General features: G+C 41.3%; 5 protein-coding genes across 14 annotated transcripts; 2 read left to right on the plus strand and 3 right to left on the minus strand.

The window, feature by feature from the left end:
• Positions 1–3,921: 3,921 nt before the first annotated feature.
• On the plus strand, positions 3,922–15,681 carry LOC130600384 (granulocyte-macrophage colony-stimulating factor receptor subunit alpha-like). Its single transcript, XM_057411649.1, has 10 exons — positions 3,922–4,084; positions 4,831–4,924; positions 7,565–7,694; positions 7,780–7,955; positions 8,781–8,920; positions 12,042–12,080; positions 13,075–13,204; positions 13,675–13,771; positions 14,516–14,594; positions 15,426–15,681. Exons 2-10 carry the CDS (start codon positions 4,840–4,842, stop codon positions 15,498–15,500), a joined length of 951 nt encoding a protein of 316 aa, XP_057267632.1. The 5' UTR covers positions 3,922–4,084; positions 4,831–4,839; the 3' UTR covers positions 15,501–15,681.
• A 15,221-nt stretch (positions 15,682–30,902) lies between these two features.
• Positions 30,903–46,720, plus strand: LOC130600367 (granulocyte-macrophage colony-stimulating factor receptor subunit alpha-like). 3 transcript variants are annotated; one of them, XM_057411627.1, is made up of 11 exons: positions 30,903–30,927; positions 34,729–34,826; positions 34,998–35,134; positions 36,119–36,239; positions 37,991–38,120; positions 38,206–38,381; positions 39,476–39,615; positions 40,392–40,430; positions 41,332–41,461; positions 42,074–42,167; positions 44,193–44,360. In XM_057411627.1, the coding sequence occupies exons 2-11, from the start codon at positions 34,739–34,741 to the stop codon at positions 44,347–44,349; spliced, it is 1,212 nt and encodes a 403-aa protein (XP_057267610.1). In that variant the 5' UTR covers positions 30,903–30,927; positions 34,729–34,738; the 3' UTR covers positions 44,350–44,360. The 3 variants fall into 3 exon arrangements, with proteins under 3 accessions (XP_057267610.1, XP_057267618.1, XP_057267603.1); XM_057411635.1 differs by lacking the exon at positions 30,903–30,927 and adding an exon at positions 46,586–46,720 and having other exon boundaries at positions 34,703–34,826; positions 44,193–44,274; XM_057411620.1 differs by lacking the exon at positions 30,903–30,927 and having other exon boundaries at positions 34,703–34,826.
• A 2,576-nt stretch (positions 46,721–49,296) lies between these two features.
• SLC25A6 (solute carrier family 25 member 6) lies at positions 49,297–52,712 on the minus strand. Its single transcript, XM_057411675.1, has 4 exons — positions 52,537–52,712; positions 51,277–51,763; positions 50,420–50,560; positions 49,297–49,929 (listed from the first exon to the last, which is right to left on the minus strand). The coding sequence occupies exons 1-4, from the start codon at positions 52,645–52,647 to the stop codon at positions 49,772–49,774; spliced, it is 897 nt and encodes a 298-aa protein (XP_057267658.1). The 5' UTR covers positions 52,648–52,712; the 3' UTR covers positions 49,297–49,771.
• A 5,081-nt stretch (positions 52,713–57,793) lies between these two features.
• Positions 57,794–82,295, minus strand: ASMTL (acetylserotonin O-methyltransferase like). 2 transcript variants are annotated; one of them, XM_057411697.1, is made up of 13 exons: positions 82,187–82,287; positions 80,269–80,400; positions 77,917–77,964; positions 77,225–77,289; positions 76,150–76,211; positions 74,368–74,476; positions 69,215–69,641; positions 66,406–66,568; positions 64,460–64,644; positions 63,473–63,602; positions 62,743–62,886; positions 62,053–62,175; positions 57,794–58,004 (listed from the first exon to the last, which is right to left on the minus strand). In XM_057411697.1, the coding sequence occupies exons 1-13, from the start codon at positions 82,277–82,279 to the stop codon at positions 57,796–57,798; spliced, it is 1,890 nt and encodes a 629-aa protein (XP_057267680.1). In that variant the 5' UTR covers positions 82,280–82,287; the 3' UTR covers positions 57,794–57,795. The 2 variants fall into 2 exon arrangements, with proteins under 2 accessions (XP_057267680.1, XP_057267671.1); XM_057411688.1 differs by lacking the exon at positions 57,794–58,004 and adding an exon at positions 60,370–60,963 and having other exon boundaries at positions 82,187–82,295.
• A 10,971-nt stretch (positions 82,296–93,266) lies between these two features.
• On the minus strand, positions 93,267–124,034 carry P2RY8 (P2Y receptor family member 8). Of its 7 annotated transcripts, none has more exons than XM_057411754.1 (4): positions 123,746–124,034; positions 119,966–120,051; positions 98,595–98,685; positions 93,267–94,846 (listed from the first exon to the last, which is right to left on the minus strand). In XM_057411754.1, the coding sequence occupies exon 4, from the start codon at positions 94,776–94,778 to the stop codon at positions 93,705–93,707; it is 1,074 nt and encodes a 357-aa protein (XP_057267737.1). In that variant the 5' UTR covers positions 94,779–94,846; positions 98,595–98,685; positions 119,966–120,051; positions 123,746–124,034; the 3' UTR covers positions 93,267–93,704. The 7 variants fall into 7 exon arrangements, with proteins under 7 accessions (XP_057267737.1, XP_057267729.1, XP_057267692.1 ...); XM_057411746.1 differs by lacking the exon at positions 119,966–120,051 and adding an exon at positions 120,102–120,187; XM_057411709.1 differs by having other exon boundaries at positions 119,966–120,187.
• Between the last annotated feature and the right edge of the window lie 19,767 nt (positions 124,035–143,801).

Below are 143,801 nucleotides of genomic sequence, written 5' to 3' on the forward strand. Positions count from 1 at the left end.
CCAAGGCAAGTGCCATGTGCTTACCATGGTGGAAGCAACCACCGGGTGGCTGGAAACATACGCTGTGCCCCATGCCACTGCCCGGAACACTATCCTGGGCCTTGAGAAACAGATTTTGTGGCGACACGGCACCCCAGAGAGAATTGAGTCAGACAATGGGACTCATTTCCGGAATAACCTTATAGATATTTGGGCCAAAGAGCATGGCATTGAGTGGGTATATCACATCCCCTACCATGCACCAGCCTCTGGGAAAATCGAACGGTACAATGGGCTGTTAAAAACTACACTGAGAGCAATGGGTGGGGGAACTTTCAAACATTGGGATACATACTTACCAAAGGCCACTTGGTTGGTCAACACCACCAGAGGATCTGCCAACAGGGCTGGCCCACCACAGTCACAACTTTTACATACTGTAGAGAGAGATAAAGTTCCTGTGGTGCACATAAAGAATTTGCTGGGGAAAACACTCTGTGCGATTTCTTCTTCAGCAAAGACAAAATCACTCATAGGATTGCTTTTGCTCAGGGACCTGGATACACCTGGAGGGAGGATGTGGGAAGTCCAGTTTGTATCTCAAGGAGATTTGATTCTGGGTGAAAATGGCCAGCCAATTGAACTGTATGATGACGTATAACATTTGATATTATCACTTCCATGGCCGCTATACACCCATCACTGTGCTGAGCACCTCGTGGCACCCATCTCCATCGTTCCAGATTTGCGAATCTGAACCTGACACCCTTTTGATCACCACATTAACAAAGAATGAACTTTGACAAAACTGGGGAAGGGCAGCTGTAATGGAATGGGAGTGAGCTTCAGCATGAAACAACCCAACACCACACATCATTCATCTTGTCTGTCCAGAGAGACTGTTACAACAGATGGAGCCCCAAGTCATGGTCTGAATGAACTCAGCAAACATTTGTAGAGATGGTCCGTAGACTAGGGAAATGATATCTGTGTGTATATATATTTATATCTATCAAAAGACAGGAAAAGTGATGGTGGGAAGTGTCATACCTGTCATGATGTGAATGATATGGAATAAGGTATGGATACTGTCCAGGTTTCGTTAGTATAGAGTCAATTTTCTCCCTAGTAGCTGGTGCAGTGCTGTGTTTTGGCTTTAGTCTGAGAACAATGATGATAATGCACTGATGTTTTAGTTGTTGCTAAGTAATGCTTACCCTGATCAAGGACTTTTCAGTCTCTCATGCTCTGTCAAAAAGGAGGGGCTCAAGAAGCCAGGATGGAGCAGAGACAAGACACTTGACCCAAACTAGCCAAAGGGATATTCCATACCACAGCACATCATGCCCAGTATATAAACTGGGGGTAGTCACCCAGAAGGGCAGATCACTGTTAGTCTGGCTATTGATTGGCAGGTGATGAGCAATTGTATTGTGCATCACTTGTGTTCATTGGTTTTTTTTTCCTTTCCTCTCTTAGTTTTATATACTCTCCTCTTGTTATTTCCCTTAACATTCTTATTATTAGTAATAGTAGTAGTAGTAATATATTGTACTTTAGTTATTAAATTGGTCTTATCTCAACCCATGGGGTTTACATTCTTTCAATTATCTGATACCTGTCAGCAATCACATTTTAAGCTATTTTTTCATCTACCACAGATATGAAGTGATGAAAAGTAGGAGGAAATTTTTGGTTTTGTAAATGGCTGTGAGCAACATTTAGAGCATGTTGTGCTGAAGGATGTAGCAACATAATTTGAAGGCAACAAATAGATTTATGAGAAAATTGTCTCCAGAACACTTGTCTCCTGAACAATACTTGTATGAGAAAATGGTCATAGAATCATAGAATGGTTTGGGTTTGAAGAAACCTTAAAGATCATCTAGTTCCAGCCCCATGCCATAGGAAGGACACCTTCCACTAGACCGGGTTGCCCAAAGCCCCATCCAACCTGGCCTTGAGCACTGCCAGGGATGGGGTGGCCACAACTCCTCTGAGCAACCTGTGCCAGTGCCTCACCACCCTCACACTAAAAAATTTCTTCCTAATATCAAATCTAAATCTCCCTTCTCTCAGTTTAAAGCCATTCCCCCTTGCCCTGTCACTACGTGCTCTTGTAAAAAGTCTCTATCCAGATTTCTTGTAAGCCTCCTTTAAGTATTCGAAGACTTTTATAAGGTCTCCCCTGAAACTTCTGAAGGCTGAACAAGACCAACTCTCTCAGCTTGTCTTCACAGAAGAGGTGCTCCAGCAGCTGACCACAACACTTTGAGTGGGAACATCCAGCTAATTCCTTATCTACCAAGTGGTCCATTGTCTTTCCAGTATAGAAGCACGGATGCCATGTGGGACAGTGTTAAATGCCTTTCACGACTCCAGGTAGATGATGTCAATTGCTCTTCCCTTGTCTACCAGTGCTGTAACCCTGTTATAGAAAGCCAGCAAATTTGTCAGTCATGATTTGCCCTTAGTGAAGCCATTTGGCTGACACCAATCACCTCCTGGGAGTAGGAATGCGATTAAGGTATCCTTTTCCTATCTGAGGGCAAAGACCCAATATAACACTCAATGGGAAAGGATGGTAACAGACTTTGGTAGCACCATTAATAGCACCAGCTTTGCTTCAGAATTTATTTTTTTTTATTTGTTTCTATTTTTTGAAAGCCTCAGCAAAGAAATCCCCTGTGTAGGACAGTTCCCACGTCTGTGTGGTAACACCACTGTCTTTGTGGGCTGTTTGGATTGTTCTGTTGCAATATATTTCAGTTTAAAAACAAAAAGTACCCAAACCCTAAAACCACAAAACCCAGACTTCCTTATTGTGTTACTAAGGTACATAACCTGTGAGAGCACCAGATTGAGAGATGCTCTTCTGCTGCCTGCTCTACAGGCTCAGAAGATCTTCAGAGTGGGAACATGGGGCTTTGCCTTGGGTGCACAAGAAGCCACACAGTTGAGGTATCAGCTGGAGAAAGAGAACCCAGCACTGGACAGATGTGCTTGTCCCTGTCCACCCATTGCAAGACGCATAATTCAAAAGACTCATATACTGGAAGTTCATAGCACTTCCCAGGACCAGACTTAGGCACAGAAGAAACATACTGTTGCCCAGGGCAGGAAACGTCCCACAGCATCAGTGCTAAATGGTGTGATGAAAGGGTGTCCAAGATACAGACACTGCCAAGCAATCCAGCTACAGTCATCAGCCAACTGTGGCCCAACTGCTTCTGCCAAGAAATCTCCATAGGAGTGTAGAGTTACAGCTCTCTCAGAAACACCTACCCTTAAAACCATTCCTAAAGTGGTGCAGGATCAGTAAATACAACTTCAGTGTGATTGTTCCTAGCCTTTCTTCTTCCCAGCACAATGTCTGTGTCTGCATGGCTCACTGCAACTCCCTCCCCTCTCTGCTCCTGCAGTGTAAGTGAGCAGAGCTCCTTGTTTGGATGTGTCATGGATGGAATAGGTGGGAGACTGCTTATCACTCTGGGAACTGACCTATTGGAGAACGGAGACCCAGGGTGATGAAAGGAGAGAAGACGACTTAAACTCTGTTTCCTTTGTTTTCCAGAACCCCATTTGATTCTCTGTGACATTTCCCAGTGCTCCCAGCTGCCCTGATGCTGGCTGGGGAGATGGGACAGACCCTGGCTACCAGCTCTCACCCACCATGGGGAGCCCCCACTGCTCCCAGGCCCCAGAGATGGTTTGTACTGAGAGATGCTTTGTACTACTCAGTATTATTTACAGCTAGAGAGAAATACCTGCAAAAGAAAAGGTTTCTTTGTACTCATTGGATTCCTAAGAACAAAGTGGTTCTGTACAACAGAAAGGAAGATTTAACCAGCTAATCGCTTGTTCACATTATATGAAATCATGAGTTGTGCAATTACAGGAATTTGGTAAGAATCAGGAGGGAAGTGATGAATGTCATATCTTGCAACACTTCCGACAGTACGACAGTTCCCCAAAACGCAAGCAGTAAGGGAAACAGCCCTATTTATAGCCATGCAATCATTTAAAATACCAGTCTTTTTATCTTCTCTGATCTGGAAGAGTATGATACAAAGATAAACAAGATAAAGATGCTTTGAAATAGAAGGTAGGTCTATCTTCATCTTTCCATCTATTTTGTTTGCTGAGGTATTCAATGAGACTCTAAGAAGTCCGGTGCTGGAGGGGTGATGTCCCTTTGTCAGAGGAATACATGGAGCTAAGTTGAATGAAGGTTTTTTTGCAAATAAAGTACTGTCTGCTAAGAAATGTCCTAGCCACACTTTTCATTTAATTACTGTGATTGATACTGAATTGTAGGAACTAGATATCAATGCTAGATCCACTTTAATGTATATATGCAAAAATATCCTTGAAAGTACAGGAACTTTCATCAAACTTAGCATACTCACTGTTGGGTAACTTGAGCTGATTGATATCGCTGTGATCCATTTTGGTATTTTCTGTTTGCAGCTGTTTACCCATCTGCTTGATGTCTATTCATCCTAACTTTTCTATATGGCAGATAGATAAATTAGACCTTAAGAGAGCAGTCACCAAATGTAGGTATGTAACATTTATGCAGTGGTCCCCAGATCAGCAGCTTTGTAAATCATCAAAACAAAATGTTTTGTTACAGAAAAGTACAACTTCTTTAACTTTGTTGCTGTTTATTTGAACATTTCTCTGACTGTTTGAGAAGTCTGTTGAATTTTTCCTCCCACCAGAACTCAGAGATGGTCAGACAGTGTAGAAGCAGGCATATGAGCAGGTCAGACTACATAAATTTAGGAAAGAGTGGTTCACATCCACATCTTTCACCTTCATCACGTTTCACTGTTTTCTGTCTCCAAGGAGGAAGATATGGTTGCTCCTCTTGCACTCATCTTCATGACTCAGTGGATGTTGCTGATCACTCAGTTGTGTGTTGGCTGGCACTGCACAGACTGTGAGTAGAACACTTTCATGGAGCAGTCCGCTGAAGGGGAGTGTAATGTGCTTCTTATTATGAGTAGCTGTGCTTAAATTGCCTTCTGCCTTATATGTCATGGGTAATAACCTCTACACCCAAAAATCTGGGAATCTGCACCTTACTGGTCCTACTATGTGATACTTGCAGCAGAGATGCCAGACTCACCTATTATAAATTTGATGCTGAATCAGTGAAAAATGGAACTGAGTTGGATAAGCATGAATTTTACTGAGGACCAATGTTCAGTGACTGCAGGAGATATTACCAAGACTATAATGGTGACACCATGCCGATTATCTCTAATCACCTCCATCTTCTATATGATCCAACATAACTTCTAGGAGGATCTGTTGCATGACTTTACCAAGCATGGAGGTGAGACGTGCTGGTTAGTAGCTCCCATGTTCCTCTTTATGACCCCTTGAAATGGGTGCAGTATTCTCTTTTATCTGGTCACCAATATATTGCCTGACTGCCATGAATTTTTAAAGGTGGGAGAGAGTCTTGGGTGACATGCTTTAGTGTGTGGTGTTCCTGCCCATGGCAGGGGTGTTGGAACTAGGTGATCTTAAGGTCCTTTCCAACCGTAACTATTCTATGATTCTATGATGGAGCAACACCATCATAAAATATGGTGATTGGCAACAACCACCAATATGATTGGCAACATTAGCCAATTCCTTGGGGCCCTAAGATGCATGTTCATTGGGTCCCAGGGATTTATGTATACTCAGATACTTCAGGTGGCTTTAAACCTGATCCTCTTTTATGAGGGAAGAAACTTCATTTCCCCAGTCCCTGCCTTGAGTAATGTTCAGGTACTTGAGATGTGTGGGAAAAGTGATTTCCAGAGAACGAGTCACAAATTTGTTGAGTTCCTCAGCCTTCTCCATGTAAGTTTTCACTAGTTCTCCTGTCTTATTTACCAGGGGCAGAACACTTTCTTTAATCTTTCCTCTTTGACCAACATACCTGAAGAATCCTTTATTATTAATTTTTACATTCCTTGCCAAATTCAGTTTAAATTCAGATCCAAACTTTCAGTAGCAGACAGGAGATCTAGAACTCGGATCCATGGCTTACTTGAAAAGTGCCATGACTTTATGAAAAGGCAGCTTCTGATTCTGATTTAGTCTGTTTTCAGTGCTTATGCAGAGAAGACAGCAAACCAAGCAATTCCTGTTTTGCAGCTACTGTGTTTGTTAGGCAAATTCACCATCCTCTACAAGGTGTGCAGATACTTCAAAGCAAGTCATGAATTTTTCCTCTTAGGATTATAATTTTCCCTGTACATGTGTTACTCTGGCTTTAGCTAAATTTCCTTCCTCTGCAGCTCAAAGCTGTCTCCATCCATTTGGCAAATACTGTAAATCTGATTGGGTAGATAATCTCCAAAATTGTTTCAGGAACAGGAACTATAAAAGGAAGATATTGGTTTTGACAGTCTATTTTACATGAATACAAAAGGGGTGATTTACACTACACTACTGTGACAAGCAACATGACAATGTTTCTCTGAAAAAAAAAAAAGATTCCTACAAGTAGCTCAACAGTTTTGCAGTCCTCTGTTGCCATCTTTTCAATTGCCAATTCTCTTTTAATTCTTTGTGCTAATATTTTATTGACTGCATTTAATGTCTTCAAAATGTTACTAAAAATCCAAGTGAAACAGGTTAGTGCCTGTAGCTTTGAAATTCTTCACAGAGAAATCTGTCACATCTTGAATTTTGTCATGGTGTAGTGCCCAACAGTTTGCAGTGTCCTATTCACAATAATGAAAGGTCTGAGAAAGTTTACTCCTCTTTGTATGAGAGGGGTAACATATATGAGACTGTAAAGAGAATGAGGTACAATATCTGCTCATTCAAGCAACATGGAGCTGCATATACAAAATGGCACTACTTCCTATCTCATCAAGCTCAAATTGTTGGCTGATGCCTTCTAAAAGGATAGATAAATCGTCCTTCCTTTTAAAAGGTATGTTTAGTCTCCCTATTGGGTTTTCTTGGGGGTGGGGAAAGGAGTAAATTGTTTGTGACCAGGAGAAGATTCCTCATGTTCATCCCAGGTGGAGGAAGGTATTGCTGCAGAGCACAAACACCTCACAAGTTTGCATCTACACCTACCTTGAGTCTTGAAAAACTCCACAGCTCTGTCCTTGGGTTTCTCTCCTTCTCTGGAGTCCATAGGAAAGCTCCTCATGCTCTTCACTCATTTGACAGCGTGCTGAAGAAAAACTAGAAATGCTGTGGCAGGGTACTGAAGGATGAAAGACTAATTATTCACTTTGTGGCATTGCGGCACCAGTGTCTCCTTTTGAATAGGAACAATTCAAAGCACAGGGGTAGCCACTTTAGGTGTCAGCCTGTGGTACTGTCAGCTTCCCTGAGGTTTATTTTATCAGATGCAACTATATTCATATCCTTGGAGACTTTATCCATGACAAATTCTTTACTGAATCTGTTAGTGTAAATACCTTCTATGTCACTCCCTTAAAATGAAGCAAGTCATTCCTGACCCAATCAGAAACTAGCTGGAGCTGCAGGTGTGCCAAGATCCTCCAGCATGGAGCAGTCACATGATTTTTACTCATCATGGATATTCCTGTTTCTGCAGGCATGAATGGATCAGCCATTGAAAACTTCTCCTGTGTGATTTATAACATTTCCCTCATGAGCTGCACTTGGCAGGCAGGCAAGGATGCTCCAGGAGATACCCAGTATTTTCTCTACTGGCAGAACTCCAGGTAAGTAGGTCTGCTTGAGCCTAGGGAAGTCCAAATTCTCATTCAATTTTGCCCATGTTTATCTAAAATACCTTGCTGTATATAGATATGATGATGCGATGGAATGTGAGCTTTACATTAAGGATGAAAATGGCAGAAATACAGGATGTAGATTCCAAAATGTGAGGATAGAGACTGAAAAAGCTTACTTCCTGGTGAACGGCTCTAGCAAAGACTCCCTGATCCAGTTCTATGATGAGTACATTCAACTGTATAAAATAGGTAAGTAAATAGTTTATTTATGCTTTATTTTCATTAGTGCATGAGGGTGGTAGCGCATTTTTCCCTGAGAAAGAACCAGGTACCCTGTCTCACCTAGAGCTGAGAGAAATTGTGGCCTCTTCAAGAAAAAAATATTCCCCAGGCAACAGAACGATGAGGAAAATAAGCAAGAAAGCTCTACTGCTGCAGCCTGCCTCAGATTCTTTAGCTATTGCTTATTGGTTTTAGTTTTAGCAAGGTCCACAGGACTTAAGAGATTGTACTTCCCCTGCTGTACTTTCAATGGTGGCCAAAAACCTTCCAACAGAACAGACTGGTCAAGAGAAGTTTATCTGAACAGTGATTTCGGTTTCTCATTGCCAGCTGGGATGGCACACACCACCACTATACCCCTGGTTAAAGAAATTAATATACATACAAAATATCCTAGATTTTCATATGCTCTTTCACGTGGTGCTCTACTTGTAAGCGTCCTGTGTAATTATTTTTACTGTGGCAAATCTTTTCCGGCAAAGTCCCATTGGTTTTGGAATTTTCTCAAAAAAATGGGCAAACAAGGCTACATTCTGTAAGGAGAAGAATTGAGCTATGCCTTTGTAAGCTCCTGAGTCATATTCCCTGGCTTAGTCCCCATTTCTACTGATTCTGAGGACAGGATTTGAAGATCTATGGTCTTTCAGTTATTTCTAAGAGATTTCCTAAAAAAAAAATGGATACAAATCGATATCTTAACATAGGTGTTACTTGCAATTGCACTCTCTTTTATCAAAGCAAAAAGAGAACAAGTTATTTTAATTATTTGAATTCCTGGTTATATCATTTCAGAAAAGCTCATGCCTCCAGCAAATATCACTGTCAACTGTGCTGAAATTAAAAACAATTGCATTATTCAATGGCAACGACCCCAAATAAGTCATTCTAACAAAGACAAGTGTTTTAAATATGAAATTGACATAAAGTATAAGGTAAGAGAAATTTCTTCACCTACATTAAACATTAATCCATACATTTACCAATGCACATAGGTGAAAAGAAAATCAGTCTCTCTTGCGCAGTGTAGCCTTCCTGATATGTAACACCATATTCCTTTGAGGTTGTACCTTTCAGGCACCTTTTTATGCTATAGCACCCCAGTTTTGTATCCTTGCTCCCCTGAGTGAGATGTTGCTGGAGATACACTAGATGACTGTGACTGCGTGGAACTAAGAACAGAAGCATGGTTAATCAAGATTTGAACATACCATGACTTTGGCTCTTTCAAAACTCAGAAAATGCATTTATTTCACCAAGACCTGTCGTAGTGTCCTGGAGGCCTTTTGGTGGTGACTATCTCTGTGAAAAGGTAGAGCTGGGATGAAATTACTGAATAGAGGAATGTGCATCCACTTAACAAGTAAAATTTGATGGAGGTGAATGAATCTTTTCTATATATGAAATGTAAATAGCTTATCCAGATATCATATGTAAGCAACACACCCATTGGTCCAAAAGTTGAAGCTGTATAATGTTAATTAAAAGGAAAATAAATGTGAGAGAAAGCAGAAAGGTGGTGCGAATAAACATATGTTACTGAGGGAGTGATTTAAGCTACTGAAAGTCAATTTCAGACGTTGGCTTTCCAAGTCTTTTCACAGAGATAGGGAAGGAGTGAGATTGCCGCGTTAGGCGGCAAAAGGAGTGAACCTAAACTGTGGCAGAATTGCGGCAAATGACCACAGGGTGGCAGACGGTGACTACAAAGGAAAACCTGCCTGTACTGTAACCAGGTTTGGCCACTTAGTGGCTGGGTGAAGGCATTCCCTAGATTTCTGCTATTGGGAATTTAGTGTGGATCGGGCTTCCTATTTCATAGCAATATACATAACACCATGAATAACAGAAATTCAATCACATTTTACATGTGTGACGCTGATATACTGAATTTGCTGAGACTCTCGGTTTCTTCTTCAGCCATGTTTTAAGTTAAGGCTTTATAGATCAGGATATCTGGGAAACCTGAAGGCTAACCTTTCCAGTGAAAATGGAACTAAAAAGGTATCAAACACCTCAGTCTTCTCCACCTCCCTTGTCACTAGGTTTCCCCAGCTCAGTGGGCTGTATTCCCCTTAACCTCCCTTACGCTTCCACTGCACTCATAAAAACTTTTCTCATGTTCACTTCCCTCACTAGTCTCAACTCCAGCTGAGATTTGGCTTACCCAATTCCATTCCTGCATGTGCAGATGATGTCTTTGTGTTCCTCCCAAATCCTTTCTTCTACCTTCCGCATACTTCCTTTCTGTCTCTGAGCTCAAACCCAAGCGTCATGCCCTGCCATGCTCACCTGGCACTCTTGCTCTGTTTTCTGCATTCTGGAATGGATTCCTTTTGTGCTCTGGGGAGGCTGTCCTTGTAGATCAACCAGTAACTTTGCACTCGAGGCCAGGGCAGTTTCCCTTGATTACAGGAAAAGCCTGTGGCTAGGAGGCTTTCCCAGGCTGCCTGAAGACGGTCTCATCTGTTCTTTTTCTTGATTGGGAGATCTGGAACAAACAGTGCACCTGTTCTTGTCTGCCCTTTGACACCTGGTCATAAGCTGTCTTCCTGGTTCACCATTTGTCTCAAGACAGAACCCTGCATAGTAAAGGAACTCCTTTATATGAAGCACAAGAACCAGGTTAGCAAGGCTGTTTGCAAGGACACTCACAACCCACTTGGTAGGATGCATCACATATATGCTGAGCAGCCCCCGTTTCTCAAAAAGGGTCCCAAGGTCGCAGAAGCCAAAGCCCTGCCTGTGACACCAGGCACTCAGGTGTTGACCTGTTGGATGATTGCAATTCTACTCAAGCCTTTTCCTCTCATGGGAGGTACTGAGGAGATACCATCTGGTCTTCCTGCCCTTCATTGTCCCTCCAGTGGTTACCCCGGCCACATCTCTGATGCCCACACAGAAAAGCAGGAAGGGGTAATAGTTTAATTGCCAGACAAGTCTGGAAGTCCTTCTGCATCATCCTGGATCCTGGCACCCAACAAACAACAGGCCTTCATCAGGTCAGGAAGTTGGTGCCATCACCCCCTGCAGGAAGGAGTCTCTTTCATCTATCATACATATTTTCTCCTTCATTTTCTAAAATGCAGTACCCTTTAATACATCTTTTCTTCCAAAATTCTCAAAGAAACAGCTGTCCTTCTGGAGCTGCACTTCTGAAGCCTTCCATGACCTCACTGTTTTCATTTCTCATAGATTATTTTACTATAAACACAAGAAAAGGGAGACCGTAGTGTTGCACTTTCCCCTAGACTGATCCCTGTGCTTAAGTTAGGGGTTTTTACAGATTCTAGAAGCTGTCCTGTGCATCAGCATGCCTTGCAAAAAACTGTTCAGGTGCCACATGAGCATGCATGAAATTATTTGATAAAAGAGTTTAGATTAATTTTATTTTGGTTTAAAATGGAGTAATACAAAATGTAAAATATTAAATAAAATATGTAGCTCTAGCAGACTAATGTGATGGTATAGTCTACAGCTATTAGTTCTGTGTAATCACCACATTTCGTAGTAGTCATTATGGGTATTCGGAAGGGATGAGTGAATTTTTATTCTATAAAAAATGTAATTGGAGGGCAGCCTAAAATATCCCTGAATCCATGTCAGTCCTGAGTATTTTCATCTGAGGGAAAGTAATTTTATATAGCATTTGTAACTAAGTATAGTGACATTTGTTTTAAAATATAAGCATTAGATATAAACTAAAAAGTTTATTTACAGATTTCTACCTTTTTCTTTTCAAGAATAAAGTTGCAGTTTTATTCAGGTCTGGTTTGCTTGGTGTTTCAGTTTACTCATCAATCTGAAATAAAATTTATTTCTCACCTCTGGTGGTCAAGAAAACAAATAGTAATACTTTCTCACAGAAGAATTAGTTATAATATAAACTTGGATTTGTAGGCAAATTATAAATTAGATAATAAATGTTAGATAAATTACTAGTTCTTACTAACAACCTGTCAATTAGATGAGAAAGAGTAATGCAGAAAAAGGGGACTGTAGATAAAAATGACTTATTATCTAAACACAAAACTAATCTTTTTTCTCAACTTACAGGATAATCCTGAGGGAAAAACCATCTATACTTCTATACAAGTAGGTTTGCTTGTTCTATTAATCAGCAATATGGGTTAATTTCATAGTGTGAAAAATAAATGGCACTCAAATGCCTTTAAATCATCATGTGTCCGATGTCCTGTGCTTTATGGGATCTTTATAGATTTTATGAATGTGTCAAACTTTAAATCATCATGATATATGTCAGTTATTATACACTCAAGGGCAGAACTTTATTACTATTCTTCAAGTAATTTGAAAAACTTTCCATTTCACATTACATTGGCCACTCTCCCCCTCAAATATTTGGAACAGAATTTGAAGTTACACATCAGTGACAGCAGAGAAAAGACACACAGTGAAAACACCTCCTAGGCATTTAATTTTGTTTATAAAAAAAAACAAAGACCACAAAAGCCCTTTGGGATGGAGGCTGCCTTCCAGGTATTCTGCACCTCTGTCCAATCAGTGCAACTTGCACATCCCACCTCTATCTTGAAAGTCTTCAATAGTGGGCATGTTTCAGTAAATTCTAGTAACACCAACTATTGCAGTCTTGTATTTATTTTACAGGTTTGGCTGGAAAGTTACGCTTTTCCTGAAAAGTCATAGTGCACAGACTGAGGAAGGTGAGGTGCACACAGACAGTTTATTCATCAATTCTGTCTCCTCAGTTCTACCAATGTTGAAATGAGATAGCTCAAGATATTTTTCTGCCTCTGTCAATGTGCTGAGGAAAATTACCAGTACATCATATATACCATTAGAAATTACAAGACGCAGTATAAAATACGAAAAGCTTCTAAACTTAAATTTTTTTCTGAGTGACTGGTTATTTTTATGATACACAGATGTGTACATATTATGTATATAACAAATATTAACATGTGTAATTTTTTGCTCAGGAGCAGCAGTCTACTTTATAAAGCAATGTTCCCACAGCTTCATGGAAGTTTCATGGGTAAATGGCACTTGCATGTTATCAACACCTAGACATGCAACAAAATAAAACACAGCTTTGCTTTGTTTTTAGGAAGGGGGAAATAATCACACGTTTCAAAGATACAACACAAGAAAGAAGTGTCTCTTGCAAATGAGGGCAGCTGGCAGTGTCTGCTTTGTGAGCCCAGCCTGGGGGGAGTGGAGTGCACCTGTAGAGTTTGGTAAGACCAAATCCATGCCTTGGGCTACTCATCCCTCAGTGATGTCTTGTCTACCTCACACACTGATGCGCATCTACAGACACACAGATCTATAAAGGCTTGGCAAACATTTTGCTTCACTCCACACTGCAGAGAAAAGGAGGAATCGACTTAATAAATCTCTTAGCACTCTAACACTGGAAATAAATATAGAAAGTTACACATCTGCAGCTGAAGTGCTGTCATGGTTTAAGTACCACTACCAAGTACCATGCAGCTGCTTGCTGCTGCCCAGTCCTGCTTACTGCATGGGATGGACAAACAGGCTCAGTGTTAATCCTTCCCAGCAGACATTACTGCAAAGGTGCTAAATTAAAGACTTGATCTTTATATCAACATTTACCCATCAGTCACCAGAGTAGATGTCTGACACAGCTGTGCATCTACTCCTCTTTATCAATGATAATACTTTATGACTATTTGCCTTTCAGGAAATGAAGAAATTATTTCTTCTTCAGTATGGATCTTACTTGTGGTAGCAGTTGGGACAATTTTAGTGGCAATTGTCACAATTTTATTCTGCAAAAGGTAAACAATTTATGCATATATTTTGTGTAGGTGCATGAAACATCTGCAGTTCTTAAACAAATGAGGTAGAGGTGTCTCGGTACTATAGATACAACTTTTTCACTCACACTGTACTAGAAATCAATCAAATGAGTGATTCTGAGAAAAGTATGATAACGGTGATGCCCAAAGTCCCTCCCTGTCTGATCCATACAAGTTTTTCCTCGACCTCTTGTATCAACATGGCAAGGAGACCAATTATATGCAATTATATGTTTGGTTACCAGTAAAGATTTTGAAACATTCACTAGCATTGTCCTAGTAAACTGAATGTATCTGAAAGCACACAAGCTAAACAGCTTGCTTCTTAAAATAGACCAAGCAGAACAGAAAGAAAAAGGATGTTTTTCTGCCTCAAACACTTTGTATAGAAATACACAATAATTCAGAGAAGATACTGTTCTTCCAACTTGTGAAAACTTTAGCAGCCACTTTTGCTGGTTGTAGTGACTTAAAGAGCAGGACAAATTCATTTTCCTTTCAAAGAAAATAACTGTAGTGAATCTTTAACCAAAAATGAAACTATTACTACTCAAATTATTAGTATTTTCCTGATATGTGTTCATTCTGTGCTGAGATAATGTGAGGGTTTTTATTTCTCTTCTGTGCTGTAAGAGAAAAATAAGAGCTGGTTCAAGGGTACAATGCTTTTGGCACAACTGTTACTTATTTTTAACTTTCTATTCCATCCCTTTTGATATTCAGGACCGGCTCCTGGAAAGCAGCATTTCCACAAGTCCCAGAGCCAAAAAATGCATTTTGTGGACTGCCTGATAATACAGAGGTATGTTCTCTTTCTATTTAATATTAAATGTGTTAAGTATGTACAAGACTCTACTGCAGGTATTTTTAAAATTAGAAGGAACTTAACTCAGAGAATGACTCTTCCTTTGCCATATTTTGAGGAATTTCAAGAGGAAATCAGCAGGCAAATTTGTTAAGAGAAGTCAAATACAATGCTCTTACAGAACCAGAAATTTTCTCCTGTTCTAGTCCCATATGTGCTGGGGCTGATGCTCCCACTGGTAGGTCCAGGCAGCAGCAAGGGCTGTGTTTTACCAACATGAGGCACACATATGTACAATGACACACACATAGAGGACACTAATGCAGGCAGCCACAAAGACCAGCACAGGGGCCTTTACCAGCAGCGTGTCAAGACCGCCAGCAGTCACATAAACAGGGTCACAGACATCCCAGTCCTCCTGTTCCTCGCCAGCTGAGGAGGGCTGAAGTTTGCCAGTGAGAAGTGCATAAACCCTCACTCTCTTCAGGTACAACAACCATAAATTTGCAAGCTCCTCACATGTGATCTCTGTGTCTGGATCCTGGGTCGCCCCATCAGGTCACCACATCTCACCTTTGGTCCCTGCAGCTCTCTCCTACCCACCCACTAGTCCCAGCTTCAATGAGTTTTGTTGTTTGAAGTTACACACACAAGATAGAAAGCAAGGTGACACAGAAAACAGTTTAAAATAGGATTTTGTAAGGTAACTGGACAGACTGCAGTGGTCACACGTGGCATTTGACCAGCATGATGACAAGCAGCTCTATCCCAGCTGAAAACAAGACACCTTATATATAAAACTAATGGAAGTTCTTATTTTTCTTTCAGCTGATGGAGAGCAAAATTCAGGCAATAACATCTGATAAGGAAGAGATAACATTAGTTGTTGACATATTGAAATAACAAAAATCCCTGAGGAATTTGAAAATGTATTTCTTAGCTCAGGCAAGTGTATATTCCTGTGGAAAGTCTGGAATAATGTCCAGGTTTTCTTCAGTTTCTTCCTTTTCTTGTCAAAACCAGTAGTGAAGCCAAAAGAGAATGATACCTCACATGTAATTTTTTTAAATGTTGTTGTATTTACTGTTAGCTAAGTTTGACTGTTTGGGTGACTTGTCATTTTTGTGAATATGACTGAAATATTTCAGTCAAGAAATTTTAGTTACATTTTATTTTGTTTAAAGAAAAATAATGAGTTTGTTTTATATTAAAAAGATTAAGAATGAATTTATTGAGATAAATAAATTTTTTTTATAAAATTTCTGGTGCCTGAATGCCACTGTTCTACTGTCAAGAATGGGCCTATTCATATTTGAAGTTTTCTTGTATCTCTTATTAAAGCTACTAGAAAATTGAGAATGGGATTGAAAACAAGCTGCCAGAAAGTGGTGGCCTCTAATCAACAGGAATCTCAAAGGACAGGAATAGTCTAAAACCCTAACTGATGCTAGAGCTTACATGTGTTGCAGAGATCATCCACCATTTACTTGACATCAGCTCAGAATTTACTTCTACAGGTATCCAGCTCGTTATGTTCTTACTGCTCACTTGCTTTTTTACTACTTTAATTTAGTATTGTAAAATATTGAGTGCATGACTCAGTTAATCTATGTTCTTTTGTTCAAATAGAGGGGTTTACTATTGAGCTGAACAGTAAGTTTTCAGAGCCATAGAGTTAGGACAAGGTATTGAAAAAACAGCCCAGGCTGTTGTTGAATGCACTGACTGGTCATGAGCAATTCTCCTCAAGGATCAGTGCTGAGACTCACAGCTGTTAGTACTAACAGCTATTTGGACAATGGGAAGAAATGCAGCTTTGGCAAGACTGGGTGACAGCAAACTGAGAGCACCTCCTGATATAGTGGAGGGCAGGCCTGCCATTCAAAGGGTTCTTGACAGGCTGAAGAAATGGGTTGATAGGAACCTCTTAAGCAAATGCAAAGCCAAATAGCTGGGAAAAAAACAGCTGCATGTATCCTAGAGAATGGCTGAGTGACAGGTCTGGGGAAAAGGCTCTGAGGCTTTGGTAGGCAATCAACTGAACACAAACCAGAAGTGTTTCCTTATGGTAATGAAAACTATCCACATACTGGGAGGAGCAGATGCAGCAGTCAAAGATTATTCCCTCTATTCAGCACTCATGAGTCTGTATGTGCAGTTCCAGATTTCAGCCTCCTAGTACAAGCAAGACATCAATGCTGCTGGGAAAGTTCAGCATCAGGACACCAATATGATTATGGGGGTCTTAAGGAACTGGATTTTTTCATCCTGGAGAACAGAAGCTAAGGGGATCTACTAAAGTCTTCCACTGCATATAGAGAAGACGGAACAAACTTGTCTGAGAGTTGCACAATGTGAGAAGAAGGAACAGTCACAAGCTGCAGCAAGAGAAAGTCCAATTTGATATGAGGAAAAAGAACGATTTACAAGGGAAAGTGGTTGAATGGTCTCTGTAACGGGTGTCCAAGGCTCCACCCTTGGATATATTCAAAACGCAACTGAACAAGTAACTGGACCTGACACTGGCTCTGCTTTAAGTGAGAGATTGGACTCAATGACCTTCAGAGGTACATTCCAACCTAAGTATTTCTTTAAATATTTCTCTAAATGGTTCTAGTCAAAGCTGGCCAGTCTTTCTAAGTCCCTGTTGTGAAACAATGGTATTTGTACATGTAAACCAACTGGAAGAGCTGGAGTCTTACTGTGTAATGGTAGTTGCCTACCTAGAGAGCTACTGCATAAAACGTGCCTCTTCCACTTCACTCAGAAGCATCTTCTTCAACATAAGTCTTTGTAAGAGCTGAGTAGTCAGTAGAGACTGTGAGGGCAGCATACAAGACAAGAGGCAAATACCCTTACCTCCTGAGATATCTCTTGATAAACATCAGAGAGATCAGGAGCACAGCAACAAACTATTTTACTGGTATATTTTGATTTCTGGATTCCTTCCTTTGGGAAAGGAGCATATTCCAGCAAGAAAGTAAGACTTTGAGCAAGTAATAGCAGAGCACAGACAAAACTTCCATCTTCGGTTTAAAGTCTAATTCTTTACAAAGCTCAGCCTTGATCTGGAGTTATACCAAAAGAGTCTATCACCTGATTCCCCAGTTCAGATGGCTGGTTAGTGAACCATCTACTTGTCCTACCTGAGGATGCAGTGCTGGAAGCTCACCTTGACTTCTAAGGTGGTCTTAAGACGTAAAGAGAAAATGTTCAGCAGTTTCTCCTCTTATCAGAATTAGCCTTTGAGCACTTTCATTCACAAGAAAAAGAAGTTTAATTTCTGACTAGCCCCATTAATTTTGACAATTCATTTATCTTGCTGCTTCTTTTGGTCTTCAAGATTCAGATTTTGGGGGTTTCACAATATTTTTCATAATTTGGTGAGGAATCACTGACACATCAGGCTTTGCTGTTAAATTGCTTTTCACTTTGAGACTCAAAGGCTCAGATTTCTATACTAGACATTTAAACATAGCTATTTGATTATTAGGCCAATTTTAGAATTATACTAGACATTTGATTATTACGCTAAATACTCCCAAGACTACTTTCTTGCATTGAGGCCAATTGCCATGTAAGAGCCCAGATACATTTTATTAAACCCTTAAATAAGGTGGACACATGTAAACTGCCTTTAGAAATTACCCCTGACCTGAGCTAACTTCTGGACTATGTCCAGGAGATGTTTCAGGACATTGCCTGCAAATCCTGGCCAAACCAATGCTGGGAACAGTTGTTCTGGACATGTTCCAGTGCTGGGGAGTCTTTCAGTTACCAGAGTAGCCCAAGGCCATACCGCACAATGTCCAGTTTCTATGGTAGCTGGATGCAAGCAGCTATTGGCACACCCACTGCCCTAGCAGACAAAGTTAATGATTGCCTTCTGGTCAAAGAATCACCTGGGAAGCTTTCCACAGCAGATCAGAACAAGGACAATTTCTTAGCAAGTCTGAGTTCATGCTGGACATATGTGTAAACCACCTTTCTGTTTCTCTCAGTATGCAGCAGTGGCCAGAGTTCAAATGCTCACAATCGCTGAAAGAGTGATGGGGTTGTATTAGACTACACTAGTTTATACAACCTTTCATAATATTGTTCCTTGTGGGCAAAATTACCAGTGAAGCATAGTTTGGCTCTAATACATCAAAACCTAGCCATGAGCTATGAACTGTTCAGTGGCTTTCTGTCAGGAAGGGAATAGGAAAGTATAACAAAGAAGATATCAAGATACTCAGAAGCTGGTATTATGGTCTTGTTAAATAGAAGCTAAACAGTTTCCTGCTTTATCCTGGAGAAAGTTAACATACTTCCAACTTATTCAGGAAAGGTGTTACACCCATACTTAAAAAAAGGCCAAAAGTTCAACCCAAAGAACTCATAGGCCTATCAACCTGGAAAATTCATAGTGTGAATGCTATTGGAACACATTTCTGGGCACATTAAAGAGAGGGTCATTGGGAACAATCAGTATGATTTTACCAAGGATAATTGCCTGTGAAAAGTGGGGTATCACAGGGGTCTATCCTGGGACCTGTCTGGTTTAACATCTTTCTCAATGACCGGGAAGAGGTGATGGAATGCATTGTCACCATGTTTGCAGATGACACCAAACTGGGGTGCCAGCTGATTTGCTCAAGACAAGGACTCCCATCCAGAAGGACCCAGACAGGTTGGAGGAATAGCCCAAAGGGAACCTTGAAATAACCCAATGCTCATTTGAATTTACATTGTCTAGAAAAGGAAAAGGTAAAAAACATATCATTATTTAAAAATACGTTTTTCAAAAAGTGTTTGAAAAATCATGCTATGCATTTCCCAGAACTCTGTGCATAACAGCAGCACTTCTTCATCTGTTATAAGCCAGCTTCGTACAACATTTAGCAACTTCTTGAAGGATATGACACAATTGTTTCATCTACTGCTTTTTTGGTTGGTTACATTTCTGAAGCTTTAGTTAGCCTAGTGTTTTTCTCAGACCTCCTCCTAAGACTGCAAGTGCTAAACCAACCAGATCACCCTACACTTGTGGACCAAGACCTTTGGTGCTGGAAGGAGCTTTCTTGGAAGAACTGGAGACATCTCTGCCCACCCCTGACTGCTCCAGAGGGAGTCGCAGCTGCTCACATTTCCAGTACTGAACTAGAATAAAACACAGAATGATATATTAAATAAAACCTGCTGGCTTATCATGAACACTAGATAGTCGTAGATAGCTGTAGGCTGTGACAGTTCACAAGGTGTTGAGATGTCTGTTCCCTGTCATCTCAGGGGACATGCTGAAGGGGAACGCAAAAGATTTCATACATATTGAAGGAAGCTGGTCCCCAGTAGATTCACAGTCCTGGGATTGTCCATGGGGGCAGCAGAGCCCATCACACCACCCACTGAGGGAGCACAGTCAGTCAGACACTGAGAACAGGGGGAAGATTGAATTGCTGAGGTGAGTAGCTCGAGAGAGGACGCCTTCAACACCGGAGCAGGGGGGAGATCAGCGTCCAGGAGCCTCAACTCAGAGCGACGAGAGCCACCCAGGGAGCCTCAAGTCCGCGACAGGACCTGCCCAGGAGCCGGCAGCTCAGCTGACGAGAGCGAGCTGTTGACTCACACGGGGCGGAGCCTGAAGCAGCGGCACCAGCCCTGAGTGGGTAAAAACCTGCCTCGGGGAGCGCGGCGAACAGGAGGGGCAAACGGCGAGGCGGGGCAGTTCGCGCTGGCAGGTGAGCGGGATGGTGAGCGGGATGGTGAGCGGGATGGTGAGCACTTGAGTTGTATGAGCAGGGCCCGGTCCGGGAGCTCTGCTCTGGCTGCACCGGAGGTGGCCAGCGTAGGCACCCAGACAGAGCCGATGAGAGGGGAGGCTGCAGTGCAGAGCTCGGGGTGTAGAGAGTGCCTGCACCGGTCTGGTGAGGGGAGGGTGCACAATGGGCAGGGCTGCACTCGGTGCTCCCTGGTGGAGGTCCTCCTGCAGCAGGGGCTGAGCTGCGGGACGCTGTCAGTAGCTGAAAGGTGTCAGGGAAGCGGAGGGGGAGCTGGGCTGCTTGCTCAAGGCCCAAACTGAGCAGGGGTCTCCAGCGTCCACTGTAGCTTATGGAGGAAAGAAGGAGGCCACTAACCCAGGAAGCTGGGAAACAGTAACAACAACAAAAAAAAAAACAACAACAAAAAACCACAACAAAAAAGGAAGAGGACAGTTAAAAGCATGGGGTTTCCTCCTAAATCTGTTGTCCCCACCCAGAACGGCTTTGCTGTTCTGCAGGGGGCTGATGAGGAAACACACTCACACCATGAACAGCCGGCTGATGCACTGGTAAAGATCTCTACTGGTGCTGCCAGGAAAAAGCGACGGGTCGTAGTAGTAGGGGACTCTACACTGAAAGAGACAGAAGCACTCATCTGTCGGCCTGACCCTCCCTCAAGGGAGGTGTGTTGCCTACCAGGGGCACGGATCAGGGATGTGGCAGAGAGGCTGCCTGTCTAGTAAGTCCCACTGACTATTACCCACTTATAGTGATCCATGTGAGTGCTAGGGATATAGATAGCAGTAGCCCGGAAAGAAGGACTACAGAGCCCTGGGAGAGGTGGTTAAGGTCTCTGGAGCGCAGACTGTCTTTTTATCAATTCTCCAGGATAAAGGGGAGGACCTCAAAAAGGATAGGCAGATTGGCCAGGTTAATAAATGGTTAGAAGGGTGGTGCCATAGTCAGGGGTTTGGGTGTCTTGAACACGGGACCCAAGTTTGTAGGCCAGGTCTAGTGGGGGCTGGTGGAGCTGTTCTAAGGGAAAGAGCAGTTTTGGTAGGAGGCTTGCCAGACTGGTCAAGGAGGCTTTAAACTAGATGTGTTGGGGGAGGGGGGCATCATTCCATCCCAACACACCCAGTCAGTTGCCAGCACCTATAATAAATGCTCAGAGCAATGTAGAGATATCCCAGCCGCTCCAGCCAATGAGGCGGCTTCATTTGGAGCTCTGCTCAGATGCCTCTATACAAATGCCCATAGCATGGAGAACAAACAAGAGGAATTAGAGATGTGTGCACATCTACGGGAGTATGATATAATAGGCATCACAGAAACATGGTGGGATGGCTCCTATGACTGGAGTGTTGGAATGGAAGGTTACAGGCTCTTTAGAAAAGACAGGCCTGGCAGACGGGGAGACGGAGTTGCCCTTTATGTTAGGGATAGGCTGGAGAGTATGGAACTCTGGGGACAGGTGATCAGTCAACAGAGAGTTTGTGGGTCAGGGTTAAAGGGATAACAGCGATGGGAGACATTATTGTAGGGATTGGTTACAGACTGCCTGATCAAGAGGAATCTGTGGATGAAACACTCTACAGACAGATAGGAACAGTCTCACGCTCACAGGCCCTTGTTCTCATGGGGGACTTCAACCACCCTGATATCTGTTGGAGGGATAAGACAGCCCGGCACAAGCAATCCAGGAGGTTCCTTGATTGTGTGGAAGACAACTTCCTCCTGCAAGTAATAGAGGGAGGGGTGCCATGCTTGACCTTGTGTTCACCAACAGGGAAGGGCTCTTTGGAAATATGATACTCCAGGGCAGCCTTGGTTGTAGCAATCATGAGATGGTCGAATTCAAGATCCTCAGGACGGTGAGAAGAGTGTGCAGCAAGGTCACTGCCGTGGACATCAAGAGAGCAGATATTGGCCTCTTCAGGAACCTGCTTAGTAAGGTTCCATGGGATATAGCCCTAGAGGGCAGGGGGGCCCAAGACTGTTGGTTGATATTCAAGGATCACCTGCTACAAGCTCAGGAGTGTTGCATCCCAACTAGAAGCAAGTGCAGCGGGAGGGCCAGGAGATCTCCTTGGATGGATAAAGAGCTGCTGAGGAAAATTCAAATGAAAAAAGAGGCTTAAAATAAGTGGAAGCAAGGACAGGCAGCTTGGGAAGAGTACAGGGATGTTCTCCAGGAAGCTAGGGACCAGGTTAGGAAAGCTAAGGCCCAGTTAGAATTACACTTGGCTAGGGATGTGAAAGATAACAGGAAGGGATGCTATAGGTACATTGCAAATAAAAGAAAGACTAGGGACAAAGTGGGCCCTCTCTGGAAGCTCTCAGGAGAACTGGCTATCCTGGATTTGGAGAAGGCTGAGGTTCTTAATGACTTCTTTGCCTCAGTCTTCACTGGCAAATGCTCTGACCACACCACCCAAGTCTTGGAAGGCAGACAAAGGGACTGTGAGAATGAAGACTTTGGGCCCACTGTAGGAGAGGATCTGGTTCGAGACCATCTTAAGAACCTGAACATACACAAGTCCATGGGCCTGATGAAATCTACCTGCGGGTCCTGAAGGAGCTGGCAAATGAAGTTGCTAAGCCACTGTCCATCATATTTGAAAAATCATGGCAGTAGGTGAAGTTCCAAACAACTGGAAAAAGGGAAATATAACCCCCATTTTCAAGAAGGGGAAAATGGATGACCCGGGGAATTACAGACCAGTCAGTCTCACCTCTGTGCTTGGCAAAATCTTGGAGCAGATTCTCCTGGAAGGCATGCTAGGGCACATGAAAAACAACAAGGTGCTTGGTGACAGCCAGCATGGCTTCACTAAGGGGAAATCCTGCCTGACCGATTCGGTGGCCTTCTCTGATGGGGCTACAGAACTGATGGACAGGCAGAGCAGTTGACGTCATCTACCTGGATTTGTGCAAAGTGTTTGATGCTGTCCACACGACATCCTTGTCTCTAAATTGGAGAGACATCAATTTGATGGATGGACCACTGGGTGGATAAAGAACTGGCTGGATGCCTGCATGCAAAAGGCTGTGGTCAATGGCTCACTATCCGGCTGGAGACCAGTAATGAGTGGTGTCCCTCAGGGATCGGTGTTGGGACCAGTCTTGTTTAACATCTTCGTTGCTGACACGGACAATGGGATTGAGTGCGCCCTCAGCAAATTTGCCAATGACACCAAGCTGTGTGGTTCAGTTGATAACGCCTGAGGGAAGGAATGCCATCCAGAGGGACCTCAACACGCTTGTGAGTTGGGCTGATGCCAACCTTATGAAGTTTAGCCATGCCAAGTGCAAGGTCCTACACCTGGGTTGGAACAATCCCAGGCACAGCTACAGGTTGGGCAAAGAAGCGATTCAGAGCAGCCCTGTGGAGAAGGACTTGGGGGTGTTGGTTGATGAGAGAATGAACGTGAGCCAGCAGTGTGCAATTGCAGCCCAGAAAGCCAACCGTATCCTGGGCTGCATCAAGAGGAGCATGACCAGCAGGTCGAAGGAGGTGATCCTGCCCCTCTACTCTGCTCTCGTGAGACCTCACTTGGAGTATTGTGTACAGTTCTGGTGTCCTCAACATAAAAAGGACACGGAACTGTTGGAAGAAGTCCAGAGAAGGGCCACGAGGATAATCAGGGGACTGGAGCACCTCCGATATGAAGAGAGGCTGAGAAAGCTGGCGCTGTTCAGCCTGGAGAGGAGAAGGCTGCATGGAGACCTCACAGCAGCCTTCCAGTATCTGAAGGGGGCTTATAAGGATGCTAGGGAGGGACTCTTCATTAGGGACTGTAGTGATAGGACAAGGGGTAATGGGCTAAAACTTAAAAGGGGTAAGTTTAGATTGGATATAAGGAAGAAGTGCTTCCCTGAGCCTCACCAACCTTAGAGTAAAGTTGTGAATGCTCCATCCCTGGCGGTGTTCAAGGCCAGGCTGGATAGAGCCTTGGGGCAAATCCCTTTATTTAATTTAATATGCTGATTTATTAATCAGGCATACTGGCACATGCTTTGTGGTGTTTGTAATCCCACATTCTGCAACAGAAATTAGTGTGGTACAGGAGAATAGTGCTATAGAAAAGTTGTGCACGGTGGTCGTGGTCACTGAGGTGGTGGCTGGTGGGAGCCAGGGTAAAGGTAGGCAAGACGTTGAGCAATGTGAACTGAAAAGCAAAGACATTTAAAATTTGAAATGTCTGCAATGTCATTTGCTATTGCGCAAATGACACATGTAATAGCAAAACCAAAACAAACAGAAAAAAAAAACAACAAAAACAAACCAAGCCAAAAAACACCAAACCAAACAAGAAAGAAACAAAAATTCCCACCAAACAATTTTGGTTCAAAGAAAGCAGGGTTAAGAACAGTTCTTTCTCTAACAGCCTAATTAGTAAGTGAAGCCTGGAGAATTCTCCACCTTCCTGTTATTGTGCCCTTGTTGGGAGTGGAATGTAGGTGGCAATTAAAATCACCCGTGCTACAAGTGTTTGAGAACAGCAAGAAATAAAGAGAACATATTACATGAGGATTACATATCTGCATGCCAGATATCATGTGAAACAATCTGGGGAGTGGATAACGTTCAGCGCAACCCAGAGCCACATCTACAGCTGCTGGAAGTTAAAGCAAACATTGCGGCTTATACTCTCTATTTTTAGGACTGCAAAGTCTTTTGTGAACTTGACGTTACTGAATTCCATATATGCCTTGGATATTTTCTTTGAATTTGAATATATGGATGCTTTTGCACCTAACCCACAATATTGTAGCCTAAGATGAACCAAACAAAATTACCCAGTAATCAGGCAGTGAGAAAGTTCAGAAATTTGTATCTGATATTTTCCTTGCCATTTCTTTGCCTATAAATATGCAAGACATAATTTTCTCGGCTGTTTGCAAATACATGCTAAGTATTGATCTTTCTCAAAGAAGAATCTTCTAGACTGGTGCAGGAGTCATAAACAATGTATACAGCTAGTCAGGTGCTGACAGAAATAAATAGCCATGTTGTAAGCAACTCCAACATGACTTTGTCACACAATACTGCTGTTATTTCCCGAACATATTATTCATGAAAATGTGTTTATTTTTAGGAGAGGTGTTTCTATGAGCATATTCATGAACTATGACTACAGAGTATGTATTTTTGTATAATGGGTTTGCATATTGTGACTATTAATGCTCAGTTCATCCAACATAACAGGAAGGAAGAGATAGTTGCATGATCAGTTCACTTGAAATCGCTAACATCTGCAAATTAGGAAATGTAAGGAAGTTCAAAAGCAGTAAAGGAAATGATAAACTGAGTCACTTTCTAACTTGCAGCATTTGGTATTAACACTGGCATGCAGCAAAAAAAGCTAACTATCAGAGCAAAACATTGATACTTGCATGAGCACAACTACAAGTTCAAGTGTCCTTGCTGCTGTGATCCCAAATCAAATAAGACAGAGGAGGATAGCTTTTATAAGAAGAGGTATGTCTCTCTATGTTGTCTATTGATTTTCTTTTGCCACAGAAGATTTTGGGCAGAATACAGATGTTTGACAAGGATTAAGTTAGGTGCGGTTATACTAGCACATGTGCAAAATATGGATTAGCTTCCTGCTTAAAAAAGCCTAAGCAAAATTTTGGCGATATTTTAGCCTATTTGATTAAAACTGTAAATCTGTGTATATATAAAATTTCTGAAGATTTCTGCAAGATTCAGGGAAGAATGTGAAATGTCTCTGATGTCTGTTGTGCTATTTAACATTTGTTATCTGACATTTATTTTGTAGTAACTGAAAGAAATGCTATTTTCTGTCCCTTATCTATAAGTTAATCTCACTAATGTGGGTTTCCATTCCTTGAAAAGAGTAAATCACAGAATCTTGGGATGATTGAGACTGAAAGGCACTTGGGTACCTTGTCCTGTCCCACCCCTTGCTCAGTGCAGGGTCAGCTCCTGTAGGTTGCTCAGGGCTTTGTCCAGTCATTATCCTCAATGCTGGAGGCTCCACAGCCTCCCTGAGAAATTTGGTCCAGTGGCTGACTACCCCCACTGATTTTCCGCTGTTTCAGCTTTTTGCCTGTTGCTTCTTACCTGGTCACTGGGCACCACTGAGCAGTGTCTGGTTCCATCTTCACTACTCCCCACAGCTGGGTATTTATACACATTAATAAGATGTCCCTGAGCCTTCATCTCTCCAGGCTGCACAGTCCCAGCTTTCTAAGACACTTCTCGTATCAGATCCCTTAATAATCTTTGTGGTTCTTCACTAGACTCTCTCCAGCAGCTCTGTATCTCTCTTGTAGTAGGAGTCCCAGAACTGGACCCAGCAGTCTAGGATCACCTACCTCGACCTGCTGGCAACACTCAGCCTAATGCAGCCCAGGATGCCTCTGGCTGCCGCCTTTTTTTCCAGGGCACATTGGTGGCTCATGGTCAGCTTGGTGTCCACCAGGACTCCCAGGGCTACTTCTGCCAAGCTGCTTCCAGCAGGTTGTCCTCAGCCTGTGCTGGTGCCAGGGTAGTTTCTCCCCAGATGCAGGATTGAGCATTTCCTTTCGCTGAATTTCAGATATTGTCAGGCCATTCCTGCAGCTAGTCCAGGTCCCTCTGAAGTGGAACAATGGTATATCAACCACTTCCCTCAGTTCTGTATCATCTACAAAAATCAAAATCCTGATCTAAAGACTGAATCAATTCTGGGGAAGTTATTTAGGCAACGATTTGCAAGTAGTATTTCATTTCCTGGTATACATTGTAAGGGTTTTATTCCTATTTCTATGCCTCCTGGTACAGTAAGCAAGTGTATGATATTCTCCATGTGTCCACAACGTATAAGCACCAGTTTATCTCCTCATTACCCTATAAGTAAAATTCCATTTTTAATTTCTAGAAGCGTGTCATGGGCAGGAGTAACTTTCCCAGAGCCTTTCAAGAAAGTAAAGTCACTGACAAAGCTGGGAATTAGAACCAAGGTGACATTTTGTGGTAGCAAACTCCACTTGCAGCCCAAGAGTGAAGACAACAGAATGTACAAACTAAGAGGGTAAGAATTGAAAGGGCTTGTCAGTATCTAATGAATGCTTTCTATAAAAACTACTATAGACATACACAGCTTTTAAATGTGACCATATACAGAGATCATTCTAGAGCAAACTTAAGTTTGACCTTGTCTTGCTACAAAAGATCAAATGGACTGGATACCAAATTAAATAAGTATTTCACTGAATATAGAGACTTAGACAGTGCTACAAGGATTCTTAAACTAGAAATTTACTGTATATAGAGGCTATAGAGACTGTGTATAGAAGATATAGAGATAACGAAAACATGAAATGAGAGAACCAGATGTCTTCTCTCAAACCAATATAGGCCTTCCTCCCGCTGGTAAAGCCTGAGAAATAGGTAAATGGCTGCTGTCCTGGGTTTACCAGTAGCAGTCAATTTTTCTCCTTCTTGGTACCTGGTGCAGCGTTGTGTTTTGACTTTCAGCCTGGGAACAGTGCTGATAACACCAATTTTTTCAGTTGTTGCTAAGTAATGTTTACCCTGACCAAGGCCTTTGTGAGGCTCATGCTCTGCCAGGGAGGAGGGGAAGCCGGGAGGAAGCAGACAGGATACCTGACTCAAGCTAGCCAAAGAGGTATTCCATACCACAGCACGTCATGCCTATGGCCACACCACCCTGAAAACACCTGATCTTGTCTGATAGAATCATAGAATAATTAGGGTTGGAAAGGACCTGAAGATCATCTAGTTCCAACCCCCCTGCCATGGGCAGGGTCACCTCACACTAAACCGTATCACCCAAGGCCTCGTCTGACGTGGTCTTGAACACTGCCAGGGATGGAGCATTCACAACCTCCCTGGACAACCTATTCCAGTGCCTCACCAGCCTTACAGTAAAGAACTTCCTCCTTATATCCAATCTAAACTTCCCCTGTTTAAGTTTTAACCTGTTACCCCTTGTCCTGTCACTACAGTCTCTAATGAATAGTCCGTCCCCAGCATCCTTATACGCCGCCTTCAGATACTGGAAGGTTGCTATGAGGTCTCCACGCAGCCTTTTCTTCTCCAGGCTGAACAGCCCCAACTTTCTCAGCCTATCTTCATACGGGAGGTGCTCCAGTCCCCTGATCATCCTCGTGGCCCTCCTCTGGACTTGTTCCAACAGTTCCGTGTCCTTTTTATGCTGAGGACACCAGAACTGTACTCAATACTCCAAGTGTGGTCTCATGCGAGCTTTGACCTGCTGGTCACACTCCTTTTGATGCAGCCCAGGATACGGTTGGCTTTCTGGGCTGCGAACGCACACTGAAGCTGGCTCATGTTCATTTTCTCATCAGTCAACACCCCCAAGTCCTTCTCCACAGGGCTGCTTTGAATCTCTTCTCTGCCCAACCTGTAGCTGTGCCTGGGATTGCTCTGACCCAGCTGTAGGACCTTGCACTTGGCATGGTTAAACTTTGTAAGGCAGGCATCAGCCCACTTTACAAGGTCCCTCTGGATGGCATTCCTTCCCTCCAGCGTATCAACTGAACCACACAACTTGGTGTCATTGGCAAACTTGCTGAGGGCGCACTCAATCCCACTGTCCATGTCAGCGACAAAGATGTTGAACAAGATTGGTCCCAACACCGATGCCTGAGGGACACCACTCGTTACTGGTCTCCAGCTGGACATTGAGCCATTGACCACAGCCTTTTGTGTGTGGCCATCCAGCCAGTTCTTTATCCACCCAGTGGTCCATCCATCAAATTGATGTCTCTCCAATTTAGAGACAAGGATGTTGTGTGGGACAGTGTCAAATGCTTTGCACAAGTCCAGGTAGATGACGTCAACTGCTCTGCCTGTCCATCAGTTCTGTAGCCCCATCAGAGAAGGCCACCAAATTGGTCAGGCAGGATTTCCCCTTAGTGAAGCCATGCTGGCTGTCACCAAGCACCTTGTTGTTTTTCATGTGCCTTAGCATGCCTTCCAGGAGAATCTGCTCCAAGATTTTGCCAGGCACAGAGGTGAGACTGACTGGTCTGTAATTCTCTGGGTCATCCATTTTCCCCTTCTTGAAAATGGGGGTTATATTTCCCTTTTTCCAGTTGTTTGGAACTTCACCTGACTGCCATGATTTTTCAAATATGATGGACAGTGGCTTAGCAACTTCATTTGCCAGCTCCTTCAGGACCCGCAGGTAGATTTCATCAGGTCCCGTGGACTTGTGTATGTTCAGGTTCTTAAGATGGTCTCGAACCAGATCCTCTCCTACAGTGGGCCCAAGGTCTTCATTCTCACAGTCCCTTTGTCTGCCTTCCAAGACTTGGGTGGTGTGGTCAGAGCATTTGCCAGTGAAGACTGAGGCAAAGAAGTCATTAAGAACCTCAGCCTTCTCCAAATCCTGTGTAGCTATTTCTCCCGTGAGCTTCCAGAGGGGGCCTACGTTGTCCCTAGTCTGTCTCTTATTTACAATGTACCTATAGAATCCCTTCCTTTTATCTTTCACATCCCTAGCCAAGTGTAATTCTAACTGGGCCTTAGCTTTCCTAACCTGGTCCCCAGCTTCCTGGACAACGTCCTTGTATTCTTCTCAGGCTGCCTGTTCTTTCTTCCACCTTTTATATGCCTCTTTTTTCCCTCCCAGTTTCCTCATCAGCTCGTTATCCATCCAAGGAGGTCTCCTGGCCCTCCTGCTGCACTTCCTTCTAGAATTATAATGAATATGTACATAATGAAGATGTATAAGCTGTAAACTGTTTCTTCTCAGTGTGTGTGTTAGCTGGAGCAATCCCCCATGCACCCAGTACCATAAGAAATTGATATGTTTCTAACCTGTCATTCTGGTTAGAGAGTTTATTTCCCGGATTTCAGTGACAGACTTATGTTTGCTGTCATCAAGTTTATGAGTGATATGATCACTGCTGCTTAGTAGGACACATCAAACCTTTGGTAACATTAGATAATAATTTAGCAATGTTTTCCTTGGTAAGATCTTGCTAGTGAAAAAATGCTAGTGAAAAAAAATAAACATGCACTCTATGCAGATGCACACACCTCTAAATAAGAGAAAGCTCCAAGGCCAGGTATCACTGGCTGACTCACATTCACACAGCTTAGGTGGATAGATCAGGTTTATAGCAAACCTGCCTTGGAGAGAACTAGGGAGTGACTTCAGAATTGAAGAGTGTGCAAACCAGGTGCTGAAGTCCCTTCTGGGGTTGTCCCCAGTGTAGCAGGGGAGGTCAAGGTACTTGTGAGGCTGGCCAGGGGAGAAAAAAGGAAAGAAGCAAAGCAGAAACAAGCAGAGTTAAGGATAGGGGGTTTCATCCTAATGAATTCTATATTACCTCCTGTATTAATAAAATGTGAGGAAATACTGCTTACAAAGAATATATGTTTCTTCTGTCTGATCTTCCAAACAACACTCCCAACCAGTTTAGATGTGTGTTCCTTTTGAAACCTTCAATACCGAAGTCTGTTCAGAGCAGAGGGAGGTATACCACAATTGTCTCCAGTTTGGGAGATGGTGGAGGGAGAAAAGCTCCTAACATTCTACCGATGTGCTGCTGGAGCCATTTGCTTGGCCACTGGTCAGAAGGTATGGATCAGTCAGGTAAATGGCTTAGGGTTCACCACAACTCCTATATCTTTTATCCTGCCTTCAGGAAATAGAAAAAACAGGGAACCTGGCTATGTGTTGGTATATTCAGCTGGGGTGATGCAGAGAACATAGGCACAACCCAACACTGATCCTTTCTTGTGTAATTTGTTTTAAAAGTTAGTCAACTGTGAAACACAAACCCTGTGGGAAGCAAATCGCCCTAGCGCTGTGGTCAAAGGACATGGCCATTTCTTATGAGGAAAGTGAATACTTGCAGGCCTTGCTATTCCCACTGCAAGCCCAGTGACATGTCCAGAGCCTGGAGGCAATGGTGCCAGCAAATACTTCTCTAAGCAGGCAGATGACTCCTTTCTCAGCACTCCAAACAAGTATTTCCATGAGAAAGTGTCAAGAGTGCTTGCAGTATGGGGTTGCTGTCATGGGTAGGAAATGTGAGGGATATTTTGAAAGCAAAGGAGTCATCAGGGACAGTAGACAGAGGGAGATGACAAGAAGAATGAAGCAAATACTATAAAGGAAAGGTGGACAGTTACCAGAGAATAGGAAAACAATTGCCTAAAAAGGAACATAGGATAAGGAAAGGAAGGCAAAAAGGTTAAGAGTAACTAACAGATGGCACAAAATTGAGAAAGGTATGCTTATATGAAAAGGGGCAGACTAGAATAACAAGTCTTATGGTTATTATGTGCCTTACTGGGGAGATCACTGAGAGCATGGGAAAGTGGAAATAACTGTTGAGACCAGTATCTCACACAGCGTTTCATGACCAGTCCTCCATACTGTTTGCACTTAAGATTCTTCTGTATCACTTCCCAGCAGCTGTGGCCACATCCTTACAGTAGCATGATGATAGATGCTGCAAGAGATGAGCTGATAAGAATCAGGTGACAGTGAAGAGTTTGTGACTGTTGCAATCCCAGCATGGTGTCCTGTCTTGGCTTGATTCATGGAGACCATGGCAGACAGGTCACATCAAGCTAATTTCCATGAAATGTGAGGTGGATCCTAGAAATATTCAAGACTCCAGCTTGCTTGGAAGGTCTGGCTGGGTTTTTTCTTTCACTGTAAGTGAAGTCAGTCTGAAATCAACACTCTGAAATGACCGTGAAAATTAATATAGAAGGATAGGCAAGCAATGGAACCAGGGTACACTGTGCTCTGGTTTCTACCAAAGCTTCATACTTCCTTATCTGATATACCAGGCCTTCAAATCCACACAGCCCAGTACACCCAGCCACCCCTTTCCTCCTCCTGGCCAAAGGCAGAAACCCTCTGTTTCTGGTTGGAGTATTCACTGTCTGACCCTCGCAGCACCAGACGAGAAGTCCCTTCACCGTAATCAGGGGAAGTGATTCCAGTCCTTCTGCATCAGGGCGATCATTGATCACCTTCTTCCATCTCAACAGCAACTAAGCTGTTGGGAGGCTTCTTGGGAGAACCCTTCTTGGCATCTGCCTTCCCCTTCAGTTCACACACACTGGCTTCCAGTTTAAAAGTGTGCTCAACATTCCACTTCCTCATGTCCTCCCCCAGGGCGCACAGGAAGAACCAGAAAATGCCATATGGCATGCACCTGGGGCTCCCTTTCCTGCTGACCAGGGCTGGAGGAGACTATTTCCATTAACTTTTCCGTGGGAATGAGGAGGGAGAGATATTTTCCTCAAAATTTCAAAGCCAGGAAGATGCTCTCTCCATAGTTGATGCATTCAAATCTGGGCAACAAGTTTAATAATATTCACCGTAAGACTCAACAATTTCTGGACCCAAAACCAATAATAACAAAGAAAGTGTGGAAAAAAGATATTTTATTTGACAGTGAGATACAGTAAACTACACCTAACAATTGCATTCGTTAGCATATTCACGGTATGTCCACAGTCAGCTTTGATATTTACCTACAGGCAAAAAAGAAAAAAAGGGAAAGTGATTCAGGGCATTGCTGTAAACATTATTTTAAGGGTTATTAAGGTGTTATTACATAAAATCTTGAAATCAGCCTCAAAAGACTTTGAATCAAGACTGTAGATTGGCCATATTCAAAAAAGCTGAGCAGGTGAGCATTTAATTCCTGCCAAAACCTGGCAAACATTGAGACCTTTCTCTTCCTGCTTTTTTAGATAGTTCAGAACTCATAGATGTTTTCAATGCACTCCTAATAGATGCTGGCAGGAGCATCTGAACATGCCTCGTGGTGATGCTGGCTTTAAAGGACTACTCACAGAGAAGTTAAGTCATCCACACCCTGACACAAGCAAAGACAAACCATCCACTTCACAAAAGGTGCCTTCAACAAATGGTTGAAAGCCACTCTAAATGGTCATTTTGCAGCAGAAATGGGAACACTGACTAGGAAAATCTGCAGTGATGTTCTCAGGGTCAGAAAGCAAGAAAACCTGCCTTTCTGATGGTATAGTTAGGATATATATGTCGGAAAACAGTAATCCTAAATAGAATCATAGAATTACAGAATCATAGAACAGTTAGGGTTGAAAAGGACCTTAAGATCATATAGTTCCAACCACCCTGCCATGGGCAGGGACACCTCACACTAAACCATGTCACCCAAGGCTCTGTCCAACCTGGCCTCGAACACTGCCAGGGATGGGGCATTCACAACTTCCCCGGGCAACCCATTCCAGTGCCTCACCACCCTTACAGTAAAGAACTTCCTCCTTATATCCAATCTAAACTTCCCCTGTTTAAGTTTTAACCCATTACCCCTTGTCCTATCACTACAGTCCCTAATGAACAGTCCCTCCCCAGCATCCCTATAGGCTCCCTTCAGATACTGGAAGGTTGCTATGAGGTCTCCACGCAGCCTTGTCTTCTCCAGGCTGAACAGCCCCAACTTTCTCAGCCTATATGGGAGGTGCTCCAGTCCCCTGATCATCCTCATGGCCCTCCTCTGGACTTGTTCCGACAGTTCCATGCCCTTTTTATGTTGAACTGTACACAACACTCTGCACACAATACTCCAAGTGAGTATTGTACAGAACTGTACAATACTCCACAATACAAATGGAGTATTGTGTGCAGTTCCAAGCGAGGTCTCATGAGAGCAGAGTAGAGGGGCAGGATCACCTCCTTCAACCTGCTGGTCACGCTTCTTTTGATGCAGCCCACGATACGTCTGGCTTTCTGGGCTGCAAGCGCACGCTGAAGCTGGCTCATGTTCATTTTCTCATCAGTCAACACCCCCAAGTCCTTTTCCACAGGGCTGCTTTGAATCTCTTCTCTGCCCAACCTGTAGCTGTGCTTGGGATTGCTCCGACCCAGCTGTAGGGCCTTGCACTTGACATGGTTAAACTTCATGATGTTGGCATCAGCCCACTTTACAAGCATGTCAATCACATGTGTCAAATCATGGTCTCTGCACCAAATACAGTGAGTGTATGTATCATAATGAGAGCCTGTGGCCTCTGCCTCAGGCTGCTGTGTTGTAATTGACAATAGTGAGCCTATTCAGTTTTTTCAAAGAAGAGGTGCCTGTCAGGCCTCCTGAAGCATTGTCTGCTTGCCCTTTCTAAAGAGTATTTTGACTCTTCTCATTAAAAAAAAAAAAAAAAAAAAAAAGCTTTGCAGAAACCAAAGTACAAATTAGCGTTTTTTTTTTTTTTTTTTTTGGGGGGGGTGGGAGGGGGGAAAGTTTGGGGTTTTTGTATGATTTTTGTTGCAGTTTTTTATTTGCTTTGGTTTGGTATGGTTTTCCTTTTTTTTTGGTTTGGTTTGGTTTGGTTTTTTTTGTTTTTTTCTGAAGGCTTCATTGTCCCTTTCCAGAGAAGAAAAGATGTTTGATACTCTTGGACTCATTTGCATGATGTGGTGTTATATGATGCTATTTCATCCCTTGCACGCTGACATCCAGTATGTAGAGCGTAAGTATGTTTTTGCAGATATAATCTGAGAAACGGGGTTGAATTCTTCATTTATCAGAGATATTTGCAAATAATCTGTCAATTGTCATCTTAAGCCTGATAGATACTATCTTCTGCATTCAACAAAAATGACAGCCTATCCTTACTGAACTTATTCTGTAACACTTTCAGCAGAGGCACAAGAATCACCTATTGCAAATGTGAAAATGAATTGGAGAAAAATGGAACTGACCTGGGACAGCAGCAAAAATTTCTCTAAGTACAAATGTACCATCATGGACAGGGACATTGAAAGTATACAGACAGAGGTAAACTTGTTATTCATTGAGATAAATAATTGCACTTTTTTCTTTACCTTTTATTGATTTCAGTTACTTTGGAAAAATTGATCAGCTGCAGGTAAAATCCAATCAGTGACTGTTTGCAGTCCACAGCTTGATCTATCAGGGGCTGTGGAAAGCTGCCACCAGTGCCAGGGTGCATTTGCTGCTGGAGGACATCCTGTGCATTACAGAACTGAAGTTCTGTCAACAAAGTAGAAAGGAAGCAATGGCCTGAACTGTACCTACATTCCATTATGAATAGGGATGTAGCTGCTGAAAAAAGGGGCTATAAGACTTAGTGAGACTCAGACAGAGAAAGAGACCCTTCAGATGAAAAATTAATTCCCCAAATACTGCCATGGATTTTCATTATCTCCAGTTCTTCACCTGTTTCCAGGTAAATTGGATCATGCCTGTAGCACTGGTTATAAAGTAATCCCACATCATCTAAAGGAAGCCTGACAGACCGAAAGAGAGATAGAGATGGCTTATTTAGCATAGCAAAGCAGAAGCCTTATTTAGAAATACGTATTACAAAACCACACTACAACTTTATTGAAGGTTATAAGTACAATGCCATAGACAACTTTCCGACCCCTCGGGAGGTTGGAATGGACTTCTATTTTACTTAATCCTTTGATTAAGTTCCATTGTGGTTCCCCTGTTTATTAACCATCCTCTGTTATGCTACTGGGGTACTATTAGGCTTCTCTAATAGTTGCCCATTAGTGTAGCATCCAACTCCTGAGCAGCAAAGTGTTTTGTGTAGCTGTGCTTTTGATCAGTCAGCACCATTATACATCACCTTCAAGTGGTAAAGGAGAGAGTTAGCTCCTGAGCCTAAACCACACATATATACACATGAGATTCCAGGCCTTCAAACTGAGTTTCTGTACTTCCAGAGCAAGCATCATCTAACACCAGCAGAGGAAAAACAGAGAAATAAAACATCAAAATGTTATTTTTCAGGTGGATAGTCCACTATGCAGGTTTCCAGTGGAACTATACCTGCCTCTGCACAAAGGGGTATTCCTTACTATTGAAGTGCCAAACACAAACATCTCAAAAACCTTCACCTTTATCCCAGGAGGTAATGTTTATGGTCTGGGTAAGGCTTTCTCCATTTGCAATCTTTTAAAGAAAACAGTTCTTTACACAGTAGGTAACTGCTTTACTTTCTATTAAAAAATATTTTTTGCAGATCTGCTAAAACTACTTGCTCTGTTATGTTTCCAAAATTCTGCAAGAGATGCACTACCACAAATGTTTCGATAATTGCATTATTCTCTTTCATACTAGGGTTCAAAAATACCACTAAATTACAGTGGTTTAAGGGTGGATTCAAATAGCTGTTCTATCTGTTACAAATTAAGATGTTAGTGCTCCTTTCTTTGTTAAATGCTTTTCTGCTGGGCTGTGGGTGAGCTTGTAAGGAGCTACACCACAAAGCTAGCTAAAGGCAGAGTCTGGAGAGCAGTATAACCCATAAAATGAGAGGAGGAGAGGAAAATAAATGCCTGTGATAAGCAAATAGGGGCAAACTGAATGTAGCAGTCTCCTAATCTGGCACTGATGTGCACGTGCTCACACACATACATGCACATACAATGCATGTGCACAGGTTCCTTCAGCTGCCGTGCATCCACTGTGCTGAGGCAACTGTTTACAAAGACATTCTGAACCTGCCCCATGTGGGAGCTAGTCTAAGTGGGGTTTAAGCAGACCCTAGGCTCATGATTTCAAACATAAAGTTTCTACAGCCTGTTTTCCCATTCCTTCTCCACTCGGAGCTCTCCATTAAAACTGCCCAGTCGCCAGTGCTCCTGCAGCTGTGCATGACTGGGGGATTTCAGACTTGGCAGAGGTGATGAGATCATCTTGCTCGTATCTGAGCAGGAAAGTACTCCTTACTCATCTCTTCTGGGTACTTGACAGAGGAAAAGCTCTCACAGTGACTCTCAGAATACAAGCCAGGACACTCTGCTTCTTAAACCCTCTTACTTTTGCAGTTCCTCCCAGGCTGTCCCTAGCCTCCAAGCATGCAGGTTCCACAGGCGATTTCCTTCCACTTCCACAAGGTGGAATACTGGGTGCTGGAGGGGGCTAGAGTCAGGGCAGGCAGCAGAAAACTGGCTGAAGGAGGAGTGAGAAGGAGGCTCAGCTTCCAAAGAAACGCACTTCAGGTGCTACAGAAAAGGGAAAAATCAAGTCACTATCACCCACATCAGAGTGGAAAGATCTCGCTAGGCAGCCATTTGATCAGAGGGCAGAAAAAAGCCCAAATTTACTTTTAAAGTCTCAGCTTTTTAAAAGCTGTATGTAAACCCTTCAGGAGTGGATTCATGAGACTGGAAAACGAGAAAGACTTCTCTCTGTAGCACCAAGGATGGCATGAAATGCCAATGTACCTTCCTTTACCTGTGTGAATGCTCTACTCACTCACAGGTTTCAGGGCTCAGAATCAGTTATAATAGCATGAGAGTCTAGCTTTCTCTCAGTTTTCATGCTTAACCCAAGCACCTCCTCTAAACAATGGGGCAACCTTTTCTGTCACAGCAGTGAACATGGATGGCTCATACTCCAGCATATGCAGATATATTCTGCAAAGTAATATGCTAGGCTTTGGGAAAGGATTTGCCTGCTTCCAATGTCCTGGGGGTAAAAGAAACACTGAAATCCTTCATTCCTTAATTTGTTCCCTGTAGGATGAACAAGTTTCTGCAGCCTTATGAAAATGTTTTTGTGAAAACAAGTTTCCTACAACTAGCTCAGCAATTTTTTAGCTCCAGCTTGGAGCAGTCACATGATTTTTACTCATCATGGATATTCCTGTTTCTGCAGGCATGAATGGATCAGCCATTGAAAACTTCTCCTGTGTGATTTATAACATTTCCCTCATGAGCTGCACTTGGCAGGCAGGCAAGGATGCTCCAGGAGATACCCAGTATTTTCTCTACTGGCAGAACTCCAGGTAAGTAGGTCTGCTTGAGCCTAGGGAAGTCCAAATTCTCATTCAATTTTGCCCATGTTTATCTAAAATACCTTGCTGTATATAGATATGATGATGCGATGGAATGTGAGCTTTACATTAAGGATGAAAATGGCAGAAATACAGGATGTAGATTCCAAAATGTGAGGATAGAGACTGAAAAAGCTTACTTCCTGGTGAACGGCTCTAGCAAAGACTCCCTGATCCAGTTCTATGATGAGTACATTCAACTGTATAAAATAGGTAAGTGAACATTTTTATTTTATTACTGTTTTATAAAATAAGGAAATGGGGAATTTTTCTCTGAAGAGAAAAGAATAAACCAAAGTCTCTATTCATCGTAGGATCCAGCACTGCAGGACAGACTTCATCCTGATAGGTGACAGAATATAGTTCCAAATATTCCCAAATGAGCAGAAGGCAGAAGCAGTCTGAAATAACTGCTCAAGTGGTGTGAACATTTCCATGAAATCCAAGTGATGAAATGCAATGGTTAGACTTTCAAGGCCACCCTTCTGATGGCCTCATTTTTCCATCCTTTAGTTCTATGTGTCTCTGAGAGCTGCAAGAGCTACATGTCCTATAACTGAGGCTGGGGGAGAGTAGACTTGCAAATTAATTCTGCATTCGTTAAATATGTGGGTACCTATGTGCGAGATAGGTGATAGAACTCTAATGGAGATCTGGGACAGGATTCAGCTGCTGAAAAACATGCCTTTAGTGTCATTTGAGACATTCTCAGACACTTGAAGCATTTGCAAGGTTTACAGATGTGGTCCAGGACCTGTGAGAAATCAGGGTCCTCCTGGGTGTCCTGTGTGGTGTATGCACAGCACAAGACTGACTCCTGCTTGCAGCTGGTGCAGGCTGTAAAGCCCAGAGCTATTCAGACAAGCAGACCTGCTCTGCAGTGTTTTGCAGATATCACAGGCAATAGTGATGAGATCTCACCTGTATTGTAGGTACTCAAATTCAGATGACTTGGTCTTCTACATGAACAATAACACATGCACCAAAACTTCTGTCTTTTTTCCTATGAAGACTTGCGCTGTTTATGTGAAATTTAGATGCAGAAGAAAATGGAACTCTGCTGATTATACTACTCAATTACCAAAATCCTTCGTACTTTTTTTTACATGAAAGTCAGTTACTTCAGGTGTCCAACAACTGAAGTTTTGCTACTGTATTTTACTCCCGTTTACCAGATAACATTTGTTAACATCAGTAGCATACAGCTGTACATCAGTTGCCTCAACTTCAGATGTATTTTGCTATGAATGGATAAGTTGTAGCTGATTACTGTCTATGTCTACATTAATAATTTAATTTCTTTCCAGAAATACTCACTCCTCCATTAAATGTCACTGTCAATTGTACTGGAGATTCAGCAGGTTGCATAATTACATGGCAAGCACCCCTTACAAGTCATGTGGAAAACATAAAGTGTTTTCAGTATGAAATTAGCATACAAAATAAGGTAAAAATTTATTGGTTTGTATTTAAGACCATACCTGCATGCATGCATATCTATAATGTGCAAATTTCTGTTTCCTTTATTTATTAACTTCTTTCTCATAAGCTGTGTCCTCCTGCTCCAGCCCTGCTGGTTTCATATCACAGCAGTCATGACCTTCCAAACTAACCAAAGGTACAAAGCAGAAAAGCTGTTGTCTGTTTTGTTCACTCATTTTTGAACCTATCCTTTTTCTTTTTTTTTTTTCAGAATTTTCAGGTGCTTTGATCCAGGTCAATGTTTGCTTCTTGTTAATTAAATTTTGATTGTATGGGATGTGCAAGAGCTTTTCACAATACTTTGGGGGAAGCCCTTGTGCACAGATCACTCAGATGTCTAATACAGACTTTGACTGGAAGGAGGGTAAATTTATTGTTCACATCAATTGTCTTCACCATGTTATCAAACTGTTATGAAATCACAGCTTCCGGATCTGCTGTATTTGGAGGATGATTTGATTACATGTGTAAATTGGATATACTTCTGCTGTGTGAGGATGCACAGTGTTAATATGCCCATAAGCCCATGGGCAGATAAGTAAATAATTCATGTTTCCTTCCTATTCTAAAAGGAATGGAGGAAGCCAAAACTCTGTAATAAAGTGCAACATTCTAGAACATTACTGAAGCAGAATATCCGATTACTTTTTTTGTCAGTTTAAAATTACTTGTGATCTTTATAAGCAAGAAAATGGGAACAAAAGAAAATAATGAAAATGAAGACTTGTCTTTTGTTTGCAGGATGAACCCAAAGAACAGAAAAAGGATCCTCCTGTAAAAGTAAGTATTCTTTTTTATATTCAAATTTGCGCTTCTGCCCACTTAAGCATTTAAATACCATTATATAAAATATACTTAATTCTAGAACTATAGTTTTTATATCAATATAGCAATGAGATTCCAGGAAAATATATTCCTGTGGTATCTTCACGTGTAAACTTAATACATCCCTTTTGGGGATGCAGAATTTTCAATGAATTTCACAAAATTTCATACTTTCCATTTATCTCACAAATAACTTTTGCTTATGACAGATGTGATATTTTGTTTAACAAAAACTGGAAGCATTCTTTCTTTGTTGGTGAAAAAATACCACTGGAGTTCCAAACAGCTAGACAGAGGGAACACAGAGATGTTCACAGTCTTCCACAACAAATGAGTGGTCCTCTCAGCCCCGGAAGCATCTTAAGCTTGGCAGATTCCATCCCTTGTAGAAATTATCATGAGGCCAGATGGTACATATCTGCTTGTGGATTGTCTCAAAAATATTAAGTCTATTTAGCAAAGACAGGCACCATGCAAGGAACATTTGCATGATTAATCCCTGTAAAGGATGCAAGGCAAATTTACAGGGTATTTCTCCAGTTTCAACTTTCTGTTATGGGATTTTTAGGATACATAAAAAGGAACAGGGGAAAAAATGGTGTCCTTAAAGCATAATAAAATAAAGACCAAATAAACTTTAAAATCCAACTTGAAACTTCAAAGAAACAGAAAGATTCGATGGCAGTTGAACTAATTTATCACAGTTTTACATTTAGGAAGAAGAACGTTTAACTAGTACATACCTACAGTCATACGAATTAGTTTTTTTGTAGAAACTGCATCAGGAATTTAAACTCAAATGTCATAAATATTTGTTTACGGGGGGAAATGAACAGTCTGACTGTTTTGATTTTAGGTAAGGAGCAACAGATATGAATTCCAAAATTACAATGAAGAAAAAAAGTACATTCTGAAAATCAGAGCACGTGGAAAAAATTGTCTCGTGAGCTCAAACTGGGGGGAATGGAGTGAACCCATTGAGTTTGGTAAGACTGTAAAATATTATTTTAATTTTTTTTTTTCAGTATTACCATGTTCGCTTCCTTTTCTCCCTCTTAAAAATATGAATAAAATCTTAAATCTTATCCAATCATGTGGAAGAAACTGGGTGGAAATTATTAATGTGTAGGAGAAGCTCCATTACAATGGCAAGGGAGGCTGATAGCAGTCTTTGATTAGTTGGGATTGCGAAGGCAGCAGTTACTCAGATGCCAGGGCTACAAGAACAGGCTGAGACACTCAGTCTTGTATTTGGTCCAAAGTTCTGAGGCTGCCTTTCAGGTCTAAGTTTTTATCACGAATGTTGTCCCCTTTCTAATGCATCTTCCTTTTCACCCTTTCCTCAACAGTCTTTTTATACCACTTTTGTTCTGTAATTCATTCTCTGACTGTTTCTTCTCCTATTGTTTTTTTTTTTACTCTACATTTTAAATATTTGAAATGGTTTGAAATGCATCAAGCGTACCTGTAAGAAGTCAAGCTGAAATCCTTCAGGTTGTTGAAAAAAAAAGGATTATGTGACATTGTCATCCATTACTGACAGTGACAAAGGTAGCTTTTCAGCATACTAAGATATTTCTCTGTCTTGGATGTTTCAGGTCAAGGGAAAGATCACTTTCCTTTAGTGATTTTATTTCTGATAGCACTTGGAACAATCTCAGTGACACTGCTCCAATATTGTCTTTTCAAAAGGTAAATCAACCTTATTGGTTTACTATTAATAGGGTATTGTTTTTATGAAACACATTCTTTCTACCTCCTACTTTCCTACCTACAAATTTAAATGATCTGATTTGACCCAGGGAACTACAGACCAGTCAGTCTCACCTCTGTGCTTGGCAAAATCTTGGAGCAGATTCTCCTGGAAGGCATGCTAAGGCACATGAAAAACAACAAGGTGCTTTGTGACAGCCAGCATGGCTTCACTAAGGGGAAATCCTGCCTGACCGATTTGGTGGCCTTCTATGATGGGGCTACCGAACTGATGGACAGGGGTAGAGCAGTTGATGTCATCTACCTGGACTTGTGCAAAGTGTTCGACACTGTCCCACACGAAATCCTTGTCTCTAAATTGGAGAGACATCAATTTGATGGATGGACCACTCGGTGGATAAAGAACTGGCTGGATGGCCACACACAAAGAGCTGTGGTCAATGGCTCAATGTCCAGCTGGAGACTGGTAACGAGTGGTGTCCCTCAGGGATCGGTGTTGGGACCGGTCTTGTTCAACATCTTTGTCGCTGACATGGACAGTGGGATTGAGTGCGCCCTCAGCAAGTTTGCCGATGACACCAAGCTGTGTGGTTCGGTTGATACACTGGAGGGAAGGAATGCCATCCAGAGGGACCTTGACATGCTTGTGAGGTGGGCTGATGCCAACCTCATGAAGTTTAACCATGCCAAGGGCAAGGTCCTACACCTGGGTCAGAGCAATCCCAGGCACAGCTACAGGTTGGGCAGAGAAGAGATTCAGAGCAACCCTGCGGAGAAGGACTTGGGGGTGTTGACTGAGGAGAAAATGAACATGAGCCAGCTTCAGTGTGCGCTCGCAGCCCAGAAATCCAACCGTATCCTGGGCTGCATCAAAAGGAACATGACCAGCAGGTTGAAGGAGGTGATCCTGCCCCTCTACTCTGCGCTTGTGAGACCTCACTTGGAGTATTGTATGCAGTTCTGGTGTCCTCAACATAAAAAGGACATGGAACTGTTGGAACAAGTCCAGAGGAGGGCCACGAAGATGATCAGGGGACTTGAGCACCTCTTGTATGAAGACAGGCTGAGGAAGTTGGGGCTGTTCAGCCTGGAGAAGAGAAGGCTGCATGGAGACCTCATAGCAACCTTCCAGTATCTGAAGGGGGGCTATAGGGATGCTGGGGAGGGACTGTTCATTAGGGAATTTAGTGATAGGACAAGGGGTAATGGGTTAAAACTTAAATAGGGGAAGTTTAGATTGGATATAAGGAAGAAGTTCTTTACTTGAGGGAGGTGAGGCACTGGAATGGGTTGTCCAGGGAAGCTGTGAATGCTCCGTCCCTGGCGGTGTTCAAGGCCAGGCTGGACAGAGCCTTAGGTGACATGGTTTAGTGTGAGGTGTTCCTGCTCATGGCAGGGGGGTTGGAACTTGATGATCTTAAGGTCCTTTCCAACCCTAACTGTTCTGTGATTCTATCAATGTCATTAAGTATTACTACTAGTACTGTTGCAAATGGCACTTTGGCATACAAATTCATTGCAAGTAAAAAAGGGTGAAAGGATATTAAAGTAAGTGATTGATTCCACCAGATCATGCAAAAACATTTCTGTTCTTGTATGCATTCAACATACACATCACTTTGAAGCTATTGGCATCACACAGTACCAAGAGAATCAGGACAAATGAATGTGTCATTACCATTCTATGATTCTATGATTATTTTGATAAAACTTCCACTTAATGGTGGAAGAAAGTTATGCCATGTGATTTATTCAAAGTCATTATTTAATAGTATTTACTGTGACTCTCACCGCAACATAGATTTCAGTTACCCAAGTGATTAGTATAATAGTTACCCAATCAGTCTACACTCAAAATATTTTATTTCTCACTTGGTGATTTGTAGAGAAAAAGCTGTTCTATCTTGAAAGTAAAAAATATCCTCAAGGTACAATACAAAACGTGTGTGTAAGTTATATTACCAGTATTTTTAATTTCTTCACAGTCTCATTTTCTACCCAAAGGTACTGCAATTTCAAGAGCCTATTTTCTCCCATACCACAACCAAGAGACAAATTTAATGCATCGACTGATGAAGATAACCAGGTATGCTTTCTTTTGAATTCAAAGCTGTTAACTATAAAGCACAATAGGCCAAAGACTAGAAGAACTGGCATATAAAGATGAGTGTTTAATTTGCTCTCATACAAAATATGCTGGTTTAGAATTAGAAATGCTGTATCCAGTGCTGTATGTATTCGTAGCCATATTTTAAGACCAGAGTTATCACTTTCACTGAGACCAGCAATTTCTGTGTGTAGCAGTTTTGCTAGGTTGCTGTTCATACTCCGAAAATAACCCAAGTGAGGAAGCATTTTCCATTAGCATTTTCAAATATCAGTGATCATAATGCAATGTCAACACGTATTTTGTCTTATCCCCATGTAAAAAACCTGTGGCACTGAATGAAAATCAACAGGGTTGGCAGTCTCAACAGCTTAACTAGCTTTCCTATTTTGCTTCAGCAGAGGATTGGCTATGACAGTTTTGATGTTTTGTGCTAATTATGTCTGACCAATATCCTGTAGCATCCCTGTGCAGTCTATTGTAGTGTTTAATTATCCTTACTAAAAAAAACTTTAATGGCCCATTTTACCGCACTTAGTCCATTGCTTTTTATCCTTATTACTTTCCTGTTTACAGTATCTTACACACTTGCATAGTGCTAACAGCAACTAACTCCTCTGGTCTTTATTCACATAATGACAACCAAGCTTCAAACTATTAATGCTTGTCTTCCAATTTGCCCCTTTGAACAATAGTTTGTATAGTGCTTACACAGGGAGGGAATGCTTTGTATCAGCTGGCTAAAGCAAAGATGCACTTTAGGTCAATAAATCAAGCTATTTGTTTATTGAATTTCAGTGGGCAAAACAACCCTTTTCAATGAGGCTTTCAAAAGTAACACAAATTTTCCTTTAATCCTTTACAAAGGATCCTCACAACGTTTCTACTAAAACACTCTAGTTTTGGTACCTATATACTAGCACATTGTCCTAACTTATTTGCTTACTCCTACCATCTTTGGCTTTAATAGAAGGCACGTAGTAATGCAACTTGGATGAGTTTCCTCATACACCTTAAGTCATAAATACCTGATTTCTCATACCAGGCTACCAGAGCTAAGGCTACAGGCAGCAGCAGTCCATAGTCCATCATATAAATAAACAATAGCTAGTAAAGTAGCAAGCTGTCCTTCAAAAATTGCAGCCTCTTCAGATTCCTTACTTCCTTACCCTCACTCAGAACTATATTTCAATACTTACTTTTCCCGTTTTCTGGAATTAAATGCATTCCAAGAACTTGCAATACACACTATGTGTGCACATGCATTTCTTTCCCCAAAGAATGGCAGAGTAGCACAAAAAAACGTGACCACAAAGCCCTGCAGTACTTACCAATCCCCCAGATTTCCTAGGCAAAATTACCCAACAAAGTGCCCTGGTTTGATGTTCTGTAACATACCCTCACAATGACTCCAAGTTTGCCCCCTCCCACCAGTACTATCCCTCCTACTTATTTACAAATTGAATATATCTCCCATCAGTATTTTAAGCCCCAAGCACTGTATCACTACTATGATCTTGGCTAGAAACTTCTGCTCTTAGAATTCCAGGTTGACCAACGTAAAACTGTATGATAGCAACCAAACTGGTTTTTCTACAAGTCTAGTTAGTGTCTACGTATAGAAAACCCAGCCAATATTACCCAGTCAGCCATTTTCTCTATTGTCCCAGTTAAGGCTATCATTTAAATCACCTTCTATTCTTCTTCTTTCCACTGACATAAAGCTAGTATTGATCATACATGTTAAACATCAAAAAAAACCTTATAGGCTGGAGAGACCTTAAAGCTCATCCAGTTCCAAGCCCTCTACCATGGGCAGGGACACCTTCAACCAGACCAGGTTGTTCAAAGCCCCATTCAACCTGGCCTTGAACACTGCCAGGGATGGGGCAGCCACAGCTTCTCTGGGCAGCCTGTGCCAGTGCCTCACCAACCTCACAGGGAAGAACTTCTTCCCAATATCTAATCTAAATCTGCCCTCTTTCAGCTTAAAGCCATTCCCCTTGTCCTGTCACTACATGCCCTTATAAAAAGTCCCTCTCCAGTTTTGTGAGCACCCTTTAGGTACTGGAAAGCTGCTATAAGGTCTCCTGGGAGCCTTCTCCAGGCTGAACAAGGCCAGCTCTCTCAGCCTGTCCTTAAACCTGCTTTCTCCTGCCTTGCAAGCATTACTTATGCATTAAACAGCAAGACAAAGTGCCTTTGGTACTGGTGTTAATATTTAGAAGCATTCTCCAATTGCCAAGCGACTGTAGCTTACTGCATGTTACAGATTTTTCTTCCTTTTTAGACAGAATATGTAAATTTACCAAAAAAAGGTTGTACTGAGGAAGTAACTATGGTTGAAGACATGACCTAACTTTCAAAAAAGAACACACCTGTTTTCCCCAACTGGATCCCAACATGCAAGAAAATCATGAATGCTCCTGACAAAAAGACTAAAAATGAGTATACTCGCCTGTCCCATGAAAATCCACCTAAAATGGAACAGAGTAAAAGATGGAGATCATCAATAAACTTTGTCATTTTCACTTTGGTCAAAAATATAATGCCAGACAGCTTTTCTGCTAACACCTACTGTGAAGACTTGCTTTAACTTAGCCGAGATTGTCCTCACCATGCGAGACAAGGCCTCTTGTCCAAAACACAGAAGAAACTCATATACCTGCCTTCACTGCCATGTTTCTTCTTTCCTCTGAAGAGAGCAATTCCCTACAATATGATACAACTGCTTAGGAATGCCTCAGTAATTACTTTTACCAGCTTTTAATTTTTACTTACCCAGAGTATTTTCTGAAGCAGAAACTATTCAAAATGTGTTTCAAATTGTCCTTCAACTTTCCAACCAGCAACATCAAATTGCTACAGCAATTAGATTTATGCAAAACAAAAATGGGAATTACTTGCCAAAGCTATTCCTATTGGGCTGCCAGTCAGCCATTTCATGTGCTCAGTATTTCCTCTGCAGTATTAATAGGGACTGAACTCCAGTATGCAAGTCCTCAAAAACAAACAAACAAAAAAACACCCCAGTGTAACAGTTGTGAGAACTGGAATAAAATCTGTGATGTTTTAATAACTATTTTAAATGTAAAGACTTTCTCACACCAGTGCATTTGACTCCTTTCAAAGGGTGTAAGCCCCATTTCCAATACCTTAAAACAAAAAAGAGGCTTTAGAAGCCATTATTTTCTTCTGGATAGTTTCCTGTTAAAGATACCATTGAAAACAAATATATTTCAGTGTTTCAATAAGGCAGAAAACAAATGCTTTTTTTTAGAAGTCTCATTTATTGTTTGCCTCATGTTCCAACGCTGCATTATCACACGTTGAAAATTGCTGCTGCATGACTAATGGAAGTCATATACCTTCCCCCCCCCCCTCCAAAATAAAAAAAGGAACACCAAGTACTACATGCTGAACACACAGCATAGGTAAATTGCAGTTCTGCTTCAAAAAAAAACGCACCTGTCTCCACTTGCATTGACTTGTTTTCCCATTTCATCTGCTTAAAACTAGGTCTGGAGTGGAAGGAGGAGGTAAGGTGGAAAATGTCTCCCCCTTTCAGAGGCTGCTCAAGCAATTGTCAGGTTTGGTTCTTCCTCACAAAACTTGGGTGGCCATGTGCTCACAGTGAGGATGTGTGATGCATCCTATCATTAACTCTACCTTTCAAGCCACCAATACAGAGAATAAACTTAAGCAATGTGTTTATACAGACAAAAATTCTTCCCCTGCCCCCCCTCCCCCCCAGTCAATATAATTACAACTGAACCAGCAAGTTGTTTGGCAAGGTCAACATCAAGTAACCTGCCCACACGAAAAGGGAACTACCATTGCCAAACAGGATAAACTCACTTGCAGTAGGTACGTACATAAGGTTTGCTATTAGCCTGTGCACAATGTAGCTGTGTAATGTACTTACATACACATATGTTGAAGCAGTGCTTGTGAAACAATGAAAGGAGAAAGCTAAATTATGTTTATGAGGAAGGTAATAAAAAGCCAAAGCCAGGTAATTAATTTAAATACTTCATCCTGAAAAGCAACCTTGGAAGGCATACAGAGAACTCAAAGACAGCTCAGCTAGCCTTCAGTGACTCATACAATAAGTTTCTTTCTTAAGATATAGGGAGTTCTTAAAAACATGACTGGAAAAGTAACACCTTGTTTTCTTTTACTTGTCCTCCTACCATGTCTTTGCAGATTACAAAGTACAAAAGTAAGATTATATACGTATGAAGAATGGCACATAGGTATTACATTCTCTTGAATAGCAGTATAACCATTCAGTCCAGTTCTGGTCTTCTGACAATCTCCAGAATTAGATACCAATGAGTACTGAAGGCTGACCTACCTTGATCTATTATTACAGCTACACAGAAGCACACCTATTACCCTGCATATACTCCATCACCTCTTGGAATGAGTCTCATTTCAGATTAAATTCACCTTCCACAGAGGTACTGACCACTGCTACAGATAAGGCCAAACAGTATCTCAAATGGCACAATCAGCATTTCCAAATAGCAGCAACAATACAATACACAAGTTACTCAGGAGTCGAAGGCATTTACTAGGTTCCTGGATTTTTGCATGAATAGCATGCTGCTTTCTAATATTGGTAAAAAACAACAAAAAAAAACAAATCAGTTTCAGCTGTTTTACCAAGGGCAAAAGTACTACTTATTGACTGTCCTTGAGAATTTGGGTTCTTCCAGCACTACAATGGAAACCCCATTTTAAATCATATGAAGAATTGCAAATCCATTTTTTAGGAGTCATGCAAAAAGCCACTTGCAGCAGCCCATCACACACTATCAGGCACAAAGAATGGGATTGGTTGCTATTAGTATAACCCATGCTTCCCCTCCCCCAAAGTTCTCAACATTCAGTTTTTTTTAAATGTTCTGTTACAGAGTGCAGTGTAAGTGTACCAGAGGAACCATTATCTGAAACAAGTTTTCAAAGAAAAGAGGCTTTCCCAAAGCTTTTATGTAGTAATTTCAACACAGACAGAGTATGTTTATTGTTTTACAGCAGAATGCCCCAATTTAAGAACAAAATTGCTAGATGTTCAGCTGTGCAAAATGGTACATAGTGCTTCAGTACAAGTGGAAAAGAACAAGATTTGTTAGCAAGAACTTTCAAATACAATTTTATGGTCCTAGAAGATGGGACTTGAAACTAGGGACTGGTCCACAGGCAAACAATTTCTTCTGACTAAACTGGACCCAGAACCAACACCACTCATTCCTGAAAAAAAAGATCACCACACTGAATTGACAGATTCAGTGTCTTCATGCATCTTACTGAAAAATGGATCAGTCCTCTGGGTCAGTTTCTAGCCCCATCTACAAATATCATCTGGCTCCGATAAATAAGACTCACAGGAATTTCTTGAAGGTCAATGGTCCATAATGGTAGTTATTCTACATTATCTGCTCAACTTGATTTCCAATTCTAGTTAGGCTGTTTAAATGACTTTCTTGAATTCATCATACAGCACAAGCACAAAAGCACCCCCCATGCCTCTGAGAACATTGGACCATGCACCCTTGAAGAACGCCTTTCCTCCCTCATCCCTTGCAATCTTCCTCCAGCAGTCAATTGTTCCAGAGTACATGATATCAGCTGTAGAAAAAGAGCAGAGTCATTTTTAACTCCCAAAGTTGTTAAAAAAACGTTCGATATAACTGCCCTGTTTCACTTCTCTAGCAACTTTGCTATGTCCCAAAGCACATTTTAAGACTGTAACACAACACTTAGTTTAGGCAATAGAAAAGCTTCCTATCTGCTTGCCTAGTAATTAAAAGCTAAATCACAAAATAAAAATTCTAAGCCTTCTTTTCAGCAATTATACTATGCCCTGACTGCCTTAATTTAATCTGTCATTGCAAACATTGGCCCATTTCATCTTCTATAATGAAAAGTCCTCGGCCTAATTCCTGACAAATGCCAGAAGTTGAGCTCTACTGCATTTCCTCAGATCATTTAAATGTAATATAGCTTAAATCAGGTTTATGGAACAAGGAACTGTAAATGCTGAGGGATGACTATTAGGAAAAAAAGAACTTCATCTTGTCAATGCTGTTTTAAATAACTGCATAAATTAACAGCCTACCTCCTTTGCGCCCTGACTGCATCATCATCCTACGCCGCACCGTATCGAAAGGATAGGAGACCACACCAGCCACAGCAGTCACCGTCTGGGCAATCATCCAACTGATAACAATATGTGTATTTCTGGGATCTGGGAGCATGCCTGCAATAAAACCCAAGGAATTAACTTTTTGTCTTGTACATTCTCTTCTGGTTCACTCACTGCATGACAGCTACTACACAAACTGTTATGAAACACTGTAAAGCCATACTCTGACATCACGAAACACTTGCTAAACTTTACACACACTGAAGCAATATATAACACAACTTAAGAAAATTCAGAGGATTTTCTTCTCAGTAATCGAAGTAGGTAACAATTCAGCACCAGAATTCTTTTCAGGTTGACACGGGAAGTAATAAACTATTCCATACTCTTTTTAGAAAGACATGTCACTAAGTCACTGTCCCTATGTATTATATTAAACTATAAGCCTATTATATATAAACTATATATATAAAGCCTATTATATATAAACTATAAACTATTATTAACTATATTAAACTATCAATGACCTTTATGCCCCAATGCCAAAGCTTAACAAACAAATACTTTGAAAAGTACCTCTCAAACCCATTCAGCTAAACACACATGAACTGGTCCAATACGAGTACAATAATGCACTTAACAAAAAAATAACTTAGTAGGCTGCTGCTACTGACACATGCTGAAATTTTGCCTTCAACACTGCAGTGTCACTGCAGTTGGCACTAACATCCCTCCTCCACCTCCACATAGCTAGTACAGACACAGGGTAACATCCAACAATAGACACAGACACTGAAAACAGGTTTATCTCATCCCCTCTGAAACATTACCTTTTGCTGTATCATAGATCCCAAAGTAGGCAGCTCTATAGATGATGATGCCTTGGACAGACACATTGAACCCTTGGTACAAGCCACGCAGACCATCAGACTTGGTAATTTTGACTAGACAGTCCCCTAGACCAGAGAATTCTCTGTCTGCGCCAGCTTTTCCAACATCAGCAGCCAAACGGGTTCTTGCAAAATCCAAGGGGTAGACAAAGCAGAGGGAAGTGGCTCCAGCTGCACCACCAGAAGCCAGGTTACCAGCAAAATATCTCCAGAATTGAGTGTGCTTGTCTACACCTCCCAAGAACACCTGCTTATACTTATCCTTAAAGGCAAAGTTGAGAGCCTGAGTTGGGAAGTATCTGATGACATTGGCCAGGTTTCCCCGCCAGAAAGACAGCACTCCTTGCTCCTTTGGAATACGCACTACACAATCGATGATACCCTTGTATTGCTTATCAGCAGCAATCTGTTTGCTTGCATGTTGTACCTGCAAATGAAAATAGATATTTTGACTGTATGCCTTGACAGGCAGGCACTACAGCTATGTGTAAGTCTGCTTCTACTATAAATGAACTGATGTTAAGCTTGAATGCCTGACAGCAGTTGTGCACAGATTAAGCCTCTGTTATCCACAGTAAACCAGCTGTGACAGCAAACCTCCAAACAAAAGCTTGTGGGTTAAGTCTGAACCTTAAGACCAAGATGAACTGTCATTTATTCCTATTTTGTCAAAAGCAAAGAACTCAGCAATTGGCTTAATTCCCAGGAATTAAAAGCCTAGGTTTACACACACACAAACGTATGTACATTAAGACATGGTTCCATGAGGAACCATGGGTACAGAAGACCCATAATTCTAATACAAAAAGCCTTAAAATTGCTTCCCATCTTCTCCAGAGCTCAAGACTTTCCAGTAACAGGCCGTGAGGAGCATGGGCAAGCACAGAACAGGTGGGTGAAGCCCAGCACTACCTAGAGCCGGCAAACCCCACTGACGTGGCCGGGCCGCGGGGTCACCTCAGTGACCCGCATTGCGCCGAGATGACTTCCAGCGGGCACGGGAAGGGGACCGACAGCCCCAGCGGCCATGCCGTGTGTCCGCGTCCCGTCCCTCCCTAGGGCCACTCTGCCGGCGACCGCGGCGTACGCCGTTCCCTCTGCCCCGGCCCGGCACGCCTGGGCCTTGGAGGGGGGCCGAGGAGGAAAATGAACGGCTGCCCGCGGCTCCCCGCTCCCCCCCGGCTCGGCCGCACCGCTGACCTGAAGCAGGAGCTTGACCCGCTCAATGGGCGCCACCGCAGTCTTGCTGATGGCGGCGGCAACGCCGCCCGCCAGAAAGTCCTTGAGGAAGGAGATGGCCTGGTCCGCCATGTTCGCGCCGGAGCCGCCGGGAATGAGACACCGCTGCCGCTCAAGCCGAAAGGGCGGGACCGCCCCCGCGCATGGGCTAAATGCCGGGTCCCTTCGGCCCCGCCTCCCGGCCCTCCATTGGTTACACCGCCCCGGGGGCGGGGACTCGGCGCCGGGGCGGGAGGAGCTGGGTCGCTTCTAGGCGGCCCCCGCCCCTGCGGCGCCAGTGGTGCAGCGCCGCGTCGGAAGGGGCCGGTAGGCGGTTTGGTCGCGGGTGCCGCCTCTGATAGGCCGAAAGGCCTCTCCCGCAGCCCGGCCCAGCAGCGCACGGTCAAGATCGCCGTTGTTCGCACCATCTTTTCCCATAAGGGTGGCTCTCCGAAGCGTTTTCTGTGACCACTTTGTGCCCTGCTTGGCGGAGCGCAATTCAGCAGCTCGTATCCCGCAGAAACGGTGTATCCCGCGCAGGCAGAGGGCGAGGCGGTGGAGCACCGGATCTGGGGTACGGTCGGTGAGCCTGGGCAGGCGGGCAGTGAGCGGGACAGCCAGGACAGCTGTGAGGCCTGTCCAGTGGCGACTATGGAAGCCAGTGTAGGGTGGAAGCCAGTGTAGGGTGGAAGCCCTGTTTTCTGTCCGGGGCCCTGAGTGGCAGCACTAGCTGTTAGGTGGAGGACAGCTAATTTGGGGCATTGTCTGTCTGGGTGCCACCAGGTTTTGCTCCATGCTCACCACCCTCGGTAATTCTCAAAAGCATCTTTTTGTTTCCAGGTTCTGCTCCCACCTGCTCTTCCTCAACATGGCAGTGACAAGTCACATCGCTGGGCTTTTCTGTCCATTTCCTGGTCTGACCTGAGACAATGAAATGCCAACAAACTTAACTCCAGTTCCCAGGAGGGATGATGTGAAGACAGAATGGTTTGGGTTGCAAAGGACCTTAAAGAGCATCCATTTCCAACCCCTCTGCCACAGGCAGGGATACCTTCCACTAGACCAGGTTGCTCAAAGCCCCATTCAGCCTGGCCTTGAACACTGCCAGGGATGGGGCATCTACAGCTTCTCTGGGCAGCCTGTGCCAGTGCCTCACCACCCTCACAGTGAAAAATTTCTTCCTAATATCTAAATATCCCCCTTTTCAGTTTAAAGCCATACCTCCTTGTCCTGTCACTACATACCTTGTAAAAAGTCTCCAGATTTCTTGTAGGCTGCCTTTAGGTACTGGAAGCTGCTCTAAGGTCTCCCTGGAGCCTTCTCTTCTACAGTCTGAACAACCCCAGCATCTAATCTTCTTGAGAGAGGTGGTCCTTGTCCTGTCTTCTGGTTTCATCACTCACATTAGATGCTGTCAAAAGATCCTCTGCAGGCTCTCCAAGGAGGCACACACAGCAGGGCCTCTGTCCCTACTGAAGTAGGCCTAGTCTCCATCAGTAATTTCTGCCAATTCCTGCTAATTTTATTGTATGCCTAAAGTGAAATTTTACACCTAATGGCCCAACTTCTATATGAAAGCATACCTATTATTTCAGAAAGTCTTGACATTGTTCTACCTGGAGGGCATTAAATAATGCACACCTTTTGTTATTCCTTTCACTTTTAATGGATGTGTCCTACAAAAGTAAATAAAGCCTTTATTTTTATTTTATTTTTCCTAAATACATGACTGTTGAAACAACAAAGGAGCAGAAGCTGAGGTGCCTGAAACCACTGATTACTCATGGGTATAATTTGCAGGATTTCAGAATGAGCGCATCTATCTCAGAGGACATGTTGTGAGAACAGGATGTGCCAGGCATAGCATTTACCTCTGCTGTAGTGTAATATACTGTGGATTATATAGAATCATAGAATAGTTAGGGTTGGAATGGACCTTAAGATCATCAAGTTCCAACCACCCTGCCATGGGCAGGGACACCTCACACTAAACCATGTCACCTAAGGCTCTGTCCAACCTGGCGTTGAACACTGCCAGGGATGGAGCATTCACAACCTCCCTGGGCAGCCCCTTCCAGTGCCTCACCAGCCTTACAGTAAAGAACTTCCTCCTTATATCCAATCTAAACTTCCCCTGTTTAAGTTTTAACCCATTACCCCTTGTCCTATCACTAAATTCCCTAATGAAGAGTCCCTCCCCAGCATCCTTATAGTCCCCCTTCAGATACTGGAAGGCTGCTATGAGGTCTCCACGCAGCCTTCTCTTCTCCAGGCTGAACAGACCCAACTTCCTCAGTCTGTCTTCATACAGGAGGTGCTCCAGTCCCCTGATCATCCTCATGGCCCTCCTCTGGACTTGTTCCAACAGCTCCATGCCCTTTTAGTGTTGAACTGTACACAACACTCTGCACACAATACTCCAAGTGAGGTCTCACGAGAGCAGAGGGGCAGGTTCACCTCCTTCGACCTGCTGGTTATGCTCCTTTTGATGCAGCCCAGGGTACGGTTGGCTTTCTGAGCTGTGGGCGCACACTGAAGCCTTTTTATGTTGAACTGTACACAACACTCTGTACACAATACTCCAAGTGAGTATTGTACAGAACTGTACGATACTCCACAATACAAACGGAGTATTGTGTGCTGTTCCAAGCGAGGTCTCATGAGAGCAGAGTAGAGGGGCAGGATCACCTCCTTCAACCTGCTGGTCACGCTTCTTTTGATGCAGCCCAGGATACGGTTGGCTTTCTGGGCTGCAAGCTCACGCTACTGGCTCATGTTCATTTTCTCATCAATCAACACCCCCAAGTCCTTCTCCGCAGGGCTGCTTTGAATCTCTTCTCTGCCCAACCTGTAGCTGTGCCTGGGATTGCTCTGACCCAGCTGTAGGACCTTGCACTTGGCATGGTTAAACCTCATGAGGTTGGCATCAGCCCACCTCACAAGCATGTCAAGATCCCTCTGGATGGCATTCCACTCCAGGGTATCAACCGAACCACACAGCTTGGTGTCGTTGGCAAACTTGCTGAGGGCGCACTCAATCCCACTGTCCATGTCAGCGACAAAGATGTTGAACAAGACCGGTCCCAACACCGATCCCTGAGGGACACCACTCGTTACTGGTCTCCAGCCGGACATTGAGCCATTGACCACAGCTCTTTGTGTGCGGCCATCCAGCCAGTTCTTTATCCACCGAGTGGTCCATCCATCAAATTGATGTCTCTCCAATTTAGAGACAAGGATGTTGTGTGGGACAGTGTCGAATGCTTTGCACAAGTCCAGGTAGGTGAGATCAACTGCTCTACCCCTGTCCATCAGTTCTGTAGCCCCATCATAGAAGGCCACCAAATCAGTCAGGCAGGATTTCCCCTTAGTGAAGCCATGCTGGCTGTCACCAAGCACCTTGTTGTTTTTCATGTGCCTTAGCATGCCTTCCAGGAGAATCTGCTCCAAGATTTTGCCAAGCACAGAGGTGAGACTGACTGGTCTGTAATTCCCCGGGTCATCCATTTTCCCCTTCTTGAAAATGGGGGTTATATTTCCCTTTTTCCAGTCATTGGGAAATTCACCTAACTGCCCTGATCTTTCAAATATGATGGCCAGTGGCTTAGCAACTTCATTCGCCAGCTCCTTCAGGACCCTCAGATGGATCTCATCAGGTCCCGTGGACTTGTGTGTGTTCAGGTTCTTAAGATGGTCTCAAAACAGATCCTGTCCTACACTGGGCCCAAGGTCTTCATTCTCACAGTCCCTTTGTCTGCCTTCCAAGACTTGGGTGGTTTGGTCAGAGCATTTGCCAGTGAAGACTGAGGCAAAGAAATTGTTAAGAACCTCAGCCTTCTCCAAATCCAGGATAGCCAGTTCTCCTGATAGCTTCTGGAGAGGGCCCACGTTGTCCCTAGTCTGTCTTTTATTTGCACTGTACCTATAGAATCCCTTCTTGTTATCTTTCACATCCCTAGCCAAGTTTAATTCTAACTGGGCCTTAGCTTTCCTAACCTGGTCCCTAGCTTCCTGGACAACATCCCTGTATTCTTCCCAGGGCCATATGTCACAATATGGGGGGGGGGGAGGTTTGCACATCAACAAAGTAAATTGCATACTATTTTATACCCTGTATCATAATACAAATGTAGCAAGGTGATTCCTGGGCTAGCACAGGGTTAGGCACATACAGTGTGAGAGAACCATGTTTTGGACGTGGGTAACAAAAGGCTGTAGTACACGTTCTCAGACAGACAAACACAGCTCAGTGTGTTTTTAAGAAAGCTCATAACGAAACGTTAATATTCTCATAACACAACACAATGAGTGCAAGGTTGGGATTCCCCCCCCCCTCGAAACTTTCTACTGATTAAAAAAGAACTTCATGTTCTGGGATTCTGAAGTGTTATCAATTTGAAAAGTGAAGGCAAAATGCACATAACTTTTTCGATAGAAACTGCCCAGTCAGTAGCTGTCCTGTCCCATTCACCTTTGGAGCTGAAATACACCTGACTGGGGGAAATTCTTTTCCGTTTCTGCACTTTTTTTTTTTTTATTATTTTCTTTACCTAGTCTCATATTCTGCTATCCACTTTTGTTAAGTGCTCACAAATTAGGTAGGGCTAAAAATGAGGAGGATTTTCTTGAACCGAATGTGGTGCTCCTACATTTCATCTTGTTATAATTACAGATGAAACTTGCGCTTTTATACAACTGCCTTTTTCCAGAAACCTCACAGAAGGAGAAGTCCACCTTGACTCTTGAGAAGGTACCACTCTAGTTCTTCTGTTTCCAGTCTTGCCCATGCCACTGCAGTAGCAGTCTCCAGACTTTGTTAGAGAATGTTTCTTTATTTACAATAGAGTGCTTAACATAAAGTGACATTAAAGTGGATGGTGATGGAGTGTTGAAGTGTGCTGACCCCCTGAAATGGGCAAAGCTGCTCTAAACCCAGGACTATTCTAATTGCACCATGAAGGAAGAAACTCTGATTTCTCAGCAATGTGAATACTGCTGTAAGGCTGTATTTGTGGCTGGAGACTTGTTTCTGAGGGTAGAATCTTCTGGCTTCATTATACTTGAGTTTAAAATAAATGCAATCAATCCTTCCCCTTTTTAAAAAAACTTCATAAAGCTGACATAACATTTCTTGTTTACAATGTTGATAGGAAACTGAGTTTGTAACTGCATAATTACAAAACATGAAACATGACTAGAAATGTCTAGATTTTACTATTAAACCCCCCCCCCTTTTTTTTTTTAGGTCTTAATGCAGAGAATAACATCTAACAAATTTCCCGTCACTCTGATTTTGACATTTGTGAATCCATGTTGTTGCAGTAAGGCTCGATATTCAGAGCCACTTCTCTCCTTTCCCTCTGTCTGCACAAGCATGTTCAAAGACTGCAGCAGAGCTGTGCTCCTCTTCTCATCATCCAGTACCATTTCTGCCAGCAAAATCTCACAGCCTAATTTAAAAACAAAGGCATGCAACAATACTAATGCATTATCAGGCAAGAGAATTTCCGCTATCATATGTAAGGATGCAAACTACCAGGTGCACGTGATTTCATTTATAATTTCTATGGATTTGCTCTGCTATAATTAATCCACCATTAAATGCATAATCCACTCCTCTAACAAAACCCAGGAAATTCCCTTCCACATTACGGAGGGATGAAACACTCACAACTCAAGTCACCTCTCTGTTTTTAGGGGAAGAAGGCATGACTTCTTGTAGACTTGGCATGATGGTTATGAAAAACAATAAGACAGGAATAGTAGCTATTTCGTTCGGGGATATATTGCTGCTCCCCATTCATACTGAAGTGTTGCCAAGCAGACAAAAGGGTGGATGGCAAGCAGCATAGAAGCAGAGAGAAAGTCAGTATTATTGTGCATTATTTCTGTAGGAACTGAGGCCTTTGTGGTGTGACTAACATAGGGGTGTAATATCCTGCCAAAAGATGAGGGAGAGTGAGGAGAATGCCAGCCCTCCAAAAACTGTTTTTTAAGAACAAAACCAAACCCTACATTAAATACTTCTACTATCCATCAGTCAGCTAACACATCCAAAAATGAACTCACGGTCCATACAAAGGGGCTTAGCCATTAAATAGCTATTCTCAAGCTTTTGTGCTGGGTAGCTCAGATGACATACTACCCTTTGTTTCTGTTCCATTCCTTTTCCAGGCAGAAGTACTGTTAATAGCTGTAACAAGGTCAAAAACTGATATAAAAATGATTGTGCTGGGACAGCCAACCAAGTTGTGTCTCTTCTTTCTTACAAACTTCTCTGTTTTCCTCAAGGATTCTTACCTCAGCATTCAGTGAACAAGTGCTGAAGTTCTTGTTTCTATTACTCATCTATCATTCCGTTAACCCTCATGTCTCAAGGACAGGAATTCCACAACTTCTCTGGGCAACGTGCTCCAATGCTTAATTATCCTGAGAGTGCAAAGCTGTGGTGCATTACCAGACACCATGCCCAAAAGAGTAATGCTTAAAGTGTATTACTGTTGTGCTTTAATCACAGACTATGTTGAGGCTGTATGGTAGCCAGGCACATTCTATTCAAATTTTACAGTCGGATATATAGTACTTAGAGGCACAGTTTTAAAGTCTGTGACAGCTACAGGTGTGCCAACGTTAGGATTGAAATTTTCTGACTCAGTTTATAGCAGCTTAAAGAATAGCATTATAAACTAAATTAATAATTATGACATGAGAAACATCTGATTGCTGGAATGAGTCTCTCTCAAAATACAAGCCTGTTAAGCGTAACAGCAAGTTCCACGTCAATACAGAAAAGACATTTAAAATTAATTCAGCTGTTGAATATTTTGCCCTTATCTCTTAAAATGTCTGTATAGATGTGATCAGTCAAATTTCCATTCATAAAAGCCTCCTGCCAAGAATAAAGCCCCAGTGATGTAAAAGTCTGGCATTTCCCTGATTTTACGCAGCTGAAATGTTCTGCAGTAAGCATACTTCTCATGATGAACTGAATCACTGTGGCACTTTCACTTTGCTCAGTGCTCAAAGTGCAAAGTAACTTCTCATTAAGTAATGTAAGACAAGAGTCTGCCAGGCAGATGAGTGACCTTTGCTCATCAACTCCTTAACTGGCTGAGGTTCATGATTCAGCAGAGGCATGGCCACTCTCACACTGGTTTACTGGGGTTATTGATGTATAAGTGTGACAAGCGAGAAACTCACAACTGATAGCAAAGAAAGCTAATCTGAAAGTGCAACTTTAATCTCTTGGAAGGCTTCCACTACAAAGTACACTTTAAATCAAAAAAAAAAAAAAGAAAAAAATTAATGAAGTACCGGGGAAAACAAGCAACCAACAAAATGTTAGGAAACGTGACATTAGTGACAAATTACTTGAAGAGATGGGATACAGTACATACTTCTCCAACTAAAGACTGGAAGAACATGAAGAAACTTCTATTTTTAATTTTTGTAACAATTTACACATAAATCCTAAAACTCAAGTAATGAGTCAGAAAACATATATGGCCATTTAACCATATTTAGAAAATCCCAAAACTGACAGGAACAGGTTTTACTACAGCCTGCGTGGGTGCATACTATGGCTGAAGTTTCTCTGTGACATTATAGATGCTGTAGGAATATGTTTGAGCTTGGTCCTATTTTCACTTTTGCTTGTGGATAAAGTGCTTAAAAAAGAGAGCACCTTTGAGTTGTTTTCTGTGGGGCTTCCCTCAAAAAGTGAAAAAGAGGACAAGCATCCCTGAATTCAGACAGATGGTGCAGTATTCACTTTTTTTTAATTATTTCTAGTAAAAATGAGCAGTAACCACTGAATATATTGCAGAGGGAGAATTCTCTTTAATTTCAAGGTTGAGGAAAACAAAGGTATTAATGTGACTCATAAAAGCTTTTAGTTTTAACTTGCCATGCAATACATCTAGACAGCAAGTCTGAGCTTAATACAGTCTGCAAACTAGCCATGATAACTGGACATGAACATATTTAATACATAGGAGTTTTGGTCAGACATTTCTTAAATGCATAGAACTCACTCCTGCAGAAGCTGAAGTCCAACTTTTATTCAAGGCCTATAGCAACTATTCCTTAGATAAACGGTCAAAACTATCCTAAACTGACAGTATGTGCTGGCTGATGAAGGGTACATTGCACAAGTGTTGTAAAAACTCAGCATCTCAGTCTGCTTCTGGGCACACTATGGTGACAAGGTCTGGAAGCACAAAACAACATCCAGTAAATTTTCTGTGATTTTAATTTGTACATTTGTGAATCCATGTTTCTCTAGCAGCTGTTTATATTCTGAGCCACTTCTTTGCTTGCCTTCAGTCATGCTGAGGGACTGTAGTACAGCTGTAGGAGGGCATGTCTTCTGTTCGTCAAGCACACTTTCTGCCACTAGCAAGGCACTTCCTGCATTTTCAAAACAACCCAAAGTGGTTCAGTAAAGTATTTCTAGCTTCAGGTTTTCAGTGTTTTGTTCAGAGATGGTTTCAGAGGACCTTCACACTAATGTTTTAATGGTATTCAGTGGGAATCAGTTGCAGAATTTTACTTTCACTAATCTCTTCCTGGAAGCAACCATTTAATTGTTAAAAGGAAGGGGGGAGTTTAGAGCACTGTCTTCACTTCAGTGAAGTTCAGATCACTTTTTGACTATGCTCTTAAACTAAGTTGTGTTTCCATTTGTACTAAGCAGCTCCTGTAAGCATCTGTCATACCCCAATTTTTGCATAAGATTAAGACAGTAACCCACAATTATCTTTTTTTTACCCCCCTCTCCCCCAAATGGGATTATGCTTTATGGCCTAGATCCAATTCTGAATGCTTCTTACAAAACAAACCTTATAGCTAGTTAATCCTGTTGGATTAAAGAAGCAGCTAATCTTAGCAGTGTAGGCTTTTCTACTTTTTGTAGTCTTTCATCTTTAGTACTGTGCAAACATGAGTCAGTGTGCCATAGCAGCCAAAGCAGCTAACTGTATCCTGGGGTGCATCAAGCACAGCATTGCTAACCACTGTACAGTGCACCGGTTCAGACCCACCTCAAGTACCATGTGCAGTTGTGGGCACCTCAATATAGAAAGGACATCAAACTACTAGAGGGTGTGCAAAGGAGGGTGACCAAAATGGTGAAAGGCCTCAAGGGCAAGACTCAGGAGTGGCTGAGGTCTCTTGACTTGTTCAGCTTAGAGAAGAAAAGGCTGAGGGGAAACCTTATCACAGCCTAAAGTTTCCTCAAGAGGAGCAGCAGAGGGGATGGTACTGATCCCCTCTCTCTGGTGGCCACCAATAGGACACAAGGAATGGAATAAAGCTGTGTTTAGCTTTATTTCATTTTTCATTAGTAGGTATTAATATAATGCAAGCACAGATGTTCAAGCAAAGACTACTATGATTGGACAGAAAAAATACACCTTTTTAATATGAACATCTAATGATTAATTATTATGTTTATCCATTAACATGTACCTTTAAACCCACAAAATGAAAAAAACTTACCTGGTTTGCAAACAGCTGCTATCTTGCTTAAAAGCACATGTACCTTTTCATCAGGCCAGTCATGAAGAACACGTGAAAGGATATAAAGATCTGCTTCTGGAAGATTATCCTTGAAGAAGTCACCTGTTGGAAAGCAGAGTTAGTACATTCCTGCAAAAACCACAGAGGACATTCCTACAAAATGAAATTAAAATACTGCAGAGAAACAAGGAGCTCCAGCAGAGGTAAAGAAAGAAACAAGAATGAACAGGTATAGGTATGCACTGATTTGCAGATAGGAAAGCATAGTTAAAGAGAATAGCAGAACACAGGTAATAATTTCATAACACATAAAAATGAGGAGAAAGCCTAAAGCAAGGAAGGAGACATTCAAATCTTTTGTAGCCACCATGTTGATCTTGCCTAGAAAATAAAAGCCTGAGATAAGGACATGGAGCCTTTGCTCCCAGTGGTACTGAAAGCATTACTAATTCATACTTATTTATCCACATTTTCCAACCATAGCCAGGTTTTTTACTCTCACGGGCTTGAGAAATACAATGTCCCCATTTAGCATGGGTAAGCATGCATTGCCTTGTACTAAGACAAGTCAGATTGGAGCAGGGTAGCAGACCAGTTTCTGCAGCAGAAGAGCCTGTGCTGTGCTCTAGGATAACAAAAATAAGACAAAAGATCACGTGTTACATTTACCTGATACAAACGTTACTGGAGCCGCGTGTTGTGCTGAAGGCTGAAAGTAAGAGGTGTTTGCAATGACTTCTGGAAGGTCAAATACTGTGACTTTGAGATTTGGGTATATTTGTACTAATTCATGAGCTAGAGCTCCAGTGCAACCTGTTGAAAGTTTAAAAAAGTCAAATCAAGTCTTTTCTCCCAGAATTTGCAGAAATTTTTAAAGACAAGGCTGTATATAACACTAAAATAGAGACATCAAATCAGAATTAAAACTACACACAAACCAAACCAATTCTAAAAGAATCAACTTTTTGTTCTAGCAGTGTAGTGTTTCAACTTTGACACCCCCAATACAGAAGCGTTCAGAAATAAATCCTTCATTACTTTTGAAAGTCTTGGACATGCTAATGGACAGCAACAACACAGCTTAAAACGGAGCTCCCAGCCCAATATTCTATCACCTGAGCCACAAATCTTGTTTTCTGTGTTGAGCAGTGTCAGTAGGTAACTGATTGTGACAAACACTCACTTACTTCAAACAACTCAAACACCATTTAAGTAACTCTGCTTTCAGTTAACTACACTTAACCCTTTTATCCTGACATTACCATACCAGCAAAATAACAGTAGACAATACGACTGCAGTTTTAGTAAAAAAATACACATATGTTTTAAGTAATAAAATATGGAACTGAAATCAAGCTTTTCCCTTAAATTCATATTAACGTTCAATTACAGGCAATACCTCCTAAATCACAAGCAGATTTAAACCGTGAAAGATCAAATGCTGTAGCCACGTCTCTTGCTGTTAGGTGGGCAATGCTGTGCATGGCAGCCATAAAACGTTGCTTCACTTCCTGGCTGTGATAATAGTCCTAAAAAGAGAAAAAAAAGCCCACAGTAATTGAAGTTTAGTTTCATGACTCAATTAAAACTATGTACAACCAAAGCAGTAGTTGCACACCATTAACATTAGAATTCTAAAATTAAAAGTGCCTTTGACTAATTGCTCATCCAGCTTCTTCGCTGTTTCACTGTAGTGATACTAACATTAGGCTAACAGGACCTTAATTTCCAAAAGCCCTTATTTCCTTTTATCAACTCTATATGAGGGATGTAGACATCTCCTCTAGCAGACTGGCTTCTTCAGCATCTAGAAGATTAGTACAAATTAAGAACCTCAGGATGTAGTCTGAAGTACACTTTTTAGCCAGCTCTGCTGTCAGAGGTGAAGTTCTGACACTATCTGCTCACTCTACTAGCCCTCGCCTTAACAGGCACAAATATTTATGCCCCTCAACCTGCTTCACCAAGTGGCTAATTGACAAGTCTGCATCAACTCAAAGTGACTTTGAAAACAGCTCTGATTATACAGACTGAACTGAATGCACAACAGCATCAAAGTGAATGGCATCCTATGTGGAAGGAGTGAATGTGTGATTAGGTACTACTATCTGGTGTTACAAAGGGACACGAACATAAACAGGCCCAGAGGTTGTTCTGAGGGTATGTTAGCTGGTTGGGCAACACTTTAGCCAGAGAATTTTCATCAGCACTCAAATTTCCCAGTATATTCTGTGATTGCTCCAGACTTCAGAGTCTAAAGTTGACGAGAACAGAAGTCTGGGACTAGTTACTACTAACTTTCATAGATGGTCCAGTCTCCATTTGCCCCTGGATCAGTTCTGGGCTCCTCAGAGATAGTTTCCATCCTAATGAGAGTTTATATTACCTTAAATAAATCCTCTGCTTTCTTTCCAAAGGCTCGATGGTTCTGCCTGCTGCCTTCTTTGACAGCAGACTCCAGGTATGTGAAGAGAGGCCAAAGGTGGTCATTAGAGTGGATAATGTAGCCATGAAGTGAGTATTCACCATCTGATGTCAGATACGTATTTGTTGAATCTGTATTACTATACCCTTATGGGAAGAAAACAATTGTAACCAGGCTTTGTTTCAGTATAACTGCTGCTTAGAATCTGAAAGCATGTCTTCCTGCATAGCTGTTAAATAGCAAGCAAATCCTGATGTTATCTTTACTGGGCAAATATTTATATGAAATAATTCTAATAGTCTTCTTAAAGGAGCAAGTACTTTGTTTATAAAAAAAGAATTTAGATACTGGATGATACAGATAGGCTTTTTTTTTTAAATTTTATTTTTAACCAGAGTAGCTCATTTAGACACCTAATATTTAATGGAGAGTACTATAAGTTCCTCATTCTTGGCTGCATTTTGCTTTAGATTACAGCTTCTCCTTCCCTTAGTTTAAGTTTTCTCCAATATGTTTTGCCTTCAGAGCTTTCTCCTTGGTCTTGTCCTCTAAGAGATTTGAAAACCTGCTTTATTTCCTTTTCCTGACACTTTACCATTCCAAGTGTTACTATGTAAATGATGCATATGTAAACTTATAACTACATAGAGTGGAATGGAAGAGGTAATTCTGACTCCCTCACCTATATACACCTTCAAGCACTGTTCCAGTTAGGAGCACTAAAATTTAAGTTGTTGTCCATGAAAATGGACACATTCCAGAGCATTCCTTGTAAAAACCCTGATTCACTGCTGAGGACTGTGACTCTGCATTGCTGCATCAGGGAATGGAATGTGGTCCTTATTTTAGACAGAATCATAGGATCATTTAGGTTGGAAAGACCCCCAAGATCATCAAGTTCAACCGTCACTCCAGGACTGCCAAGACCACCACTAAATCATATCTGTATAGTTTTTAAATACTTCCAGGGATGGTGACTCCACCACTTCCCTGGGCAGCCTGTTCCAATGCCTGACAATCCTTAGTGTGAAGAAGATTTTCCTAATACCTAATCTAAACCTCCCCTGGTGCAACTTGAGGCCATTTCCTCTTGCCCTATCACCTGTTACTTGTGAGAAGAGACTGATACTGACCTTGCTACAACCCCCTTTCAGGTAGTTGTAGAAAGTGGTAAGGTTCCCCCCTCAGCCTCCTTTTCTCCAGGCTAAACAACCAGTTTTCTCAACTAATCCTCCTCAGCCTTGTGCTCGAGGCTCTTCACCAGCTCTTTTGCCCTTCTCTCATTCCAGCACTTCAATACTTCATAGTGAGGGACCCAGAACTGAACACAATATTCAAGGTGCAGCCTCACCAGTGCTGAGTACAGGGGGATGATCACCTCTCTACTCCTGTTGGCCACATTATTGCTGATACAAGCCAGGATGCTGTCGGCCTTCTTGACTGCCTGGGCACAGTGCTGGGTCATGTTCAGCGGCTGTCAAGCAGCACCCCTGGGTCCTTTTCCACCAAGCAGCTTTCCAGCCACTCTTCCCCAAGCCTGTAGCATTACATAGGGTTGTTGTGACCCAAATGCAGGTGATACATCTGAGCTATCACACTGCTCCCTGAGACTGCCCACGGAACTGTCAACTTTTTCTTAGAAATCTGGTCAGTGCTATATTCAGAGAGAAAAGCAATCTAAGGTTTCCTCAAAGACTTGAATGTGTTCATTAGATAAAGCCTGACCTCTAGATGAAACAATTCCAGCTACTAATAATTAAAGCAAAGAAGTAACAATCCATTCCCCTTTCCCCCAAATCCAAATTACCCACAATATCAAGTTAAGCCCTGTGCCCTTCAAAGCAGCTCTTCCAGTCCTGCATCTCTTTTAGTACTATATGCAGTTGCAGAGAGGGGGAATTAGTCACCTTGTGGTGTTTTCTCCAGTAATCCAAGAGCAGCACACGCATCAAGAAGTCTTTCTGTTCCACACACAGAGGTTCCAACCTCATTTGCAATATCCACAGCCTTCAGTGGACCTTTATTTTTCAAGTGATCAAACATCTTCAGCTTAGAGGCTACAAACAGAGCCTAAATGTAGGAAAAAAACCTGTTGGCGTACTGTGTTTAAAAGACTGCAATCAAGGAACCTTTCACCTAGAATTACTCTGCAGAAGTACTCTTTAAGTGCATCAGAGTTTAACAAAACTCCTAAAAATTGCTATGATAATTACATAATCTGAGGGTTTCTTTCCTGCTATGAGGGTTTCATTATCTTAGCCAAGTAACAGAATTTTTCCAGAGGCGTTTGGGAGAGAAGGGAACTCAAAATACTCTGCAACGCAGCCTACAGATTTTGTAGGAAGACCACCTCTTTATTCCGGTATTTAGCATATCCTAATCTGTAAGACTGTCCATAAGGTCAAACATTCTTAAGCATCTGAACCAATGGCAAAAGATCAAATTAAATTTGATTTGCCCAAAACGAAAGGAATGGAAAGCTTCGCTAAGGCAGTGTAACAGCTTCAGTTGCTGTAATACTTGTCTGGTTAATAAAAATTAAGGGGAAAAAAAAGAAGAACAAAACTTCAGAGCACAACTGTCCTACATGCACACTTTCTAGAGCACAAGAGTGGAAGGGCACACAGCAATCACAGAATCCATTTCTTTGCAACTGCAGGCGACTATAATGTATTTAATCAAGGCAGCCAAGGAAAAAAAAAAAAGATTTGACATTCTGTTTGATAAAAATCAAATGGAGAAAAAGAGATTAATTTTAGGGAAGGTCTGCTACTGTGTGTGCATATATATCATATCATTGTCATCCTCTTTTTACAGTTTCCTCTGTTATTCTAATGAGAACATAAAGGTGGGATTTATTATAATCCAGGCTTTCACAATACTGAGCTAACTGCATCTAGACTACGACCATTTGGCTTCCAAGACCTGACCAATCTTTGAACTGATACCACCCAGAAACTGTAAGAACAGGAAAGAGAAAGTAAGAAGTGAGGTCAACAACTTGGTTGACTCAAATCACTCTTTCTACTATTTTGTAATTCTCAGTTAAAGGAGGTAGGGGGAAAAATCAAAGGAAAAACCCCAAAGGTCTGAGTATGGATCAGACTATGCAGATTCAGAACATACTAATCTTGAGAAAGTAGGATTTAACCCTGATCCCCTCCTGTTCTGCAACAGCAGCTGTTCAAAGTAAAATAGGTGGCAACAACTTCACCAGGAGGAAGTTTTGTTCTGCTTTATGAAGTCCTTGAAACAACACTGAAGGACCAAAATGAAAGGGAACTTGAGAGCTTTTGTGAAACTAAATGCCTTTGTGCTCTTATTCCTATTCTACAAGTGGAGAGATGTTGTGTTTTGTCAGATCACAGGAAGCATTCACTGCAACTGGTAATTAAATTTACAAAGATCCAAACCCTGAGGAAAAAAAATTTCCCAGTAGCTCAACATAAAACTCAGCACTTCATACTATGACATTACACTGGATTAGTGGGGAAAGAAAGCTTCTGCTTCTATTTCCAGTCTCTACCCTCTACTGCACAAAACCAAATTCTACATCCCGTAACTGTAAACGGTGTATATAATGTGCAAAAACTGATGAGTCTCCATATTAAATTGAAGAAATGCTAAACATCATCTCACCTGTTCAAATACATCAAAACCCATCTTCTATAGACAAAAAAAAAGGTCAAATGCAGCAATCTCAAGGCTGCTTTATTCCAAATCTCTCAGTACTGCTTTGCAAGCAGCACGCCCACAGATCTTCACTGACCACATTATGGTTTTCCTTCAGATCTGAGTACAACTTTCTGCTGTTTCAGCAAAACCATTGTTCACTGTCTGGCATGTTTCCCTACATCCCCCTGAAATTTGTTAAATCCAGGTTTGTCATTTCATTGCCACTTTAGCAGTTTTTTTCACCTCTTCCTAAAACATGACTGACTGATGGAAATCAGTGACCTATTTAGAATGACTGGTGTTTATTTCTCCTTTGCATTCTTCACTATTGTCTTCACTAGGTTGGAACTGAGTAGAAAAACTGGTAGCATGTAAAATGTCTAGCTACTTATTTCTCATCACACTTGGCTGCTACACAGAGCATGTGACCCGTTTGTAAAAAGTTACTTGCATGCCTCCTTCAGATACTGCGTATTATCAGCTAAACATACCTGATGAAAACAGGGTATATAAAAATCGCCTTAACAGGGAATAAAAAAACCTCTAAGATCCTCCACAGAATTCTAATGCTAAGCATTAGAAGTTAGAAAGGAAATATAATATATAGTTACTGTCACAGTTTTAATTCAGATAAGCTAACCATATTAAATGCTGTCTTTGCAGAGTATACAAAGGTAACTTCCTCTTTGATGTGCTTTTGTGAGCAGTAAAAAACACAAACCACCAAACCCCAAAACACCAAAAAATCAAACCCAATTTTTTGCTCTCAAGAGACAAAATTTGTTTCAAATGGGTAATTAAAATTCCATAGAACAGATAAAAGCAAATCCCCAAAAAACCCCAACATCTGTACTGCACCAGAAATTTCAGCTATCTTGGACTCTCTAATACTTTAGTGGTCATTTACTAATTATTACTACATTCTTATACCAGCTCAAGTATTTCACATTACCTGTTATATATTGAAGTCTAATGAAACAACTGTATCAGCCAGGCATGTAGTAAGCAGGGTTTTGTTTGTTGGAGTTTTTTTCCCCTTACCTTTGAGGCTCTAAATCCATCCATCAGCTCTAGAATTTTAGATGGAAGTTTTGTTGTACTTTCTGGCATGCCATTCTGATTTTCCAGAGGTACCATAAATCCACTTCTGACACTAGAACTGTTTTCAGAATTGTTAATAGATCTTGAGGAACACATCCCGCTGCTGTCCAACTTACTAGAACCTTTGTGCTCTGTGAAATTTGAAGATTCACTTTCTCCATCACTTAGGTTCTCAAAAGTGTCCACAGAAGGGATAGAGTCATGCTTTTTATGTTGTACGCTGTGTTTAGAAGGCGGATAGTACAATTCTGCTAGCTTTTTGCAGAAGTGATTCAGAGGAAATCCCATCACGTTCAAGAAGTCTCCATGAACATACTCAACTAACATTCCACCGAGAGCCTGGATTCCATATCCACCAGCCTTGTCCCTGGGGGAAAAGAAAGCAAAAATGACATATTTAATTACAGTTAAGAGTGAAGGTAGCAGAGATCACAAATACTCCAGACATAGTGCAGAGTCTGGAATAAAGGCAGGCCTACTCAAGTATTTCTACTAGGGGTGAGCAGCCTAAGGTGTTTATGCTTCAGACAGTCCAAGTGCCATAGTAAGCGAAGCAGGAGGGTACATCAGCTGGCTGTAGTCAGACTGCATTGACATAGGTCACCCAGCATTTTCCAAGTCCTGGCTACCAAAAAGGTAACAAACTTAACATTACTATTGCATCACACAGCTGCATCCTGACCCTCACTCTATTCCACAAGAGGCTGAAGGGCCTTAAGAGTATGTTAGCTCCAAAAAGAACTCACACTGAAGAAGACATCTTAGAACTCAAATGACTAGTATGTATCTTGTGGATCTTAGTCACAGAAATATCTAAAATGAGGATCAGGAAGACAGGATTTTCCTGGAGAGGAGCAACCTATTCAAATACAAAACCCAGTACTCTCCCACTAAGCCCTGTCTAGTTCTTGCATAACCCTCAGATATAAGCAGAGCTGTAGTTCATGCCACTGTGCTCTTAGATGCCATTGTAATACTAGTAATTTGGGGCACAAATGTATTTTCACACAAAGTAACCTTGGAAATCTAATTTGTCTTTAGGTATAGTTATGCAAATTCCACTACGTGGAATGGAAATGTACACAGGCAGATAAGCTGAAACAGACCCAACAATTTTATTGTCCACATTTAAGAAACAAGGCAGTTTGGAGTGTGCTTACTATAAGATAACACCAGAATCTGGAACCCTAAGTCAACAAACTTTGAAACCAAAGGTCAGTCTCAGATCTATTAACTTAAAATAGTATGGAATTACACAAACTACTTGTGAAAGAAGGTTACTACACAAAGAAGATTACTGACTCTTCACCTTAGATTTGATGAGAACCAGCTCTTTGTATTTTTAGAACTTATTCCTGGATTCCCTTTTTGATAGTCTCCTAAACGAAACAGAGGATCAGTATCCCAGCAAAAGATATTTTTGAATTGCTATGAACTGGGAAACAGGGCTTTTCTCTTAATCTTGCACACAGCAGCAATATCTAGCTTTGTCACGGTTTAAATTATTCCTTCTTTCATGACATACTTGAGACTTATACCATCTAAATTAGAAATATTCTAATAACTAAATAGTAATTTTATTTTTTAAATGAAGTAGCAGTCCTGTAGGATGAAGTCATTATGGCATATACTGACAGGGAGGCAAAAACCATTGTGACCATCAAAAACAGTGGTATCATACTCCCAGGAAGGACATTACCACAACTGCCCACATCTTGTGGATTTTTACACAGAGCTTCATATTCTGAACTGGATCCCGAGAAGGATTCTCTACTACAAATACAGGTCTAGTCCAAATGCATGAAGCTATGTAGTTAGTAAAAGTTCCACTGTTTCATCAACAAGCATCTTCCATACTAAGATCCAGAGTATATCAGTATTTACAGAGCTCTCAACTGTCTCTAGCTAATCTGATGGGTTTTGTAACTGGATACTTTTATTAGCATAGCACTAACATCAAGGCTTCATTTGTTAACAGTATTAACAGCATCAGTTAATTTATGTTATAATAAAAAACACAACTCCCTTTAAAGACCTTTTGACAAACAGCAAGATCACTGCTGCAACTGAAACATTTTTCAGTTACCAACTGTTATAAAGATAGATGATTTCAGCAGGAATGTGTGCAATATCCACTGATTTAAAGACAAAACCAACACCAATGAAAAAACCCCTACGATCAGCCAACAAACAAACCCTCACACAATGTGGCAGGCATGTGTGCAACACCCACTGTTTTTTCCTAAAAAAAACCAAACAGCCCCCAACAGACTCCCAAACAAACCAACCCACAATATACAAGGGGGGGGGGAAACGTTAAGAGACATAAAATAGAGGTAACTCTTCCAAATGTAACATTAAAACACACTTTTTTAACTGTAGAATTTGAACATGCCACAAAATAGTATAACCATGTATACAATATTTGTATTGTTCAACTGAGTCAATGATCAAATAAAACACTTTTGCAGTAACAAGCCCTTCGGCTCCTACAGATGAAGGGAGATGCTTGGCTGGGTTTTAGGTGGGTTTCCAAAGGCAAGAACATGTGTCTGACAATGTATGTGTCTTGGTCCATATAGCCATGAATGTAGAACAACTATTTCCTACAGACAAGTCAAATGTAGCAACATGACGTGAAAAAAAACAAGGTTCAAAGTCAATTTCAGTGTAAGAACAGCACAGCTTTCTCTGCTTCTGTAATCCTACACCTGGAAGATTTTTGCTCTTATGCTCTTAGAGCTGATAACCTCTAAGCTATCCATGAGCTTAGCTACACTGCAAGACTGATTATTTGCAAAATCTAAATTTTATGTTTGATATAGCTTTGAAAGAAGTAACTCTTATGATAAATCATACAAGGGAAGAATGACATTTACATTCTACATTTATTACTTCATAGTTAAGTCTGAAATTGTACAGCTCCAGCTTCTGTAATCACCTCTTTCCCAGAGTGCAGTAGGGTCCTTTGATTTCACTGCCACCATTCAGAGCAGAGTTACCAAAAACCACACAGAATCTTCAAACTGGAAGCTGTAGCAGAGATCAAGGAAGTTGTTCACAAGGGAAAGATTACAAAGTAAGAAGTCGGGTCAAAGAGGTGCGCAGAAACAAAGTTTACTCATTACACAAGTCCAAAACTGTTAAGATTATTACAGTCCAGCCTTTTCGTACAGAGCAAGGAAAGATCTGCCAGCCAGCAGAAAACCCTTGGTTGGAAAGAGAAACAGGAATAAAACCAGGGAAAGGCCATCTTTCTGCAGCCAAAATTTGAGGGGCTTTATAGCCTCATCACAGACTACCTTGAGTCAGTGCTCTTTACTCGCTCCTTATGCATATATTAAGTCAGCTATACACTTTTACAATTAGTCCCTGAGTCACCAGTGACAGACTTTTGAAATACTAGATACCCATTCTGTCCTTGCTATAAAAAGACCTCTGCCCAATACAAACAGCACAAAAGAGGCAATTTTCTTTTAGTTTTTCATGTGATTATTGATTTTTATGTTTTCAGAAACTTAAGCAGCCATTAAAAAAATAAACAAATGGTCATCTGAACTGCAATAGTGTTTAGAAAAACCTGTATGCACATAAATGTGTGAGCAGTATGTATGGGTGGCCACAGAGGAGGGGAAGAAAAAGCCCGTAAGAGACTTCACCTTACTGTTTTGCAAAATTTAAAAGGACACTATATTTAGTAGTTCTTTCCTAAGTCCAGAGCAAACTCTTCCTATTGTCTTGAAGACTGATTGGCTTCTGCTTCAGAAAGTAATGAAATACATTCTCTGAAACTCTGGTCCCTGAGAAGCCCCTGCTGTCACACCCCCTGCTTAGCAGAAGGAACAGAATTACCCAGTGCTGCTCATGAGCCTTTTTGCTTTAGCAAAGAACTGCTAAAGCATATTTTCTTCCAGAGGAAATAATCAGAATATCACAAAATATTTTTCAAAATGACATTCTTCCTAAAAATCCATGGTCATTTCTCCTGCATAAAGTTGCAGTTTGATCAGCTGCATACTAAAGATCACCTTCCAAAAGCCTACTAGGAATTTCTGTTACAAACTGCGTTGTTGCTAAAACATTCTTCACTACATAATCCAATTTAGCTTCAGTCTCTGTAATAAGCTGGGAACCTTACATGTTCAGAAAAATTGCCCCATTTACAGATAAGCACTTAAAATAAATTCTAAATCTACAGTGGTTCTTCTTTCCCCAATGAAAAGTGACAGTGCTGTTTTATAACACAAATGAGTTTAAAAAACACCATGACATTCTTACACAGTGAGAACTGAAGTTACAGAGCCAGAATTTCACCTCCGATCACCGGATATGCCATCCATAGTGCTAACTATGGCCTGATTTGCCTTCACTAAGCTTCAGCTAATACAAGGGAAAGGGAAAGCCTTTTTGTCTTCAAATAAGTTCAACAAAAAAAAACCAAAAAAACCCAAACCCAAAATAAACAAAACAATCTAGTCAGCTTCATCTTAGGAGTAGTTAGACATTCTGTTCTCATCCTATTTATTCTGGGGAATCAATGTTGTCTGTAAGTAACCAGTATATTACAAGAGTAATGGAAACATGGAAGTTAAGAGATAACTGTAGCATAGGAACGTATATAAGCTGGCCACAAGAATAAGTGAAAATTTAGCCATCATTCCTTGCAGCAGTGCTATTTTAATAAACTAAACCAAGTTCTAGTTTCCTTCAATAAAGTTCTCCAATACTAAGTCTATTCACCTTTTTTATAATGAGAACTATCCATTGCCTCAGGTATCCAAGCTCCCTGAATGCCTCTGTTAACAGAGAGGTAACTGTATATTGCATGAGTACTTGCTCTAATCCAGCATTTCAACAGCCTTCACTTCCCAAATTTCTTAGGGTACTAAAAAGGTAGTTCACTTTCCCTGGAGCAATCAGCTCTAGACGAGAGGAACAGAATACCTACCTTGCATCACCCATGCTATCATTTATCAAATACACACAGCAAAGCTTCGCAGAACACAGGACAAAATGGGTTTATGCCTGTAGCTAGTAACACACGCAAAGGCCTATTCCTAAATATTGTGTGATAGCTTCTGGGTCTTACTTACATTGGCTCCCCACTATGAATGTACTCCCACAAAAGATCTTCAGACAGGTCAGAAAATTTTACTTTAGTCTCTTCATAGAAATCAGTGACTTCCATCTCTAGCTGATTATCTACAGAAGGGAAAAGGTCTCATTAAAAGCAGAAACTGTAGTTTAAAGAGCGTAACAGCTCAGTTTTATTTTGCATTCATCTGACATTTTTGCTTGGGAAAAAATAAGGTATTACACAGATGTATGAAATGACTAATAATGCTCTTTAGGGACAATGGACTCAACTTTCCCCAGAAAGTGAAAGCTTGCATTTTCAAGCTCCACAGCCCTGTCTTGGGACACTTCCTATGTGGGATGCACTCGTAAATCAACAATGTTTATGCAGAACTATTTATGGACTCCTAGCATCCACATCCAGCACTGAGAACAAAGAAGGCTACAAACACCCTTCTAACTTTATGACTTTTGTCAAAGAACTCTTAACAAAACCTCATAGTTAAACATATAGCTGTTATAAATGCTTGAATGTGGATTTACATCTACAATGCAGACTCAGGCATCCAGCAGTTCCATCAATAACTATCACTGTAATTTTTGTATTGTCTCTCAAGAAATAACAAGATTATTTTTGTATCTAGAAGTGGCCGAGAGAAGGCCAGAGGTGCAGTAACAAACTGCACACCTGGGTGTGGATCCTGTTGCTAAAAAAGATGAAAATCCCATCTGTAACATGTATGTGGTGCTTAACAACAGTGCTTTAATTATAACTTAAACCTAAAAATGTATTCTACAAAACTCAGTTGATTGAATCCCTTGGGGAAATATGCAGATTTATGGTAATTTTATTCATTTGAATATCATATGGCTTAAATCTGTATATTTCAAATGATATGTGCTGTCACAGCATCAGTAGTACAGTTGTGTACATTTTTACTCTCTTCCTAAACAATTATTATTCTTGCTGGATAGCTCATAGGAACCCCTTGATAACATTGCAGCAGCTCTCTTTCTACTGTACTAGCATATTAGTAGGGGTACTGGATGACTGACAAGAGTCAGGAGCAATCATTTCAGTAAAGATTAAAAGCTGTAAATAATTTGTCTACAGAAAGACTATGTCCAGTAAAATTTCATAGAAATGACCCATGCAAAAGTTCCATTAAAAGAATGTTGGCATAATTATCAGAGGAGGTCCCTCAAACCAAACACCCCTTAAATTATAATGGTAGAGTTCTTATAAACCCCACTTGCTTACTATATAAATTATCTGATAAAGAACATTAACATATTGCTCCCTACAATTCATTACAATTCATTAACAATCTGAGGCATTAAGCCACTATTTCAGTCATCACCTAAAGCTTCCCTTATGTACTGAAAAGGGAAAAATACAAGCAACTGCTTTTATTCATCAGCTAGTGTAAATATAACACAGGAACAGTTAATATGGTTCAAATCTGCCCAGCCCCACATTTTGTAGTGCCTTACTTGAATTTCATTTAAAATGTTCCCACAGTTTACACTACTCTTTTAATTAGTCCTATAGCTTTCAGAGACAGCATTTCTGAAGTCTACTCTATTTTTTCATCCTCCTTCCTGTGTGAAAACTGAATACAATGAAAAAGCTGGCTTTTGTGGGAAGCTTTTAATTTACATATCGATAAGGTAATTCTCATCTGAGTAGGAAGCCAGTTCAGACTATGTATGAAAAATTTCCATTCTGTTTCTTCATTTGTACAGATCCTTAAAATTTTTAATGCAAACACTGAGTTTTAATAAAATGACACATATACCTTTACTGCTGCAATGTATAATAGCCACTCCTGTGAAAACACTGTGCTCTTTCCCATTCAACCTGTGAGGAGAAAAAAAACCATGGTTTAAGCAACAGTTTGATGAAATCTGCCATGTGCAAAAATGTTCTACATGATTATGTTACTACAGCCTGAGAGACAGACCATTATATTAATATATATGCTTGATGTATTATCCTAAACAAACATTTTTTTTATTTCAATATAGGTGAAAAGACATTGACAAAACAAAAAAATACTATAAAGAGATTCAGACATTTCAAGTCTCCAAAATCTCACTTGTACTGATGTCCACAGCAGTCTACAATATCAGCTTATTTATTGTAAACAGGAGGAAGTGACTATTTCAAATGCATAAGAAAAAGCCAATCAGCATAAACACTACTCTTGCAGGCATCTTCACTGAAAGCTGGCAATGAATAGCTAGGTGACGCAATTTAGACCAAACATCTGATAGGCAACTAAAGGTTATGTACTCATTTCATCTAGAATGGCCCCAGGGATCCCATGGCTAGCCAGGGGAACAGATGCAGAAGGCAGAGGAAGACCCTCCCACGGGCTCATTGGTAGTGGCTCCAGAGCGCCACATAGTGGCCGATTCCTTTTGAGAGCTTCTAGTTTTTCATTTAATGTGTAATAAATAGCATAAGAACTTGAATCTTTGAAGAGAGTAGTTAAGGAATAGTCTCCTAAATACTAGCCAGCCTATTTGAGGTAATCCATCTCACACTCCTACTATCCCCCCTAGCATTCTACCTAATTAATTGTAAGATGAAAGAGTGAGTGTCTGCACTTTATTCTTTTCATATAGAACAAAATTTAGAGGAGTTCTAAAAGGCTAAATTTTAAGTGCATTTCATACCCATGATTAAGCAACTGACCTACTGAACTTAGGCAAAAAACCCCACCAAAACAAACAAACAAACCGAAAACAAAACAAAAACATCAACCAACCAACCAGCCACGGAGCTCTTCATATACATCAATGAATCTGTACAGCTCCTTTTAGAACAGCTTAACATACATATTTGGAATCTTACTTAAAACTACAGACCTGGAGAGCATCCTATATGCATCTTGCTTATCAACTGGTTTCTCCAGAATTTGTTCATCCACAGACTAAAACAAAGATAGAGAAAGTGTGAGGCTTTTTCTTACTTTTCAGAAACTGAGGTCAGAAATTATATTTGAACCATAATTTCAGCTAGGGCTTCAAACATGAGTGACTGAGTAGAGCAAGAATCACAGGTGTTTTGTCAGAACATGTGATTTATTACCAAGCACATAACGAGTGCAACACTCCAGTGGCTGCAGCTCTCAAACAAAAGGGTAATTCAACCTCTTCTGTCCTTAACCTTTCACTGTCTCTGTGAAGATGACAGGTAAAAAGTGATGCCCACTACAAGGCACACCACCGAACAGTTCACATGATCTGGACTTCTAGACAGTCAACAACTGCCTGAGAACAGAATTTCCCTTACATACTAGATGATCCAAGGCAATATTTAATGTAATATTAGCATCTCTGCAAAAACAGCAGCAAAGCTTTTAGCACTCAGGATACCAAAACCTGCCTTGTTGGGAAAAAATACCCTAAAACCCATACCCACAAAACCCACAAGATACATCATATTGCAGGTATAACTTCTCAGTGAAGACAGCTTTCAAACTTTAAACCTAAAGATACAAGTACTTTCTACACTTCTCATAAATTAAAACAATGCTAAACCACAGAAGACTTCTTACCACAATAGTGTCTGCTCCTATGACAACATCAGGTGTTCTCAGGTGTTTCTGCAAAGGCATGAAAAAAAGAAGGTATTTCTCAAAAGAGGAAGAAAGAACAAAATCTTTTATAACTTATGGTAAGAAAACAAAGTTTGCTGGTTTACAGGTAGGACTCAACACTGGCCTGAGAACAAGACACTCCTTTTGTAGTGTTTACAAAATTTGTAATAATTTGTCACCATAAAAGTGAGGAAAACAGGAAGCATGAGCAGACCATTCCTAGGTCATGATTTTGCCTAAATACATTATTGATGAACAAATACATCCAGGAAAGAACTACCTGCATTCTCAAAAGTCATGGTCTTCAAGGTGGCAGGCACAATTCCTTTAAAGAAAGTGCAAGTGTATGGAAGCCAGGGAATACAGTCCTCTAGGATTGTTTTTCCAAGACAAGTTTTGCTAAAAAAGGGAACACATGCTCTCTGTTTTGGGGAATTGAGAGGTAGGAGTATAAACTTAAAACTTGTATCTGTCGTCATAGCTGAGGTTTGATTGATTTGCATGTTATGAGGTACATGGTTATTTTTTAACACATCAAGACAGGAAACTTGTCTGCAACTGTGATCATTATATTAATAAGAGTTTGTAAGGAGGTGATTTTTCTATAGAAAGGCTGTTGATGTGCTTTAAATAAAACTAATTCCAGGCACCATTAAAAAAAAAATCCATTTTGAAATCCACTGAATTAGCATTATCACAACATAGTGTTTTGCAATGAAAGGCCAATATAAGTCAGTTAGCAAGGCTGGGTTTAAAATTCACTCTCCTAATGTTATAACATTCTCTGAAAAGAAGCTGACAGAAACCTGGATAACGATTTACATTGGACATCATGCAATATTTGTTCTGAAGAGCGGTGACTTCTGGCAGCACTGTTGGTTTAAAGTGTTTAAAATTCCTTTTCTGACATCAGTATAGGTTCAAACAAACACCCTCCTCTCTTCCAGAGTTGTATTATGGTACATTTTGTGGGATCTTAATCAGAGAGACTTTGAAATAGGTCCTGGTAGGGAACAACCTTATGTACTCAGAGTGATCACAGCCAAGGCAGAAGTCAAATATGCCATTTACAGTGTAAGCTGTATCACTGGTTTTGACAATATTGAGGACACAAAATGGATGCAATGACTACAGAATCTGAAATCATGTCAGCTTCTCCTTTCTTAAAAGAAAATTGCCTGTTTCTTTGCCCAGAACGCTTTAAAACTGAATTTGTCTTCTTTTTCTGCTTTCCCCCAGCACCTCTACACTCACAAATTCTGAGCTTGTTGTGGTTTAAACCCAGCTGGTAACTCAGTACCACGCAAGTCACTTATTCACCCCTCCCTCCCCCCCCCCCCCCAGCAGGATGGGGAGGAGAATCAAAGGAATGTAAAACCTGAAGGCTGAGATAACAACAGTTTAATAACTAGAGTACAATATATTACTAATAATAATGATAAAGGAAATAACAAGGGGAGACAATATAAAATCAAAAGGGGAAAGCAAAAAAAGAAACCAACAAGAAACAGCAGCGATGCACAATACAACCACTCACCACACATCAACTGATACCCAGCCTGACCTGAGCAGCGATCTGGTCCTTTCGGGTAACGCCCTCCAGTTTATATACTGGGCATGATGTGCTATGGTATGGAATATCCCTTTGGCTAGTTTGGGTCAGGTGTCCTGTCTCTGCTTGCTCCCACCTTCCCGTGCCCCTCCTCACTGGCAGACCATGGGAGACCAAAAAGTCCTTGATCAGGGTAAGCATTACTCAGCAACAATGAAAGCACTAGTGTGTTATCTGTGTTGTTCTCAGACTAAAGTCAAAAACACAGCACTGCACCAGCTACTAGGAAGAAAATTAACTTTATCCCAGCTGAAACCAGGACAGTTATACTCCTGTCACAACTGTTTAACTACTGTTCAATGAAAGCTACAGCAAAGCCCTGGGTTCACATCAGTGAGTTTTTCCATAGAGTATGCCTCCACAGACAACAAATACCTGGAGTGCACAACTGTCCAGCCACATACCTGACTGCTGGAAGGAACTATGGAGTGTATGATCCCAAGCAGGCATAGGTATGCTGCTAAGAAAAGATATGTCACTTCTGTTTGTGGCAAGCCTGAACTGCAGTCACAAGTCCTTCTTATGATTCGGTGAGCTAATTTCAGGAAGCTATCTTTTACAAATGACAGAACAATATGCATTTGCCTTCAGTGGGGAAAAAGCACTGAGACCACCTAAGAAATACATGCAAATTAAGTCACAGTAACACACACCAGTTAAAGATGAAAATCTTATTGCCAAAATAGCCGGTGACTTACTACATGCATTCTGTTCGCTACTTCAAGAGCTTTCTGTTTTGCTGTTTCCACAGCATATTCATAAGGGGCTGCAAAATACGACTTTTCGAGTGTTTCCTTAAACCAGGATGGAACAACCTCAAACCGCAGGCCCTGTAACAAAGGAATGCAATACAGTCAATCTGATATTATTATTAAAGGTTGCTTCCATAAAAATCTAACAGTATAAAACTTACACATTTCACAGACTATTCTGATACAGGGTATTTTTTACTGAATTCATCCACCGCACTTTACTTGCATGTCAGTAGTACACACTCTTACAGGAGATTTGCCACCCACACTTTATCTGTCATTATACATGTGATAAACAGAAAACATGAGACAGTTTCTGTGTGGTTTTGTCAAAATCTCCCCTCCCCCCCTTCTTCCTGCGTCTTGCCTCCAGGTTATACCTGTAAATTTACTACACCCAGCAGGCACACCGTGCTTCTATTAACTTTGTGCATGCTTGAACCTTGGTGCTTCCCCAAGTCTCTGTTCTGAAAATATACCTCTTCCTATTCAAATTCAACTTCTCCCATGAAGAATAACAAGAGTAAGCAATCTAAATCTGATGTATTATAATACCCAAGTGTCATTCAAAAGCTCCCTGCAGCCTGCCCAGTGAGGTCAGCATGTGCTTCCATGGAGCCTGAATGGTCTGAATGATGGATTACAGCTTCCTTTGTGTCCCAAAAGTGCTCTGCAGAATGAATAAGGGACAGCTACCTATTCTGCTGTCTCTCCTCCTCATAATACTAATCCCATGAAACTTTCATACATTTCAGAAGCCAAAGTAAAATTTTCACAAATTTTGGTATTAAATAGCTAAAGGGCAGGTAATGGAAGCACATTTTTAATTCATGTAGTCTGTTGCAAGATCTTCCAAATTTTACTATTATATAGAATCATAGACCAGTTCGGGTTTCAAAGGACCTTAAGATCGCGTAGTTCCAACCCCCCCCTGCCATGGACAGGGACACCTCACATTAAACCATGTCAAGGCTCTGTCCAGCCTGGCCTTGAACACTGGCAGGGATAGAGCATTCACAACTTCCCTGGGCAATCCATTCCAGTGCCTCACCACCCTCACAGTAAAGAGCTTCCTCCTTATATCCAATCTAAACTTCCCGTTTAAGTTTTAACCCGTTACCCCTTGTCCTATCACTACAGTCCCTAATGAAGGCCCCGTTCAGATACTAGAAGGCTGCTATGAGGTCTCCACACAGCCTTCTCTTCTCCAGGCTGAACAGCCCCAACTTTCTCAGCCTGTCTTCATACAGGAGGTGCTCCAGTCCCCTGATCATCCTCGTGGCCCTCCTCTGGACTTGTTCCAACAGCTCCATGTCCTTTTTATGTTGAGGACGCCAGAGACAATTATGTTGGCATTTTCCAGTCTGAGCAAGTCTTCCATTTGCCTGATCACACCACCCCCTGTCAGCAGGATACTTTAATCCATTCTCATATTAACCTTGATGGTTAAGTGAAACTGATGCGCACGGTACTTGCTTACAGAGGAAAGCTGACCACGAAATACTGGTACTGAAAAAACAGTAACATTCCTATGTAAAACAGCGTGCACTCGGGGCAGCACCTGCCGTTCGAAGCCCAACCCTGGGCCTTTCTGCCTCTGCCCAGGCCGGCCTGGGGAAGGACCGCCGGTATCGCCCCGAGGCGCAGCACAAGCGGCTGCCGCAGGAAGCACGGCGCGGGCTTATGCCGGCTCTGTGCAGGCGGACCGGCGGCCGGAGAGGCGGCGGACACCGCAGGCCCAGCCCGGCGCTGAGCACCTGCACACCCTCAGCGCCCGGGAGCGGGGGTCGAGCTGCAGCACCACCGGCCTTCCCCCCCCCGGCCCAGGCGGGGAGAGGCGAGGCGAGGCGAGGCGGGCACTCACCACGTTGGTGAGGATCTCCTGCCGGCGCGGCGAGGCGCTGGCCAGCACCACCCTCTTGCTGACCAGCTTCCCCAGCACCGGGTGCAACACCATGGCGGCAGCGGCCCCCCGCTCCGCACAAGCTCGGGATAGGCCGTGGCGGCGGCAGCAGCGGCCTTATATGACGGCAGGGCCGCGGGGCGGGGCCGGGCTGTAACCGCCCTAGCGAGCTGCGGAGACCCCGCGGACCAAAGGTGGGGCAGTACGCGGGGTGGGGAGGGCAGGAAGTGCTGCTTCACGGCGCGCCCGGGAGCAGGGTGGCGCCCACGCCGGTGTTTCCGGGTCCTGGCGGCCTCGGGCAAGCGGGCTCAGCTGGCTATGGAGGCGTGGGTGCTGCGTGGGGAGCCGCCACCGGCAGCAGGCTTAAATAAAGAGGGACAGACATCAGGGACAGACACAGATTCCGTGTCGTAGGAGCCACGTTTAGCACCACACAGACCCGTTCCGATAGTTCTTGAATAAACTGAAAGAGGGTAGATTTAAATTGGATATAAAGGAGAAGTTCTTCGCTATGCGGATAGTGAGGCACTGGCACACGTTGCCCAGAGAAGCTGTGGCTTTGCCCCATCCCTGGCAGTGTTCAAGCCCAGGTTGGATGGGGCTTTGAGCAACCTGGTCTAGTGGAAGGTGTCCCTGCCCATGGCAGGGTTGGAACCGGATGATCTTTAAGGTCTCTTCCAACGCAAACCATTCTGTGATTCCTAGCGTTGGCAAAGAGGCAATACTATTCATTTTTTTTCGTCAGAAGGAACTATGATCATCGCCTGATTTGATGCAAATCTTAGATATTCTCTGTTTGGCCTTTTAAGCAAGTAAAGTTGAACATAAAAAGTCCAATATAAAAAGTCAGATTAATTCCCAATAAAATAAATATATATTCAACAGTGAGTCTGAGTAGTGCCAGCCAGCACCCATGGTCACACTATGACACGTGTATATGTGTGTGAATGGCTAGCCACAGAGCATGCTCAGACACAAACAGCATCCAAAGACTGCTGTTCCACTTGCTGGCTGGTCAGGACAAAGGTCTGGTAGTGGAAAAATACATGCATGCAGGCACACATACATATCTAACAACCCTGTCATATTCAGTGTGGACCCCTCCAGTAGCAGAGCTCAGACAGGGCTCCTGTGGTAGCAGGAGGGGCTGGGGCAGAGGACTCTTTTGCCCCTGTGGGGCTGCTGGGGTACCCCCACCCTTGGGCCTCCTGCTGCTGTCATGGTGCAGGGGATCAAGCTGTATTCACCACAACCTCACAGGTTGTACATTGTCCTAAGTAACAGAATTTAAATTTTGAAACTACTATTTTTTTAAAGGGGTGGCAGTGACTTGAGAGCAGAATAGAAAAGTTATCTTTAAAAATGCTTAAAAAAATACTGTGAACCTAGGGAAATTATACTGAATTGAAAATGCAAATAAAATGCTTAGATTAACTGTGAATGAAGAGAGCTGTCCTCTGCAAATCCATAATACTGAAAATAGTTCTGGGATAGCTGGAGAGCCAACTAGGAAAAATGCGTTTTTGTGGAAAAGGGGGAGGAGTAGTCTTGTCATAGAATCATAAAATCATAGAATGGTTTCGGTTGGCAAGGACCTTAAGATCACCTAGTTCCAACCCCCCTGCCGTGTTCAGGGACACCTCACACTAAACCATGTCACCCAAGGCTCTGTCCAGCCTGGCCTTGAACACTGCCAGGGATGGAGCATTTACCACTTCTTTGGGTAATTCCAATGCCTCACCACCCTCACAGTAAAGCACTTTCCTTGTATCTAACTTGATGTTCCTCTTCTTAAGTTTAAGCCGTCATCCTGTCACTACAGTACCTAATGAAGAGTCCCTCTCCAGCACCCTTGTAGTCCTCCTTCAGATACTGGAATACTGCTATGAGGTTTCCATGCACCCCAACTTTCTCAGCCTGTCTTCATACGGGAGGTGCTCCAGTCCTCTGATCATCCTCATGGGCCTCCTCTGGACCATATGAGAAAAAGCCAAACCACATCACATCAGCTACCACAGCTGGAAGAGATTTGACGAGTAATCATCATTAACTGCTCTGTAGCAGCCTTGCAAGCATCAGGCAGAACAATTGTGAGGCTGCAGCGAGCTGACCGAGGTGACGATCAATGGCACCAGCAGTTATCAGAAAAGTTTCTGTCTTGGCTGACTGAACTAGTCAAAGATTAGCTTGTCCAAGGCTGGTTATGAAACTGTTGTCTTTTTCAAGTACCTGGGGTATTTTGAGCAAAAGAAAAACAGCAGAGAGGGCTCTGAACTGCAGAGACCTTTCCTTGACATTTTTGTTCTGACCTCTCTGCTTTTCTGCCTTTGCATTTATGCTGCAGCCATTACAGTAACACTTTAAAGCATGTAAAGAACACTGTGGTAATCAAAACCTTTTGTCTACTTTATATGTACCCCAGATGAGTGTATGTATTTCAATGGGGATGTATTATTTGGCTGAGTCACCTCTGCAACCAGAAGATCAACCTGTTTGAGGAATAATGCATTCCACTGTGAAGAAGTTAGTGAATTCTGGGAATGTTGCTATGAAGAGGATGAACATTTCATCTTTTACAAGGCAGCTTGGTTTTTCTATGATAACCTCAATAATTCCAAGAGCTCAGACTTTGTTTTTCAAGGACTGCCTTTCTGCCATTGAAATACTTGCCATTGTCCAATATATCTACACAGTTCATGAAATATCTATTACTACAGGGAAAAGAAGATTAGTGGTTTACATATGGGTTCTCTTTCACCACCTAGTCATCAGGAATTCTCCTCTGATTAAATAACATCTTTGCGTCATTTAACACCACCTGTGCTATGTCATTTTATATACAACTGATACGTAGCTAGCAGTCTTCTGAGCAAAGAATTACCTGCTTCATGTAACAGTGTATCTCATTTTCATATTACTTTACATGTTCAACTAAATTTGTGGGTTATGAAGAGGTGTTCTAGATTTCTTTAATAAGTTCAGATCCTTTCAAGGTGTATAAAACAGAAGCACATGTTAGCTCTCAAACTGTTTTGTCATTGCTTCTTGCAGAGTGCTGCTGAAGTTTTACTGGAAAATCATAAGATTTTCAAGAGCCATTTTTCCAGACTCAAGAAGCACCTGCAGAGCTGGTACCCCAGATTTCCTTCACCACTCTTACTCTTTAGCCCTGTGTTCCATTAGTCCATTTTTAAGAACCCCTATAAATTTAGTTTCTTCCAGCTCAGGACTAAATGCTCCTTCCTCCTCTTCTATACAACTTGGAAGTTTCCTTTCTGTTTGAAGTAGAGCAGTGTTACAAGCACATAGAAGTATCTTGGGGAAACCACAGGAAGTCAGATTAAATGAAATTTTAAGTTAAATATGTGGGCTGTATAGTATGTAATGTCCCTGTAAATGTTTTTACATATATTTAGTTTGAAGATGTTTATCCCACATAGCTATCAAATAATGTAATGCCTTTTCTGTGAGGAAACTTCACAACTGTTGAGGGAATGTCAGCCTGTTGACAGGAACATCACAACAGGAGGAATGCCAGCCTATCTTTCAGGCAGCCCCATGCCCATCTTACAGGACAAGGAGAAGCAGCTACATCAAACGTATAGCAATGCCCAGCAAAACAGAAATCACTATCCAAGCCCCAGTGAAGCATCTTTGGCCAACATATTTAAATGGTGTAAAGAGTTTCCATCCAAGAATGACTAAAGAAGGGATGTCAGGGAATCAGAGTAACTGCTTTTGGCCTCTGCTACAGAGAAAGTATAGCGAGGTGGAGAAGTCTGTAAAGAAGACCACTGTTTCTGAATTGTTTATATTTGAAAAACACATACAAAAGTTCATAAATATTTTCAGAAAATATTTTTGCATGTACATAATGAATACATAACATGCACGTGACATATGTGTGTATTTATATAAAACACACGTACACATGTATAATGTATGATACAAATATATATTTGCCTAAGTAAGAAAAACAAGTCTCCCTTCTACTTGTACAGTATAATGATTACTGCAAAGACAACCGTATAAAGTTAAATGAAGATAAGATGCAGAGAAGAGAGGTTTTATTGGCTCAGCTGGAATCCAAGCTCTTCCAGAAAATGACTTAATGGTGCTCCAAGGTCAAGAACGTTTGTGGAGCTCGTATGTTCGTTATTTAAATCTCCACAAGAGGGCAGTGCATCCCATAATTTTTCTGCGAGTTTGCTCACTAACTTGTAGGTAGCTGTAGCGAGCTATAAATTCTGAGGACTAAAGGACTAAGGACTATAACTGGGTATGCATGCATATTTGGACATATAGGGGCAATCAGAGCTACTGCTAATATCAATAGGTCTAGCAGTGTCTTGAGAGAGGTGCTTTGAGATTGGGGCTATAAAGAGACATCATAAACACAGTAATAGGTGCTAAGATATGTTTGAAACAGAGCTCCTCCAGCAAATTGTCATGAACATTGTAAGAACAGGAATCTTTCCACCCTGTGGCCCAAATACCTGTATTGAATATGAAAATAAAAATTACTGTGAGATTAAAGGTTTTTGTGTGTGTCTTCTATCTTCTCAATCTGAGCAGATTTATCAATTTAAGAAAAGTTATATGCTGTATTTTATCTCATTTTTTTATCCTTTAAAGGTGTAGTTTTAGCAGCAATATATGGGAACACTTGGTAAAAAAAGCTCAAATCTATGGACATTTTATGTGAAAGTGTACAGAGTAGTTTGCGTTATCAGAATGGGGTGAGGTACAGATGAATTCTACGTATGCTATGGAATGTAAGGTGAAATAGGGAAAGGAAGAATGTCAGCAAGCCTGTTGACAGTAACGAGGAACAGGGGAAGCTGAACCATCAGTATTGCAGTACTGAAACTTCTTGAAGGAGAAAAAGCAGTTGTACCTCCATAGAGAGTTTCTAATTGAGAAGGTGAACAGATTCTGTGTAGAGGTAAATGATGTGAAGAGGTTTCCAGTCATTCAACATCATTATTTTCCTTTATTTTCTGAAGCCATATGAGCCTGGGAAGGTGAGAAAGACCTACAGCCCGTGTGTTTGATCAGGTCCCCAGGAATATTATTTCCCTGGCCATTAGCCTACATCAGATGAACAAACTGCTGTTACAAGCATGAAGATGGTAAAAATCCAGACAGCTATTAAGAAGAAGGCAGCAACAGTCCTGGGATACTAACTGCTTTTGCGCTGTGGGTCCATGTTAACATGGGAGTCTACCAACATCTGGATGTCTGAATGCAACCAATAGCCAAAGCAGCTACCATGTAGGTTTTGGAAACAGAGGAGGCAATCAATGTGAATGCTGCCAAGCAATAAGATGATTAGAGCAGTACTTCATATCTGCTTTTGATCAGATAAGTTGCACCTTTTGTGCTTGGCAAGCCCACATTTCCAGAGATATGAGTCCCTCTGTGAGATGTTTGCTCTATATTTAGGTAGTGGTTTATTTGTCTGTTAACCACATTCCTTTCCTTGCAGCAGAGATCTGGAGATACGCTGCTGCTTCCAGCTTTCATGCTGAAAGGGCTCCACACTTCTAAAATGAAACTGGCTGTTTATGAAGAAAAATACTTACAGACATTCTGTAGCTGCAGATGGCATCTTGCAGAGACTAACTTTCTGGATCCCTTTCCAAATCCTCATTTACTGTATTTCTACCCCAAGCTGCCACAGAGGTTACTTCTTCAACCCCTCTCCCATCTCTAGCTTGAATCTCTTTGTACTTCCTTTAAGTCTGTTGTCTTTTCTCCTTTGACAAGGCTGCTCAGATATGCAGCAGAGGAGCCAAACCGTTATGTGTCCTCAGATTTAAGGCACTCAACAAAACGCCATTTTCCTGGTACATTACCATATCCAACAACAGCATTTAAGGGTGTAGAACATCCTGGAAGAAGCTTCAAATGACAATTAGCCTTTGTAGCTCCTATCAGGACAGCATGTGCCCTTTGCCTTCTTCATCTGAGTAATTATGGCATTGCCAGAGGCAGGTCATATGGGCAGTGGTGCAGAAAGTGGGGAAAAAGAACAATCAGTGTCCTAGTGCTGTAAATTTCTGCAGAAGAAAAAGACTGAGTGCAGGACATCATCATGAGCAAGGACAGTCAAGCAGGGGATTGAGGTATTTATTGGTGCTAAAAGCTAGAAAGTTATTCTGTCTGGCAGCTCTGAACTTCTTGTTTTATAATTAAAGAGGCCTGAGACTCTTCTCATTTGATAACGTATTCCAGCTGTTTAGACTTGAAAGAAAAATACTAGAAGCCATGAGACTTGAACAAAGTCATGAAAGACCAGAGCTCAACAGGAGCTCAGACTTCAGACAGGCAGGGTTTTCTTGTGAAATAAAAAACAAGCTTTAAAAATGATACTTCAGCTAAGCATTATACTCTTATTATGCTGTCCATAAGTACACTTTATAGGTTTGACAAGAGAACACTTACAAAAATTTAGTCCAGAATGAAAGTAATCCAGATATATCAAGATGAGCAGTATGTTTGAAACTTTGCTCTCAATAGCTCCTTTTAAGACTATGAACTGCCGCATAAATGAGGAAAGACAATACAAGATTTATTCCAATAACGAGTTCCTCTTTATTTCAGGATGGATTTAGTTACAGGGCAATCACGTAATGTCACTTCCCCTTAGTATTCCTCCAACCACTGACCATTTTAACCTTATGGGTTTTCCTGAGTCTACTATAGTTTGCCTGTTAGTAATGTCTAATGTATTTCTTTTTCGGGTGCTTTTCCAGTCTCTCTGTGGAACCATGTACTATGTGCAGACACAACATTCTTGTCAAGATGTTCTCCAATGACGCTATGTGTTGTGAGATACTAACTTTTCCTAGTTTTAAGCCTGGATCTCATTAGCTTAATATTCCCCAATTCTTGGTTAGGCAAAGGCAGTGAAACTTGTCCTGATGAACTTCTGCACTCCACTGAGGATTTTGTAGACTTCTTTCTAACCTACCTTATATTGTCACTTTTCTGAGCTGAAGAGCCCTAAACTATTTAACTCATAAGTTTTAAATTCATACCCGAGATTATCCCACATGCCTTTCTCTTGACCTTTTCCAGTTCTTGTAGATCCTATCTGTGATTGGGTTTAAACCACGACAGTGATGAAGACACAGAAGTGCACAAAGTAAGCAAGGTGTGGGCGAACCATAGATTTCCACAATGCTGAGCTGATGCAAGGGGTTATGTTTTATGATTCATAGTGGTCACTGCTAAGAAACACCATTTTGTATACAAAGCTATTACTGGATTTCCCCATGTGCATTGTTTCACACTTCCTGAGATTGAAATTCACCCTCAAACATTCATGCTATCATGCACACCTTTGGGTATATAGCATATATCCTGATTGTCTTCTATAGCATATGCCCTAATTATCTCCTTAGAGAAACACTACTCTAGTGGTTATCAACATAGACATCATGTTATTTTAAACACTTTGAACTGGAAAAAATTGCAAAAAGAGATTGAGTGACGTTAGGATGACCTCTGTCCCTCTCATGTATCAGCATAGATGTAGCTAAACAGACACTGAACCCAAACCAGAGCATAGTCAGCCTAAGGAATGTTTATCAAGGCACTACCAACTCTAACTGTCCCTGTCCAGTCCCCCAAGGGCTCCTCCTACCCTGCCCAAGGCCCAGGACTCCGTGTCAGGGGTGTCAGCCCCTGCCCCAGCAACTCCGCAGCAGGGCCAGTCTCCAGCTCCCCACAGCCCTACCCAGCCATGGGTCCTGCTGAGCCAGACTCACCCAAAGGCCCATGTCCCAGCCTGTCCTTGGCCCACCCCTGTACCCAGGGAGGTACCCAGTGCCTGGGGCTGGGGCTGCCCTGATCCTGGCTGGGGTGAGACAGCCCATGGCTACCAGCCCCCTTCAGAAATGCACTGAAATTTTTATTTTATATATATGTATATATATATATATATATATTTGGTGCACCTATTGAGCAAGGAGAAGAATTCCAAGTTAGCCAACATCTCATTCAGGTATTGCTACTTCTAAAATTTATGTGAAGGGGGTATGCCAAAGCCAGCTTCTAAGATATAGATATACAAAACCAAGAAAAATAAAGGTATGAAAAAAAGAACAATAATAAACTTCAAAAGCATGGGAAAAATAAGGGAATTAAAAACATACAGAAATTTTTTAAAAAGTCAATAACAATGGGAAATGGATTAATTTTATTTCATAACTTAGTTTCCCTGCCCTCTGCTATGCTTGGAAGTGTCTCACATGGCAGGTGCAAACAAAGGAAAGAATCTTAAATCGTGATCTTTTTATGTTTGTTTGGTTTGGGATTTTTATTGTTCTTATATACACAAAAATGTCCAAGCACATTTATAGATGATTATATTGCTAAACAAGAATTAAAACAAAATAACAACCCTGCCAAACACAAAAACCACCCCTTAAATCTCAAACAGAAGGCTATACATTCATGTCTTCTCAGTAAAATTACATTAAACACAGAGGCAACTAAGTAAGCATGTTGCTCAGGACCCATATTCCCTACGCCAAAGGCAATATAGTCACGAACTCCTCAATAACCTCTAAAATGGCAATCTCCATATACATGTACATGTTTATATGTACATACATGTATGTCAACTCACACCCATTGACCAAGGAGGGTAGAAGTCTTGCTACCTTATGATGCCCCAGTAGGACATGCCCCAGTGTCAAAGAACACTTTAAAAAACAATTTCTTCTCCTCATCTCTAAAAAAACTCTTCAAAACTTCACAGTATACACCATGGGACTTAAAAGATTGCTGTTGTTGGGTTCATTTAGATATTCCTTTCTCAAGGAATAATCACACTCAAATGGGAATTTTTCCTAATCTGATCTGACTAAAAGCTAGCTGGTAAAATGGCAGAAAGAGGTACCTGAATGAGCAATCCTTCCTCTTCCCTTTTAGACAATGTCGGAAGAGGTATGAAGGGCTATGAAGAGCTGGGTGAGGCTGGAGAGAAGAACATTTTCAGTCATTTGTGAGCATCTTTTCTCTCTTGCAAAAGGAGCAGTTCAGTATTTTTCGAAACATAGCAGATGATGTCCAAAGTGCAGTTTCTGCCCTTTTGGCTCTGTTTGGTGTCAGTTGCAGATCAGGCACATAGCAGCATGTTTTAGGAGGCACTAGGTGCTTGAAGATCAGGTTCAAGATAAAACAGGTTCAAAATTTGCCTTAGAGCTAGGACAAGTAATGATTTTCATTGTAAAAATACTTGCATGCTAAAAAAAAAAAAAAAAAAGATAAATTTTGAGGAGAGAGATTTCAGTATAACCTCCGAAAATGTTCCTGCCACAGCAAAATGCTGAAAACGGTTTTTGTAGTGAGAAAGCTGGAATTCTGTGAAAGTGGATGGTGAAGGGGCTTGCACAGCAAGGTGGACTCATGCAGAAACATATTCAGTGGACTGCCTTTTAGCACATGTGAGGTGATTTAAAGTAGCAAGTTCATCTCACGACACATATGCACACAGCACAGAGGCTGGTAGCGCAGGGTAGCTTCCAGGCAAATTGATGGAAAGGTTTGGACAGGTTTTATATCGCTAGGGCTGGCCTTGTGGGCAGAAAAAGTGCAGATCAATTAAAACCAATACTGTGAAATGTGACAAAACACTTCAGATGGCTTTTAAAAGGTAGTCCTAGGTCTGCTCACATTTATCCTTCTCCAGTAACTGACTATACTTTAGCAGAATATAGGACATACAAATATTTTACTGTTTCTTTTGTGGTTATCCAGCTTCTATCATGAAGAAACTCATGGTGATTAGTGGTATAAAACTGTGCCTTAACCATGTCGTACACAAAGAAAAAAGTCAGATTTTAAGGGCCTTGAGTGTTGCCTTTTACTTAGGCACAGGAACTCAGAAATCACTACAGGCCTGCTCAAGGCAGACCTAGCATGTGATGTCTGAACCAACTGTCCACGATGTCGAAGACAGCCTCATACTCAGCACTGGGTGGAGTGACAGTGCACAAAAGGATACCATATAGCTTTCTCTTGCTTGTGAGGGGGAGCTCATCTGGTGCTGCCAGGTGTTTATTGACTCTTCTCTGCCAGTGAGGCCCAAAGGCATGTAAAAAGCTGTAAAGACTACAGAAAAAACTTTCCCTTGTTCTGTCCCCAGCGCATATTCTGTAGCAGTTGTCTTTCCAAGCACGTAGGCAGTTCTTGAGTTGTGAGAATGATTAAACCATGACATAGTATATGCAAACAAGCTGGAGAAGGATATTTCAGAGTGGAGTCCCAAACACAGGACTGCACATCAACCTGCCATAACCTGTTTCCAGCGTACTTGGTCCTTCTCCCATCCTCAAGCCTTGCTTTCATTTTTTTTTTTCCTTTTTCTTTCTGTTTATCTACTTGAAAGAAGTACATTTTTGACATCTGGCCATAGGAACAGGGTTTTAGCTAGTTGCTGCTGACACAGAATCACTCCAGTCTGTGGTTGAATTCTTGTATATCCAGCTGAAAATCTGGTTAATAATCAACACTATCACCGTAAAAAAGGTAAAGTTGCTGCCTGTACACTATATAAAGCTAAATTCTCTGCTGAGGGGGATGGTGCTTCTGTCTATAGCCTGAAAATGACATGTTAATACCAATCGCATAAGAGCAGCAGCATTGTTACTGTAGTAGGTCAATGTGAAAAATATCTGTTTTCTTAAATCAACTGCTCCCCACTGTCCTGAGAAATTAATAACTTCAACAAATGAAAATATCCATTCAGAAGCTGAAGTAGTCTTAAACTACTAGCTCTTGCTTTCCTTTCATTGTATGAGATATTTTGCTGTTTAAAATTGAAATAAGTAAGTCAACGTAACCTTTTAAAAGGTTACTGTGGTTTGGTTCTGATAAACAGTTGGGCGACTGTTGTGGTAAATTCACAGTGGGTATGCATTATGCATTAATGGTAGAATGACGAGCCATTTTTCTCATTCTTTTGTAGAAATACAAGAGAGTAAGCAGTACATTAAAAAAAAAAACAAAAAACAATTCAACAAAACAAACAGAAAACCAAACCCACAAATAAAAAACTCAGCGCATTGCTTATAAAAATAACTCACCCCAAATCCAACTTCAGTGTATGCTGTAGTTCATATACAGTAATATTTCACATTCACCGAGAATCACAAGCCTTTGGTTAAACACTGAGGTCACACAACCTGGAATTATTTTTTGTTCTAAACTTATCCCTTGCTTTCATGCAGTAGGGCTAATTCCAGGCCAACACTTATTAATCAATACTGGATTTGCTTCAGTGCCTTCTTGAATAAACTCAGTTCCTCCAATGCTTCCATTTCTTGGCAGAAAATACTGAAGTACAATACAAGTATGGCTTGAGGTCTGTCACTGGAGCAAGGTATTTTGAGGGTAGCTATTCAAAAAGAAATGTTTTCTGTGTCTACTCATGGATCTCATGCCTTTCTTCTAGGGATCTCTAAGGCTAAAAAACACTCTCTCGCCTTTGCAAATAGACCTTTACTCCCTCTAACCCATCCATAGGTCCACTTGACATCGACCTGGCTGACATGGTTCTTCCAGAGAATAAGCTTTCCCTTCTGGTTTCCAAACTGTCGCTGAGCAGGACCTTAGGGCGAAACACTTCCATGAATTTCTGGTAAAATTCTTTGCATGCAAAATAATAAATGAAGGGATCTATGCAGTTGTTCAGGCAACTGAAGCATAAGGTGAGCTTGTAGGCAGGGTACAAACTCCTGCCATAAAACAGGCGGATGATCATGTGCACAAGTAGGATAAAGTTATTGGGGGCAAAGCAGGTGACAAATACCAGAAGGACTATTATCGCCAGGTATATGGATCTAGTCTTCTGCCTGTTACCATATCTGCTCGATGTCTGAATAAGCTTCCGAATTATGCCAATATAGCACCCAACTGTTAAAACAAAAGGGATGAGGAAGAGCACGACAAATAGTGTGAGGAGAAAGGCTACCCAGGCTGCAAAGTTGGGCAGCATATCCCACTTGAGGACATCGAAACAGGTTATAATCCCCAATTCCTTCACTTCGTAGGTCAGATCCGTGCTTTCTAGCGGGTAGAAGGCCAGTAACAAGAACATCCACATGCCTAGGCAGGCAGCCAGGGCATATCTTTTTCTTCTCCACTTAATCAACTTCATGGGATATACCACACCCATGTACCGCTCAATGCTGATGCAGGTCATGGTCAGTATGGAAGAATACATGTTGGAGTAGAACATCACAGTCACAAGGCTGCAAAGAGTCTTGCCAAAGGTCCAGTGATTGCTTTGGATGTGATAAGAAATCTGGAAGGGAAAGCAGCTGGCGAGCATGAGATCCGTGATGCTTAGGTTGATCATGAAGATAACTGAAGGTGTTTTGGGTTTGATGTGCCAGCAGAGTACCCAAAGGGAGAACAAGTTGCCAGGGATGCTGATCAAAGCCACCAGTGTATACACAACTGGAAGGGTGATGGAGATAGCTTTATTCTGAAGCATTGCCAGTGTTTCACTGTCCAGGTGGGATCCGTTTTTAACCATTATTCACAAGGTGGATGTTGATCCCTATAAACCCACTGGATCATATCATGAACACTTGGCTTAGAAACCTAGAGGACAAATGTCAAGAGAGAAAAGAAATGTCAAAACAGAAATTAAGAATGTACTTCTATTAATCAAACTAAAAAAAAAACCACCAAAACCCTTGTGTAGTTTGACAGATTATATATTTTTATATTTCTTTTATTTCCAATGAGAGAAGGAGAACATGCAATCAATTACTGTTGGTATATTCATGACATAAAGAGAATAAATAAAAACCACCATGTATAATTAAGAACAAGGGACAGATTGCATTTGCTTGGACTGGTTTGCAGGCTGAAGGGACCAGGCCTACAGAAGTAACAAACCCTCTTCTAACAAAAAGAACAGCAAAGAACAGCTATTGAGTTTCAATTTCTGCAAGATTTAAGTTGTTAAAAAATGTTCTGTTTGCAATGGTCTTTCTGGCATCACCTGTAATTTGGAAAAATTGAATTCAGTTTTGCAGTCTGCAAAGTAAAACCGTTCTTTCACTGGCTGGCCTATATAGATCTTTCTTGGCAGACACAATAGTTATGGTTTAGCTCATTTATTTCATACAGCATAGTAGCATTTTAGCAGCTGCAAGCAAGAACTCATGCCTCAATGTGCCTTATGCATGCATGCTTACTTTGATGAAGTTCTTCTTTTCTTGGTGCTGCTGACTAGCTGGAAGTAACCATTCTGACAAAAAATGTGATTTCTGACAGAGGCTCTTACTGAGTAACTTGCTAGACCTTTCACAAAATAGCTGTTGGTGATTCCTGATACCTGGTGAAGGTGAAGTCTACTGAAAGCTATCGTGCAGTAAAGATATACTTAACTCTAAAAATAAAAGGAGTGCAGACCTGGAAAAAGTATAGCTACAGCAGCAAGAAGCTCAGTGGGGGCTTATTTCTGTTGTTTCTTGATCTGATCAATCTGACATAGTGCTTCAAATGTCAGCTAGAAATATTCAGAAGGAGAGTCAGTATCGAACAAAGGATGTTAACTAATGTTGCCAGTCTTCCAAGAGCTTCCAGCTGAGCTGTTGGAAGCCCGAGAAAAGGCACAAGAAAATAGGAATTGCAAAGCAATCAGAGATGTGTTCATAATATATCACACGTGTGAAACAAAGCAAACATGTTGCAAGTAATGAGCACATCACATGATCACATCTGCAAGAAGCCCTTTGAGCCAAATCCATTGCAAATGAAATTTTGTTCTTGTCAGTGGAGCTATATCAAGAATGAAACTAATCTTCAGTTTTCAGGGGAACTTGAAAAATGGCTCACTGACACAAAGCTCTTGGAAAAAAACCTTAATACTTCTATTTCAACTCTTTTATCTATGACTTACTATAGTAAATACATATTCATGAACTTTATTTCCTCAAAAATCCTTCCCAAGTGGCACCCCTTTGTGCCTAACAACCCTAAAATTTCTCAAAACAGATTTTTTTTATTTACATGAAAGTACCTACAGAGCTCTATTAATAAGCCTTTGTAAGTGAAAGATATTTGTTCTCGCAGGATAAGGGATCTCAACCCTAGATACTGTTCCAATAGAAATTGCATGTACTTGGGAGGTAGGAGTAGGTGAAAATTTCCATTAAGTCTGTCACACTGGTTATAAAGCTATTGAATACCTCTTATGTTCAGGTTTGGATTAGTGCTGATCAGAAATCTATTTTGTTCTAAACTTGCTTTTTCTGCAGTAATGAAAACTGTGTCATGGCCTGGCTAAAGGCCTTTTTATGCCTTTGTGGAGTACTATGATCAGTAAAACACAAGTGCCTCTCAAATTTAGGCACCCTTTGAACAGGGCTTGAAAGGCACCAGACTTTGTGTTCAAGTGCCTACAAGAGCTCTCCAAAAAGGGTATGTACCCTTGGCGTAGTCTCCAATCTGCATAGTAAGGAAGATGTCTATCAGAAGGAGCAAAGTAAGAATGATGCAATGGTTTGCTAGTGTCTTCTGCAGGGCATACAGAGTAAACAAGACTTGTTGCAAGTCACTCTTGAGAGCAAGAAGCCTCTTCAGGAGATGCGTAGTGCAGAAAATTCTTCTTCAAACTTTGTCTTTCCTTTTGCCAAATCCTTCTGGGGCTCTAATTCTGAATTCCTTGTTCAGGATTACTGGGCTAGCAAAATCCCTGCTCTGAGTCACCCTTATTTGTGATGCTTTGCTTTTAAATGCTGCTGGAACCACAAGCTGCTGGAACCACAATGTCACATTAACGTACTTTACCTCTCCCATTATTGCATCTATTTGGGTTTAGTTAATACTGTATTTATATTTTCATCTTGTTCAGGGTAATTTTATGTTCTTCCCCCACTACAACCACGTCTCTGTTTGCATCTTGTTGTTTAACTTAAAAATGTCATAAATCAAACGAGAAAGTAATTTTTATGAGTTTTAGATTCTCCTTACATTTTATGAGTTGCTTCCTTTCAATTTCAGATTTTCAATTCAAATCAGTGGAGCCTGCATGGATTCTAAAAAACCATGGACTGTAAAAAATAAACTCTCAGCTAAGGTTTCAAATCCATAATATGTAAAAATATAGTCTTATTACATAAATATCCCCGTTAGAAAGATATGCTTTTGCTTTTATGTTGGAGAAAGCTATATTTAAACTACAACAAATGAATATACAGGTAAACTGAAACAAAAACTCAGTGAGGATTCTTCAAGTGAGGAGATCCTGTCTTACTACTATTTACATCAGTCCCCAAGCTTCTGAGATACAAAGAGAAAATGTTAAGCTCTTCCGCTGGCCTCATTTCTGAAACATTTAGTGGTTGGATGTATTTTAGTTTTATATTAGTACCAAGAGCACCTACAGCCTCTAAAGTATTGCTTGCTAAATCCAGGTAGGATTTTTTCACTTGTCTTCTCACTGGCTCATGGCACTCTGCACAGAAATCTCACTTACTTAGAAATTCAGTAGCACAGGTTTTCATCCAAGCTGTAACTGTAAGCGAAGGTGACAGCTGCTTGGTGCCTTTTTGACAGAAACAGTAATTCCTTTCTCTGTAATTGACAAAAGATGACAAAACACTAAAGGTTATACCAAACATCAAGCAGTAAAAAATCAGAAGAGTATTATTTCTTTGCCATGGAACAGTAGCAATAAAGATGTGTCTACTTCTGTTTTAGGGGACTACTAAATTAAACTGATGTGTTTCCTCTCTTGCATCTATTCTTTTCCTGTTGTTGGTCAAGTGCACATGTGAGAAAGACTGAAAAGCCTGTGAGCTTAGTGAAAACCAGAATTACTGTTTTATAAAAATTTTTATAATTTGTTTTGTGATTTGAGATGGAATTAAAAACCTCAGAACTTCTCATGCAGCAGACAGCCATCCAAAACTTATTCTGCTTCATAGTTTTTGGTTCACTATTTGTCAAAGCACTATTGTGTAGAAGAAAAAAAAATATCAAAAATTCATAAATTCTTTGATATAGTTACACTTTTGGAAACTCACCCTTCCGGCTGAAGGCTATGGGATGGCTTGTTTCAGATTAAAGGAAAAACCTGCAAACTGAAATGCAATTTCAACTGAATTGCAAACAGGTTCAGAATGAAGCACAATGAAAGCACAGATTTTATTGTAAGCATTTAGAGAAATAATATCAACAGTTTTTAATGAATGCAAATGTGGCTGAAGAATATATTTTGTCTCTCAAAAGAGTGCATTTTTTGTTTTTATTTTTTTAATAAATTTTCTACATGTTCAGTTTTATATTATTACAAAGCAGTAAAAAAAGCAAAAGTGTGAGGCTAGTTTATGTCTACCTTAATGTAGCTAACACTGGAGAAAACTCAGTGACCTTCAGTGTGTATTGCTCCTGCTGGGGATTCAGCTCCTTCAGAACTGTCTGAATTGCTAGTGAGATGAAAGAATATTAGACAAGAACAACCAACAGACACTTAATTTCTATTGTAGACTGAGTATGAGGAGAAGAAGGGACCCAGAAGGAAAGGAGCCAGGAGGCAGTCATCTTGAATTGTAGGAAAAGTGACAAACGCTTTGATTCCTAGATAGAGTAAGGGGTTTAATATCAGAGACAAGAAGAAAAAGTGCCCTTCTGTAACACATTTCAGTTATTGTTCCTAAATCATCATTGATGCAATTCAGAGAAACACTTCTGCAGATGCTTGTTCACCAAACTGAGGAATGTAAATGAGTGCATCTCTGACTGCATGTTCCTTAAACTGAACAGGGGCTTTACTGAAAGAGGCTGCAGATTTTTTTCTGGATGGTTCTTTCTCACCCTTGCAATAAACTTTCAGGCAAATTTTAGCTTGTGGGTTTACATCTCTAAAAGCCAAGGGTTTGGTTCCCTCAGTCAAGATCTGAACCCAAGTCTTCTAAGAAACTTCTTTGTAGTTGGCCTTCCATGTTCTTTTTGCCCATTTCTTTTTTCTGTTTCTGCTGTTTTGTTCTTAGTATATTGCAAAGATCAGAAACTGTTGCTGAGCCCATAGTTATGTTACCACAAGGCATTATTTCATGCTAGTCTTTAGCTTCTCTTCTTTTAAGAGTAAATACATCTGGGAAATGAGACTTTTACACTCTGTGCACTTATGCGTACAAGTACTTTGAGCAAACAAAACAAATCTGAAAACATCTTACTAGCTGCAGTATTCTTGACCTTCTATGACATTTCGCTTTAGAAAAATAAACTGTTCTCTATTTCTTATTTTTCACCGAATATTATTCAGATAAAGAGCATAGAAAACAATATGTATGCCTTCACTGCAAAATATGGCACATTTTTTACAATGAAAGAGTTACATTATAATCACTGTATTAATCAAAAACTCTTGTGGAGACACACTTCAGTCTTTCTCTTAGTACACATAGTCAAAGTAAGCCTTATGGTGGTTGTAGCTCTGACCTCAAATAGTTAGGGCAAGGCAAAACAAGAGTGTATTCTCTCCACAAGGATTTCACATTGAGAGGTAAAAAACCTCTTATCAGTAAGAAAAATGTAGAAGCATTACCATCTTTAGTGTAGTGGAGGAGTACCTGTCTGTTGAGCTTGTTAGCTATATCAATCTAGATAAAAGCATCTTTATCAAAAGAGAAGAAAAGTAATCCTATCTTTTCTGCCTTCTTAGAGAGTGCTTCTCTTCTCCAGCCTGAGACTGCAAGTAAGCAGTTTCCAAGATTCAACAAGAAAGACTTAGTGTGAAATCTAAATGTACAGGTGAGAGGCAAAGAAACACCACAAGGAAATGCTGTACTCTTTCTTCAGAAGTAGCTAAGTAGTAAAACTAACTGTAAATATCTTCCTTCACATTTCTTATGTCTGTCCTGGACTATGCAGTTTTGCTGATGGTTGATATTTAGTTTACTTGAAACTTCACCTTTGCTACCCATAAATTAGCGAAGTGAGGATTCTGTTCCGGTGTTAGTAATGTTCACCCTAATTTAGATAAGGTTTGCATAAAACCAGCCACTATCATCTGTGTAATAACCCAGTTCAGACTGAAACTAGTCACTGTGGTCTTTAAAAAGTTCATTTCTGCAGCAGTCAGGTTTATGGAAACAGTATGGCTGTGGGCCAGTATTGACAAAAAGCTCTCCTCATCTGAAGAGTGATTCTGTGCTAGTTACAGTACAAAATGAAGCGGTTTGCAGTTTCCTTTATTGGTGTGCAAGATAGTCAGCATTCTGTGAGCAAAACCTTAGGTCAATTGAAACTCAGCTTGTGTAGTTCCACTGATAGGTTGTCTAGGCTGGTTTAAATTTCAGGTGGAGTAAGCATCCTCAACTGGATTTAAAGAGGTTCCAGTTGATGGGGTAATAGCTAGAATATTATATATATGTTAGACTTTCCTAGTAAGCTTAATTTTTCCAAACCTGATATTTTTAAAAGGATTAGCAAAGCTATGGCAACACCTAAGAATTCAACAGAACAGTTCAGGAATTCATTCTGCACAACTTATACTTTGCAGTTATTGCCCATGTGCATGCTCTTATCTCCCAGCATCACAAGGTAGCTTGCCCCTTGGTGAGCTAATGCTAACTTGCACTTTTCATGGAGGAAGAACATGCATGCAAGCTGTTACTAAAATATTGCTGGTGCCTGGTGGGGACCCTTGACTTCATTAGACTACAATTTTTGTCCTATGGTGCATGGCCATAAAGAACCAGCTCTTGCAAAGCTCCTTTTAACCACTCTAGCAGACATCCTGGTACTGTGGAGTTATCCCGTGCCAGAGAGCCCTACTACCCTTGAGTTATGGGAAGATGGTGAAGATTTGTTTTTATAGAACTTTGACTGCAAAAAGTGCTCGATCAAGTCTAAATTTAAATAACACATGAACTGATTTCCTTTATAATTTTAAATCTTTCAGATATTGTCTACATCCAGGATTGACAGACAATGGTTTCTGGTCTGCATCTACTTCTACAAGTAATTGTCTCACGTAACTGTTGTGAAAGTCAGAGGGAAGAGTATAGTCAGTCATTTCCCTTCTGTCCTCAATTGTTGGCACAAGGTGTTTGTGATAGACAATAGGGCAGATTCTCAGCAGAGAATCCCCTCAGTCTTCAGAAAGCTTGATGGTCTTGTATTTGAATCTGTATGGTCTGGTTGGCATTTTACAGCACACATATATCTATATATATTCTATTTAAAATCTGCATTTTCTATTTTTCATCTCTCTTTTCTGTGAAAGCCTTTTTTGAATGTTTCCTCTCCTGTTCAGTCGACAAAGGCACAAAGGAATTGAGATAAAGCTGCATGCCTATTTTTGAAGATTGCCTTTATAGATTAAAAAATAAAAAAGGATATGGCAGTCTGTAGCTGTTGATCGAGTTAACATGATGGAGTCTACAAACAGGACAGTCAAACAAGTTTTGCAGGTGTAGCTGAAGGGATAATTTGGCATGGTATTTTGGAAATGTTTCAGCAAAGAATATAGGATAATTCTAAAATTCATGTAACGTACAGGGGCCAGAAATTGTAAACCATATTGTTAGGGATGAAATAAAGAACTTGGCTGAGCATGCAGGCCATCTTCAGGTAGGTCTTCTTCCACTACTTCCACTGATTGGTCTCAGTATGTATAAAATCTCTTTACTACCTTAGAGATAAGTAGACCTGTCCCCAAAAGCCCATGTTGGATACGTAGCAACTAGTGACTTGTAAATACAGGCTGAATTGTTGTTTGTTTTGTTAAGTAAGATCTATATGCATATGCAACCTTTTTTACCAAAGCAGTAGCGTTAGGCAGCAGGATTTGGGTATAACTAGAGACTTTCTTGCCTATTCTTTGCTACAGGTGTGTATTTAGCATCCATAAAAATGTAAGTGTCTATTTTAGGGTGAGCTGAAAAGTGTGGATGCCACTGACTGAACTGGGCAGTTCTCCAGTGACTGTAACAGGCTTATATGTAGTCACTCCCATTGTAAATGCAGGTGTTTGAAGCTGAATCCATCCCATTTTAAACATCCTGTTGATTCAGATCCTGGTTTCCTGGAGGCCTGTAATTGCCTGGATTCTGTCAAAATCTGAACTAGTCCACTAAAACATAATTGTCCCCTTTCACACTTGGACCACTGCCACTTTGAAACAACCAGGCCAGCTTCCGTGTGAAAATGAATTGGCACATAATAGGACCAAATGCACAATTTTACCTGTGCTCATCTTCTTCCACCTGTGTACCAAAACCTACAATAAGTTTTCTGTGATTGTAAAATTCTTTGTGTAGCAAAGATTCCACAGCTAGGAAGCAGTATAAAAATTATTGGGCCTTTTGTTGGTCATACTGCTGTACGTGCTCGGCACATATTATTTAGGCTTTATTGAAAGCCCAACTATAGGACTGACTGCTCTGCTCTCTCCACAAGTCTCATGCAATGTATTGGCAGTGAACTCCGGGTAGACTGGGTGTTCTCCTGGCTCACACATCAGTTAGAAGCGATTCTCACTTCAGCAGTAGCGAAGATAGATAGTCTTGGCTGAAAAATACATGAGACCAGGGACGCTATAGGAGCTAAATTGACATGCACTTGGCAGCTTTCTTGCATATCTGATTTTCTGGTCCTGAAAGGGCAAGAAGAGCTAGATGTGCAGAAAGAATGAGCCTTGTTTCCTGTCAAACTGTGCCTCTTACTGGAAGGCTTTGATACAAAAATGGGCTACCGGAAGCTCTTTTGTGTGACCAGGACTGATACAGTATCCACTCATTTTAAAAGGTAAAAAAAGAAAGACCCAGGGAACTATAGGTCAGTCTCACCCCAGTGCCCAGCAGCATCATGGACCTCCTGGAAACCATACTAAGGCACATGGGAAATATCAAGGTGGTTGGTGACAGCTGGCATGGCTTCACTAAGGGCAAATTGTGCCTGACCAATTTGATGGCCTTCTATGATGGGGCCACAGTGTTGGTAGATAAGGGAAGAACAACTCATGTCATCTATCTGGACTTGTGCAAAATATTTTACGCTGTCCCACATGACATTCATGTCTCTAAACTGGAGAGATATCAATTTGATGGATGGACCACTTGGTGGATAAAGAACTGGCTGGATGGCTGCATGCAAAGAGTTGTGGTTAACGATTCAATGTCCAACGGGAGACTGGCAAAAAATGGTGCCCCTCAGGGACACAGGATTGGTGTTGGGACCAATCCTGTTCAACATCTTTGTCGATGACATGGACAGTGAGATGGAGTGCGCCCTCAGCAAGTTTGTCAATGACACCAAGCTGTGTGGTTTGATTGATACCCTGGAGGGAATGAATGTCATCCAGAGGGACCTTGATATGCTTGAGGGGTGGTCTAATGCCAGCTTCATGAAGTTCAACAATGCCAAGTGCAAGGTCCTGCATCTGGGTCGGAGCAATCCCAAGCACAAATACAGGCTGGGCAGGGAATGGATTGAGAGCACCCCTGAGGAAAAGGACTTGGGGGTGTTGGTTGACAAGAAGCTCAAAATGACCCAGCAACTTAGGGCACATGTAGTACTGCTACAGAGCCCAGATGGCATGACCAGCATTGATTTATCCCAGGACCAGTCCAGCAGGTCCAGGATTCATGCAAATCCAAATGAAGTTTGAGGCAGATCTGTGCTGTGTGCACAGCACCTCAGAGCTCTTTGCTCAGTAGGTAGAAGCCAGCTCACCCTGTCAAAGCTCATGCAAACTCACTTCATTCTTGTGCTGAAAGAACTGAAAGTTGGCTTTGCTGAAAAAACTCACAGCTTATGTTGAGCAGCGATAACTGCAGCTGCACTGCTTGTGTCTGGCACAGGGCACAGTATAAATTCACATATGCCTGAACAGGGCTGAGTAGATGTACACGAAGGCATAGAGCATTGGTAGCAGGAACCTCAGAAACAGCTAGCTACAGGAGCAGATACACTGTATGACCTATTTTTAAAAGCAGTGTTATATATGTACACAAGGGAAAAAGAAAGAGACACCATAATTATTACTTAGCATGTTTTCCTGACTTCTCCTCAGTTTGGCAGTTTGATACTAATTAGAAATATGACTGTAACTGACAGAAATGGAGATTATAAAATGGGAAAAAAGAAAAAGATTTCTAACAAAAGCTTCACCTCTTCACCTCTTCACAACGTGAGCTATCACAGTAATACAAAGAAATAAAACAGGAATAGCACCCTGAAACCACATCTGCTACTGTTTCATTCTTCTGAAAGTACTAGAGTGCAGTTGAGGCAGTAGGGCAAACTTCAGCTCTTCAGATGAACCAACTTCATGTGCCCTCATATTCAGGCTTTGGATTTCACCCCAAGCCCTCACTGCACTTGTGTTATTTAAATCCATAAATAAGACAAAAACTGGATTCTGTCCTTGTCTAACATACTCTTTCTGCATTGAGAAGTATATAACTGCCCAAATTATAGTCAAGTTATATGCTAATACATTATTTTACTAATGTTACCTATGAAATAATCACAGGCAGAAGTCAAATGTGTTCTACAGCTGTTTTTTTTTGAGGGAGCCAGCCTCTGCTCCTAAAAAGACAATGCATTGCAACAGTTTATTATTGGCTTTACTTGACTTCTTCTTTATTGCTAAAAAAATACCCTGAGATATCTGGATCATTGGTGCTCTAAAAATCATTACTGGTATCTTGCTGTCTTGAGAAAAAAAAATGAAAGTGGAGATTCTGTGCTTTGAAGGGTGTTATTTATTGACCTGCACACTAAAAATTAGTGTCTTAACTATTATTTTTATGATCTTGGCATTTATCTCTGACTTATAGCCAGTTCTAGGCTTTCCATTTGTGAAAAATCTGTATTCACAATTTCTTTTACTACCTATATCTGTTGTCTGCTGTTTTCCGGTGCATGGGCAAGCAAACACATTCTTGCTATGCAAGCAAAGGTACCTCATCGGCCACTCTATGTATTTGTCCTCACTCATTCAGGCAAATGAAGTTGCTTACCTCCCTGGGATAAAGTTTTTCAAAGCAGTATTCATTACTGTACCATAGAACATTCTATATACTACAGCCAGTATACTACCATCTGATGCCCTACTTTGTCACTGCCATGAGTTGTCTGCTTGCCCATATAATTAAGGTAAATAACACCACCAAGGTATTTTAAATGGAAACAACATGCAAGCAGCACAAGCTGATATGAGGTGAAAGCAGCTTTAGCATGATTCTGAGGCAGGCATTGGCTCAGGACAGGGTACACCAGCAAAATAAGGGAGAGGTGGAGGCTGCCATGAGGAAAGACAAGCATTCTTATTTATCCAACTTATATAATGAATATTATGCATGATATATTGTCATTATAATATACTGATTTTATATACTTATATTAAACATAATTTATATATATATGCTATACTTGGTTTTTTTTTTCACTGGTACCACACACTGAAATGCCTATAAAACTCAAATTTGACACTCCAAGTGCTATAATTTCTCTTTTTTATCAGATGATGCTTTAGCCTGTATTAATGATTCATCGTATAGATATATGCATGTACATATATATGTGTGCACAGTATTATGTATCTTATGATATTGTATGATCATATATTATAATGTCTGATTTTTTTTTGTTTCATAGTGTAGCTAAAACTAATAACATTTTTCTGTCTTAATTTTTTTTTCATAACTGCAAGTGAAATTTCTGCTATTTGGATATGAAGTGCTAGTAGGATAACCTTTTAAATGAAAGGAAAGCTCCTCCTACAACAGAGGAGCTCCAAATCCTAATGTAAAAAGTGCTCAGACTAAATTTAAACTTTGAGTTTCACTAGGTCCAAAACATTTAAAGAGAATTTCCTTTTAAGGTGACACCTAAAATTAAGCCACCTGAAAAATTATGCTGTATCTGTGAAGTGCAGCAACAAGGAGAAATACACAAAACTGCATTAGGTGTTTGAAACTTACTTAGCTTGACCTCTATACTGGAGAATTTAAAACTTTTCAGGTTTTATCATAAAACAAATCCATATATTTTAAATGCAAGCTGTAGGTGATTCCAAATGTGGCTACCTATATACATAAGATGTGGTATAACTCAGTGAGACAGTGGCAGCTAATTATTTGCCTTTAATCATTTCCTGGCTGTGGATCTAACTATTGAGGTTTAGCTGAGGTTTAGCTGAGACTGGGGTCTAACCTCAAGCAAAATATATGTCTTTGTCAGAGAAAGAAGAGTAGCCCTGGGTAGCATGAGCTCTCAAAACAAGTCTGCACAACAGAGAGGAACTTGACTGTGGTGAGAATTCAGGTGTGGGAAAAGAAAGCACAACATTTTTACCCTTTGGCACTTAAAAGTGACAAACTCTGTTTCCTTCACCCAAATAGTTTAAAATGAAAAGGAAATTAAACTCCTCCTAATCCACTAAAACCTACTAACAAAAAAACCAAATAATCTGGCAGAAAATAAATACACTGAATAAACTTGCAAACACATCATGGAGGAGTCCTGCCACAGATGAACAGGCCTTGCCTTTCTGAGGAGGATAGACATTTACTCATTTACTCACAGAGGAATAGCAAGCTGGTGGAAAAGCTCCTACAGATGGTCCTTCAATGGCACAGATTAAAATATCACCTGATAGAAACCAGAAATTTTAGCCCTTGGCTCGTGAGATGATTATAGGCTTTATAGATATAGAACTCTAATGTAGTTTTGAAGACTGGTACAGTCATTCTCTGATAAGACACTAATAACAATAGAGCAGTAGCAGACAGTTCTTTGGAGGCAAAATCTGGGTTTCTAGGAGCTATAGAGACCTCTAAATGATGTGCTCTGAAATATTACTGCATTCCTGCTGCTTCAGTGTGTAAATTGAAGATAGTTGCATAGAAAAATGATGTAAGTGTGCTAAGAATAAAAGAAAAGTTTGCTGCAGATGGCACCTATTCAGGGAAATAGGTTTTACCTAAACCAAAACAGGTCAAGGCTTCTGTTACTAAAAGTTGAGGTTATAGTTTTTAAACTCAAGACTAGAGAAAGCCACTTGGCACAGAAAAGCATACAGTTCAGGATGACACATACTTAGGGTGGGAATGTTATTAAATCCTCTGTATTCTTAGGAAAAAAAAGACAGGAAAAGGTATTAATAAGGTCCAGGAAGGAACTGGACAAACAGTTTCTACGTGTGAAGTGTATGAAGCAGATCACATAAAACATCCAGAAAAAAAAAAACACAACATACATTTGCATCTCTACAGATGCATAAAAGGTGTAAAAATGCTAAGGCTGATTGCCCTGGTTTTCACTGGGAATCTGAGCTAATTTAGGCATCTGAGAAGCCTCATGAAAGAAAGTAAAAATTTCTGTAGGAAACGGAATGGCCATAGCACGCACTGGTATAGCCCTGCCAAAATAGGCCGTGTCACTGAAGGATCAGTATTATTGCATTACAGGAAGCTTCGTGTCACATCCAGTAAACAATTCAGCTACATCAACAAATGAGACAGACTTTCCATGGGCTGAAGGCTGTAACTGCAGGACCATGTCATCAATCACGTAACAAGGATGGTAAATATGGCAGCAATGTGCTTGGGATAGAAAAACAGCTGTGAAAGCAAACAATTCAAGACAAAACCTTTCAAGTATCCTTAAACAAGCTGGGCAAATGTGCCATGGAGTGATGTGTATGTTCAGGCACCACAAGTGTAACTCCTCCTGTAAGCCACTCATTCAAGGTTCAGAGGGGAGCCTCTCACAAACTGAAGAGGAGCAGCTTTTGACTCAGGCTTCTCTCATCCTGAACCTCCCCAGCAGCAGGAGCACTAGCCTGAGGTCTCCCACGCCCCCATGAGGACACCCGAGAGCTTTGGCCTGTAGCCTATCTCATAATTTTCTATGAGTTCAGCTGCTTAATTATAAAAATATTATGTGTTTGTGTGTGAGGTTTGACCCTACCTGAATTTCATTGATATGTCTAAGGAGACAGTACTTCTCCTTTGCTTAATTTTCTGGATCCTTAAAGTGCTCAGCTGGAAGATACCTACTAGGTTGCCTCAGCCATTGCTTTGGCCATTGACAGAAGCTGTACTGGATACTGGCAAAGCCCAGCGAAGAGGGAAGCGTACTGATGAGCCTGGCCTTTTGCTACACAGATACTGAATTAGGTCTTGGAGAAATACCAAAGGAAATGCTATTACCACTGAGGAATCCCTTCTTTTCTTAGAAACACCTTCTCCTGTCTCCAGAAGAGCCGCTGCTCTGACTGAAGTAGAGAACACCTTTGGTACTCCTAGTATTGCTTGGTACTTATAAACCACATGTGTTTGCGGCAGTTCTCTGCTGCAGAGGTTGGCTGGCTAGAGGCAGCCTCTGCTCATGCTATCTGGCTTTTTAGCAGAGTGATGGCACACAGCTTTGCCTTCTTGCCATGGCTCTGGCTGCTTGGGAACTGGTGGGGAGAAGTCAGCAAGCACAAACGAAATCTGCACCAGGGAGCATTCTTGCAAGCTACAGAGAAGCATGTTCCAGTGACCAAAAATCTCCCCTGGAGCTGATTAATCTATTAGCATCACATTAATGTAAAAATACAATTTGTTGCCCCCAGAGAAATGCATAATACATGGAAATATCTGATGAGAAATGAGATTTGATCAAAGTCAGCAAGCTTGAAACCGGGGCACTCATGAGACCTTGTCAAAAGGTTTTGGTTCCCTTTTTCACTCTCTTGTAGTGCCATAGATCTTGAAGGAGAATTGCTGCTGGGAAATCAATCCTTCAGTAGCAGCTATCTGATGTTTTGGCAGTGGCTGAAACATGACCGCAGGCCCCATAGCAGCCAGCTTCTCTTGTGACACCCCAAGGGTGCCCTTAGCTTCCAGCGAGTAGAGACAGGATGGTGCTTTTGAAAACACTGTGACACCCCTTCCTTGCTTTGGAGGAAGATCAGCACCAACTATTTTCTCACTTCTCTTTCTGAGAACAGCAGAGGTCATTTAATCTTTGCTACTACTTAGTTCCTAGCTCTGTTTTGGGACCTATGGCTCGTGCTAGCTTATGGAAGTTCAGGGGCTCAAGGCTGTCTGAGGGTTTTCCCACATAACTGCCAAGCCTATGGTCTCCCCAGCCCTGCTCGAATCAGCTGGGGCTGGGGCATGGTTTATGCAGGTGCACTTGGTGGCTAGCCTGCCTTGCAGTGTGGCATCAGTGGAGATGCCCATCAACATGTTTGAGATGGAGGCACCGATGCCTGTGATAGTCACTTAGCATTACAGACCTTGGAGGGTTAGTGCGGTTTGGCAAGCAAATGATGGAAAAAGCCACCTTTCTGAAACTCGCTCAGGGAACTGATGGAAACAGGCCCAAGTCTTTTTTATTTTAAAATCTCTGCAAGTATTTAATAAAAACGTAAAGGTAATGCAAATTCCAAGACAGCACCTTTAGTGTTCTTTCTTTTTCTGTGTGTGTTTCTGTTTCTTGCTCTGTCACACTGTCATGCACAGATACAGAGAGAGAGAGGAAGAAAAGGAAAACAGAGTTTTAAGCTTTAAAATAAAGCCATTTTCTTGAGGAAAAGGGTTGTGTATTATCTTACCATAAAACAGCCTAAAAAGGCAAAATAAATTCTCACACCCCCTTCTAACACCAGCCAGCCAGCCATGTGTGTGAGCAAAGCCATAGTGCTCTAACATCTCAGATGCCAAAGATAAGGGTGCAGAGATAAAAGATATCACATGATGTAGGGAAAGTTTTGCACAAGTTAGGACTAGCTGCTCAGTGCAGGTTCCTCTTTCAATTCTCTGAAACTCTTTAAAAAACATTATACACACACACACACACAAAAATTTCAAAAGCGGTTTCCTCAGTTCAGACCTCCCACCACTCCCACACCATCTATATAGATGTTACCTCTAAGACGTACCATAAACTAGACATAAAAGTCTCTTGTATTTGCACTGCATAGACTGACATAGTTTTTAGAGCATTTTGTTCTATCCTGTTATAAACTACCCTACATTAAAAAATGAGGCTTGTTACTTAGTTCTGTTTACCTGTTTCTTTAATGTAAAAGAAATCTGTCCTTTATTTACCAAGACTAGTAGAAAGAAAAAGCACCTAACAATTTATCGCCTAAAACCTATCCTTTCTTTTTAAAGGTTATAAAATGACAACAGGACATATTTTTAAATGGTCACGGTAATCACAAGACTACTGTTTAGGCTGAACGTGTGTTTATACTGGTATCTTATTTTTAGATCACATCACATGACAACTCCTTGCCACTGCCATTTGTTTTTAGTTGTAGATGAAATACTAATTTTTAAGTCTTCAGGAATAATAGGGTATACTTCAGTCTTGCTTTGTTCTTACTTGCTCTGCTGAAATTCATAATCTGACCAAAGCAAAGAGTGAACTACCTAGTTTACGTTTTATTAAATGTCTGGCTGTTATTTGCCTTGTAGCTACTGCCTTTTTTTTTTTTTAGTTTTGTTTTGTTTCTTTAACCAGCTACAGCAAAACAAGATTTAGTAAAGAAGCTCATTTTGGCCTAAGTCCTCAAAAGTAATTAGGCATCCAAATATTTTTGAGGAGTCAGTCCTTAGCAGTATCACTCCTGACTGTTTTTCAAGCACCTTTCTGCAAAAGCAAAAGCAAGCTTGTCTCCTGCTGCCTGAACTGCCAATGAAAAGGTAGCAACAGTACTTTCGACCAGGAAATCAGCATGTCAGTGACCTCTCTGCAATGGCACGGTAACCAGAACACTGTAACTTCCTAGATTAGCATAAGGATTCACCTTATTGAACATGCCTGTGTAAACATGGCTCTGGCACGCCAAGAGCGCTTCCAAGTACTGGGATAAATTGGGTTGATGACAACACCCACAACAAGCTTCCTCATTATCATTCCTACACAAAGCCATGACAATAAGGACATTAAAATGTTATCAACTTCTCTGTATCTTTCTTGAGAAAGAGCCTCCTTGCAATAACAAGAGGTAGATGATTAAGAAGCAGGATTCTTCTAAGAGTTGACAAGACTGTAGGTGTATCCTTGAGGATGATAATCAGATTATCTTCAGTTCCAGTGGTCGCCTTCACTTGCTCAATGCCTTTTAAAAACTCACTTTCCTACTCTGATTTAATTTTCTTTTTTTTTTTACAGTGCCAATATATTTGCACTGCTCAGTTACCTGCTGCTGCTGGCTTAAGAAATAATACTGTTTCACTTTGTAAATGCTCCATTAGAAGGACAACAAGCAGCTTTTGAAATTGCAGGCACAGAACCTGCAAACTTGACCAAGCTGTCTGAAAAACCATACTTGCATGCTTATTCCAAGATGAAAACTTGCTGTACTACACTACCCATTTACTTGGATTTTGCATTCTCTTCTAGAATGCCTGAAGAAGTTAGATATGTTCTGTATACAGTTTTGTAGACAGTATTCATCTAATTAATTAACATTAGTTTACTGGTATCAGTGGACTATTTCTCATGGTTTATGTTTTTCCCAGACAAGGCATCAAGGTCTCTTAGGCTGTAATCTCTGCAAACCTTTCAATGACTTCTTGAAACAATGCAGTAAACTTGATGAAATCATTCAAAAATTGACAGAAAGCTCTTGAATGAGTGAGGTTTTGTGCTATCTTTTTGACTCTCCAGTTGAAGCTATATTGAAGGGACCATATTTGTCAAAACTGTGTTCAGGTATTTTTCTTTTTAAATTGACCACTACCTTATACATTAAATTATGATACCCAAATAATGAAACTTCCAAAATCGATTATCAAAATAGAAATTTCTTTCTTTACAGGTAGTATTTTTTTCTGTCCAAACTATAATAATGAAATAATATCCTAAAGTGAAAATATCTCCATAAACTGCAAGGTAAAATAGGATTTTCTGGTTCTCAAATGACTGACAAACTCCTTGAGAACAGATATCCTATGCTTACACTGACTACATTTACCTGCTAAGAGGGGCAATTAGACAGGGAGATACCTAGGAAGCTGTTTTCCCCACTTTTAGGCCAGAGAAGCGGATTCAATAAAAATGAAAGCTGGGCTCATGAAGTTACAACATGGGGCAGGTTGGCCTCAGGGTGGAGACTAACGCTCATGGGACATACATGGAATAGTTTACACGTATCTCCTTGCCCCAGCCCAAGACGTCAGCTGTCTCTTGAGACATCCTGTCACTGCTGGTATAACTAACTCATGTCAGTGGGCATGTGGACGCATCACTGTGAAAGACAGGGTTTGGGGAAGGTAGTATTTGAACAGGTTGGTTTAGCGCTGTGTGGTGGCAGATAGCAAGCAATCCTTATACTTCTGATACAATGTGTGAGGTTGGCTTGTCAAAATAAAACAGTGTTAGAAAGATGAATGAGAAGACCATAAGATTCTCTGTGGCAAAAGCCTGACAAACCCCTAATCCTATGAAACTGGAAACTGTTTCCACCTCTTCAACCTTACCTTGCTTTCCTGATGAGAAGCTATTTGAAAATTTTCTTGGCTTTCATGTTCCCAGTTGGCTGGGAAGATGCATAGATCAACTTATTCACAGACTGTAAATGAGCAAGAAAAGCCTGAGTATCTAAGAGATTGCCTATGAAAGAGTTAAGAGGAAGGGAGGAGAAATAAGGAAGTAGTGGTTGAAACAATTTGCTTTTAAGCATGCAAAGTGAAAAAAGACTTGATAACATTTTAAGCAGTGTATAAACAACATAGGACAGCCCCAGACTAGGTGGGTTTTTTGTTTGTTTGGGGTTTTGGGGGTTTTTTGTTTTTGTTTTTTTGTTTTTTTTTCCTAGGGGCATTCAGAGTCATTGGAAACTATAATGGAAACTTCAGAAATGGAAACTCTGCACACTTTTAGCCAAAGAACAAGCACAGGTTTCTCACCCACCCTGACTGAAACATGAAGTGAAGATGCTATTTCTAATAATGAGCAGAGGAGTTGGTTTCCAAACCCTTCCAGTGTAGAGCAGCACCATTTTTTTTCTACCGAGCTATTTAATTTGAGGTCTATTGGATCAAAAGTGTATAAAACAGAGCAAGTGCAGTAAAGTATTTTACCTTGTGGCTTGCCATTAAGGACAGCTGGACTGTCAGTGTCACAAAGGCAAATTAAATCTGATTTGCAAAGAGCATTTATGTACTCTGTAATTCTGACCTAAGAATGCTATGCTGGCTTTTTAGAAATTATGCTGAATTTGGCTGTCTCTTCACTGGGGAAGTACTCTTGTCATTTGTCATCATCGGAAATAGTGATTCAGCAATAGTACAACCTTTGTAGCCCTAACATAGCAAAAGAAGCTCTAACACTAAAGTCACTGTGTCTTGCAGATGTCTTGCAGGTGTTTAAAAAAGTTCTGTCATTTACAACTGTCTGTACTTAGGGCTAAATGCAACTCTCTGTACACAGATTGCCAGCTTTGGCACCATGTTTCATCAGCGTGAGTGGTTGTGGAAAAGGATTTCGATTGAGGGTGGTTTAGTATTTATTTCATAAGTGAAATAAATGTGAATAAAATTAATATAAAATAAATAGTTAAAACTGAAAACATTTCGTCATGATCTTCAGTGTTATTTAGTAGTTTAATTGCTGCAGGCTTTATTTTCTGCTTCTATATAATCCCATTTAACACTTGCAGATGAAGCAATAAGACAGCACCTAACAGTCTGTAAGATTTTTATTTACCAGCATCACTGCGAGTTATCTATCTTCACTGCCTTTGATGGCTACACATCAAGAGAATTTAGCTTCGACTCAGATCTCAAAAAAGGAAATAAGCACCCACAGTGTAGTCTCTACAGCACGTCTCCCTCTCTGAAGGAGAGCACTGAGGCATTATGTTGACACAGAAAGCACAGACTGAATCTATTTCAGGGGAGGTTTGGATATTTGTCTTCTTCCCAGAAGAAAATAAAAGAGCACAATGGCACTGGGCTGCAGAAATGGAAGGTGAGGGCTAGGACTCTGTGGATCACTGTGGGGATAACATGCAGCGAGAGGCTGGACCAGACAATGCTTTCTATGAACCAGAAACAGCGTAGGCTGCCTCGACTTAAAAGTGAAAGACTCTGGGTTTTCAGTACACCTTCTTACCTGTCAAATGGAGTTTGTGGGTGGGCATGTGAGCTCATTTGCAGGGGAAGAATGTGATGGGGAGAACCCAGAAAGGTATGTGGGAGTCCTGGGTGACTGTCAGCTAGAGCAGGCACTTCCACTTGTTCACTTTATCATTAATTTAAAAGCAAGAATGTAAACAAAACCCAACTATTGAGCCCAGCTGCTGTTCAGCTTTGTTTGAAAAGCATCTTTGGTCTGTATTCACACGTCTGTATTTCCCCTCTCTCCCTCAATAAATGTGGAGGTGTTGGTTAATTCTAGCCAAACTTGGTAAGTTTCTGTGCAGTGCATCAAAATATTTTCCCATTGGATGAAAGCTTGAGATTCAGACATTTATACTTCCACCTAATCTTTTTTGGTCCATTTCCCTGATTTCTGCAACTGCACATAGTTTCCTGTGTGTCATGGCCGTTATAACTCAAGAGAAGGTTGTAGACGTGTAATGACAATAATGACAAACTTCACTATATAGTAATCTACTGTAACTCACAGAATTGTAGAAAGAAAATAGGCAGGAGTTTTCTACTACCCACAGAGAGATTGTTGCTGCTATCTTCCCTTTTGGAAGAGTGTCACCTTGAGTCTCATGCTAACTGCTCAAAATGCCTTTTGCATGTCCCTTTTTCAGCCTGGGATCAAAGCAGTAACATTGTAGCTCAGAATAAATGGCAAAATAATTCATGGGGTTACAAAAACCGGTCTGCAAATTCTACACCAAATCCTGGTTGACTCAGAACATGACCTATCCAATTTATGAATGGGCCAAGACCCAGTGAATACATCTTCCCTTGAAGGCAAGCAAGAACATTTAGCATTTGTCTTTCTTGGGCCCACAGCTGGACACAAAAATATCTTTGAAACAGAAGCATGGCTTTTTTTTCTAGTGAATATTTTGGTCAATTCTTTGTGAAAAAACCCTTACTTATTCATTTCTTTCTTTCAGATTTACTGGAAAAGTTTAAGCTGATGATATACGGAAGGTGAGAACTTTTTTCCTTGCTGAAGCAAGTGGGGGTAGAGGAGCATTTGCAGGTATAGCATGTTGGTCCGAACCGTCAAATTGTTGGTAATGGCAAGCTGCAACACAATGGTTTTTTTTTATTTCAAACATGAAGAAGTCAAATCCCAGGTTCCCCCACATTCTTTAGAAGTAAGCAAAGATGCTTCTGACCACCTATTTTTCCTTCTACACTAGTGCCAGAGACAAGTCAGAGCAGCCAGAAGAGCAGCCACAACTAAAGGAGCCGGTATTTCTGCAGTACAATTTGTCTCTCTTTGCTCTCCTCCTGCTGACTGGCATAGGAATAACCTCTCCACATGCTGGTGTTCCCTGCATAAAAACTGATCACCAGACACTGATATGAGAATCTTCAATGTTAGTTTTTGCAGTACTGCAGCAGCAAAAACTGGGAGGTGCTGGGAATCCCCCCCACTCAGTGTAAGCATTTTCAAGTCAAGGATAGACCAACCATCTCTGTTATTGATATCCAGATCAGTTATGATCTCTGCCTCTGTCATGTGGGATTAATCGTGTACTCATGTAAGACACACCACAAACATGAGCAAGAATAGTCATGTGAGTCAAGCAAAATTATCGGACTAGTATAACTTGTAAAACTGCGCCTTGTCCTGTTAGTTTCTCTAAGTGTTGTTGATGGAAAACATTTTATTTAAAAAACTGAATAAAAGTATATTGCAAGTATATATTGTTTTAAATCTTAAACATTTAACATTGTGAAAACATCTCAGTGATGAATTTGGGACTATTTTATCCACCAATGCCAGATTTACATCTCTGCATTGCAGAGAACTGCTGAGATTATAAAAGCCAGAGACCTAGCAGGAAACCTTATTCTTCACCCTCTTAGAGGTGTTAATGATATTTTTATGCCCCATGGGAGAAACGTGTGAATTAGAAGGCACATCTTTCAGTGAAAAAGTGGGTTCCACATATTTTCTTTGACAAGCATGTACAAATTTGGGTCATGAATTGGGCTGATAAAGAGATGAATAAAATGTACAAGGCAGATTAATCGAACTTCAGGGCTTGATCTTGCTTCTGCTTAACTCCGCATCATGTTCTTGTACTAACAGCTTGTGCTATCTGCAGTCACAGATAAGCTGCAAACTTTTTGACTAACTATGCATTTCTAATGACCACAACAGCTCTGATTAGTTTGCTGGTTACTTAAGCACTGTGTAACAGATCATCAGCTTTGCAGAGCCCTGGGATTGAGGGGAGGGGAAGATGTCCCTTACAAAAATATCTTTTCCCTCCCTGTCAAAATACACTGCTCATGTACCTCAGGAGGGTCACTGCTCTAGCAGCGTGGAGAAATGAACAGCAGAAGAGACTGTGAACCAGAATTTCATCAGCGGGTTCCCCAGGTTGCTTTGCAGTTTAATCATCCTACTAGTGAAAAGCTGAAAATCAACAAACTGCCAATCATCTTACAAGTCAGCTGGCTGGAAAATGGACAAGTTTAAGCCTGCTCATTTCCATTTGATCTGTGCTGAAACCAATACCCTCCCAGCAATTTTCCCAAAGGCAAAATACCCCATCAGAAATATCTAGATGTTCTAGATCTTCATTGTTCAATGACTGAAGTGCGCTATGCCCTACGTACAATGCACTGTTCAAGCTCTTGTCCTCAATGCCAAATAAATAATTTATTTGTAGGCATTTTTGTGACATCCAGTGTTGTGGCATCAAAGTGCTTCAAAAAAACCCACAAATTTCTACTTTGCAGCCTTCCTCTAATATGAAGATTATTTAACTCCATGTTACAAACAGGAAAGTGAGGAATTGAGACCTTGAGTTGCCTAGGATCTGATTTCTAGCAGCATGTGGTATTACATAAAATTTTACTGCTTCAAAGCCACATTTCTATTGACTATATCTGGGTCTGTACATAGTCAATACTTCTGCAAGTCAGACCCAGGTGTTTTTTAATAAGCATTTGAAAATGAGGAACTCAGAGTTGTTGGCTGTTTCTGAAAGCTTAACCCCTTGAAGGCAGATCTGAAATAGAATTTCAGGCTCTGTAAAATGAGTGTCACATGGGTGGAAAGATTAAGGCATCAATGAGGACTTAGGTGACTCATAATGGGATCTGAAATAGTCAATGATGAGGAATGGTGTGCAGCCAGCACTCTTCACATGCCACATATATAGGTCATCTGGAGGAGACTATGGATGAGCCTTGGAAACATGAAGGCTTGGGGAAAAGAAATCTTAGTGAGTCTCACAGAGCATCCTCTTTCTTGCAGGAAAACTACTGGGAGACCTGAGCCTGGAACCTCTTCTTGTTGAAGGTTCCTTTTATGAAAATTCCCTGTTGTCTTTTCTTTCTGGGGACTGAATATAATTTACTACAATATTTTAAGATGGTTGATAGAAGATAAGCATTTCCCTTCCCTGTCTAATTAGTAGTGATTAAAGTCAGGAAATAGATGCCTCAAGTTGCCTCCCTAGTCTGACCATGGAACTTGTTATCTGCGCAGGAGATTGTTTTAACCACAAAACTGCTAGGTACTGCCCATGTTCAGCATCAAAGATGCGCAATAAAAAACTTGTTGATATAATAACTCAGGGAAAGATGAAAATGCCATGCAGGAGGGCAAGAGAATCTCCAGCCTTGTGAAAGGGCAGTCACCAGCTGTAAGGTAGTGGACATGGCTTTGGTATCTGCTCTTTAGATTGGACTTTGGGGTTATTGAGTGACTACTTAATGTGAAATAGTGTCCTCGAAGACAAGACTAAAGATGAGGTCTTTTGCCTTCTAACTGAACAGTATTTCAGGCATCTGCTTTCCTTTTGCCCAATGACCATTGCTTGCTCTTCAACTGGTCAGGTGAAAATCAGCCCAGATTGTGGTAACTAGCTTACTCTCTGGCTAGCAAGGAAGAAGGTGGATAAGGCTTTAAATTCTTTCCAAAGAGAGTCCTGAATGTACATGCTCTTCCTCCCGGGAAATTACTCTAGAGGAGGAGTTACCCTATTTCCTACCCTTGACTGTGTTTTGAAAGAAAGTAGTTGTATTTCTAAAGAAGAAACATAGTCTTATTGATGTGCTTTAAGCATGCTCCTTACCAGCACTGGAACAGCTCTCTGAGTCTCAATTGACGAAATCCAATTGCTCTATAATTGCAATGGATATCTGCTTATACTTGTCCTTAAGTATCTTAAGTACTGCTATCTTAAGTACTGCTATCCTATGTTATGACAAGCAATTACTAGGGCATAATTCCCCAGTAGTCAGAGGCTGCATGAGAATTGTCCCCAGTTGAAACCGAAACTCTGAAGTTCCATGCCAGCTCCATTTCTTGTGTTTCTCATGCATTCTTTTCTTATGGAGGTGCCCTTTTCTCGGCATCACACAAGACCTTCAGGCAGAATCAGTGGCAGAATCTCATTCCTCAGGACATCACTCAGTAACAAGTCTACTTTGCCTTTTCCTGTAGTTCTAAATCTCAGTCAGCATGTGTTCTCCAGCAGCAAGTAGATGAGACCTGATCAAGGAGACAGGAAAAGGCCTCCCTCTGAATGGGCTGTTGATTGATTTTTTTTTGTGGTGAAGTATTTTTCTGTACTATTTACGCTTAGGAGACCGAGGACTGTGCCGCATGCAGAGGGGAAATGTTACTACATAAAGAGTATGTCAATATTAGTAAATCAAATGCTGTCAGAAGCTGGGCTCAGGCCATGAAATTCAATCCCTCAAGCTGTTACATTTCTGGCACAGTTTTGTTTTACACTAACTAATGCTCCCTCAAACAACTCTGTGCTCCACACAACCATCTTGTGTAGTTTAAGAGTTATCATAGACCAAAGACCAGTCCCAAAAAGGAGCTTGGATGTACCCATCATGTTTAAGAGGCTGAGAACAGTTATTACAGTTATGTCAAATAAGCTAAAAAAACCCAACAAGGTGTGACTGGTCTCAGCAAATGGATGTAGTGCAAAATTACTGTTGGACAAGACCATGTTTTCTTTCTAGACCACTAGAGGGTGCAGACAAACTTACTTTGTCTTGAAGATTTTATTTTTAGGTTACGGAGACATGGATATTGCAGGTTTTTCACAAGAGTATTTGAGGAAAAAAGCCGAAAGGATCATGCCTTGCTGTCCTCTAAAAACCCACTTACGTTATCTGTAGCATGTAAAAACCAGTCTGCCTTTCTCCTGCTAACCACTGTCCTGACACCGCTCTCAGTCCTCATTTACTTGATTTGATACTACCAGTTTTCCTCTTCTCTCATTTTTTTTTTTCTTTCCCTCACCATTTCTGTTCCTGCTTATCCACGGTTTCCTATCCTACTTCCCACCATCCCCCTGTGTTCCAGGAAGATTTCCATTTGATCCCTGCACTGCTTGGCTCTCACAAGAGGAAGTAACAAAAGTAATGAAGGCTTATTCTCAGCCTGCTGAGCCATTGTAGCCAATAAGTGGGGTCTACTCAGTGTACCCAGGGTCCTGAGAGAACAGAATTTTAATTGAGATGATTTAGAGAATCTCAAATACTGATCATATTTTTGAGAAGTTGAGGGTGAGGGGGAGAAAGGAAAAGTCTTTTCAAGATTATTCCTTTCTTTATGCTTACTCACCTACTCAAAGCAGAGGCTTGTGTTCCTGAATATTCCCTTTTTGCCTCAGCAGTTCCCTCATACAGCTAAACTCTGCATGTAACATCCTGCTACAGAGAATGCAAAACTTTTCATCTTAAGTGTTGATCAGACTTACAGGCTGCTCCCTAAGGAATTTGTCTCGATGTGGTCACCACTGATGTTTCCGTGCTGCAACAGATCAGATTTCCTCTATGAGTAGAGCTTCAGAAAGGACCAAAGAAAAAACCTTTTAAGAGTCAGTTGTTACCAAAATAAAAGGAGTACATCTAAAGATAATGCTGAACAGTGACAAGAACTGATAACATTGCCTTTCATGGCTTTAAAACACAGTTCACTAGCTGTAAAACATATCTGTGCAGGATCACTGAAGATGCAAAATATCCACATCTGAAGATGAAGAGAATGGAAAAGGGCACATACGTTTTGGTGACTTGATATATTCCCTTCTTACTTTAGCAGATCTGAATCAGGTGCAGTGTATCTGATAGTAAGTAACCCTAGCTGCTTCATCATGACCGTAAGAGTGTGTAATTTCTGTTGTTATTTCAAGACTTAATGAGCAGTTCAGAGAGCGAGAATGTGAGCACAAAATTATTTTCAATTCATCGGCTGCTGAACCTGAATTCCTCATGCGGTAGTGTGAAAATGTTACAGAAATGTGTAGCTCTTGATGGACAAGCTTATAGATGCCTTGCCCCAGCCTGATTGACTCTTGGGCCCTCATCAGTCTGTACAATATCAATGAGATATCAATGTTACGGTATCAATGAGAGTTAAATACAGCATTTAAAAACCTGAGCTGTCGCATGAAGCACATACAGATTTCTCTCTCTCTTCCTCTGTCTGAGTATTTGGCTTTATTTAAATATTCAGCAGCACTGAAATGTAAGACTACCAATGGAAAATTTCAGTAAGGACAGAAGGCTTCAGATCAAAAATGTGTGAAAAGAGACCAGATCAAACTGACATTACCAGATTCAAGGATGTAGAAAATGAACCATGTGGGATATTTCTCATTGATTAGGGTGTAAAATTAGACAAAAATCGGATTATATTACCCATTTTAAACCTATTTTAAAATAACAGCCCTAATTCTCAGGCTAAGAGACCCTCACAGGTTTCCGGCATATAAATAGTAAGCCCAGGAGGAGCACCAACTTGACCTTCCCATTCAAGAGCTGGCAGTAAGAGTAAACAAGCCCAAACAACAGTTCCAAAGACATTTACTTATAAAATGAGCTCATTTCATCCAGGAACATTTAAGGCAGTAGTCAAGGGTCAAACATTCCTGTTTCTATAGAGTCATTTTTCAAAGAAGAATCTCCTTTTGCACTCTGTGAAAAACATGAGAACACTGTCAGTAAGTATGCCTGATATTAACAACATCCTTCTGTCCATTTGGAGGCTTTGCAAGCATTAGTTGTCAGTGTTCGACCCCCCTGTACTTCTGCTTCAAAACAACCTTTTATCTGGAAACTATGCAAATATCAAATGAAGTTGTTAGGTGGCAATAAGTGTGCAAAGCACCACCATATCTTTTAAGCACATTGAGAAACAGTCTTGGTGTCTCTCCACTTTTGAGCAGGACAGAGGGAGCCCAACACAGGATAGCTTCTTGAGGCTGGGTTGTGGGCTGCTGAGATTCTCCCTTCTAGCCACTTGACCAGAACACAGCAGTTACTGGGAGAGACCACATTTACTGAACAAGGACTGGCTTTTCCAGGGTTTCTTTTCTATCCTGTTAATACCGCTACATATAGCGTACGCCTCTCTTTGATGGAGAGCTGAGGAGTACACCCTATTCCCACACCAGACAATGATATTCATGCTGGAAGAGAACACTGTGAGAAGACATTTGAAATCACCTAAGTTGACCCTTTCTGCACTTACAGTTGTCAGAGAGAGCAAAATCATCTGCAGAGGCAGAGTTGAGCCAAAAAGTTGAACCCAAACCCACCCTGGAAGTCAGAAGGTGAAAACACAGTTTCAATAAATGTACCTCAAGTGATTCAGAAGCAGTGGGTAAGCTGCTGGTTGGTGACAGGGGAGGCCTGGGTTCAGTTTGCTCTTCCCCCACAAAGCTGCTGAGTACTTTTCCTTGGGTTGTACCTGTGCAGTAACTGGGAAATGTGACTGCAGGATGAGTAGACACACTGTGGCCAATTTTCATTCAGGGAGCCGTAGCGTAGGCTTCAAGTATTTAGCAGCTAAGGCCATACAGAACTCTAAGGAACAGCAGATTGTTTAGTACTGACACTCAAACTGAGAAGACTAAGGCTGATGCAAATGCATCAACACATGCCATATCTTCTTCCCTAGCAGGATGATGACAGGCTCTCTAGCTGCATCTAAACTGACGTTTAGCTCCTTGCAAGGGAAGACCTGGGATTCTTGATCAGATTGCCTTCCCTGGGGAGCTGTGAAAACCAGGGCACAAGTCTCGCATCAACTGGGATTCATCCCAGTTCCTCATCTGCAGATGACAATGACAAAACTTCTGTGGCTCATAGAGTCTTTTGAGGGTCAAATTCATTACAAAGGTTCAAGTGCTACCATAGTAGCAATCTCACAGGGAAGGTGGTGGTGACTTAGAAATGAATTCCAAACCTTGATAAGACTGATGTGTCTGAATCAAACAAATGCTTATGAAAACCTTAGCTATATTCTCCCCACCACTATGTATAAAATCCAGAGAGTGTTTAAACCAAACAGTGAGCACAGTCAAGGAGCCAATGTCCAAACATCAAAACTGATTACAAGCAAAGACTTAAAAAAAATCCAAATGCTAAAACCCTGAATCTCCAGTATATGATTTCACAAAGGGATCCTCATGGCACATACAATTTCACTTTCTGTAGGGCAACCTGATGACTGCACATTAATACAGTACTTGCCCTACGGATGGCTATTTTATGCTTGTTTCTGAACTATTAAAGAAACCTTCACACAAATAAGCTCTCTCTCTGTCTATTGAGACAACAAATGCAGTGTGCAAGAGTGCATTGTGTTACGAGACTTCCTTCTGGTGCCTGTCTTTCTAAGTTCAGTTTTTATGCATCAAAAGATCCCGATGAAATTACATCGTTCTATGATACGGTTCCACAGTCACTTCTGAGTGTATGTTTGGTTGCTGCAAACCTGAGGACCGGTCTCAGGATGACTATAATGCGTGACTCTGCAATAGCTAAAGATAGATATCAGGTTCAGATTTACAAATAAAACTGGTCCAAAATTATCAGGTGGGGTTTTTTTTCCTTTTATTTTTTCTCCTCCCCAAATATATAGAAGCTCATTCTTCCTCCTTTTAAAAATAGTATTTTTATAGTGTTTCAAAATATGACTTCAGTGTTGACGATAACACTGAAGACACACTAAGATTTTTATTACTCTCCTTACTAAAGCAAATTGTACACCTGAGAACCCCTTATTTTGATACTGGTTTGTGCAGAGTAAACTCCTTATGTCTGGCAGTAAGAGTTTTCTTTCTTTTTTATGGCAGTATTTGCTGTAATAATTCTAATTGTATAATATACTTCTTCGCTAATATTGCTCAATTATTAACCCATGCAGTTCTTTAGTTCTACAGCTTACAGTCATCTGGCACAAAGACACACATGTACTTCTTGGATTGCAATGAACTTTGTTCCCCCTTCAGATGCAAGTAATAGGAAGGAGATCAAATCAATCTTGGCTGAGTCTGACTCCACTGAAAAACAATTTTGAATAAACAATCAAGAAATGAAAAACTGTACTCCTTACCTGGTCTGGGATGGACAGTGCACCTTGAAAGCCTCTTAAATGACAGAGAAGAATTAGAAATAGTTGAAAGTTTGTACTCATCCAACCACAGGGCTCAGGAAATGACCACGTATTTTGCAATGATTAACTCCTTCCTCACTTCTTTTTCAAGTACAGTAAAAAAAAAATCCATCTTACCCTTCCACTGCAGTTCGGTAACTAATGCCATGCTCTACACATGATTTCTGTTTCATATGCAGGTGGCCAGAGGATGTGATTCTGATCACCTCCATGGAAGAGAGAATTTACAGTGTCTTCAGCATAACTGTGATGAAGTACATTTTACTGTTGAGTAAAGCTTACGAGATGAAGTACAGAAATGACTCAGTAATGGCTTGGGCTCCTAACTCTCATTTTTAGAAGAGGCTTAGAGCAATATTCTCAACATGACTTCAGTGCTGTGGTGCCCAACAGAGCAAGAAAAATAACAACAAACTTATTTAAAGGAGCAGCATCCATTGCAGTCTGAACAGGCATTGTATGTACAGTGCATACAGTGATTCTGTTATGCATAGGCGGTCTCTAGGGGAAAGACAGGAATGGTTAAACATCAGTAGTTAGGTCCTGGGTGCATAAAGACCCTTCTACCCTAAAAATGTGTTCCCCTTTGCTGAACATATCTGTTTGACTGAAAGGCATTTCTGAACCTAAGCACTGTTTAAAACCATTAGCCTGGAAACTAGTAAAGGCCAGTTTCACACAAGAGTACAGGTTGCCTTTGGGGAGCAGGCACCTTCGCACTGAACCCAAAGCGACATCCAGGCTCTCTGCATGCAGGTGAAGAGGAAAATGACACCTCAAAGTGGATTCCATCCATCAAGCCAGCAGGATGAGAAATAAAACACTTCTAACGATGCAGACAGTAACAATGAAGACAGATCTGTGTTTTGTACCCTTCTCCTGTTTTTACAATTTAGAAAACAAGCCCTGGACATAGGTATACATGTGTCCTTTCCACAGCCTTGAAGTCTCTTCACGTAGGCATGTGTGTGTTTTATTTTAAAAACCTTCTGGGGGAGGGAAGTGTTACTGACTGAATTTGGAATGTTGGTAGAGGAAGAAAGAATAGAAATGTCACCAACGTGCACTTCCATACAATAGTTTCATACCTCAAGCACACAGCTATGATGGTTTGGGTTTAGTTTTCTGTTTGAGAGGACCTAAATCCATGTTTTGGATATAAAGTCATCAAAAGTCCACAGAAGCTAGAAGATGTAGGGATCTAGTCCATTCTTCTCAGCAAAGCTGAGCCGACAAAGTAGGATGTGTCAGCAAGCCTGTGCTCCACACACTTTTCCGTGGGAGAGGCTTTGTATGAACAACATTAAGTGACTTCAGTAACAAGGACCAGAGTTCAGCATTATCCAGATCTTGATGGATGGTGGATTTCAGAAACAGCTTTCTTCTTAGCTTAGTACTACGTACAAGACCTGGTGTCTCAGATCTTGGATTCCACTCAGCAGAGTGGTCCATATTCATCAAACGATGCAACTCGCAGCCTTGTGCTTAGGCATTATCCCAGAAAGTGGGAATGGGGAGCCTAAATCTGATCAGACTGAAGGGTCTCAACTGCCTGGGTCAGTATTCTGGATTACTGCACCATGAGTGGCTAGGACCACATTCCCCAGAACTGCACACAGCCACTATGCGGAGATCGCTGCTTCATCCACCTGTGTTTGGGAGGGTTCAGGCTCCTCTGGGCAGGCAGACACCATGTGGTGCTTCACCCTCCCCCAGATGACACCCCTGAGACACCTAACGACAGCAGACCTTATACCTCAGCCTCTAGAGCTTCTCAGAATGTGGAGAGACCTCATGTTTGGGTTATCTGAGACAGGGGTGAGGTTTTCTCACCTAGCTGTGGTCATTTGCACTACATATGTCTACACAAGAGAAAATCATTCAAGGTACTCCTGAATACAGGCAACGGAGATAAACCTTTGCAAGGCTCTTTATCTGGGAGTTCTAACAGCTAAGTAAGAGTTACTTTCGCAATATATATATATATATGCATACTTGTATAATTCTTTTATGCAATCAAGATTTTCTAAAAACAATTAAATCCTTATTATCTTGAAGTTAAGTTCTTCCATTGACTTCCTAGGAATTATTTCCAGTAATAATGGCTCCTATGGCATGCTCCTGAGAGATACTGAGGAGTGTTATCTTCACTTGGTGTTCATCCTTTCGCAAAAAAATAACAGGATCCTCAGTGTAAGCAGGTGCTTAGTTGTTTTTCTGTAATGGAGGCCAAAACATTTGGGTGATTCCTCAAGCTAGGGCTATTTATTAAATAGCTTCATATACAGAAGCATAAGGGAGTTTTACATAAAATGTGGTTGCAGGACAAAGACTCGAGTTCTTCTTGCCTCGACTCCTCTCACTTTCACATACAAAAAATGAATCAACTGTCAGTCTTTGTCAGCTGCCAGAATTGCTTCTCACCATGAGCCTACAGGTAAACAGGAAGGAGTTTCAGTCTCACAACCTCAAAGCATGCAAAATATATTGAATCAGACCTCCTAAAAACTAATGAGATTTGGTTTGATTCTTAGGTTGGTATCTTGGTTGATACTTTTTTAACAGCAATCTTTTTTTCAGTTCAAATAGAAGTGCAGCTTTTTTCCACCATTTGATCCTTAAGACTACAGATATTTAAAATTTTACAAATTTTACACCTTACCATTTTTAAATAAATTTTTCTTTCTAAAACTGGGGAAAGGGACTTTCAGAACAAAAAAAAAAAAATCAGCATTTAATTTTGGTAAAAAAAATATGCAATTTGGCAGTCTGGGAGTACTGTATAATAAATATAAGCAGGAATTAATTCTGCTCTACAATATACTATGGTATCTCATATAATAATGAAAAGAAAGTTTATTATTATTATCATCATGATCATGATCATCACCATTAATTATTATTATGAGGAGCAGTACTATTACAAGGTAATTTGAAAGGACTCATTTCACCATGTTAAGATTTCCTCAGAAAGCAAGTAGATAAACAAAGCATCCCTCTAAAGACTAATGACATCTTTCAAAATTATTATGAGCAATGATGTGAATTTTTATAGATCAGTTTCTTTTAGGTGAAATTCTAGCTCCCTGTAAGTCCATAGTCGGCTTCTTACTGAGCTCAGTAGGGTCATGAATGACTCAGTAAGGTCATGAATTCATCTTGTGAGTCCTCCCAAGAGCTGTCTCAAGCAGTCTTTGACTATTTGGGCTCCTGCCTTTCTTGGTAAGAATCTGCACTTTGCCTGTATTCTCCTAGGAGATGGGGACATGACTTTTGTGTGAGACATTTTACACTACTTTGGTAGTATTTTAGATTTTTTTATTTTTTAATGTGATGTTAGAAAGCCCCTCAGTTTAGTGCAGAGATCTTCCTCTAGGGCAAATCTGCACCAACCTTGAGGGCCACCTGAATGTGGCTCTGGCTCCTGGTGACCAGAGGAAGCAGGCACAGACTGGGATCTGATTTGCTCAGGGCCTTTGCTTTGCTTGAGATGGGCATTCCATTGCCTGGGGGAGCATTTCAGTCACTGCAGCATAGTGTCAGGATCTCTCCAACTAGATCTGTTCTATCACATCCAGGGAAACTTCCTACATTTTACATTGAGGTGTGTCCTGGTTACAGGGACACACCTGTACAGGGAACTTTGAGACCCTGTACATCTCCTCCCCCTTCAAACACACTCACACATGCCCCTTGGTTTCTCTGCAACACTGGAGGCACTCTCCAAATGAGACTCATGGCACGTGTTTTCCTTGCAGTCTGAGCAAGGGCTCCTGTGCTGTGTGGAGTGGGAACAGGTGAGTGAGACATTACTGCAAGCAAGGGATACAAAAATGGGGACAAAGAGAGGGAGAGTGATAACAGATGGAAGAGGGGAGTGAATACTCTGTGATGGGCAAGGGGGTGGGAGAAGCAGGGGAGCAGGGAAAAGAGCCTTGGGTAGGAGTAGGCAGAGAGCACAGGTTCTGACCTGGCACTCTGGCATGCATCAAAGTGCAAGTTCAGATGCAGAATTTGTCTTTCCTACTCTATGCTGTATAAAATATTGAATTACTCTCTGTGCAGATTGAATCTGCAGTCCGGTGACTGGTGACTCTTCTTGGGAGAGAGGTGATGATTGGATCGAGAACCAAGAGGTGCCTCAGTTTCCTGCTGTTGAAACTAAACCCCACTCTGTGAAGGGCCAGCGCTCTGCTTCAAGGTCTGTGGCTGTCACCTCACAGCACTCCTGTGAATCTAGCACTGACATTTTTAGAAAAAAAATTCTCAAATAAAAAGATGCATTTGGACTGAAAATGAAATTCTCATCAGCACAAAATACCATACACATTTTTGATTCATTAAAAATTCTTGACAATTTTATCCGTGACCCTCAGTATGCCAGGGGTTTTAAGGTGTTGATCACTGTCATTGCAGGTTTGATCACTGCCTGCATTGCAGACTGCAGTGAAGTGCAGCAGTACACAAGCTTTTTCTGAATAAAACCACCTGCATAGCACAAAGTGGCTAGAAACGTATCTTGAATTGACTCAGCTTCAAGAAAACTAACAACTTTTTTTAAAAATCATTTAGAAAACTCTGTGTTTGCTGACTGATCACTGGTCTGACTAACATTGACTACTAGGCAGATTTCAGTTTGATAATCCTGACACTCAGTCAGACTTTAAAAGTGACTTCTCCTTGCTATTATATCTATTTCAGGGTATGATCCCCATATAAGTGGGTCTCCCTTAATTTTCCCAGGCAGTGTAAAAGGGACATTAAAGATCAAAAAAGAAATAAAACAGGGATCAGAGTTTTTTCCTTTGTATTTAATTATCGGGGCATTTTTCCACCAGTCATATGAAGTCCAATTGTGTTTGTCATTTGTCTTGCTAAAGATGTATTTAAATTTCAACCAGCTTAAGGACTGGACTCAGGAGTAAGCACCTCAGGTTCTGTTTCTGTGGGACAAGGGTTTGGAAGAGGCAGGATTCAGACCTCAGTCCATTGGGTTATTGCGTTTTGCAAAAAGAACTTTCTCCCTTACAGAGACAAGGAGAGTGGTCAGAAGATTGAGTAACTTGGATTGGAGGAAAATGTACTCACTTGTTGCCATTTTCCAAGCACCTGCTTGAGCTGGGGCCCCAAGATTAGAGAGAGGATACTCTCTGCTGACACGGCCACACACCCATTTCTCTGAAGCCTTCCCAAAAGCTGGGTTAGCTCAAGAGGCAGATCCCTATGGTTCTGCAGAGGGTCTGGTGGTCCCTCTACAGTCTTATGTTTGAAGCAATTGAGCATTGCCTCATATTTCCTAGGAGAAGCTAGTAAGACCACTTCAACTAAAGTTTTCCCAAGGAGGTGTGGACATACTCTTGGCCTCAGTTTCTGGCAGCATGCCTTGAAGTACCTGGGGACTGACCAACTGAAGTCAGTAGGGTCAAAAACTCTGTTTCTAGGGATATATAAGTTCAGCAAAACTTCTGCTGGTGGTCATCAGGGTTGTTTGGTTACCCCAGTCAGAAGCAAGGCTTGTTTCCTGCCAGACCTCAGCCAACTCAGACATTTGAGTGACTGGTCGGCAGACTGGCAGGAAACCAATGTTTCCTGTCTTCCTGTTCCCTGATTAACCATGCTTATGGATATATCACTGAATGGACTGGGTTGGAAGGGACCTCTAAAGATAATCTTGTCCAACCCCAAATGAAGGACATGCAAGTGGGAAGCCTTTCTTCAGGCTGTCTGACTTCCTAGTTCCTTGTAACTGTGCTCTCTAGTTCTTGGACAAAACAGGCAGGAAAATTGCCAGCTCCTGTAAAAGTCAATGCACTCATCTTACAGAAGTATTTTTTTTGTGATTAAAAATAATTGATTTTTAATGCTTTGGGTTTGTTTTTGCTTTCTGTTTTCAACAACAGAAGTGTTTCTGTTTTGTTTTGCACCTATTTGGAAAATGGGATTTTTCTGTTTTGTTTTTTTTTCTCAGAGGTAGGGTGTGACAAACTGGAATATGAAGCAGCCATCAGCTCTAGAACAGTGGGTGCTGAAAATCAAGGCTGTGGCTATCTCATAGAGGATGGTGGGAACCCCTGTTGGTTTGGGGCAGGGGGACTCCTCTCTGTCCCCTTCTTGTAGCACACAGCTGACGGAAAAATACGTTCACCCATGTTTGGGTAAGCAGATGTTGTCAAGTCTTGACTGCCGCTGAAAGCCCCTTGAAGACGCATTTACTTCTATGCCTGCCTACTGAACAAGAAGGGAAAACAGAAGGTGAGTTATCAACTGGCCAGCACCAGTGATTCCACCTGCCAAGGCAGAGAGACTGTGACCCAGGCCTTTGAGAGGACCTAGGACTAGGCCCACCTGGGAGGCAGGAGAGTCTCTTTCTTTTACGTGTAAAAGGGTTGTTTTTCAGACGTTATGTAAGGCGTCCTATTTGTCTCTAACTTCTCACTGATTACAAACGGATTACAGGAAGGAAGCACTCCACCCAGTTTCTTAATTTATCATGCACCGTTGCTTAAAGGTGTCATCCCTGTCTCAACAGAAATCTGTTTTCCCCCTTCTTTTTAATAAAAGGAGAAAAAAAAAGAAAAAAAGGTAGATGATTTTACTGCTCATTAATAATTGATTGTATGGCAGTTGCACCAAGAAAAGCTTTTGATGTTTCCAGCCACACATTAGCGAAGAAATTCTTTCCGCAACATGCATACAAAAAGATTAGTGCTATTTCTTGCAGAAAGGAAGTGGCATGTGAGAGAGAAAGAAGTTAGGTAGTACATGTTTCCAAAGATCTCTCTATTGCAGCTTGAATCAGAAACCTCCATCCTACTCTTATGATACGAGCACCAGGCAGTACTTTCAAACTTGAAATTATTCCTGGGAACTATGCGGTAAAAAAAAGAGAGGGTCAAATTGTAGTCCCAGTTCTGCTGAGAGGGGAGTAAAATCATTGCATCTCCTGGAATGATTCCATGCTTACTGACATCCTTACAGGTCTACAGCTTTGCTCCATACATCCTCGCTGCTTTTGCTTGTAAAGCTGTGCATGCAAAATGCTCCCACTCAGGCCAGGGAAGGTACTTTGGGGTGACTCAGGGAAGAACCCATGGCTCTTGGGATACTCAGGGGGCACAGGGAGCCATCTAAGAGAGAATGCAAGGAGGGCAGCACCTGTGGATGTGCAGTAAGATGGGAAAGAAGCAAAAAAGGAAGCAGAATGGCTCAGGAACCCTGTGTCGGAAAGCCCAGGCAGCTGGAGAGAAGAGCTGCCTGCCCAGGGCACTTGCTATGGCAGGTGTCCTCTCAGATGCAGCTTTCCAGAGGAGTGGCAGCCTCAATGCAAACCTGGTGCCTCAGATGCCTGCAGCACTCCAGCTGCAGCATGACCCCAGCTCCCACAGGGTGCAGCTGTGCCCCATGGAGCCACTTCTGTGGCTGGTGCTCCCTGGCAGCAGACATGGATCGAGAGCCAAACTTTGGGCAGCAGGTGAGGCTGTAAGGCCAGCTCATGGGAGAGGAGAGGTGCAAAGCAGCAGGTTGAGTTTCTGCTGTGCTATGCTTTGCTGTACACTTCAGATACTAGGGGCTACACAACGTATTGGGCCGTGACCATAAATGAATGACAAAATCATCAACACCATTAGAAAACGTAACTACAATACGTTAACACTGAATGTATCAACAATGCAAATACTGACTGCAAAGAGGAAACCAAATTTACGTAGGCAGATTTAAGCTAATCTGAGTGTCTTTTTGCCATTCTGTTTTTAACTGCAGGCTCTATAAACTCATCTATACTTACCCTTGACCCAGGCAACAACGAATTATGCTCTCAGTAAGATATTTGTTTGCTGCATGACTGAATGTTTATTGTATTGTCTTCAGTCATTTCCTTTAACAATGAGAACGGGAAAGAAGCTTTAGAAGAGTGTTTTTTTAAGCCCTAGAAATGTAGTCCAGCAGGGTGCAGGGCCCCTGCACTAATGTATACCTTGCATTTCTAATACATATCCTGGAGTATTCTGATGGCAAGGAAGATCTGCTCCTTTCTTGCTATTCACACTGAGCTGCATTTAGTACCAAGAATTGTCTCTAAGAGAATTTGCAATCATGTTCTGGCAGAGAGCCGCATACACTCTTCTGTGGTTTTTGCAGTCTGAGCTCTAAAATAGCAGTCTTTTCAGGTCCCAGATAAAATTCTATTGTGTATCTTTTCCATAAGAAATGTATTTTCAGTTCTGCAATTCTTCTCTCAGGAAGTTCTTGGCATATCTTCAGTTCCACTGAATGTCTCAGGAATGAATCTGCAGATCTTCATTTGTGCCTTTTGCTGAAACTCTTTGTACCCAAATAACAACAAAGGAATTAAAGAGGGGACTGTTTAAGCAGAGTCTCTCACCTAAGTGGTGTTTCTTAAGGGAAACATCTCAGGGCAACAAACACATGAAAGTGAGCTGCTATCTGTCATTCCTGTGCTGAAAAGTGCTAAGTATCTTCCAAAGTGGAAGTGAAATCTTGAAGAGGAGTCACACCAAAGGAGCAGTCCTGAACATCTCAGGTGTTTGCAGCTTCAAGAGAACAGTTCCTGGGCATTGCCCGAGGCTTCTTCACTTGGCCTGAACTGGAGCATCACCTTCTTCTGCAGAAGGCAACTGTGAAGGGTGACAGAGCATGGACCTGAAGAGCCGGCTCCTTCCTGGAGACAGCAGGCCACACAGGCTCTCCTTGCCACACAGCAAAGACCTCCGGGTCAGTTAAAGGGGAATTTCACAGAGGAAGCCTGAGGCATATAGCAGCTACGGGAGACATGACAGGAGCCTGGGCTGACAGGAAAGTGAGCGAAGGGCCGTCAGGGCAGTGGGCAGCTTTCACTGCGGGGCATCTATCCTGTTTTGTTAACTAATGCTGCCAGAGCGGTAGGATGGATTTGGTGATCTGTTCTGGGATTACCCTTTTTTAGGAAAGAAGGCCAAATAAGTAAACACATTTTATTTCTAAAATGTGTGTATTATGTGTATTTAAGCAGCAAATTCCCTTACAAGTCAGAAAAACTTTATTTTTATCTTGGAAAATACTATGCATTTTCTTCCATAAATAAATATTTATTTTTAAAAATAATTTTCCACAATGTTTAGTATGTCTCCCAGTTTTAATAGCAGTTTTGGCATTTGTACATAATGCATCAGGAATGGATGTTTCCTTAGGTACTCTGAATAGCTGTTCCACCAAATAAAAGTTTCCACTAATGTGTGTTTTTACTCCTTCTCAATTATTATTCCTCTCTGTTCTCCAGTCCCATTTTCTCTTGTCACCCTGGATTCAGTCCATTTCTTGCTAACAGGATTCTGGTTAGAAGGTGCGTTACATGTTTAGGTTGCTTAAATTTAGTAGGATTTAAACCTATGCGTTTTTTTGTGGTTTGTTTGGGGGTCTTTTTTTTGTTTTGTTTTGTTTTGTTTTGTTTTGGGGGGGTTTGTTTTGTTTTTTATTGTTTCATTTTGTTTTTTTATAAGGCATATTGTCCCTTATCATCCTTGTGGCCCTCCTCTGGACTTGTTCCTACAGGAGACAGGTAATAGTCTCTCCTGGTGACTTCTGCCATGATGCCGAGCTACTGACACAATGAATGCAGGTGTTCTCAATTGTTTGATGGGCACCAAAATCCTCCTGTGGGCTGTCTGCTGCCACATGCAAATATAACAGGCCTAACAGCAGCAGCCAAATGACAGCTTGAACTCCCTTCCCTGAAAGCAAGGGAGCAGCTCATGGAGTGGAGAGCCCGGGGGGGGGGGGGGGCTCGATTGCTTTCAGTCCGGCACCACTCACTGGGAGTGAGTGAGCAAGCTGTCTGGCTGGGTTTAAACCACGACAGGCTCCCTGGCCAGCAGCAAGTATGGGAACATTTACTATAGCTGCAGGAAAATACACCCATGAGTGAGCAAATGAATCTGAAGTCGTTTGGAGGAAGGCCCTAGCATATTTGTATAGCTCTAACAGAAACACTGAAAGCACCAGTATCTATCCCAGTTGAGATGGCCAGCCTGCTGGACCAGTGTGAGCCACTGCTTCTTCTACATGACCTGGAATATTTTGGGAAACCTGAATCCAGTGGCAGAGAAGCAAGCCAGTTTGGCTGACAGTGTCCAAAAAGCATCTGCAGCAGCATTTCCTTGGTCCTCACAAACCAGTTCAGCACTGAACAAACTCTTAGAGAAGACCTAGGAGCCCCATGAGAAAAGGGAAAATTGAAAAAATAATTATATATTTTCCAGGAATTCTTTGTTTCCTGTGTAGTCTAGCACTATGGTTTTATGAAAACAAAAAGCTCTGCTACGACCTGAAGCAAACTTTTCTCTGGGTTTGATTTCTTTTTCCCCATCTACTGTTGAAGTATCTTTAAACTTAAGGCCTTGGTGGAAAGTGAAAGGATTTTCAACTGACAGTGGCAGCTAGATGGCAGGCAGATTTTCAAGTTGCTGAACATGTGTAAGCCTCCAGAAGATCAAAATATTTTGTTTCCCTGGTTCCCACAGCATAAGCTAATTTGTATTGGATTTTCTACCCTGAAAATTCCTCCTGCTCAGGTACGGGGGATATTATTCATCTTCCTTGTTGACTCCCACATTCACAGATGAAGGGGAGCCTCAGCTTTTATTAATATGTAGTGACCCATTTGTAATTTCTGATTCTAGAAACATAGCTGCAAATGTGAGAGGCTGTATGTTTAATGAGCCTATGGCTGGGGATGATAAGAGACACTTCCTGCAGGTTTAAGCTCATCTATTGTTTTTCATAACAATGGGGAAAAAATCAAATGTGTTTTCTAAATCAGCAATTTATGACACAGTTAGTTTGCATTCCCTAATGAGGAAGCGTTAGGGAATACCCAGACTTAAGAAGGAGAAAGGATTTCAGGAAACAGGATAAAAATCAAGGCTAGTATGTCAGTAATTGCAGCTCATTAAGCTACACAGTATGTAAATAAATGTCATTGCTCAGTAAGTCAGTTTTCTTCATCACACACGTAGAAGCCTCGACTGACACCGCCTTCCTTCCCCATACAATTGTATGCATTTTCATGAGCATGAAACCCTTCCTCCCACATGCTGCAAGATCCTCCTTCAATGCAGAAGTCACTGGCTCTCCCTTTTTGATATGAGCTGTCCTGTCCCTTCCCTAACAGCAACAGCTGGCACCACAAACATCCTCCTGCTCCTGCAAGAGCAAGGCAGCAGCAAACAATTGCTGTCCCAGGGAAGGGAAGAGAAGCAGCAGGAGGGACAGCCAACCCTTTTCCAAGATTCCTCTGTTGTTAACTTATGCCAGGTCACATTCAGGAAAATCAAAACTGCTGATTACAAAGCCTTTGCTTCTTATCCCCCCTCTCCCCAGCTTCTTTCCCTTCTGCAGGCTCTGGCTGGATGCAATGCAGGGCTCTGTCCCCCAAAATACACTTTCAGAATGCTGCAGCGGAGACTGTGACTACTCGGGAAGCCTGATATGTCTTCAAGGGTGTCTGCTTTGACTGTGAGATCAAAGAGCAGCTAGGGAGCTTTGACCACCCTCAGGGACTTGCCGCCGTTTGACCAAAGCCAAGACACAGGCCAGCACTGAACTGCAGATGTGAAGGAGCAATTGCAATCCAAACACTTCCCTTGGTTCCCTCTTCACTGCCACCATTACTTTACTTAACTCAGACTTGGCCAGTTGTACAAACTGGAGATGGAGAGGATGGAGGTGGTTTGATCTCCTTTCCCAAGTAACAAGGAACAGGACAAGAGGTAACAGCCTGAAGCTGCAGGGGAGGTTTAGTTTTGATATTAGAAGAAGTTTCTTCACCAAGGGGGTTGTCAGACTTTGGCACAGGCTGCCCAGAGCAGCAGTGGAATCACTGTCTGGAAGTGTTCAAAAACTGTGTAGATGAGTCCCTCAGTAACATGGCTTAGTGGTGGTCTTGGCAGTGCTTGGGGTAATGGTTGGGACTTTTCCAACCTGGTTGATTCATAGAGTTATAGAATAGTTAGGGTTGGAAAGGACCCTAAGATCATCTAGTTCCAAACTTTATGAACAAGTTTTCTTAGGCCCAGCTATAGCTTACAGCAACCTTCACCCTTGTTTTGTCAGCAAAGATAACATTTCCTTTTCATCTTCCTCTACCCTATAAGGCCAGATAAGAGTCAGTTTAAAGCTCCAACGCTAATCAGCTGATACTGCAGCAGTTTTTGGCTAAAAATCACATTAGCTTTGTCTGGAGGGCAGTCTGTCCCATGTCTCTGAAATTGCTGTCCTGGAATAAAATGAAATCTCTTTCTAGAAGTGCCCATTTCTTCCAGTTGAAGATTAACCCAGACACCTACATTTTAGACTTTGTGACTTACTCCAGACAGGCAAGTCTTAACTTATGGGTGTATTAATAAGTTAAACTCATTACTGCCATTTCTGGGCATATATTCAGCATGCAGGTTCTCAAAACTGGCCATGGTATACTCAGTATATGAAACTAAACTATTTTAGAGTGAAGCTTAGAAGAAACGTGATAACAAATGAGTATAAAAGTAATCTTCCCCCTCCCCCCAGTTCCTCGTAAAGAGAAATAACTATTTCATTTCTGTGGGTGTACAGGTTAGAAAAATTAAAAACATGAATCTGAGTTTGTGCAACCAGTTTGTGCAACTGATGCTCCAGATTATTAAGTCTAGGGTATTGTTAGCTATGCCTACAGACCTTTCAAATTAAATGTTGCAGAACTAGAGCATGGGACCAGAAAGTAACACTGTATTTTTAATTCTTAGCACTTTTACCTGGAGGTCCTACTGCCAGTATCATGTATCTAGAAATACTAAATGTGAGAAATATAAAGAGGTTGTTTTAAAAATCAGGTTTTTTTCCTTTAATACTAGCTTTATAGATTGTCATTCACTGAAATTCATACCTTCAAAACCTTTTTTTTGCAACTAGGGGGATGATAAACTTTCTTTAAGAGCAAAAAATGTGTGAGAAGAAAGTTCAAATTCTAATTGAAAGGAATAAATGAATGCAATTAAAAAAGGATCTGAGGTGATCTGGAGTTGAACCTAAACCAGTTCCATTTATCCACAAGAAAAGTTCCCTTGAGAGAAAAGAGAGAAATCCAGCCTCATCAGCCGTTTTGAATATGACCAGGTAGAAGAATCACAGGCAGCTGCACTGATAGAAAAGAAGTCATGCTACTGGTGCGAGATGTAGGTGAATCCTTCTCTGAAGGATATTTTTGCAGCTGCAGCATGGAATATAAACTGCTGACTAAATGTTTCCAGATCAACAGGAAAGGAAGTTTCCAAAAGGAAGACAGGCATTTATTAAAGGGAAAATGACATTTTTAAAAGTAGCTTGGGATGTCAAACTTATGAAAACTAGGAGATAATAGCTTGAAAAATCACTCTCCCTCTGTACAAACATTGTGAGAAAGTTTGCTCTTTGACTACATAACCATAGTCACCCTTCCCCTTGTGCATCTGCTGGGGGGGATGGGGGGGGGGGGGGGGGAGGGGGGGGGTGCTTCTGGGCTTGAGTGTGAATCCAACCGTAGACAAAATGCAAAAGACTTATTCAGGAATCGCCATCATGCATGTCGGATTTCGAATCTGTAGTGATGGGCAGCTACCCACCAGGTGGTGCCATGCAAGCACGCTGGTTTACAGCGGTACCTCCAGCAAGGGCCTTGCGCTCCTCCAAACTGCAATCTGTTCTAGTAGAAATCAGCCCAGGGAGATAATTCTTGCAGCTGTGTTGCTACCCTGCTCTTTGGAGCTCTGTTCTATTTTTTCAAGAAACAATGTAAAGTAAACATGAAGGAAAGAAAAAGAAAGAATCTTGCTATAATTCATACATTTTTTGACTCTGTCTCCACTGACTTTTCCTCCATGTGAAAAAACATATATTCAGTCCCGAGATAAAAGTTTTGATTGATGTTTCTGTGTTGAAACAATTGTGCTTATTAGCAATGATCAGGCAAACTGGTATTACAACAATGAAAAAGTGTTGGGGTTTAGTCAGCAGATACCAACACTGACAGCACAGTTTGGGATGGAAATATGTGCTGTCCTAGGGTGGAAGATAATCTCTGACACCCAGTAATACTCTCTTTCTTCCACTTGTCTTCACAACTATTTTACTAGCATGCCCTTTCCCACACACAAATCTTAACAATCTTTTTTGGACAGTATGAAATCTGGCCTTCCATCTCCTGCCTGAACTCCCTGTGGAGGACAGTTTATTCATTTATACTAAGCATTTTACTTCCTTTTGTCCCTTTTCCATTTGACTCACTCCTGCCAAGGTATCTACTGTGTCTGACTTCTGCTTCTGGGTAGAGCTCATCCACAGCAAAAAAATCTGGCACTTTTGGAGGCAGAAGAAAAATAACACAGTGTGTACAGAAGGTGAGAAAGCATCTTCTATATATCCTGCTTTTGGGGGACTCTTTGGGCTCTTTGGTGCTTTCAAGGCAACTGAGAGGAAAAAATTGCTGAGTCCTGATAGCTTCATCCAGATAGCCCTGCAGAATAATTCAAATAACTGTAAAAAAATAGTTATAGAAAAAAATCTTAAAGTCCAAGAAGCAATGGCCCACAATACAGTCATCAGAATTCAGTACTGTCCAATAAACAACTTCAAAGTGAGACAGACTTGTTTTCAAACATCACAAGGAGTCGGTCCTCATGCAAAGCGTTGGGATAACATAAATATAGCCATTCCAATGTAGGATCCTAAAATGTCTGGCTGAGGGGTGACAGAGTTTTTAATGTTGTAAGCAAAACACCTGTACCTGCCTCAGAGCTCCTGGGACACACTCCCAGGCTGGGACTCAGTCAGGTGGCTTGGTTTCCTGTCAGAGGACATGTTTGGATGCAGGTGCCTGAGATTTGAGGACAGAAAGGCAGGTGCCCTCATCTCAGCTAGATGGAGATCTGCCTCAGGTTGAGCAGATCATAGCAAGAGAGATGCTGCTGCATCACTTCTGGATTCCTGAAGCTGAGGCAGTGGCACCTGCTGAAAATCCCTATTGTTCATTTCCAGGGAACTGCTGCCAAGACAGGGCAGGAAGAACATGTTTAATGCCATGCTTTGATGCATGACTGAAATGGCAAGTTTCTGACCCCCAAACAAAGTGTTGTAACCGTAAGTTCATTCCCATATTACTGGTCTTCTTACAGTAATAAAGCACCTGAAATGTCTCTGAAGAAAGGGACTTTTTTGCTCTGACTCAGACCAGGTGCCATAAGTCTTTTCACCTTAATGTTGTGTCTTCATGCTGATTTTATGGTGAAATTTAACCTCACAAATACAAAACAAGTCAAAAACCAGTGTTTGCATTCCCTTTCATTGCATGTTCCTCACTAGTAAGGGCCATGAGCATTTTTTCAGCTGTTTCACAAGCAGATTTTGAAAAATGAACTTAGTATCCATCACCAGCATGAGAAGGCAGAAAAAAAGGAAAGCACTGAATTGCAAATTATTCATCGCTTTCCTTTTCCTTTCCTTGTGTTTTGGCAATGGTGTCCCTTACCTCCATAGCTAGCTCACAACTTGTCTATGAATTACAGCAGGGCCTTCATTTACTACCAAGTCAGTTCAACATCCAACAGTTAAAAAACTTCAAGCCATATTTATCTCTGAGCACCTTCACTGGCACAGAATCAGTTTCAAGCTATTTCAAGAAAGGACTATAACAATTTGGCAAGCTCATCATTCAATCAGTTTATTTAAGGCAGGATTTATTTCCTACCACATCTATAGAAAAAGTAGTTTCCACTGCACATACATACATGAGGCAATAGAAAGCTCAGAGTACTGGCTTTCATTTTGTGGCATGGCTGGCTCACATTCTCAATCCATAAATGAAACTGCACTTACACTGTCAACAAAGCTCTGTTTTCTCCCTGTGGGATCTCACCAGAAACCACTGGTAATTTTTACTTTGTTGTGCCCAGCTGAAGATAAACCATCTCCCTGTGTGGAACTGCCAAAAGTATAAGCCATTTAAAGGGAGTCAGCAAGACTATACAGACAATTTCCTTGATTCCATTACAGCTTTTATATTGAGATGGTTTTGCCAAGCAGCTCTTACTGCACAGAAGATTCAGTCCAAAACATGTCACTGCTCATGCCTGTAAATGGTGAGGTAGTGATAAATAAATAAAAAGGGAAAAAGCTCCTCTTATAACAAGTGGAAAATGTCTACATTGCTTAGATTAGACCTTTTACCTGTGTTTAACTTGAGCTACCTCACTGCCTGGAAAGACACTTTAATATCTATTAAAGTGATGTAAAGCTCATTTGCATGATCACGTGAGTAATATTGTCAGCAATATTTTTAGTGCATTGAAGTATCAAGTAGAGCATTGAAGCTTCCTATCGAAATACAAATAAGCCCCGTTGTTATCAACTAGCATGTCTGTTATGGTCTAACCACTGCCTGTAGAAAGAGAGGTATTTCAAAACTGTCTGCCTTTATCCCCTCCTCAGAGCAGTCAGTCCATACCACACTACAAAAAGTCATTATTTTTGTGTCTGTATGAAGCAAATGCATGATGTTCTCAGCTTTCAATGTTTTTACATGTTCCAGTCTATCCTACCTCATTGCAGCTGCAGACTCCTCTCTCTTCTCTACTGTGAAAGTCTGTTCTGAAAACTTCAGCCACAGCCACAAGAGAACAATGTGCTTCCTGAAAGAGACTTGTGCAAAATCAACATTTTCTGCTTCTAAGGAACAAAATGGTGATTGGCAGAGCGAGCCCCCTTCCAGAGATGATCAGAAAGAGTGCTGAGGTTTCTGGGAAGTTCAGGCGTTTTCAAATTTGGGTTTGGTCTGAGTCAGAACAAAACTAGACGCACAGAGAGTTGTGCTTTTTTTTCCCCACAAACCAAAGATTCCAAGAAATTACGGTGTTTCCTCAGATGAAACACACCTTGGGTGCTGCCCCTGTTCCAGGAGGCTGATGCTTCTGAAGGTTTCATCTGCTACAGCAAACACTTAAGGATTTTATTGAGTTACTGAGTATGCCCATTGCCTGCTGCACAAATAATTTAAAGCCTCTGCTTCCAGCATGGGCTTCTCAGGCCATGGCCATGGCCTAAAGTTCTTTCACACTGGTGGCCCCACACTGCAAGACCCTGAGAGCACCAGCTGGGACCTAGCAACTTTGTCGATGATGCGAAGTGTTTCCAAGAAAACACTTGAGGTAAAACAACAGCTGCCCTACCCCTCTCCTCAGGGTCGAGCTGCCCCTGCTCAGTCTCTGCTGCTGCCCAGCTGGGTAACATGGGGTCATGCTGCCAGGGCAGAAATTGCTGTGACTATCCCTGGGGCATCTTTGCATCTCCCATTTTCTTGGGAACTGCATTTGCGAACAGATCCCTAGTCTTGGTCCTTGCCTGAGCTACACCACAGTCTGGGCCCAACTCTGTACATGCTGACCATCACCTACTGCACCCTGATGGACTTGTACCCATCCCATCACTGTGGCTGTGTTGATGGCTGCAGGACTCTGTGCTGGCCATGGGCACCATCCCATCCCATCCCTGCTCCTTTGGCTGTTGCTAAACAGACCTTTTGGAAGGTCACAGCCCTGCCAGCCTCCCAGCCAGCCTTGGCTCCTGGCTTGCTCCTCTGGGGCATCCTGTCCTCACCAGCCCCTAAGACATCTTTATGGTAAAGCGAAAGCAAAAGGGTGCTCTTCTTCTCACTTCTCAGCTACTCTAATTTGTGTACATATTTGGTTTTATGGGCTCCAGTAATTTCTTAAATAAATGTCAGGGCAGAAAACTGAGGAAAAAAAAATCACAATACAGCTACTGTGTATGTGTGTGTGAAGGTGCAAGCACTCGATCAAAAGAGCCCAACTGAAAAGGAAATACTTTGAACATTTCCCATTAGGAGTTATCCTTTCAGTAGAGAGGCACAGGTACCGGGCTAACATGTTGAACTCTGGCTATAGTGTCATATCAAACAGATGTAGAGAGGAAAAGCTATAAGACTCCAGGCTCTTCTCTAATCCTTTCATGGGATTTTCTACAGGAGATATCAATTCCCTTTCATAACATATCATCCTTCTCAAAAAAGTCATATAGAAACTGTTGAAAACTGCTGTACTTTTCCAGTGGCTCACTGAGGTTTATCCTCAGCTGTCAAGTAATTGCCCTATGAGAACAGTGGATAAACCAGGCTTTTTCACACTAACTGTTCCACAGGAAAAGCACCCACCAAAAAAAAAACACTTCTGTAATAGCCTTTCTCTGTAGAAAGAACCTTTGTTTAACTATTATTGATTTACCTAAAATACTTGAAAAGCTCTGTATATTGTCAACCTGAGTATTCCTAAGCTCTGAATGCAATGAGTATTGATACATTAACAGGTTCACCAGCTTTGCACAAAGATGCCTCTTCATAGTGTCCAGAGTCACAGATGTCTGTCCAGGACAGTCAAAGCTTTCCACAGAAGAGTCCATTTTCTCCCCACATTTTTCAGCTGACCACAGTGCACTGACATCAGTTCAGGTCACCTTCCTCCACTCTATTGTCCCTCCAGAATCCACATCTTACCCACCTTCCCTCACTCTCACCACACCAGTTTCACTTCCCCTCTCAGCAGTTAGTTGAACACATGTGCACAGAGCTGAACAAGAACAGTCCCTCTCCCTGCAGCAAATCCATGAAGCAGAAGTAAAATAAACTGAGCAGCTATCTGACTTTTGGTTTTCATTGTTATGCATTCTCCATCCTACTCACTTCAGCTGCTGCGGGCACCTTGCCCACAGTTCACACTATCAGGTCTTTAGAAGGGATGCTGAGTAAAAAGTTTCTCTTGAAGCCTAAGTGACTTTAGAAGGCAAAATCTGACTTGGGCTCTTAAATTGTGTAAAGTTCAGAAAACTTTAGCCTTTTCTTGAGATGGATACATACATGTAAAAGTACTTGGTATCATAAAACATGAGTGGGAATACACAACTAAGCAAAAGCTTAATACATAGCTAAATGAATTAACTAGATCAGTAGTTGTAACACTGAAACCCTGTTTTCAGAAAACAGCTGTTGCCTTAAACAGGGAAGTTTTTCACACCTTTATTTAACCATAGGAAAGCCTGAATTCCATACAGACATTTTCAATAAAATATAGTTTGCTGTAGTACTCAATTCAGCACAGTTTTACATAATTACACAATTAATGTGGCAAAATAAAAGCACATCACTTATAATCCATGGGACTTTGGGGAATTTATAAATCAAATATTTGTCTGGAGGGTTTTAATCTTCTGGAATCTGTCTCACTAACACACAAAGTAAAGGTAGACCAAAACCTGGATTTACCCTTTTATAACTCACAGTATAAGAAAGGGCAATCACAGTTTCACAAAGCAAATAGGGCTAGATGGGGCCTTATTTGTTCATATCTTTTTCCTGTGGCAAAATCATGCAGAGAATGAGCTCCTTCTTACATAAGCCCTTGAAATACTCTTCTTATCCAGGCTAGACAAACTCAAATTCTACAAACTACAAAGACTGAACAAATGCTACCACAAATTCAACACTTCTGTCAGTCAGACAAACTGAGAAAAGAGTTATTCTGCTCCTAATGACTTTGTACATTCTTAATAAATAAATTATTTTCTTACCTTATTTTTAAAAACACATTGAATTCCTTCAGTCTTTTCTCACTGAATGCATTTCTGCTGTAGGATGCCAATAAAAATGTGTTATTCTGTAGCACCTTCTTCCTCTTTTCTTTTAATCACTGACAAAGCTATTTTAGAATATTTGCTAAAAGGATACATATTTTTTCCCCAGTTCAAAAATCTATTTTTGGAAGATTCACCCATTAATCATGAAGCACTGTATGGCTGTTTTCCTCACCTTGCATCACCATCAGAGGTATTTTCCAGAATGGACATACGGTTTGCAACACTGACATTACAATGTACATCCGCCTTTCTATAAGGCAGGGAAAGCTGCAAAGAATTTCTTGAAATTCTA

This window comes from Pezoporus wallicus, unplaced genomic scaffold, assembly GCF_028554395.1.
Source record: "Pezoporus wallicus isolate ANWC-B61680 ecotype Strahan unplaced genomic scaffold, APGP_CSIRO_Pwel_v1 contig_2372, whole genome shotgun sequence".
NCBI lineage: Eukaryota > Metazoa > Chordata > Aves > Psittaciformes > Psittacidae > Pezoporus > Pezoporus wallicus.

What these genes read in the sequence shown, in the direction of transcription:
- P2RY8 (XM_057411764.1), bottom strand. Translation starts at nt 94,778, where the DNA reads ATGGTTAAAAACGGATCCCACCTGGACAGTGAAACACTGGCAATGCTT.
- LOC130600367 (XM_057411627.1), top strand. Translation starts at nt 34,739, where the DNA reads ATGTTTGATACTCTTGGACTCATTTGCATGATGTGGTGTTATATGATG. An exon ending in CTTCACCTTTATCCCAGGAG is followed by an intron (nt 36,240 to 37,990) that starts GTAATGTTTATG and finishes CTGTTTCTGCAG; the next exon opens with GCATGAATGGATCAGCCATT. An exon ending in AAATTAGCATACAAAATAAG is followed by an intron (nt 39,616 to 40,391) that starts GTAAAAATTTAT and finishes TTTTGTTTGCAG; the next exon opens with GATGAACCCAAAGAACAGAA.
- SLC25A6 (XM_057411675.1), bottom strand. Translation starts at nt 52,647, where the DNA reads ATGGCGGACCAGGCCATCTCCTTCCTCAAGGACTTTCTGGCGGGCGGC. An exon ending in GATCTATGATACAGCAAAAG is followed by an intron (nt 50,561 to 51,276) that starts GTAATGTTTCAG and finishes GTTTTATTGCAG; the next exon opens with GCATGCTCCCAGATCCCAGA. An exon ending in GCAGTCAGGGCGCAAAGGAG is followed by an intron (nt 49,930 to 50,419) that starts GTAGGCTGTTAA and finishes CTTTTTCTACAG; the next exon opens with CTGATATCATGTACTCTGGA.
- ASMTL (XM_057411688.1), bottom strand. Translation starts at nt 82,279, where the DNA reads ATGGTGTTGCACCCGGTGCTGGGGAAGCTGGTCAGCAAGAGGGTGGTG. An exon ending in TAGGAGCAGACACTATTGTG is followed by an intron (nt 77,290 to 77,916) that starts GTAAGAAGTCTT and finishes TCTTTGTTTTAG; the next exon opens with TCTGTGGATGAACAAATTCT. An exon ending in TATACATTGCAGCAGTAAAG is followed by an intron (nt 74,477 to 76,149) that starts GTATATGTGTCA and finishes TCCCTTCTGTAG; the next exon opens with ATAATCAGCTAGAGATGGAA.
- LOC130600384 (XM_057411649.1), top strand. Translation starts at nt 4,840, where the DNA reads ATGGTTGCTCCTCTTGCACTCATCTTCATGACTCAGTGGATGTTGCTG. An exon ending in AAATTGACATAAAGTATAAG is followed by an intron (nt 8,921 to 12,041) that starts GTAAGAGAAATT and finishes CTCAACTTACAG; the next exon opens with GATAATCCTGAGGGAAAAAC. An exon ending in ACAATTTTATTCTGCAAAAG is followed by an intron (nt 13,772 to 14,515) that starts GTAAACAATTTA and finishes TTTGATATTCAG; the next exon opens with GACCGGCTCCTGGAAAGCAG.